The sequence below is a fragment of the Pan troglodytes genome, chromosome 1 (genome assembly GCF_028858775.2).
Source record: "Pan troglodytes isolate AG18354 chromosome 1, NHGRI_mPanTro3-v2.0_pri, whole genome shotgun sequence".
Classification (NCBI taxonomy): Eukaryota; Metazoa; Chordata; class Mammalia; order Primates; family Hominidae; genus Pan; species Pan troglodytes.
The window spans coordinates 230,116,150-230,231,349 of record NC_072398.2 but is presented as its reverse complement, the minus strand read 5'-3'; the positions used below and the strand labels follow the sequence as shown (position 1 = coordinate 230,231,349).

At 47.7% G+C, this 115,200-nt stretch overlaps 1 protein-coding gene and 1 long non-coding RNA gene across 8 annotated transcripts; one reads left to right on the top strand and one right to left on the bottom strand.

Moving 5' to 3' along the window:
• Nucleotides 1–2,171: 2,171 nt before the first annotated feature.
• Nucleotides 2,172–108,723, bottom strand: GNB1 (G protein subunit beta 1). 7 transcript variants are annotated; one of them, XM_063787472.1, is made up of 12 exons: nt 108,484–108,723; nt 55,958–56,006; nt 42,346–42,448; nt 34,774–34,812; nt 32,691–32,797; nt 23,445–23,508; nt 21,385–21,547; nt 10,152–10,218; nt 7,297–7,498; nt 5,954–6,170; nt 4,209–4,320; nt 2,172–3,936 (listed from the first exon to the last, which is right to left on the bottom strand). In XM_063787472.1, the coding sequence occupies exons 3-11, from the start codon at nt 42,400–42,402 to the stop codon at nt 4,214–4,216; spliced, it is 1,023 nt and encodes a 340-aa protein (XP_063643542.1). In that variant the 5' UTR covers nt 42,403–42,448; nt 55,958–56,006; nt 108,484–108,723; the 3' UTR covers nt 2,172–3,936; nt 4,209–4,213. The 7 variants fall into 7 exon arrangements, with proteins under 7 accessions (XP_063643542.1, XP_063643524.1, XP_063643535.1 ...); XM_063787454.1 differs by having other exon boundaries at nt 4,205–4,320; nt 108,484–108,721; XM_063787465.1 differs by lacking the exon at nt 108,484–108,723 and adding an exon at nt 108,026–108,097 and having other exon boundaries at nt 4,205–4,320.
• A 110-nt stretch (nt 108,724–108,833) lies between these two features.
• On the top strand, nt 108,834–114,182 carry LOC129136291 (uncharacterized). The gene is made up of 2 exons (XR_010148554.1): nt 108,834–109,051; nt 109,569–114,182. It is a non-coding gene; the product is annotated as an uncharacterized LOC129136291 (long non-coding RNA).
• Nucleotides 114,183–115,200: the final 1,018 nt, after the last annotated feature.

The window sequence follows — 115,200 nt, the reverse complement described above, 5'->3', positions numbered from 1 at the left end:
TTGTAGTTTTAGTAGAAACGGGGTTTCACCGTGTTAGCCAAGATGGTCTCGATCTCCTGACCTCGTCATCCGCCCGTCTCGGCCTCCCAAAGTGCTAGGATTACAGGCGTGAGCCACCGCGCCCGGCCTGCATTTAATTTTTAATTTTTTTTTTCTTTTGACGCCTCCAAGACAAGTTCAACTCTCTAGTGATTTTAAATGGGGTTTTTGTAAGACAGCTGGCAGGGTTAGGGCTTGTGAAGAACTTGCATGTCTATGAAGAACTGATTTATTTCAGGGAAAAGTGGGGGATGACGAAGCCAGGCGAGCCCACCCCGTTCAGCCTGCCAATCACACCCACTTCAGCAGCCTAAAACAGCACCAGGTCGCCCCACCAGGGAGACAACGCCATATTGTCACTTGCAGTGCTGGCAGATGGGCACCCTTGGTGGCGTCAGAAACACACCCAGCACCTTGCCTGGAGCAGGGCGACTGGGCCCTGCTCCGTGAATCCCAAGTGCCCTATGGGAGCCTCTCCTCCCAGGGACTGCCAGCCTAGAGGAGGGGCTGCTGGGTTCTCTGGTGCCCAGGGGAGGAGGGGGCCTACAGGTACTTTCTGCTGAGAGCCTTCTTCACTTACTAGGAAAAAGTTTGGCTGGGTGCGGTGGCTCGGCCTGTAATCCCAGCACTTTGGGAGGCTGAGGAGGGCGGATGACAAGGTCAGGAGATCGAGACCATCCTGGCTAAGATGGTGAAACCCCGTCTCTACTAAAAATACAAAAATTAGCCGGGTGTGGTGGTGGGCACCTGTAGACCCAGCTACTCAGAAGGCTGAGCCAGGAGAATGGCGTGAACCCAGGAGGCAGAGCTTGCAGTGAGCCGAGATCGCGCCACTGCACTCCAGCCTGGGCAAGAGCGAGACTCCATCTCAAAAAACAACAAGTTAGCCGGGCATCTGGGCCAGGTGCAGTGGCTCACACCTGTAACCCCAGCACTTTGGGAGGCTGATGTGGGTGGATCACAAGGTCAGGAGATCGAGACCATCCTGGCAAACATGGTGAAACCCTGTCTCTACTAAAAATACAAAAAATTAGCTGGGCATGGTAGCAGGCGCCTGTAATCCCAGCTACTTAGGAGGCTGAGGCAGGAGAATCGCTTGAACCTGGGAGGTGGAGGTTGCAGTGAGCTGAGATCGCACCATTGCACTCCAGCCTGGGCAAAAAAGAGCGAAACTCCGTCTCAAAAAAAAAAAAAAAAAAAAAAAAAAAAAATTAGCGGGGCGTCGTGATATGTGCCTGTAATCCCAGCTACTTGGGAGGCTGAGGCAGGAGAATCACTTGAACCCAGAAGGCAGAAGTTGCAGTGAGCTGAGATAGCGCCACTGCACTCCAGCCTGGGCCACAGAGCGAGACTCCACCTCAAGGGAAAAAAAAAAAGTTCCAGCTGCTGGAGCCATGGGAATTAAAAAATTACTTTTTTTTTTGAGAGGCAGTCTTGCTCTCTCACTCAGGCTGAAGTGCAGTGGTGCGATCTTGGCTCACTGCAAACCCCGCCTTCCCGGGTTCATGCCATTCTCCTGCCTCAGCCTCCAGAGTAGCTGTGATTACAGGCGTGTGCCACCATGCCCAGCTAATTTTGTATTGCCTATTTAAGATTTTAAAAAATCACCAGTTTGGAAAGCAGGGAAGCGGATGGTTCTGGAGCCTAGGAGCGGCTATTTGGGACACACACAGCCATGGTTTTCCACACCACCATGGCCAGTGCTCATTTTTTTCTTACTAGATGCAGTTCTTTATATTCAGACCAAGAGGAACACTCAGTTCAGTCCCAAGGAAAGCTAGTCTCTGGAGTAACATCCTCAGACATTCTAAGGGAGGGAAATGGCAGAGGAGAAAGGCAAGGCAGCCGCCTGTGGAGACTCCCACGGTGCTGTGGGCAAGGCCTATGCCTGGGGAGGGGTCTGGGCGATGGCAGGTGGACCTCCCTGCTCTGCTGGCCTGTGAGGTGGAGCTTCCCAGGAACCCCTCCGAGGAGCCAATGCGCCACTCATGGATTCTGTGACGTGGTGGCGGCCGTGGCACCGCCTGGCATGAGCAGACCCGTCAGACCTCACGGCAACAGGGACAGCCTAGGGAAGCGGGCGCGTGGCAAACTGGAAGTGGACCCGTAAATAATCACCACACCAAAGTCCCTCATGTCAAACTGCTTTATTACATCTTAAATAACAGTACAGTTTAATATAGTATCTATCTTGCATCCAGCTTCCTTGCAGTACACTGACTTTAAAATTAAATACAAAAGGTGGAAAGGGGTAAGGGTGCAGAGAGCTCTACAGAGTTGTTGGACGGAAAGAGAAAGAAGGGGTTTCATTTGTATTCTCTTTGCCAGATCCAGGCCTACCGCAAGGTCACAGCACAGTTTTGTATAGAATGTTGCAGAAAACAGGATGGAGAAGCCACTACTGCTGCTATGAAGGAGTGCGGGGGGCGGGGCGGGGGGTCCCACAGAACCTGCTTTCCAAACGCTGCTGCTGAACACTGGCCTTGAAATGAACACCAGGACAATCTGTGTGTGATGGGAATGAGCCACCTCAGATGTGGAGGGCCCTGAAGAATCCATATAGGAGGGCAGGCTCTTCACTCCCTCTCCCTCCCTCTCTCCCTCCCCACCCTCAGAATCCAACAGCAGTCGTTTGCAACAGAACTTTTTTTTTTTTTAAAGAACTAAAGAAAACAGTGACTTATCCCGCTACCCAAGCGTGTAGAGCCGCGCGCTGTACTGCTTCCGATATGTGCCACAGAGCAGCAACGAGAAGTGGACAGAGCCGCAATGGTTACAACTGTAAGAGGTTATTTCTTAAAAGAAAAAGAACACCTAAGGACTGAGTCCCATATGCACTTTTGAGCATTTCTACAGCATGCGATTCTAAGAGTAAACCCACCCAATATGGCAAACAATCAAAATTTTTAAAATTTAACTTAGAAAGTCTGAGATCATTATTTTCAAAACATTGATTTGTACATTGTTTCATACACAAATAATTGACTGACTATCCAAGCACAGGACAGGCATCTCTCTTGAAAACAGAGGTTCCTCCTAGTTGGGGGTTGGGTAGTGTTAGGCTATTATAAACTTCCCTCCAACTTCACAAGGAAACCCAAAGTGAGATTAAAAACTCAACTGAGAAGATAGACAGGATGGGTCAGGAGGAACATGGTGCTGGATCTGAGCTCACTTTTCAGCAAAGGTGAAGGATTCTCTGATCACGCATTTGAGACCGTCCCCGCATGTGCTTGGCCCCATGGCTTCTGAACATGTTCTTTTCTATGCCACGTTTGTGTGCAACAATGATCTGTGACATTAGACAGAAAATTAAAAACCAGGGACTGAATTTACATCATTGACAACGTCAGAGAGGCTGCCCTAGACTCTCTGGTTTTGATTAACTGTTGAACACAAAGGAATACATTTTAAAAAGGAAATATGAATGCTTCCAAAATCTTGCTACAAACATGACTGAAATTTGGACACGATGACCAGATGAACAAAGCCCTCAGCATGTTTTGCGTGAATGCCACAAAACAGGGTCACTGGTCTAAAATTCAAATAAACTAGTGGAAAGGTGTGTCTGTCTGACAATTACACTCAAGTTTACCTTCTGGTTAACATTTTTATTATATATTTCCTTTTAAAATTCATTCAAGACAAAAAAGAAAACAAAGACGATGGCCCCGGAAGGAGTGCACAATTTGTTTTAGTTTTTACAGCACAGAGATCCTTCTCTCAATGGGAATTGTGCTCTTGGTTTCAGCAATAAGTGAAGGAAAAAAGATCTTGCCCTTTTGAAGTTCTGAGGGGAGGTGTAGGGTGTCCACGTTAGTACGGTTGGATAGGATATGCTCTCATGGTAACGCGTCCAAGTTGGAATGGTCTTCCAGTCTCCATGGCATCCACATGCTGTTTTAAACAGAGTTTAAAGAAATGTGAAAAGAGGCAGAGAATCTAAGTGCAGACGCACAGCCAGGTCACTGCTCTTCCCATCACTGCATGAGTGTCTGCAGCTGAGGGCACGTGACTTCAGCTTTCTGTAAACGTTTCCCACAACACAATTCCAAATCAATGCTACATCAACATTTATCTAGAAACCGTTAATGACAACTTCAAACATTCTATGAGAAACACGCACAGTTCTCCTCAGAGAAGGGCATTTGGGCTGCTGCATTACCTACTGGCGTTAGTTCCAGATCTTGAGGAAGCTATCCCAGGACCCTGTCGCCACAGCCATGCCATCGTCAGTCACGCCCAGGCAGCTGACGCGGTTGTCATGCCCAGCCAAGACACCTGGGAGCAAACAACAGCAGAATCACACCAAAGCCCAGAGGCATCGATCTCACCTGTGCCATGTTGTGACGAGGACGGATGGTGCATCTCTCATGGGACAAGACCCAGAGTCTCCCACGGCCAGGAAGGGAGGGAAAGTTGCATCCATGTGGGGAATTAACCTGCAGCATATGGCCAGCCTTGTTAAAATTCAAAGGCACGCACACACACGCAATCAATAAATCCAGAGCCCCTGGCATTGACTTCTCAGCACTCACTTATAAAACTTAAAAAAAGAAGCAAAGGCCACTATCAAAAAAATCAAAACTATCATCAGACGCAGTGGCTTAGGCCTGTAATCCCAGCACGTTGGAAGGCCGAGGCAGGCAGATCATGAGGTCAGGACTTTGAGACCAGCCTGGCCAATATGGTGAAACCCCATTTCTACTAAAAATACAAAAACTAGCAGGGCGTGGTGGTGCGGGCCATAGTCCCAGCTACTCAGGAGGCTAGGGTAGGAGAATCATTGGAACCCAGGAGGTGGAGCTTGCAGTGAGCCAAGATCGTGCCAGTGCTCTCCAGCCTGGGCGACAGAGCGAGACTCCATCTCAAAAAAAAAAAAAAAAAAAAATCAAAACCACCCCAATCTCAAAGCAATCTGTAACACAGGAGCTTAGAGGCATGAGCCGTTTTTCCTTTGTCTGTGATCCCTAGAGCCCAGCACAAGGCACAGAACACAGGAGTAGCGATGGTGGCTGAGACCACTGGCACTGCACTGTCACTGTCATGTGATGAGGGGGCCTTCTGTCAACACTCCCAATAACCTTGGCTTGGATCATCACCAGCCAGAAGCTCCACTTCCTCCCAGGGGGATCTGAAGGCCCATTTCAGCCACCCTCCTCCACCTCCTGCAGCCACCACACAGCTGAGTACAGGGGCCGGCGTGTGCTCTGCCAAGGCCTGGGCTGGCTTCCACCGCCCTTCAACAGCACTGTGACTGTGAGACTTGGCTGGAAATGGCTCCACTCTGGTCCCCCCAGGCTGGGGAGAAAAAGAAATGTGTTTAACCAGGAGGTGGGAGTGGCACCCATCCAGAAGCAGGAAGCCCCGGTAAGGGCCAAGACCTGGAGCCATGCTCCCTTCTGTCCTCCCAGGTACTGAGACAAATGAATCTAAGTCTGTAAGTGTCAACAGTTCTCAAATTCAAATGCCCAAATGACCATTTTTAGTAAGGAAGTCTCATCTTTTGTACATCTAGTGTTTTCATACACCTGGCAATAACACGCTTGCCTTTGATATGTTAACTGTAACGGCACCCAGAGGTGTCCCTGCATGGAACTCCTCCCCCTGAAGCAGAGTTCAGAGGGGAAAGCATGGGGCTGGGCCCTGGAGCCTGCACAGCTGACCCTCTCCTGCCCACTGACCCTCCCCAGAGCCCTCCCCCACGCATGTGGGAAGATCTGCTGGTACTCCTCGGAGTCCACTTGCCTGGAGGGTCAGAGCTGGGCCATCAGTTTGCGACTGTCACTCCTGTTACGCCATGCCACAGTCCCACCGATACTAAAACACTGCAGCTTATGCAACCACTCTGTGTTTGCTCTAAAGATACCACGTAAATGTCCACAAGACACAGAAAGGCCCCATGGCCACGTACCTGCCCGGTCGGCTTTGAGTGCGTCCCAGACGTTGCAGTTGAAGTCGTCGTACCCAGCAAGGAGGAGGCGCCCGCTCTTGGAGAAGGAGACAGAGGTGATCCCGCAGATGATGTTGTCATGGGAGTAAGTCATGAGCTCCTGGTCAGCACGAAGGTCAAACAGCCTGCAGGTGGCGTCGTCTGAGCCAGTGGCAAATGCATTGCCATTTGGAAAGAACTGGAAAGAGAAAGCAAATCAAGACATCGTGTAAACGCTCAGAAAGAAACATTGGGAATATGGATTGCTCAATGGTAGGGCTGCAGAGAACACAGCAGGCAAAGACCAGCAAGACTGTGCTCTGGTAAGAACAGAGGGCTGGGCTGGGTGCGGTGGCTCACGCCTGTAATCCCAGCACTTTGGGAGGCTGACGCGGGTGGATCACCTGAGATGGGGAGTTTGAGACCAGCCTGACCAACATAGAGAAACCCCATCTATACTAAAAATACAAAATTAGCTGGGTGTGGCGGCGTGCGCCTGTAATCCCAGCTACTCAAGAGGCTGAAGCAGAATTGCTTGAAACCGGGAGGCGGCGGAGGCTGCGGTGAGCCAAGATTGCACCATTGCACCCCAGCCTGGGCAACAAGAGCAAAACTCCATCTCAAAAAAAAAAAAAAAAAAAGGCGGGGGGGAGAGGGGGGAGGAACTACAGGGGACTGGGATGGGAGGGATTTGCACTGGGGAGGCACACAAACACTGTGATCTTGGACACTGTGATTACTGTCCCCAAAGAGTAGAATTTATTCCAAAGGATAGTGAGAAAGTAGTCATCACTGACAGGTGTGCACGTTGCTGTAGCTGCCAGCCATCAGGGCTAATCTCATGGAGGAAGGAGGGAAGCGGGCTGACCAAGGCCGTGGTCAGGACTGCAGCAGAGCTCTGTCCAACCAACAGATACGTCCTTCTAAGTCTCCTCACAAGGCCAGGGGCTGGAAACACTGCCTAGCCATCCACGTGCTAAAGAGGAGGGCAGGTTCCCTGGTTAGCTGTGCCCCTGACCAGTAAGGCTCTGTAACCACTGGTGGCCTGAGTTATCTTACTGTCTTTCCCCTCCAGGATCCCAACCACTGCTCAGCTGTAGAGGTGGGAACGGGGACTGGCATACAACACCCTGTGAGTATCTGTGAGACAAGTGGTCAACACAGAGAAGTTTCCCATCGGGAGTTTTCTGTATCCCCATCTGTAGATGAGGTTGTATAAGGATCAGAAAGGAGAACATCTAATCCAGAAGAGTTTAAAATTTAGCAATCTGAACGGCTAGCAGAGACGGCGGAGGCCCCGACCCCACACCTCCACCCAGACTCACGCAAATGGCATTGATGTCAGACTCGTGGCCGGTGAAGGTCTGCCGGCACATGCCTTCTCGCACATCCCAGAGTTTGGCTGAAGCATCACAAGCACCAGAGACGAACAGTCTGGTGTCAGGAGCAAGAGAAAGGCTCATGACATCTCCAGTGTGTCCGGTAAACGTGGTCGTCTGCTGGCCGGTCTCGATGTCCCACAGGGCACTGGAGCAGGAGCGAATGACAAGGGGACATCAGCCTTAACTTCTCGGGTGGCTAGTCATGTGACAGACAATCTGTCCTTCAAACCACCCAGGGCCACGGTGAGCCTCTGCACTGTTACTTTAAAAACGTAAATTGTTTAAAGACAAATTTAAATGTAATACAACTTTGGAAGGGAAACAAAGCAAAGCAAGCAAAATTATACAGAGATGAGCACAGGGCCTGGGCTTCAGAATGACGGGATCGCTACCTCAACTCAAATGCCAGCAAACAGGGAGCCGGGGGCACTTTTCAAGCAGCACCACTGAGGCTGTGCCCCCTCTTTGGTCATGGATGGGCATGGAAGGGGTGGCAGGAAGCTACGTGGAGGCCCTGGATGGCGGAGGGGACGCGACTCTATCTGTGGCTGCTCCCTCTGTGCCCTCCCTTGGCCTCCCCTCCACAGGGTCTCAGAAAAGGCAGGCAGGAGAAGGCCAATGCCAGGTAAACAAATGGCTCGCAGCAATTCTGAGGTCCTCCTGCCCTTTCCTGGAATCACAAACAGGAGAGCAGCTGAGTTCTCAGTGATCACACCTGGTATTTTTTTTTTTGAGATCGAATTTCACTCTTGTTACCCAGGCTGGAGTGCAATGGCACGATCTTGGCTCACCACAACCTCCGCCTCCCGAGTTCAAGCGATTCTCCTGCCTCAGCCTCTCCAGTAGCTGGGATTACAGGCATGCGCCACCATGCCCGGCTAATTTTGTTTGTATTTTTAGTAGAGACGGGGTTTCTCCATGTTGGTCAGACTGGTCTCGAACTCCCGACCTCAGGTGATCCGCCCGCCTCAGCCTCCCAAAGTGCTGGGATTACAGGCATGAGCCACCGCGCCCGGCCATACCTGGTATTCTATCACATTTCTGCTTAACAAGCTGTCAAAAGGTGAGACGCTGACAGAGCCCTGCACAGAGCAGAAGCCTGGCTTAGGTGTAAGGACAGCTGTGAGGGCCACACGCCCACCAACATACTATTCTCCTGTGCCTCGACCCATGGAAGGCAACACCAGAGAGCATTGTCCGTTCATGTCAGCCTCAGAGGAAAGCCTGGCTGGGCCTGGCAATGCAAATCCAATCAGCCAATCTCAACAGACACCGCACAGGGAGCCTCCTCTCTAGGGCCTGAGGGACTGACTGCAGAAGGGAAGCAAGATATGTAAAAGAGTCTGAAAAAAATGATTAATGAACAGAAGCACTTTAAAAATATCTTCTAATAAATAAAGTCTTCTCAAGATTGACAATCTAGGTGACAAATCTTTTGTAAATCTATGAAATTTATACGAGGACACCTTATAATACCACAGATGCTTTGCTGACAAGTTGGTTAAGGGCCCATGTCTCGGTGAACCCCACCAACTGCGTGACTAGGGGTCTGTGCCCTGGGCTGGGCACAGCTCCTGCCATCAAATCATGCCTCAGAAGACCAGAAAAACCCACATGGCCAGCTGAAGTCTAAAATGACTCTCGTAAAATAACTATCTGGACATTTAATTTAGTACTTTGATGCCACAAATGAAAAAATTCTAGCATTTAAGTGGGCTTCCGTTTACCTGTAAGGTGAAAACACTAAAAATGAAGTCTGATGGAATCACTTGAATTGTGACGTCTGTTATTTTTAGTCTGTGCTCACTGTTCACAATGACATGATGCTATCAGAAAGGGACAATCAAAACCCACCCTACTCCCACCTATCGTCACCTAAGGAGGTGCAAATATATAGAGGGGAAAAAAAGAAGAGCAGGTACTTTGAGCCTGATTGTAGTTAAAATATCTATGTTGGCCAGGCATGGGGGCTCACGCCTGTAATCCCAGCACTTTCGGAGGCTGACGCGGGCAGATCACGAGGTCAACAGATAAGAGACCATCCTGGCCAACGTGGTGAAATCCCGTCTCTACTGAAAATACAAAAATTAGCTGGGTGTGGTGGCGCACACCTGTAGTTCCCAGCTACTCGGGAGGCTGAGAGGGGAGAATTGCTTGAATCTGGGAGGCAGAGGTTGCAATGAGCCGAGATCACGCCACTCCACTCTAGCCTGGAGACAGAGAGAGACTCTGTCTCAAAAAAAAAAAAAAAAAGAAAAAGAAAAAAAAGAAAAAAATGTGTATTTTAGTTCTCAGCTGCTGAAAATTAAACTTTGTAAATTTATTAGAAGTATAATGAGGCTAGGCACGGAGGCTCACGCCTGTAATCCCAGCACTTTGGGAGGCCGAGGTGGGCAGGTCACCTGAGGTCAGGAGCTCAGGACCAGCCTGGCCAATGTGGTGAAACCTGGTCTCTAAAATACAAAAATTAGTCAGGCGTGGTGGCGGGCACCTGTAATCCCAGCTATTCAGAAGGATGAGGCAGGAGAATCATTTGAACCCGGCAGGCAGATGTCGCAGAGCCAAGATTGAGCCATTGTACTCCAGCCTGGGTGACAAGAGCAAAACTCCATCTCAAAAAAAAAAAAAAAAGTATAATGAATTCACACATTGCTACTGTGTGTTTTAAATCTTAAGGCCACTTAAATTACAGATGGCCTAATATTATGTCAAGAACCTTATTTCCTCCATGTTCACAGAGGAATGTGCCAGGGGCTGTGGGTTCTCAAGGCACTGCCTGCCCCGGGTCAGGTACTTACCATGTGGTGTCTCCAGAGCTGGTGACGATCTGATTGTCATCCAGGAATCGGCAGCAGGACAGGTAACCTGGCAAAGAACAGGCCTAAGTGATGAGCTGAATCCAGCAGGCCTTGCACCCAGCCTCATACATAGAGAAACACATTGGCCGGGTGGAAGCTCTATGTCTAAGGTAAGACCAGCACCATGCTAGTGACCTTTTGTTCCCATCTGTGCACACAGCAGAAGGTCCACACGCACTGCTGGTGAGGGTGAGAGCCTGGCCAGGCAGGACAGCACGTCCCACAGAGACCCACAGCTCCGTGATGGGGGCAGAAGCAGAAACCACACCCATGAAACACACACATCTTTCATCTGCTTTACTGTTTGACCCATCAAAGGCTGGGGATCCCTCGTCTATTTACTCATTCAGGGGACGCTGACTCCAGTGCCCAGGAAGCAGCCTTAACCAGACAGACACCTCCTGCTCTCCTACAGCCCACGCTCAGCAGGGACAGAGAATGAGAATCACTGAAAGAGGACATCGGAAAGGGAGTGCTAGGGGAAGGAAGAGGACAAAGTAGGGGCCTCACAAGATGGGAGCCAGGAGAGGAGGGAGGACGAGAGTAGACTCAGAGAAGGAGGATCCAAACAGAGGGCCCAGCCAGGGCAGGAGGCGGCGAGGCCACAGGGTCAGGGTGGCAAGGGCCCGCGGGTCATGGAAGGGATAACGAAGGCAACAGGAACGCGACATGGCAGCAACACTGCAGACACGGGGGTGCTCGTGAGTATGTGTGGGTGGGTTTGTTTTCTTGGGGACAGTGGCTGTGACACCCACATCAGCGTGGGCACAATTCTGTGTCTCTGAGTATTCCCACCCACTCCCACTGGGAAGGAAGCATCAGAGGCGAGAGCAGGACACACCAAGATGCCCCGTCCTAAACAACTTCCAAAATGAGGAAAAGCAACAACAAAAAATCAGTCTGCAATATCCACACATGATGACTGGTCTCTACTAAAAATACAAAAATTAAGCGTGGTGGCGGGCACCTGTAATCCCAGCTACTCAGGAGGGTGAGGCAGGAGAATCATTTGAACCCGGCAGTTCAAGTTGTTAATGACTTCTGTTGACCATTATTTCTTTTGTACATTGATCACAGTTCTGGTATTTACTGTGGAACTAAAAGCATAGGGTCAACAAACCAGTTAGTGTGTGCCCAGGGTTGGTGACAGACTGGCCCTAATCTGAAGATTCAGGGGTTCCAGTGGCACTGGTGATTCTTGGGATACCTGTTTAGATTTGAGTGTTTACTGAAATGCCTTCCCCCCAGCTACACCCCAGGGAGTCATGCGACACTGCGTGAATCAGCAAACAACAAAAATAAAATGCACAAAAAGAAGAAACCCACTGAGGGTTTTAATGTAGAAAGCATAAGATTACAGAGAAAACATAGCATTTATTTAACAAACATTATTATCACTATTTTTTGAGACAGAGTCTCGTGCTGTCGCCAGGCTGGAGTGCAGTGATGTGATCTCGGCTCACCGCAACCTCCACCTCCCAGGCCAAGCGATTCTCCTGCCTCAGCCTCCCGAGTAGCTGGGACTACAGGTGCACGCCACCACACACAGCTAATTTTTGTATTTTTAGTAGAGATGGGGTTTCACCATGTTGGTCAGGATGGTCTTGATCTCTTGACCTTGTGATCCACCCACCTCGGCTTCCCAAAGTGCTAGGATTACAGGCGTGAGCCACCATGCCTGGCCAACAAACATTATTAAACTGGCTCTGACAGAAGAAAAATATGCATAGATGACAGAGCTCAAAATATTAACTACGTGCCTACGAAAGTATGCGTGGTCAAATACTTCCTGGAGGCCACACCACAGGGACACTAGGGACCACAAAGGTGAACCCAAGTCCAGCTCAGAGGAGGATAGCTCTGCATACCTGGCGCCCCCTGTAGTGCCCTGCAGCTTGCTGTCATGCCCCGCAGCTCACTGTCGTGCTCCGGGGTCTCCACCCGAGCCCTCCTCCACTGGCTTCCTGGTTCACACTCACCCTTGCTTCAGGGAAGCACCCCCACCCCGTCAGATGCCCATCCAGACCAGGCCACTGAGCCTTGTAGCACTTAGCCTGTTTGAATGTGAGCACAGAAGGGCAGGAAAGAAGAGTCATGGAGACCTCAGCACAGCCTGCATCTCACACAGGGGACCAGGCGGAGGCACTCCCAAGTTTACTGCATGAAAGAATCATGACCTTGGCTGGACGCGGTGGCTCATGACTGTCATCCCAGCACTTGGGGAGGCTGAGGTCAGGAGTTTGAGACCAGCCTGGCCAACATGGTGAAACCCCGTCTCTACTAAAAATATAAAAATTAGCCAGCTGTGGTGGTGGGTGCTGGGTCTGTAATCCCAGCTACTCGAGAGGCTGAGGCAGGAGAATTGCTTGAACCCAGGAGGCAGAGGTTGCAGTGAGCTGAGTTCACACCGGTGCACTCCAGCCTGGGCAACAGAGTGAGACTCTGCCTAAAAAAAACAAAAAACAAAAAACATGACCTCATAGGTCTCAAAGATGACCTCTCTGTCCCACCCTGTGCAGGCTGTAGTGAAGCTACACAGAATCCATCAGCTTCTTACTCCAAGAACCAGAGACTGAACCCTAAAATCACAGCTCTCAAGCGCTGATAAAATGATGTGGACAAGCATCAGCTGACAGGAACTATGAAGGACAAGGGGAATAACCGAATGTATAAGCCACACGTGGCCCCTGACTTACAATTTTGTGACTTTACGATGGTTTGAAAGACACACGCATTTAATAGGAAAACCATGCTCCAAGTACCCATACAACTATTCTATGTTTTCATTTTCAGGAGTGTCCAATAATTTACATGAGATGTTCAACTTTTTCTTATAAGATATGTATTAAGTTAGATGGTTCTGCCCAACCAGAGGCCACTCTAAGTGTCTGTGCATGTTCAGGTTGGGGGGTGAGGTGTGTCCACTGCGGCTGGAGAGCAGGATGGGGTATCTGTGCATGTTCAGGTTGGGGGGTGAGGTGTGTCCAGTGTGGCTGGAGAGCAGGATGGGTGGTGCAATGCCCAGGGTGCAAGCATACTCCATGAGGCCCAGTCTGTGCACAGAGACCAGGCCTAACCCCTTCTTCCAGGAAAGCCTCGTAGGGCCTTCTGGCCAAGAGGCCATGAGTGGTGAAGACTGCAGACTCTGAAATCAGAAATACCTGGGCTCCACTGTCAGCATGGCAGCTGAGGAGCAGTGAAAGTTCCTCTAAGTTCTTTTAGAAGTCCCAGCCTCCCCATGTAACTGGGGAACTGATGGGAGGAGCAGAGCTGTCTGTGCACATAAGAAGTTCTCAGTAAATGGAGACAGTTACTATTTCTGTTATTATTGAATTTGAACAAATTCCCTGGGTATGTGTGGGGGGACACTTCAGGTGAAAACACGCCCCTCCTCCCCTGGTGCGGGGGCCTGTGCTGCCACCCTCTGGAAGCCTGCAGAGGGGCAGGGAAAACAGACCCTGAACAAAAGTGTGCACCCAGTGAGGAGGTGCAAGGGCACAAAGGTGGCACCAAGTGCCTCAAGGAGAGGCTGAAACGCGGCCTGGGGACCTCGCAGTGGTCTGGTCATACAGGCAGTGGGTGTGAAGGGCTGTCCTGTGTCTCATAGGGACCACTGGCTATAGGGACAAGGCTGTTAAAGTCCAGGAGAGAGGGGGTGGCTTGAAGAGAGGCACGGCAGAGAGTGGAAGCGTAGGAGAAAGATGGGCTCCTGGGCATGTGGTGTCAGCAGAGGTGCCTCAAGGATAGAGCGAGTTCAGAGTCTAGAAAGGAGCAGATCACCAGGCTCCGGGAAGAGCACAGCATGGGTGCACACACTGCTCTACCCAGCATGGCTGCCGACCCGAAGACAGCAAAGCCAAGAAGGACACACAAGCGTGGCCAGATGCAGCCCTGTGAGGAGACTTACCCAAGAACGGGACGATGGGCTTGAGAAACCATCCATCTACAAGGATGGCGTTTGCTGCAGCAATGTTTATAATAAATTGTGGGAAACTGTGAACTGCCTAAATGTCTGACAATAGGAACAAATTAGCGCACCACACCATGAAACTCTCTACAGCTCCTGAGTTACAGAACGACAGTATAATACTATAGTTATATAATACTGTATAATACTACTGCATAACTATTGTATAATACTGTAATTCTGGATGGAATTATAGGGTCCCCCAACATAAAAGATGATGATTCAAAGTTCCTTTCCAAAATTCCTTTTTTTTTTTTGAGATGGAGTCTCGCTCTGCCACCCAGGCTGGAGTGCAGTGGTGCGGTCTCTGCTCACTGCAACCTCTGCCACCCTGGTTCAGCACTTCTCCTGCTTCAGCCTCCCATGTAGCTGGGACTACAGGCACCTGCCACCACATCCAGCTAATTTTTGTATTTTTAGTAGAGATGGGGTTTTGCCACGTTGGCAGGCTGGTCTTGCACTCCTAACATCAGGTGATCCACCTGCCTCAGCCTCCCAAAGTGCTGGGATTACAGGCATGAGCCACCGCGCCCAGCCCCCTTTCCAAAATTTCTACAATGAACACACTTTGAAAGGTTTAGTTCTCCTACCTGCACCCTGGAGAACATCCCTGTTGGGAGCAGGGGCAAGGAGACCCCACCCAAGGGAGGCGCACAGGACACACTGAAAGGCAGGCGGGCAAATGCCAAGAAGTCAGCCATGACCACGCCCAGTCCCTCACTAGTCCTCCTCCGACAGGTGGTTTCAGGAGCACCTGTGCCGCCCCAGGATCGGCTCCAAGGAGCAAAAACAAGACCGTGCTGGCGAGGGACAGGCTCAGCCTAGACCTGGAGGGAAGGTGCCCAGCCCTGCACCGAGGCATGCACTTGGAGAGCAGAGGTGTTTTCTTCAAGTTCAGTAAGAAGGAAAATGAAAGAGATGAGGAAGTAACTTGAAGATGTGAAAGTGAGGCTCAGAGGGTTGCACAGAGGAGTGCCCAGGCACCATGAGTGCCTCCATGATGGTGTGAGGCTGTGAGGCCCACCAGTGCAGCCGAGATACTGGGGCTGGTAACAGTGAGCCTCAAGCAGACATCCCAGTCACCAGCTGCCCTGTTGTGGCTCCTGAAGCAGGGTTTAGGGGGAGACAACATATATCCCCTTCTGTGTCCAAGCTTGTGAGGCCTGTCAGAAAAAAATCCGCTATTTTCATGAATATAGAAAATGTTCTGCTTCTCACTATATGAAGACACCGTGCCTAAAAATGCCAAGTTTTGGCCACCACAGTGGGCTCTGTCACTGACAGCTGTGCACGCTGTATCATGAAGGCCTTAGGCTGGACTTCTGATCAATGCTTATGTATCTGTAGCCATCTTGATCAGAATGATCCAGGCAAGGGCCACCGTGTCTCCACTGCCTGAGAGGTATGCAAAGAACAAAGCTCTAAGAGCAAGCGTTGAGTCTCCCTGCATTGGCCCTTAGGGATCTGCTTTGATAAAAATCTGAGACTGGATCAGAGGGCTGGAAATAAGCTTTTTTTGGAGACGGAGTTTCGCTCTTGTTGCCCAGGCTGGAGTGTAGTGGAGCGATCTCAGCTCACTGCAACCTTGCCTGCTGGGTTCAAGTGATTCTCCTGCCTCAGGCTCCCGAGTAGCTGGGACTACAAGTGCATGCCACCACATCCAACTAGTTTTTGTATTTTTTGTAGAGGCGGGTCTCCCTATGTCACCCAGACTCACAAACACTCTTTTTTTTTTTTTTTGAGACGGAGTCTCGCTGTCGCCCAGGTTGGAGTGCGGTGGCGCGATCTCGGCTCACTGCAGGCTCCGCCCCCCGGGGTTCACGCCATTCTCCTGCCTCAGCCTTTTGAGTAGCTGGGACTACAGGTGCCCGCCACCTCGCCCGGCTAATTTTTTGTATTTTTAGTAGAGATGGGGTTTCACCGTGTTAGCCAGGATGGTCTCGATCTCCTGACCTCGTGATCCGCCGGCCTTGGCCTCCCAAAGTGCTGGGATTACAGGCGTGAGCCACCGCGCCCAGCCCACAAACACTCTTAAGAGGCCAAATGTGTGTGTGTGTTTTTTTTAAATAACACAACTCCTTAGAAGTAAAATTTCATGAAATATGAAGGAAATAAAATTTCTAAAATATTCCTACTAATACCAGTTTTTTTATTTTCTTGAGTATTTTTGGCTTTTCTTTCTTTGGTTTCAAAGACAAATACAGTCAGTGTTAAATCCAGCAACCTTTGATTACCAATGGAAACAGATGCACAGACTCTGACGGTTATGGGAAGGGACTGCTGAACATAGAGAACACCTTTCCAAAGAGGGTGCTGCATCAGACAGAGCTGTGTGGTTTACAGGGTCAGTGTGAGCTGCCTGGCTGGACTCCCAGCGATGGCCAGGGGCTCCTATCTGTAGGCATTACCTTCTCACAGAAACAACTATAAGCACTGCACAAACTACAAAACGAAACACCTGAAAGCATGAAAACAAGAGCAGGTAGAAACTGGAGGAGTCTCCCCTGGGAGAAAAGAAAGGCAGGACATGGTTTGTTCTTCAGGAGCTTTCTCTGAGGAGGGGACTGTCTGTGACAACCCCAGGGCTACAGCCTCACACACAAGACCTGTGGCCAAGGTCTTCAAGAGCCAGTAGACAGATTACTGGGCAACCACAGCCAGAAAGCGAAAGGATAACAACTACAAAGAAGAAAGCCACAGAAAGGGAGTCCCAAACTACACACACAGCTGACCAGATATCCGACACCTGAAGTGCACAGGCATGCAGCCCAGCCAGCGCAGAAAAGCTGAACAGAAGTTTCTGCTGCTGCCACACAAGAAAGACAGAGATAGACTGCCTGATACAATGACACTAAACATCAGTTAGTTCTGGAGAATGTAACCGGACACAAAGTCTCTATGACACAACATTTACAATGTCCAGAATACAATTTGAAATTACTACATGTACTAAAAAAATAGCAAAATGTCACTCAGAATCCAGAGGAGAGATCCACAAGGACCAACCTCAGGAAGATGAGATGCTGGGATCAGCAGACAAGAACTCTAAAGGCAGCTATTAAACTCTCCTTGTGGATGCAAAATAAAACATGCTATTATACAAGGACAGGGAATCTCAGCAGGAAAATAAAAAATTTCTAAATAAAAGCAATAGAAACTCTACAACTGCAGAAGGAATATCTGACATAAAGAACCTGCTGGATAGCCTTAGTTTATCAGAGGTAACAAGTACATGAACTTGAATGGAAATAAAAAGGTTAAAAGCAAGTAAGCGGTGCTAACAACAACAAAAAGGAACAAATCTGAAGAAGTGGGAAAGTGATGAACAAACCCCAGCCCCCGGAGCCTCGGGGACAGCACAGATGCGTGTGTATTGCAGCACAGAGGGGCAGGGACTAAGGACAGAAGATGCATTTGAAGACGTGGTCTAAAACTTCCCAAATTTGGTGAAAGACAAATTTATAGATTCAAGATGCCAAAGCGCAATAAATGCAAAGAAAATCACACCGAGGCACCTACGTGCAAACTGCTAAAAACCAAATCTTTAGATTGCTAAAAAAAAAAAAAAAAGAAAAATAAATTAAAAAAAGAGTCAGCCCGTAATTCTAGATATCCAGCAAAAATACCCTTCAAGAATAAAGGCAAAATATAAATCTTAGAGAAATGAACACTAAGTGCTTTGCTAGCAGCAGACCTGAGAACTGCATTAACCATGACTTGTTCCGGGTAGGGCTCCCGGCCGACAGGACGCCCGCAGAAGGCGCCTTTGCAGGAGAGCGGGAAGGGCACTGGACACGGAAGCTCTCTCTGGAGGGCAGAGTAGATTTACTTCATTCTTTTCTCTTTGAGACGGAGTCTCACTCTGTTACCCAGGCTGGAGTGCAGTGGCGTGATCTCAGCTCACTGCAACCTCCGCTTCAGTTCAAGTAATTCTCCTGCTTCAGCCTCCTGAGCAGCTGGGACTACAAGCGCATGCCACCATGCTCGGCTAATTTTTTTATTTTTAGTAGACACGGGGTTTCGTCCTGTTGGCTAGGCTGATCTCAAACTCCTGGCCTCAGGTGATCTGCTTGCCTCGGCCTCCCAAAGTGCTGGGATTACAGGCGTAAGCCAACCATGCCCAACCTATTTCATGCTTTTCATATTTATTCACATTATAAGACCCCTAATTTCTTAAGAATGTTTAAAGTAAAGAATACAACAATGCATCATGGAGCTAATAACACACACAGGTGTGATGCATATGAAAACCACAAGAGTGAGCAAGGGCAGACAGCAGGCCCGTGTGGCTGTGAGTTCCTTATGTTTCCTATCAACTAGGACCATGTTAACTAGAGGACCGCGAGACATTGGGAATGTACACTATAATCCCTAAAGACACCGCTAAGACATCAGGCAAAATGGTTTACCTACAAAGCCCACAGACAAAGTAAAATAGATTTCTTAAAAAATCAAGTAACCCAGGCCAGGTGTGGTGGCTCATGCCTGTAATCAAGTAACTCAAAGGAAGGTAGGAAGGGAACAACCAAAAAACAAAAATGAAGGGACAAAAAGGTGGCAAAGTAGCAGAGTTACAGTAAGAAATATAAATGTGCAAAAGCATATTCCAAAGGCGGGCAGAAAAAACCGAGACCCAACAATGATGCGAGGTCTGTAACAGACTATTTTCAAAGACACAGTTAAGCTGAAAGGACCCCCATGAAGGCAGGACTGACTATATTAGTATCAGAAAAAGCAGCGGTTCCCAACAAAGAGCATTATGAGTGAGAAAGAACAGTTCATCATGAGAGCAGGGTCACAGGGTCAATTAATCACAAAGAGACAACAAACGTAAAGGCATCTACTAAAAGAGCTCAAGATATCTGAAGCACAGATTGACAGAATTAACAGGAAAGTTAGAAAATCCATAATCATTTTAACAGCCCTGCATGAGCATTTCATAGAAAGATACAGAATATTTGAACATGCCAAAAATCTTGCTCTAATTAACATGTATGTAGAAAATCAGGCCGAGATACAACAAAAACACATATCATTCCCATGTGCACACAGCGTGGCCACTATAACAGACCATCAGCTCCATTAAAAACAAGCCTCAAATGTCAAAGGACTGAAATGATACCAAGTGTGTCTTTAAGCACAATGACATCTAATTAGAAATCAACAATAACTAAGAAAACTTCAGATATGTAAAAATTATACATCTAAATAACCTATAAGTCAAATAAGCACTCACAAGGATATTAAAAATTTCACATTGAATGATAATTAAAAGACAATATAGGCTGGGAGTGGTGGCTCAAGCCTGTAATTCCAGCACTTTGGGAGGCCGAGGCAGGCAGATCACTTGCAGTCAGGAGTTCAAGACCAGCCTGACCAACATGGCAAAACCCAGTCTCTACTAAAAATACAAAAATTGGCCAGGCGTGGTGGTGCACGCCTGTAATCTACTCGGGAGGCTGAGGCCCGAGAATCGCTTGAACCCAGGGGGTTGAGGTTTCAGTGAGCTGAGATTGCACCACTGTACTACAGCCTGGGTGACAGAGCGGGACTCCGTCTTAAAAAAAAAAAAAAGACAATATGAAACAAATGTGTGTGATGTGGCTAAAGCCATGCTTAGAGGGAAACTTAAAAATTTAAGTGATTCTATTTGAAAAGGAAGCAAACCAGTGGCCTACAGATCTACTTCAGGTAGCGGGAAAATTAAGAAGAAGGCAACTCCAAAGTAAGCAGAAGGCAGGAAAGAACAGAGAACAGAAATCAACAACAGCAGCAGCATTATCTTTCAAAGGACAAGGTTAAACTTGTAATCTGGCCAAAATTAACTTATTTAACAGACTGCTTAATGGGTGTCAACTGTAGTACTAGTGACTCCATGAATTGATTTCTTTGGCTGCATGTGAAGTGGGCGGAGTGTTATCAGAAAGTACTGGGGCATGAAATGTCTGAGAGCAGATAACACAGCCGGAGAGGTAAAATATTAGAATAGCGATCCTCTTTCAGCAAATGTATGCCTTTCATGATGAATTAGTGTCACAAGTCAATAAAATCTTGGTGAAATAATAGACTACCTAGCACTTACGGCCACAGGGCTCTATTATGCCTCATTTGCAGAGACAGGGTCTCGCTTTCGCCCAGCCTGGAGTGCAGTGGTGCAATCATAGCTCCCTGCAGCCTCAACCACCCAGGCTTGAGCCATCCTCCCGAGGAGCTGGGACCATAGTTGTGCGCCACTGTGCGTGGCTGTTTTTCATTTTTTGTAGAGAAGGGGTCTAGCTTTGTTGCCCCAGCTGGTCTCGAACCCCTGGCTCCAAGCTATCCTCCTACCTTGGCCTCCCAGAGTGTTGCAGTTACAGGCATGAGCCACCATGTCCAGCGCAAATCCACAGGTTTCTTACTGGTAAAGGCATATCAGGCTTGTTTTTAGTTTCATTTTCAGAAAACTTCTGGCCATTACTGTGACTTTTATTTGAACCAGTCTCATTTAATGATTCATAAGGCCGGGCGCAGCGGCTCACGCCTATAATCCCAGCACTTTGGGAGGCTAAGGCAGGCGGATCACAATGTCAGGAGTTCAAGACCAGCCTGGCCAATGCAGCAAAACCCCACCTCTGCTAAAAATACAAAAATTAGCTGGGCGTGGTGGCGGACACCTGTGGTCCCAGCTACTTGGGAGGCTGAGGCAGGAGAATCGCTTGAACCCAGGAGTCAGAGGTTGCAGTGAGCCAAGAATGCGCTGCTGCACTCCAGCCTGGGTGACACAGTGAGACTCTGTCTTAAAAAAAAAAAAAAAAAAAAAAAAAGGCTGGGCGTGGTGGCTCACACCTGTAATCCCAGCACTTTGGGAGGCTGAGGTGGGTGGATCACGAGGTTAGGAGATCGAGACCATCCTGGCTAACATGGTGAAACCCTGTCTCTACTAAAAATACAAAAAAGAAATTAGCTGGGCGTGGTGGTGGGCGCCTGTAGTCCCAGCTACTCAGGAGGCTGAGGCAGGGGAATGGTGTGAACACCCAGGAGGCGGAGCGTGCAGTGAGCCGAGATCACGCCACCGCACTCCAGCCTGGGTGACAGAACGAGACTCCGCCTCAAAAAAAATAATTAATTAATTAAAAAATGATTGATAAAAAGTGAGTATCCAAAGCATATAATGTACCCCAGGTAAACAGCTTGTGTCACTTGAAGCTTATGAACAAGGACAGGTACCTGTGTGTCCTGCCAGCTCACGACTCACGCGCACGTTCCCCTCACGAGTTTTCAGATTGTAAATGGAGCAAATGTTATCCAGGCCACCGCAGGCCACATAGTTCCCAGAAGGGGCATATGCACAGGTCATGACCCAGGAGGAGCGCAGAGGGATGGCGTGGACCTAATGACAGAAAGACAGATGATGCAAACACCTTTATGTTCAAAAACAACACTGACACCAGGATTTTCTCATCTCCAACTTTCACTGCAAAGGAGGTAACAGAACAAAATAAGAGCCAAAATTATCTAGAGAGCGATTCCCATATGTGGCCACTCAGGTGAAGCATACTTAATGAGAAGTCCACTGCTGCACATGGGATTCAAATTCAATCCACACAGTCCAGTTTTACTGAAGTCACAACTTATGATTAGGTGGGGTCTTAACAGTAGTGCTGCCCACTCATCAAAACCACATTAGGCCGGGTGCGGTCACTCACGCCTGTAATCCCAGCACTTTGGGAGGCTAAGTCGGGCAGATCACCTGAGGTCAGGAGTTCAAGACCAGCCTAGCCAACATGGTGAAACCCCATGTCTCTACTAAATATACCAAAATTAGCTGGGCGTGATGGCGCATGCCTGTAGTTTCAGCTACTTGAGTGACTGGGGCAGGAGAATCACTTGAACCCGGGAGGCGGAGGTTGCAGTGAGCTGAGATCACGCCACTGCACTCCAGCCTGGGCAACAGAGCGAGACTCCGTCTCAAAAGAAAACAAACAGGCCGTGTGCAGTGGCTCATGCCTGTAATCCTAGCACTTTGGGAGGCTAAGGCAGGTGGATCACCTGAGGTCAGGAATTCGAGACCAGCCTGGCCTCAAATTGGTGAAACCCTGTCTGTGCTATAATACAAAAATTAGCTGGGTGTGGTGGTGGGCGCCTGTAATCCCAGCTACTCAAGGAGGCTGAAGCAGGAGAGTCGCTTGAACCAGGGGGGTGGAGGCTGCAGTGAGCAGAGATCGCGCCACTGCACTCCAGCCAGGGCGGTAAGAGCAATGCTCCGTCTCAAAAAAACAAAAAAACCCACACGTATTGGAAGGAAAACACTGCATTATCCTGTCAAATGGCTATGAACTCATTTGAAAACAAAAAATTTTTTTTTCGAGATGGAGTTTCGCTCTTGTTGCCCAGGTTTGAGTGCAGTGGCGTGATCTAGGCTCACTGCAACCTCTGCCTCCTGGGCTCAAGCAGTTCTCCTGCTTCAGCCTCCTGAGTAGCTGGGATTACAGGCGCCTGCCACCACTCCTGGCTAATTTTTTGTATTTTTAGTAGAGACGAGGTTTCACCATGTTGGCTAGGCTGGTCTCAAACTCCTGACCTCAGGTGATCCACCTGCTTCAGCCTCCCAAAATGCTGGAATTACAGGTGTGAGCCACGGCGCCCAGCCGAAAACAAAAGATTTTTATGGAATAACCAAAATGGACATTCCTACAATCTACCCTGCCACATCTCTCCCACTGTTTTAGATCTGCTGTAATTAATGCAATCATTTATACACATTTAGTATTCTTTAGTAAAATAAACTGAATTACATCTTTTACATACATGTTTGGACCAATGACAATACTTTTTATTCAAAACAATACACTTTGGATTAAGTCTTGAAAATAACATAAATTACACTTTAAAGTATGATGTCTTTCAGATGATCTCTTCTAAAAACTTGTAACTGAATGAAAAGCGATACTTCTGCACTCTATAAATAAAACATGAAACTTCCCAGACTCTGCTAAAACTGGAATTGAGGTCTCCTAGAAACACAGAAGGTCCTTAGCTCCCACCAGCTTGGTAAGGAGATGACGGACAACAGCACAACTGTGCCTGGTCCAGAGGAAGAGACCGTGACAGGTGCCGGCACGTGACTCAGCTTCTATCTCACCTGCGCAACTTCACTACTAACAAACAGAGCTTGCCGCTGCTGCCTTCCCTATCCTGTATTACGTGATTTAACAAAAATGAATCCAGAGCTTAAAACCCTGTTTCCTGGGTTGGTTTTTCAAGGAAGGGAATCCTCCAGTCCCTACCTTGTTGGTGGTGTAGCTGTCCCAGATGATAAGTTTACCATCCTGCGAGGCACTGACGAGAAGCCTGGAGGGACAGACAAAAGCAAACCTATCAGTACCGCACAACACAGAAAGTGTACAAGGGCAACAGACTAAAACCCAGACTCTGGTGACTTATGTGCTCCCATGTTACATGTGCTTCAGACAAAGCCACTTATTTATAAGAAAAAAAATCTCTGGTCGGGCACAGTTGCTCACGTTTGTAATCCCAGCACTTTGGGAGGCTGAGGTGGGCAGATCACATGAGGTCAGGAGTTCAAGACCAGCCTGGCCAACATGGCGAAACCCTGTCTCTATTAAAAATACAAAAATTAGCCGGGCATGGTAGTGCGTCTCTGTAATCCCAGCTACTCGGGAGGCTGAGGCAGAAGAATCGCTTGAACCTAGGAGGCGGAGGTTACAGTGAGCCAAAATCATGCCACTGGACACCAGCCTGGGCAACAGAGTGAGACTCTGTTTCAAGAAAGAAAGAAAGAAAGAAAGGAAAGGAAGGCTCTAAATGTCAGACCAACTTCAAAGCATGAACAAAAACACTGTCACAGACCACAGTTGAGAGTGGAGATGCCTGGCCCCAACCGAATGCAGGCCACATCACCCCTGGCACCCATTCCCTTTGTCAGCTGAGGCAGGCTGACATCATTTCATAAGTGTTTCTGTTTGGTTTCATTACAAATCAAATTAGAGGCTCATGTCTTTAATCCCAACACTTTGGGAGGCCAAGGTAGGTAGATCACAGGAGTTTCAGACGAGCATGGCCTCATGCTAGCATGGTAAAATCCCGTCTCCACTACAAAAACACAAAAAAATAGCTGGGTATGGTAGTGCATGCCTGTAATCCTAGCTACTCAGGAGGCTGAGGTGGGAGAACTGCTTGAACTCAGGAGGCGGGGGTTGCAGTGAGCCGAGATTGCGCCACTGCACTCTAGCCTGGGCAACAGAGCGAGATCCTGACTGAAAAAAAAAAAAAAAACAAACCGAAAGAACAAACCACTTTTAGACATTCCAAATTCATGAAACATTTCTCACCCAAAATACCCCATGAAATTTCCCAGACTGAGCTAAAATTGGAATCAAGGTCTCCTAGAAACCAAAGGAGGCGTTCCCTCCTCACCTGCTTGGTAAACAACAGCACCACTGCGCATGGTCTGGGAGCAGAGACCAGTAACTATCACGAATTTTTTCTTTTTTTCTTTTTTTTTTTTGAGACGGAGTCTTGCTCCGTGGCCCAGGCTGCAGTGCAGTGGCGCCATCTCGGCTCACTGCAAGCTCCGCCTCCGGCGTTCATGCCATTCTCCTGCCCCAGTCTCCCGAGTAGCTGGGACTACAGGCGCCCACCATCACGCCCAGCTAATTCTTTTTGTATTTTTAGCAGAGACAGGGTCTCACCATGTTAGCCAGGATGGTCTCGATCTCCTGACCTCGTGATCTGCCCACCTCGGCCTCCCAAAGTGCTGGGATTACAGGCGGGAGCCACCACGCCCGGCCTCTTTTTTTTGTTTTTGAGATGGAGTTTTGCTTTTGTTGCCCAGGCTGGAGTGCAATGGTGCGTCGGCTCACTGCAACCTCCACTTCCCAGATTCGAGCAATTTTCCTGCCTCAGCCTCCAAAGTAGCTGGGATTACAGACATGCACCACCACAGCCAGCTAATTTTGTATTTTTAGTAGAGACGGGGTTTCTCCACGTTAATCAGGCTGGTCTCGAACTCCCGACCCTCAGGTGATCCGCCCACCTCGGCCTCCCAAAGTTTTGGTATTACAAGCGTTGAGCCACTGCGCCCGACCATGAATTTTTTCATAACTATTTCCTTGCTCTGGCAACTGTGCTCAGTTCGGAATCCACATGTTGAAAAGGAGCTCCATACTACAAAGGAGAATATGAATAAGGAGCAAAAGAATTTCACCTTAGCAGGCAAGTAAGGTGGGTGAAAGGTAACTCCTGGGAACCACAGTTGCTTATGAGAGGTCCTAAGGAACCCTGTAGCACAGAATGCTGTTTTCAAGGAAGAGCAAGAAGGTTCCACTGTTTGATGCAGGGATATCTGTCAGTACGGTAAATGATAGTATAAGGATTTTTAATTTTAAAGATTCTATCAAACGCAGGGGTTTTGTTTGTTTTTGTTTGTTTGTTTGTTTGTTTGAGACAGAGTCTCGCTCTGTCACCCAGGCTGGAGTGCAGTGGTGTGATCTCGGCTCACTGCAACCTCTATCTCCTGGGTTCAAGTGATTCTCATGCCTCAGCCTCCCAAGTAGCTGGGATTACAGGTACGTGCCACCACACCCGGCTAATTTTTGTATTTTTAGTAGAGATGGGGTTTCCCCATGTTACCCAGGCTGGTCTCCAACTCCTGGCCTCAAGTGATCTGCCCGCCTTGGCCTCCCAAAGTGTTGGGATTACAGACATAAGCCACAGCGCCTCAAAACACAGGTTTTAACTATTTCAGCTGTGAACATATGTGGCTTCTTAAAGCTGACCTAAAGCTGGAGTAATGCTCTCTCAAGTTTTGTTGATAACTCTGACACTTTTAATATCAAACTAGATGTTTTGATACAGGTGTCAATGAGTTTAAGAACAAATACAAACCTTTTCACCTGCACTTTATTACAAAATTTATCACAGAACTAAAAACTAAGTGCAGGCTCCCATCCTATTATTTTTCAGATGCAATTTTTTTTTTTTTGAGAGAGAGTCTCACTCTGTCACCCAGGCTGGAGCTCGCTCCAACCTCTGCCTCCCAGATTCAAGCAATTCTCGTGCGTCAGCCTTCCCATTAGCTGGAATTACGGGTGTGCACCACCATGCCTGGCTACTTTTTTGTATTTTTAGTAGAGACAGGGTTTTGCCATGCTGGTCTCGAACTCCTGAGCTCAATCTGCCTGCCTCGGCTGGGATTACAGGCGTAAGCCACCGCACCCAGCCTTCAGTTGCAATTCTTAAAGCAAACTTCTCAATCCAGGTTGTCATCAACATATTAAACATTTAAAATTATTTCTACGTAATGGTATAATGTTCCCACTCTAGCTTTATTTCTGCCCAGCCCTTCTGAGACTTTCTGTCGAGTATCAGAGCTGATCTAAAGCAGCTCATCCTCCTAGATTAGGAGGATCACCTTTACAGAGGTCTCCCGGTCAGAGAGCTTAATAACTGCTGACTTCCAGAGGGATTAGGGACACGTAAGCTGTCCACTGATCCTCCAGAAGGTGAGAGAAGACATGCCTCCTAGTCCCGGGTCAGGGAGCTGTTGGAAAGCTGGGTTCACGTTGCCTAGTAGTGCCTTTACCTACTCAAAAATCAATTATCTGAGGTGCCACTCACCTAGAACATAGAGGCAAGGGCCAGGAAGCAAGCTAACAGGCTCCAGGACCCTGAAAGTAGCTGTCAAAAATCAAAACACCTAATGCCCTTCATTTTACTCAAAGGAGGGAGGGTGGTGGCTCATGCCTGTAACCCCAGCACTTTGGGAGGCTGAGATAAGAGGATTGGTTAAGTCCAGGAGTTTGAAACCAACATGGGCAACAAAGGGAGACCCTGTCTCCACAAAAAAAAAATATATATATTTTTTGAGATGGAGCCTCGCTCTGTCACCCAGGCTGGAGGATCTCGGCTAACTGCAAGCTCTGCCTCCTGGGTTCATGCCATTCTCCTGCCTCAGCCTCCCAAATAGCTGGGACTACAGGCACCTGCCACCGCACCTGGCTTATTTTTTGTATTTTTAGTTGAGACAGGGTTTCATTGAGTTAGCCAGGATGGTCTCGATCTCCTGACCTCGTGATCCGCCCACCTCAGCCTCCCAAAGTGCTGGGATTACAGGCCTGAGCCACCGCGCCCGGCCCACAAAAAATATTTTTTAAAAATTAGCTGGGCACAGTGATGTGCACCCGTGGTACCAGCTACTCAGGAGGCTGAGGCAGGAGGATTGCTTGAGCACAGCAGTTCAACGCTTCAGTAAGCTAGGATCGCACCACTGCATTCTAGCCTGGACGACAGAGTGAGACCCAGTCTCAAAAAAAAAAAAAAAAGTTGCCTTTTAGTACAAATATATTGATAAACATATTACAAATGTACATCTGATACATTAATACATACATACATAACAAGTAATCATTGTGGGCCTTGCATGTAGTTTTCTTTTTTGTTTGTTTTTTTGAGACAGAGTCTCACTCTGTCACCCAGGTTGGAGTGCAGTGGTGCAATCTTGGCTCACTGCAACCTCTGCCTCCTGGGTTCAAGCGATTATCCTGCCTCAGCCTCCTGAGTAGCTGGGATTACAGGCACCCACCACGAAGCCTAGTTAACTTTTGTATTTTTGGCAGAGACAGGGTTTCACCATATTGGGCAGGCTGGTCTCAAACTCCTGACCTCAGGTGATCCACCCGCCTTAGCCTCCCAAAGTGCTGGGATTATAGGCGTGAACCACGGTGCCTGGCCTCTCATGTAGCTTTATTTGTGTTTTGTTTTGTTTTTTGAGGCAGAGTCTCCATCCGTCACCCAGGCGGGAGTGCAATGTGCGTGTGTGTGTGTATATATACATATATATATATATATTTTTCTTTTTTTGAGATGGAGTCTCACTCTGTTGCCCAGGCTGGAGTGCAGTGGTGTGATCTTGGCTCACTTCAACCTCCAGCTCCTGGGTTCAAGCGATTCTCCCACCTCAGCCTCTTGAGTGCAGCTGAAACTACAGGCACTCGCCACCACACCTGGCTAATTTTTGTATTTTTAGTAGAGATGGGGTTTCACCATGTCAGCCAGGCTGCTCTCGAACTCCTGAAGTCAAGCGATCCACCTGACTTGGCCTCCCAAAGTGCTGGGGTTACAGGTGTGAGCCACCGCGTCTAGCCTCATGTAGTTTTGAAAGACAAACTAGGCCGGGCACAGTGGCTCACGCCTGTAATCACAGCACTTTGGGAGGCCGAGGCGGGCAGATCACGAGGTCATGAGATCGAGACCACCCTGGCTAACACGGTGAAATCCCGTCTCTACTAAAAAGACAACAAAAAAAATTAGCCAGGCGTGGTGGCGGGTGCCTGTAGTCCCAGCTACTCGGGAGGCTGAGGCAGGAGAATGGTGTTAACGTGGGAGGCAGAGCTTGCAGTGAGCTAAGACAGCACCATTGCACTCTAGCCTGGGTGACAGCGAGACTCCGTCTCAAAAAAAAAGAAAGACAAATTAGTAGTCATTTCTACTGTTTCCGAGTGTCCATAAATCAAACAAACACAGTTAAAGGAATGTTATTCATAGGCCAGACGCAGTGGCTCACGCCTGTAATCCCTGCACTTTGGGAGGCCGAGGTGGGCAGATCATGAGGTCAGGAGATCGAGACCATCCTGGCTAACATGGTGAAACCCAGTCTCTACTAAAAATACAAAAAAATTAGCCGAGCGTGGTGGCAGGTGCCTATAGTCCCAGCTACTCGGGAGGCTGAGGCAGGAGAATGGCGTGAACCTGGGAGGCAGAGCTTGCAGTGAGCCGAGATCGCACCACTGCAGTCCAGCCTGGGTGACAGAGCGAGACTCCGTCTCAAAAAAAAAAAAACAACAAAAAAACAAAAAAACTGGTATTCATAAATTATAGCTTTAAAAACATCTTAAGCAATAACATTTGTTTATGAAGGCAGGAAATATGAAGATTAAAGAAAATATATACCCTCCCCACTCTGTCATGTGGTGGGGGGCAGGAGAAGGGACAGCATTAGGAGAAATACCCATGTAAATGACAAGTTAACAGGTGCAGCAAACCAACATGGCACATGTATTCCTATGTAACAAATCTGCACATTGTGCACATGTACCCTAGAACTTAAAGAAAAAAAAAAGCTTGTGGAACAAGGAGATATAGATATACATGTATATATATACACACACATACATACACACACACACACACACACACACACCCTCCCCCCAAAAAACCTCTTTTGGACCTTAAAGAGGCAAACACTGGCCTATCCAGAAAAAAACGGCTATTTAGAACAAGCAATCTGTAGAAGGCTCTGAAAAGCAGAGGTTCTCCATAATATCATTTTGGTTTTCTCATGACTGTGCAATTATACAACAAATGCCATGCACCTAGCACCCTGTCCAAGAACATGGACCAATGTGGCACCCCAGCCTCCCACAGGCCTCACTGAAGACCGCCTTGCTCACAGGGTGGCCATGACTCTGAACTTGGTCTTGTTTTGTCAGCCCTTGCTTTTCTTCCTTCTAATCCTGGGGCTTTCAAGGCACAAAGTGTGTTTGAGACAGACGGAACATAAAGCCTCCCATGCGAGGATCTGGCGCCCACCCCACCCACCCTGAGCCCCCAGCCCCACCTCCACTGCTCAGTTCACACACCCATCTCTTTGGTCCCTGAACACACCTGTCTGCAGGTCACTCTCATCCCTTCCAGACTACCCAGCCCAGAGCCCAGCTGGTGAAGGAGACATATTACTTGGCAGTGCAGTGCTCTGAGTACCTGAACACTGCCCAGCAACAGCACTGTCTACTCCACTAACCTGCCTAATCTGCACATCAGTGTTCCCACACATGGAGGAAAGGCCCCAGAGGTAACATACTGTTTTGTTTTCCATCTACTTTTGACAATAAATTCTAACACAGATAGACTAGTAACAACATTTTTTCTTTTTTTTTTTTTTGAGTCAGTGTCACTCTGTCACCCAGTGGTGCAATTTCGGCTCACTGTAACCTCCACGTGCCTCAGCCTTCCAAGTAGCTGGGACTACAGCTACCATGCCCAGCTAATTTTTAAATTTTTAGCAGAGATGGTGTTTCGCCATGTTGGCCAGGAGGCTGGTTTCGAACTCCTGACCTCAAGTGATCCGCCCACCTCAGCCTCCCAAAGTGCTGGGATTACAGGTGTGCGCCACTGCATCCAGCCAGAACATTTTTTAAAAAATTCTTTTTAATTTTTTAAAGGAATAACTTTGAATTCACAAAGTATATTCTTATTTACTTATTTATTTAGAGACAGGGTCTCACTCTGTCGTGCAGGCTGAAACGCAGTGGGGTGATCTCGAATCACTGCAAGCTCTGCTTCCCTGACTCCTGGGTTCAAGTGATCCTCCCACCTCGGCCTCCTAAGTAGCTGGGACTCCAGGTGCGCACCACAACAACCAACTTATTTTTGTACTTTTTGTAGAGAAGGGGTCTCGCCATGTGACCTAGGCTGATCTTGAACTCCTGGGCTCAAGCCATTCGCCTGCCTTGGCCTCCCAAAGTGCTGGGATGAGAGGCATGAGCCAATGTGCCTGGTTACTTATTTATTTTGAATATTTAAACGAATTTTTGACAAGTAATTATATGTATATTTATGGAGTACAATGTGATATTCTGATATATATCCACATTGTGAAATAAATCAATCAAGCTAATCAACATACCCATCACTTCCCATTTGCTCTGTGGTGGGAACACTTAGTCTACTTTACTAACAATTTTGAAACACACGTTATTATGAACTAGTCTCCGTGCTGTGTGGCACATTTCTAAAATTTATTCCTAACTAAAACTCTGTACCCTCAGAATATCATCTCCCCACTTCCCCACCCTCCCCCTTCCCACTTTTATTCTTTCTGACTCCTGCTGTCATTGGAACCATCATGCGAGCTCTCATTTGCATGGGGAATTGTATGGGATACTATATAGAACAAACTAAAGATAGAATCTTTTGTTCTCTAGCTGTTTGTGCTCTAAAGCGGACAATTTCACGAACAAAGAAAAAGCCTAGCAGAAAATTCCACGCTAACAACGGAATACAAAGAAATACTACTCAAAGAAGGGCATGTTAAAAATTGTTATGTCAGGTGCTTCAACGAGCATGTCACAGTTACACAAATCAAACAGTACTTTATTAAATTATTTAGATAGAACAGGCACCAAATAAGACTTTGTAATAGCCTCTAAATCAGAGTGTGGGGTCACGGAAGGGAGATGCCTGGTGGAGAAGAAAGGGGTATAATTTAAAGTACAAGAAATAGGCTAGAAGTGGTGGTGGCTCACACCTATAATCTCAGCACTTTGGGAGGCTGAGGTGGAAGGATCACTTAGGGGCCAGGAGTTTGAGACCAGTGTCAGCAACAAAGGGAGACCCTGTCTCTGTAAAAAACCAAAAAATATTAGCCAGGCATGGTGGCACATGCCTGTGGCCTATGCCACTTGGGAGGCTGAGTAGGAAGGCTTGCTGGAGCCTAGGAGGTCGAGGCTGCAGTGAGATATGATCACACCACTGCACTCCAGCATGACTGACAGAGTGAGACCCTGCCTCAAAAAAAAAAAAAAGAGGCCGGGCGTAGTGGCTCACGCCTGTAACCCCATCACTTTGGGAGGCCGAGGCGGGTGGATCATGAAGTCAGGAGATCCAGACCATCCTGGCTAACATGGTGAAACCCCATCTCTACTAAAAATACAAAAAAAATTAGCCGGCGTGGTGGCAGGCGCCTGTAGTCCCAGCTACTCGGGAGGGTGAGGCAGGAGAATGGCGTGAACCCGGGAGGCGGAGCTTGCAGTGAGCCGAGATTGCGCCACTGCACTCCAGCCTGGGTGACAGAGTGAGACTCCGTCTTTAAAAAAAAAAAAAAAAAAAGAGAAAAGAAAAGAAAAAATAGGAGCCCATGAAGGGAATTATCTCTTGGGATGGTAAACCAAAGGAAGGCAGGGCAGACAGGCCAGATGAGAGAATGGTGAGAGCAGCTCACAGCGCATTCCCGTGTGTCTGCCGCAGCAAAGCACACACAGCACAATGCTGTTCTAAGGCTCAATACACTTAAGCCCTCAGGATCCTCGGGGCAGGTTCTGTGATTTCCTGAGCCAGGGCACTGAAATCACAAGAGGGTGAGGGCCAACCAGCCCTGAGAAACAGGCACAGAGAGGTAACTTCCCCAAGTTCACATAAGTAGGATGCAGTAGAACTGGGAAGACAGAGGCCTAGAAACTGAAAGAGACAGGAGAAGGGAGAAAGAAAAACCAGAACTTGTATTAATGTGATTCAGACAGTGAAGAAATGGCAGTGTTCTTTCAGCCCAGGTAAGTGGAAAACTGGACAGGGAATATGCACCTGTGAACGCTGCACCTTGCGTGCCCAGAGTTCTGATTCAACTTCCTAATGTCTTCACTGCACAGCACAGCAAATGGGTTCAGGTACTTTTCCCCTAGGACAACAGAGCAGCCCCTGAATGTATCAAGCAGCATCCTGCTCATGCCCACGCCTACCTGGAGTCTGTGCCCCAGTGCATGGCGTAGATCTTGGCCAGGTGCCCCCGCAGTGTCCTCCTCGTGCGCATTTGGATTCTTCCCACTGGGTCGATGTTGTTTGTGATCTTGAAAATAAAAACATTTCTGTAAATCAACATCTGTGATTAAACGATTCTCCTCATCTCCCATCCTTGTCAAGGCTGTTGGCTCGCCCACTGTGCCTACCTCTTCCCAGCCCTTCCCACAGTTCTCCAGTGGCTTCCACTGTGGCATTCTGCACTGAACCCCTTCCGTACCTCTTACCAAGTCTCAGTCTGGCTGGTCATCAGGAACCTGTGTGCCCTGCCCTCCAATGCACGCACACGAACATGGCCAGCCTTGAAGCACTTGCTGTTCCCTTCCTGCCTCCTTCCTCCTCTCCCTGTCCATCCAGGACCATCTCCTCCTAGGTCTCTGAGTTCTTTGAGATCTCGCAACTCTTCTTATGACACCACACAGATGTCCCACACCACAATTTAATAGCTGGTTCCTATGTCAGGCTATGTGTGGGCCTGCATGACACCTGCTTCTGCACGACCATCACTTGGAGCACCAGCTGTACACACACCTGCTGAGCCCATCCTACATATAGACACTGATGTTAATGAGTTTAGGTTGGCAAACGGAGTAAGTGGATTACAATAGTGGGTTTTAAAAACGGACAGTCCAAAGTGCTTCTCAGAATTGAAATTCAGGTAATTCTGTGTAGCCTAATTTTTTTTTCTTTAACTTACAATTTAACCTCAATTAAAGTGCATCCCCTAAAGCATTTAGACAATGTAAAAAACTTAATCATCTTCAGTAGAAGTAGGAATATAGTTTTTCTTTCACATTTCTGTCCAATTATTTGGACTTTATTTTTATTATCTTTTTTTTTTTTTTTTTTTTTGAGATGGAGTCTCGCTCTGTCTCCCAGGCTGGAGTGCGGTGGTGCGATCTCTGCTCACTGCAACCTCTGCCTCCCGGGTCCAAGCAATTCTCCTGCCTCAGCCCCGAGTAGCTGGGATTACAGGTGTGTGCCACCATGCCTGGCTAATTTTTGTATTTTAGTAGAGACAGGGTTTCACCATGTTGGTTAGGCTGGTCTCGAACTCCTGACCTCAAGTGATCCACCTGCCTCGGCCTCCCAAAGTGCTGGGATGCACTTCATTTTTTCAATAAGGTGAAGTTCACGTAACATCCAATTAATCACTTTGAAGTCTACAGTTCAGTGGCATTTAGTACACTCATTGTTGTAAAACCACTGCCACCATCTAGTTCCAAACCATCTTCCAAAAGGAGACCAGACATTGATTCAGCAGTCACTCCCTGTTCACTTCCTCTCCCTCTCTCCCCTAACACCCCTGCTGGCCACTAGTCCACTCTGTCTCAGTGAATGTTACTATTCTAGATATTTCATATAAATAGAACTAAACAATACATAGCCATTTGTTTGGCTTCTCTCACTATCGTAATATTTATGGGGCTTATCCACGTTGCAGCCTCTGACTGTACTGAGGTCCATTTAATGGCTGATAATACTCCAGGGCACAGAGACACCACAATTTGTTTCTCCACTCATTCATTTATGCACATTTTGGTTGTTTCTACATTTTGGCTATTGTGAATGGTGCTGCTATGTACATGTGTGTGTTTGAAAAGCAGTGTTCAATCCTGTTGGGCATATATTTAATGGCAGAACTGCTGAGTCATACAATAATTCTATGTTTAACTTTTTGAGGTATTATCAAATTGGATATTAGAAATAGAAGTTCTGAGGCAGATTCTGTTGAGGAGAGGAGCTTCAAAATATCTTATTTTAAGACAATAACAATATTTTACAACTATTACCCTCTGTAACAGGTAGATGATTATTCAAGGCTTGAGATATCTCATTTTTATCTCAATAAGCCCCTCTATTTCCTATGCCTACCATCAGAATGACTTCTTAATCAAAGCAGTGGCTTGGCATCCTCACTGCGCAACAGAGAATGCAAGCAGAGCCCTCCCGAGGCTCCAGGTGTGGGTGCCGTGCTAGCCTCCTCACAGGCAGATGGCTCTGCGTGACTCAGTGGGCTCTTACCTGAGAGAGAGTTGCATCTGCACATGCTTTCCTGGCGTCCTGGGAAGCAAGGACAGTGAGAAATTAGCAACCTTTCAGATACATTCAATCTTAGGTCCACACATACCAAAGTTTCAAAGAGAGCTTTCCTAAGCTGTCAGGAGCGAAAGCAGAATGTGAAAGAACGGCAGCGTCTCCTTGCATCTCAACACCCCATGGTCTACTGCCATCTGTGGACTGTCCAGGCCACGCTGAACAGAGAACCAGTAGTACCCAAATCTGTCTAAGACCTGCAGCACAATACTCCTGGGGACCCACAGCTGTGGCCAGCACCGAGGAGACCACACTGCAAGCTGGGGCAGCACCCACACACCCGGGACCCTGGTGCTGCCTGTGCCCTCACTGCTGCCCTCACTGCTGCACAGGCTGGCACACACGCCTCTTGCTCTTTTTACAAAGCCCGTCTAGGGTCAGGAAGGCTGTGGCCCAAAGAAAAGGTCTATTTAAAAAAAAAAAAAAAAAGTCTAAAAAGGACCAGATACCCAGCCCAAAAAAACTTTTCTTCAGATTGCATTAACTAAGTACTTTGTTTTCAAGAGAAACAATCATTAATTCTAAATTCTATGGAGGGCGCGGTCTCACGTCTGTAATCCTAGCACTTTGGGAAGCTGAGGCAGGAGGATCTCTTGAGCCCATGAGTTCAAGACCAGCCTGGGCAACAAAGTGAGACCTTGTCTCTACTAAAAATAAAAATTAAAAATTTAAGGAAAATAGGCTGGGTGCGGTGGCTCACACCTATAATCCCAGCACTTTGGGAGGCCGAGGTGGGTGGATCACCTGAGGTCAGGAGTTCGAGACCAGCCTGGCCAACGTGGTGAAACCCCATCTCTACTAAAAATACAAAAAATAGCTGGGTGTGGTGGCACACGCCTGTAATCCCAGCTACTCAGGAGGCTGAGGCAGGAGAATCACTTGAACCCGGGAGGCGGAGGTTGCAGGGAGCTGAGACCGCGCCACTGCACTCCAGTCTGGGAAACAGAGCAAGACTCCATCTCAAAAAAAAAACAAAAATAATAATAAAATAAAATAAAGGAAAACAAAGAAAAATAAATAAATTCTATGGAAAACGAGCAAGGGACCTGGAGCCGGACAATCAGATGTACATGAGCCTCTTGGCTGTTCTCGTTGCTCATCTACAAATGACCTGCGGCTGCAGGTAGGCACTGTGAGGGGATCCACCAATGCTAACTCAAGTGTCTTCATTACTAAGGGATCAAAGTTACTAGAAAATAGACCTGGAAATCTCAAAAGAGAACGTGCGTTTAGAAATAGAAAGGTGCGTAACATGAAGGAAACTAAGACAATGGCTAACAGGTTTAAAATTTGAGTGTTGGTATAATTTTTTTTTAAATCACATTTTTTTTTTTTTTTTTTGGAGACAGAGTCTCGCTCTGTCTTGCCCAGGCGGGAGTGCTGTGTCGCGATCTCAGCTCACCGCAGCCTCCGCCTCCCAGGTTCAAGTGATTCTTCCCGTCTCAGCCTCTTGAGTAGCTGGGACCACAGGCGTGTGCCACCACACCGGCTAATTTAGTATTTTTAGTAGAGATGAGGTTTCACCATATTGGCCAGGCTGGTCTAGAACTCCTGACCTCAGGTGATCCGCTCATCTCAGCCTCCCAAAGTGCTGGGATTACAGGCGTGAGCCACCCCGCCCGGCCTCTTTTTTTTTTAAACTATGTATTTATTTATTTTTATGACAGGATCTGGCTCTGTTGCCCAGCCTGGAGTGCAGTGATGTCATCACAGCTCACTGCAGCCTCGACCTCCTGGGCTCAGGTGACCCTCCCACGTCAGCCTCCTGAATAGCTGGGACTACAAGCATGCATTACTATGCCCGGCTAATTTTTTTTTTTTTTTTTGTAGAGATGGGGATCTCGTCATGTTGCCTGTGGCTGGTCTTGAACTCCTGGGCTCAAATGATCCTTCCCCCTTGGCCTCCCAAAGTGTTGGGATTATAGGGGAGAGCTACCACGCCCAGCTGACACTTTCTAGTAAGAAAAATGTGTTTATATGCTGTCATCTGACCATCTACTTTCAAAATGGCAAATGGCATGTGCAGCCCTTACAGGCGTGTGTCCAAGTGCCCCACATGGGGGAGGTGGAGGACGAGTTCCCAGCGGTTCAGGCTTTTGGGGCAAACTGCTCACTGCAAATGATTTCTACTTTAGGAAGCTTGTGGGAATATTATAAACTGATAATACGGAAATATATTGGTCAGGCGCAGTGGCTCATGCCTGTAATCCCAACACCTTAGGCGGCTGAGGTGGGTGGATCACCTGAGGTCAGGAGTTCAAGACAAGCCTGGCCAACATGGTGAAACCCCATCCCTACTAAAAACACAAAAATTAACCAGGCATGGTGGCTGGCACCTGTAATCGTAACTATTCCGGGAGGCTGAGGCAGGAGAATCGCTTGAACCCGGGAGGCAGAGGTTGCAGTGAGCTGAGATCACACCACTGTACTCCAGCCCGGGCGACAGAGCGAGACTCTGTTTTAAAAAAAAAAAAAAAAAAAAAAGGAAATATACTGAGATTATTATAAATATACCAAATTTATACATTCCAAATTCATCTTTAGTTAAGCTCTTTATTGGTCATTCTGCTTATAATTAAGACACACACAAAAAAATCGAGTATTTCTATGCAAGCAGTAACATTTGGAGTAAGGGGGATGAAGAACACTTAGAGCAGCAGAAGTCTTTTTGTCAAAGAATTTTACTGGCAAGTACTGAGTTTAATATTTGTTTTTGAAATACTATTCTTGTTGATGTTACAGCCTTTGATTTTAAAACATCATAAGAAAATTTAAAATGGAGAAAATAAAACATGAGATTTAAGCAACTTCCCCCGGTTAGTGTCCAATGACTAAAATGAGTTTCTTAAGGTACAGTGTAACAGACTGTGGTGATACTACTGTTAAACCGAAGGAAAAACTACTGTAAAAACAACACACAGATAACTTCAATTCAATCTTTATTTTAGCCAATAACCAGCTTATTTAACTGAGTGCAGCACTTTGCAGAACAGACACCTTCAACTTTTAAAACTGTAGGAAGAAGTCTTTTAATGGAAACAAGCTCTATAACTGCTTAACAAAGAAGAAAAAGTCTTCAAGTTCTTTCAGATTAATTTCCAGTTTAATGGACTCCTGTAGATACATATTATGATGTCCACTTAAACCAGAGATGAACATATCCAAGCCACTCATCAGTTGATTTCTCATTCTTTTTGGATTTGTCAAATGACACAGTAACACACTTACTTTGGGGTTTCATCCTAAATTAAAGCCTGGGCCCTGCTCAGCATGGAGTCGCTGAACGTTTTGGACCGGGCATCCACTGCAGCTGCCTCTTGCACGAATGGACCCTGCTCCCTTGCACTGGCTGGCATGCCGCTCCAGAACACATCTGCGCCTGTGCATCCTGTGGAGCTTTCCTTACTCCATCAGCTACTCTGTGTATTTTAAGGCACACCATGTTTTAATCAGAATCCCTTTGAGAGCCTGTGTTTCCTCAATAATAATCAAAAGGAGCATGCAAGATCCTTTAAGGGTCTTTTGGCTGAAAAACAAATCTAAGAAAGAAAACAGCCCCTTTTAGAATCATCTACAATTTCTTGTTTGATTCACTATGCTCTGCATTCTTTAACAAGCATGTATTCCTTGGGCAATCAGGAAAAAATGTTCTACATTTTAAAAATAAGTCTTCCTTTCCCATTTGGGGTAAAAGAACTTCAACAGCTTTTGCTGTCCCTGTCTCGTGCAAAGGAACTAACACAGCGTGGTTCCTGGTACTTCGGAGACAAAGCAGCTAGGCGCCTCTCCTAGTGAACGACCCACTGCGGGGGCCATGACCTGCCTGTGGCTGCTGCGCACAGCAAACGGAACCAGGAGACTTGGGACAAAAACGGTGTCAAATATCTCAATTAAAATATATTAATTACACATTGCATAATAAATAATATTTTAGATATACTGCCTTAGATAAAATTTGTTGGGCCAGGCATGGTGGTTCACACCTGCCAGCACTTTGGGAGGCTGAGGCTGGAAGATCCCTTGAGCCCCAGGAGTTCAAGACCAGCTGGGGCAACATGGTGGACTCTGTCTCTACAAAAATGAAAAAAACCAGCCAGGTGTGGCAGCATGCTCCTGTAGTTCCAGCTACTCGGGAGGCTGCAGTGAGCTGTGATCGCACCACTGCTCTCCAGCTTGGATGACTGACAGAGACCCTGTCTCAAAACACACAAACAAAAAAATGAAAAAAACCTTGTTAGGGTTAATTCCACCCGTTTCTTTTCATTCTTTTTCAAGAGACAGGGCCTTCCTACCTTACAAAGGCTGGTCTCAAGCTTTTGGGCTCATGCAATCCTCCTGCCTTGGTGTCCCAAAGTACTGGGATTAACGGCATGAGCCACGGTGCCTGGCCGTCTCTCTTTTTACTTTTTTTTTTTTTTTTTTTTTTGAGACGGAGTCTCGCTCTGTCTCCCAGGCTGGAGTGTGCAGTGGCGCGCTCTCGCCTCACTGCAAGCTCCACCTCCCAGGTTCACGCCATTCCCTGCCTCAGCCTCCCAAGTAGTTGGGACTACAGGCGCCCACCACCACGACACCTGGCTAATTTTTTTTGTATTTTTTTTTCTTTTAGTAGAGACGGGGTTTCACCGTGTTAGCCAGGATGGTATCGATCTCCTGACCTTGTGATCCACATGCCTCAGCCTCCCAAAGTGCTGGGATTACAGGCGTCAGCCACCACGCTCGACCTCTTTTTACATTTTTTTATGTGGCAACAAGAGCATGTGGGGAATGTCACGTGACATTTGTGCCAGCCCAAGAGGGAGCCCCCTGTGCAAGAAGGCCCTGGGGAATTCACAACGTGACAGGGTCCAAACCTCGGGAGGAGGTGCAACAGTTCCTTTTGGCCTTAATTTTTTAAATTTGGGTGTCTTTCACCTGTGCCATACAAGCTCTTTCCATCTGCTATGAATAGATCCAAGTCCACTATTTGTGAACAACTTATAGCTGTCAGAAAAACAAAATTTCTTCAAATATGCCAAATCACACTACTATTTAAGACATTTTCAGGGTAAACTTTAAAATTCTGATTTCTAGGCCGGGCGTGGTGGCTCATGCCTGTAATCCCCGCACTTTGGGAGGCCGAGGTGGGCGGATCACGAGGTCAGGAGATCGAGACCATCCTGGCTAACACGGTGAAACCCCATCTCTACTAAAAGTACAAAAAATTAGCCGGGTGTGGTGGCGGGCGCCTATAGTCCCAGCTCCTCAGGAGGCCGAGGCAGGAGAATGGTGTGAACCCAGGAGGAGGAGCTTGCAGTGAGCTGAGATCGCGCCACTGCACTCCAGCCTGGGGAACAGGGCGAGACTGTCTCCAAAAAAAAAAAAAAAAAAAAAAAAAATCTGATTTCTATAAGAAGAAATATAGTCTCAAAAGCAGGTGGTAAAGAGCTGAGAGTGTTCTGAACCCCCCCAAAAACCCAATTAGATTATTATTAAATAACAACAGTTTGCTTTTCTTTTTTACTTGCCAAAAACCATGCTGACTTAAAATGAACAGCAGAAGCTTAAGTATTAAGTCAGGCAAAATTTGAATACCTTTTGGTTTTATTTAAATAGATATTTCAGAGAATAATTTTATATCAAACTAAATATTTCAGAACACATTTGATTAATTTTGGTGGAGGGGACATGTTAAACAAGTCTGATCAGAGCAAACTATTAAAAAAATCTAAGTCTTCCCTATTCACCTATGTAAGATCTTTTAAATGTTGAGATTTAAAATTCTTACAGTAGAGGATGCGTTGCTTTCTCTGTGGCTGTAAATCTCAGAGAATTCCATTATTTCTTCTCAAGTTCAGGAACAAGTTGCCTAAAATTATGTTGGTGTTTCTCTCTCCAAATCCTGGTGGGCTTTCTAAACATGTAATTGGCCGTTTAAAAGGAAATACTAGGCTTCATCCTTGCACTGGAGTCAGAAAAATAAACTGTTGTTTATTTTATTTTACTGTATTTTGAGAAGGTGTCACTTTGTCACCTAGGCTGCAGTGCAGTGGTGCAATCACAGCTCACTATACAGCCTCAACCTCCTGGGCTCAAGTGATCCTCCTGGGTAGCTCGGACTACAGGTGCGCACCACCATACCCAGCTTATAAACTGTTATTTAGGTATGTACTGAATGTCATCAGCTTCCTGTACAGCAACACTCTGAAGAACAGCTAAAGCTTGACAGAGCAAACAAGAGTAAGCGAAAGCTCTTACATCAAATGGACAAAACCTAAAAACATACTGAAGATGTGGTTTTTCCTGAGAAGTCTGCCTCTTTTTCTCTTACTCTTCACATCAGCAGTTTCAGAAAGGAAACACATACTTGCATTAAATGTTTCTCTATAAAATATTTACTAGAAGTACTGCTTCACAAAAGTAGGAGCAGCAGAATGAATTCCATTTAGACCTACTGCTCCTCCCTTTTCAGAAAGTTATGAGGCAAGAGAATTGCATGAAAGAGGCTGCAGTGAGACGAGATCGCGCCACTGCACTCCAGCCTGGGCACAACAGAGTGAAACTCTCTCTCAAATAAAAGTTTATGAACTCTGCAATTTAACATCCTACATCAGTCACAGACTGGAATTTAATGTTTTAGAATTCTGTGAAAGGTATTCTTTTTACAGTGCAGTTTATTTACACATGGTAAATAAATTTATCTTCAATTTTTTTTTTATTTTTCAGGGTCTCACTCTGACGCCCATGTTGGAGTGCAGTGGCACAATCTTGGCTCACTGGATCCTCTGCCTCCCGGGTTCAAGGGATTCTCTGACCTTAGCCTCCTGAGTAGCTGGGAATACAGGCACACACCACCACACCCAGCTAATTTTTATATTTTTTGTAGAGATGGGGTTTCACTATGTTGCCCTGGCTGGTCTCGAACTCCTGACCTCAGGTGATCCACCCGCCTCGGCCACCCAAACTGCTGGGATTCCAGGCATGAGCCCCCCACACCCGGCCTCTATCTTGGATTTAGATATATCTGCTCCATCTAGCAGTCTATCAGAAGCTGTAGATTCCAATCATCACCGCTAGGGAAGATCTTTCAAAATTAGGAAAAAATACATCAGATATACCTGAAATACTTTTTTAATTGTTGTTAATACTCTTACTTTTAAGCAAGTTTTCTGCTGTCAATAGTCCCAATATTCAGGGGAGGGAGGTAGATATCACAGTCTGATCAGTGGCCCAGGGTATCACAAATTTTCAAGGTTATGATAAAGAATGCAAAAGACACTTATAAATTCTACAGAGACATCTGGTGTATATTTAAATAACAAATTGTATACAGAAAGCAAAATCCCGAAAACAATGTACTAGGCTAAGTATCTAGATCTATAATTAGTACATCCTGGGCCAACTAAGATTCAATTTCATATAAAACATAGAACAAGTCATCCTGTAAACCATTTTTCCTAAAACAAGTAACATCTAACTTGAAACTCAAATGATTAATAAAACCAAGCACACACAACTACATACTCGAATCTGGTTCTTAAGTTGCTCGGCCTCCTGCCGTAACTGGTCAAGCTCACTCATCTTCCGATCTTAGTGCTCTTCAATGCCACCTTCAAGAATGTGAGATCTGAAACAGAAAGACAAGCACAATCAATAAACAACTGTTGGATAATTTAATGAAGCAGGTGAGAAAAGTAAATTGAAAGTTTAAGGCAGGCGTGGTGGCTCAAGCCTGTAATCCCAGCACTTTGGGAGGCCGAGGCGGGCAGATCACGAGGTCAGGAGATCGAGACCATCCTGGCTAACACGGTCAAACCCCTTCTCTACTAAAAATACAAAAAAATTAGCCAGGCATGGTGGCAGGCGCCTGTAGTCCCAGCTACTTGGGAGGCTGAGGCAGGAGAATGGCGTGAACCTGGGAGGCAGAGCTTGCAGTGAGCCGAGATGGCGCCAGTGCACTCCAGCCCGGGCTTCACAGCAATACTCCGTCTCAAAAAAAAAAAGGAAAGTCTGAGAACTATGTTCTCATTACAAACCAGAGAACTTTTCTTCAGCATTCATCAGAACTTATACAATGGCTAGGTAGGGCCAGGTAAATAAAATATAATTATGATTATTTATTGGCTTTGCATAATATTACAATGTCTAAAATACTACTCAACATATGCTGGTGGGTTATAAAAAGAAAAATCTGTTAAGCATTTTTCATAAAAAAAATCTAGGTCTCCCTATAAATCCAAGAACATAAGACTGACATTTAGGCCAGGTGTGGTGGCTCATGCCTGTAATCCCAACAATTTGGGAGGCCAAGGCAGGTGGATCACTTCAGGTCAGGAGTTCAAGACCAGCCTGGCTAACATGGTGAAACCCGATCTCTACTAAAAATACAAAAATTAGCTGGGCATGGTGGCACACGCCTGTAATCCCAACTACTTGGGAGGCTGAGGTAGAAGAATCATTTGAACCTGGGAGGCAGAGGTTGCACTGAGCCAAAATCACACCACTGCATTCCGGCCTGGGTGACAGAGCGAGACTCCATCTCAAAATAAAAAAAATAAAACCTGACACTTAGGATAGCTATCGCATGAAGACCTAGGGGAAGTTACTTCAGGGAACGGGGGTGAGTGGCAACCTGGCAACCAAGAATCTCAAAGCCACCTCATCTCAGTAACCATGAACCGCTACCGGTCAAAAGCTGTCAGGATGCTCGCACGGCAATCCTGAGCACACAGGGTGTGTCCAGCAGTTTTTTGGCTCAGGGACAACCCACTCTCCCACCCAAGTGAGCCCTGGGATCCCAGCAGGCTCAGAAACAACACCTTGATCCTTATAGGTGCAGGCTAAATTAGGCTCAGTAGAAGCCGCCCTGCCTTCTCGCCCTACTCACGTTAGACAATATTCCTGAAATCAAAGTAAAAACTAAATCACCTTGTTAAACAAGAGACTTACTTTCCCAAGACAATGTCATAAATGGAGGCTGCATTTCTGACCAAGATCTTGGCTGTTAATGTATGACTGAAGATCTTGGCTGTTAAGTATGACTCAAGTATAACAAAGCTGAGGACACAGTTGCTCATGTCTTTAATCCCTTACAATTAGCTCTCACATGCAAGTACGGCTTATGCAAGCACTTCAATTTCCTACATAAATTACACAGAGGATCAATTTTACCATTTTAACTTTTGTGTAAAAGTCAAAAGGCTAATACAATATACATCAAAATCTAACTGATAGCAGTTATTTTCTTGAGATTAAAACCCATCTGTGGGAAACTATCCGATGACCTAAGAAGCTCAGCCGTCATAGTTTCCAGTCTGAACTTTCCTAATGTGCCTAAAGGAATTCAAATGACCTACAGTATAGATACTTTATGTCTACGGTCCACAGAACCAGAAAGGCCTGCAAGGCATGCCCCGTAACACGAGCACGCAGACCAGGCATCCTGCTGCCGCTGCTCTCTGGGGAGGCAGGGTGCACAGCAACACGGTGTCAGAAAGATTTCTGACCAAATAGTTGTTTCTAAAGGCATTATTTGAAACGGATGTTTTAATCATGAGGAAAGCTTCACTAAGGAAAAATACCTCAGGCCTCCCTGCACACATGGAGCATCACTGGAATTAGGTATGGACAAGGTCACACCTCAAGGGCAGTTTATTCTTAAGGGATAAGGCTGGTTAATTCTTTCCCTGGTTTTCACATATAAATCCTAGCGACTGCGATTTGTGGACGTTAATGTGTTAAGCAGTAAGAGTGCCAGGACAAGATGAGCAGTGTCTCAGATGGAAGCTGTCTGGATGCCTTGTGCTTTGCATTCTTTCTGCATGCCCTGACACTACTCACTTGTATTTCACACATGATCAAATTATATTATGCACACAATTTTACAGAGTTGGGGGTAGTTTTATTTCACCAGCACCCCGCACGCATAATAGAGAATTGTTCTTAGTCTGTACAGCTACTTTAATCCTTCCAAAATCAACATGAAGAAAACAAGTTAATGTTATGAAGTACCCCGAATTAAACTGTTTTAGTTAACACACACAGTTTCTGATCATTTCAACACTAAAAAGTAAAGCTAATTTTTATAGTACGGGACTAAAAACAACAAACTCCTGGGATCTCGGGAAAGAGAAACGCATGTTCTGAGATGCTTCAAAAATGATGTTCCGGCTGGGGGCGGTGGCTGACGCCTGTAATCCCAGCACTTTGGGAGGTTGCGGACAACGGATCACCTGAGGTCAGGAGTTTGAGACCAGCGTGGTTAACATGGAGAAACCCCATCTCTACTAAAAATACAAAAATTAGCCAGGCGTGGTGGTGTGTGCCTGTAACCCCAGCTACTCGGGAGGCTGAGGCAGGAGAATCGCTTGAACCTGGGAGGTGGAGGTTGCAGTGAGCCGAGATCTTGCCATTGCACTCCAGCCTGAGCAACAACAGCGAAACTCTGTCTCGAAAAAAAAAGAGATGTTTCTTGTGGCTGGAGGGTGGTGGGTGGGTGTGTAAAGGCCCAAATTCCATCATTAGGTGGGATAACTCCTGAAATCTTACATACTGCTTTTAATTAGATGTTCTTTTCACATATTATACAAGAACATGTACACAACAATCACCCAGCTGTATTGCTTGAGACTAGAGAAACAAATTTACCAAAAATCTAAGTATCTTTAAAATGAGCTCAATATAACTTAGTGACCTCACAAAATTTCAGAAGTAGTAATGCCAAAACTTGCTAACTTTCATCTTTAGTCACATGCAAAGAGAAAAAAACCAGACGGACTTCTTTTTCACAGTTAATAGCAGAAATTATTATAGCACTCTCCTGTGCCAACATTTGAGTTTCAATTCAGAGACTCAAAACCTACGTTTGTCAATTTTTTTTAAAAAGGCGTATTCCTGGCTGGGCATGGTGGGCTATAATCCCAACACTTTAGGAGGTCAAGTCGGGAGGACTGCTTGAATCCAGCAGTTTGCGACCAGCCTGGGCAATATGGCAACACGCTGTGTACACACACACACACACACACAATTTTTGTTAGCAATAAAAATAAATTTCCTGGTCAGACCCTCTTCAGTCCACACATAGAAGTGATAAGAAAAATCTATTGTCAGGCATTTCAATTTTTTTAAAAAAATTACATTCTCTAGTCTCCAGGATAAAGATATATTTTCTTTTCTTTTCTTTTTTGAGATGGAGTTTCACTCTTATCGCCCAGGCTGCAGTGCAATGATGCAATCTCTGCTCACTGCAACCTCTGCCTCCCAGGTTCAAGTGATTCTTTTGCCTCAGCCTCCCGAGTAGCTGGAATTACAGGCGTATGCTACCACGCTTGGCTAGTTTTTGTATTTTTAGTAGAGACGGGGTTTCACCACGTTGGCCAGGCTGTAAGGAACTCCTGACCTCAGGTGATCCGCCCGCCTCGGCCTCCCAAATGCTGGGATTACAGGTATGAGCCATCATGCCCGGCCTAAAAATGTATTTTCTACAATCAAATTGAAAAAAATTTTTGGAGATAAACTCAATGATCAGTACCATCTTTTTGTTATGTGGACACGCACCAGACACCCTGTGCAGGAGTTCAGGCACAGCAGTGAACTGGCTGATGGGATGAGGCAGGAGAGACGAGAAAACGTGACCATCACATTCCCCATGGGCTGCAAGGGCACCAGGTGCCAGGAAGAGTGAACTTAAGGGAAGCAAACAACCTTCTGGTTCCCATAAACAGCCTTCTCAGTGGCTCTTAGTTCACTTTACCGTGAAGACAGTGAACGAAACAAAAACGAACAGTGTACAAAGCATGATGCTTTTGTGTGTACAAAAAGGACAAACGCCAATGCCAGGGCAAGCCATCTTTTTTCTTTTTTTTTTGAGATGGAGTTTTGCTCTTGTTGCTGAGACTAGAGTGCAGTGGCACAGTGCTGGCTCACGGCAACCTCCGCCTCCCGATTTCAAGCGATTCTTTTGCCTCAGCCTCCTGAGTAGCTGGGATTACAGGCACATGCCACCACACCCGGCTAATTTTTTGTATTTTTAGTAGAGACAGGGTTTCATCATGTTGGCCAGGCTGGTCTTGAACTCCTGACCTCAGGTGATCCGCCCACCTCGGCCTCCCAAAGTGCTGGGATTACAGGTGTGAGCCACTGCGCCCGGCCCGCCATCTTTTTTCTAGACATATCAGATGTTATGGCGTTGTTTTTGGAGAAAGAGAAACAGGTTAGCAGCTTTTATTCTTCTCATTATTCTTCAAATATAGTTTGCTTACTAACCCCCCTACACACCAACACACGCATACAAAGTTAACAGAGGCTAATCTGGGGTCCTAGAACAAAGAAAAATTTTTTTCTTTATACTTTTCAGTTTCAATAAAATAAGTTAATATTACATTTTTTTTTTTTTTGAGATGGAGTCTCGCTCTGTCGCCCAGGCTGGAGTGCAGTGGCGCGATCTCAGCTCACTGCAAGCTCCACCTCCCAGGTTCACGCCACTCTCCTGCCTCAGCCTCTCCGAGTAGCTGGGACTACAGGCGCCCGCCACCACGCCCAGCTAATTTTTTATATTTTTAGTAGGGACGGGGTTTCACCGTGGTCTCCATCTCCTGACCTCGTGATCCGCCCGCCTCGGCCTCCCAAAGTGCTGGGATTACAAGAGTGAGCCACCGCGCCCAGCCTTAATGTTACATTTTTTTAAAAAAATCTCTGTGAGGGTCTCACACTGTTGCCCAGGGTGGAGTGAGTGGCATGATCATAGCTCACTGCAGTTCAAGCCATCCTTCTACCTTAGCCTCCAGAGTAGCCAGGACTACAAGCAGACTCCACCCATCACACCCAGCTATTTTTGAAATTTTTGGTAGAGACGAGGCCTTGCTATGTTGCCCGGGCTGGTCTCAAACTCTTGGCTTCAAGTGATCCTCCTGCCAAGGCCTCCCAAAGCGCTAGACTCTAATCTATTGCATGAGCCACCACACCCAGCCTAAAGTTAACTTTTTAAAGTTACCTGATGCAGCCAGGTGCAATGGCTCAAGCCTATAATCCCAGCACTTTGAGAGGCTGAGGCAGGTGGATCACCTGAGGTTAGGAGTTCGAGACCAGCCTGGCCAACGTGGTGAAACTCCGTTTCTACTAAAAAATACAAAAATTAGCCAGGTGTGTTGATGCGTGCCTGTAATCCCACATACTCGGGAGGCTTAGGTGGGAGAACGGCTTGAACCTGGGAGGCGGAGGCTGCAGTGAGCAGAGATCGTGCCACTGCACTCCAGCCTGGGTGACAGAATGAGGCTCCATCTCAAAAAAAAAGTTACTTGATGCAATTCGCTGGGTATGGTGGAACGTGCCTGTAGTCCTACCTACTTGGGAGGCTGAGGTGGGAGGATCGCTTGAGCCCAGGAGTTCAAGGCTGCAGTGAGCTATGATAGCACCACTGCACTCCAATCTGGGCAACAGAGCAAGATCCTGTCTCTAAATAGTTACTGGAATAACTGTAACATATCGCTAAGAACAATAAGGAAGACAGTAATAATTTGGGAAAACGCTTACTATATACTAAGTCAAAAATAATATAAATTTGCATATAGTTATTTTATTTGAGACTGAGTCTAGCTCTGAGGCCCAGGCTGGATGGAGTGCAATGGCGCGATCTCGGCTCACTGCAACCTCCACCTCCTAAGTTCAAGCGATTCTCCTTCCTCAGCTTCCCAAGTAGCTGGGATTACAGGCATGCACCACCACACCTGGCTAATTTTTGTATTTTTAGTAGAGACAGGGTTTCGCCATGTTGGCCAGGCTGGTCTTGAACTCCTGACCTCAAGTCATCTGTCTGCCTCAGCCTCCCAAAGTACTGGGATTACACGCACCCAGTCACATGTAGTAATTGTAGCTGCTTTATTATAATTAAAATAGGTCTGGGCGCGGTGGCTCATGCCTGTAGTCCCAGCACTTTGGGAGGCTGAGGCTGGCAGATGGCTTAAGCCCAGGAGTTCAAGACCAGGCTGGGCAACAACATGGCAAAAACCTGGTCTCTACTAAAAATGCAAAAATTAGCTGGCGCAGTGGCACACGCCTGTAGTCCCAGCTACTTGGGAGGCTGAAGTGGGAGAATCCACCTGAGCCCGGGAAATTGAGGCTACAGTGAGCCATGACTGTTCCACTACACTCTAGCCTGAGCACATGGAGTGAGACCTTGTCTCAAAAAAAAAAAAAAAAAAAAAGAAAAGAAAAAAGAAAAATATACTCACTTTAAAGAAAGATAGAATAGCATTTTTATTATAACTATTAGTCACGTTTTTCTACTAAATGTAATATTGATGCAGCTTCCTTTGAAAATTAAAGAATAAATGTAAATTTTAAAAGTCTTACTCACATTTAATTGCTTTTGCTTTTCTCTTCGCTTCCCTCAGTCCCCCAGACCTTCCAGAACACCCACCACCAGGTTTCCCTGGCCTGGGCTCCTCTCCTCCGGTGCCGACGTCACGGCTAAGCTCTGGCTGTGCTGACTCCAAGAGCCCGCCCGTCTAATCCACTAAGACAGGCTCTGCTGAGGCCTCATGTCTAGTCTTCCTGATGACCCATATCTGCCATTGGCTTTTATTCAGAATCTGAGTTTTGGAAATCCTTTTCAGAGAGATTTGAATAACTTAAAAGCAAGCAGGTGAAGGGATCTGCCCCTACTTTAGAACAACATCTTTGTGAGTCAAGTGTTAGCAAGATTTTTAAAGTCAGAATATTTCATATTTGCAATGCAATGTGCTCCGTGTAGTGCCTCTACCCTTCATGGCAAGGCAGCAGCCCAGGCCTCTCATCCAGACCCCTGAGAGTCTAGGAGGGGCACCTCAGCGGTGCCCTCAGGACCCCATATTACACAGTCACCAATAACAACATTCAGGCTGCAAGTTTGCCAATGACAAAATAGGGTACAGATATTGAAAAATAATTTCAAGTTCTGGTTCTGCAACATACAAAGAATAATGCTTTCACTAAATTGTTTTTTACTCTGATCTGCTTAATTCAAAATGGGAATGGTGTTATCTATATCACAGAGCTAAAATGAAAATTAAATCAGACAACCAATCTGAAAGTGCTCTGTCAGTCTCACAGTGATTAAACTATGACGTGTACCTTTGACTAACAATCTCAAGGACAACAGGCACCATGCTCACCAAAGTGCACACATGCGGTCCCACCACCAAGCAGCAACAGGGCAGTCCTGAGTCACCTGGTCACCAGCTAGCCGCACACCCCTGAGCCTCCTGTGCAGCACTGGATGGCTGCATCTCTGGATGGTTTGGACAACTTCCGAAGTCCAAACCGGCCCCAGTGTCTTACACAGGGGCAGGAAATTTGCTAACTTGACCAAACACACAAGGATCATAGCTCACCTCCAAGACGAAGCAGCATTTTGAAAGAGAGGAGTTTGCATGAGGAATTTAAACCAATTTCACTCACTTTTCCATTTTTCTTTCATTCCCAAGTCCAGGTCAATCTCCAAAACTAAGACTGTGGGAATTCAAAGGGCAACGGAAAAAGTCCTCAGGCCCTGCTTCCCTTACGCACCGCTCCTAACAATACTGTGAGGAATAAGGGGAGCAGGGGACCACCGCAACTGATAAAGGACACGGCCACTAACGCAGCTGCAGAGCAACGCATGCGCAGACCCTCCCTCCAACACAACAGGCACTGTAGAGCCTCAGCATGGTGCTGAGCAGCATGAACCAGGCTGGATTCTAGTTTGAGGGAGATAGAAGACTAACAGGTAAACCACGTGGAGTTACAGAGGCTGGGAGCGTACACAGTCACTGCGAACGGGTGAAGTGTGCCAGCGAGGGCAGGGAGGATGCTGCTTTGCATGGCTGTTAGACATGACCTTGCTAATGGGCCAACATTTGAGCAGCAGGCAGATGGGCAAAAATAACACAACTGTTCTTGTTTGAGGTGCTATTTTTTGCAATGGTAACAATTTTTAAAATCTTACCTTAGAATTTTGCCTGTGCCTATAAAGCAATCTTAACAAAAAAGTGAATGTGACCAAAGCTCTAGAACTAGAAGACAGGGAAACATGTTCAATGACCCCACAGAGGCAACGGTATTACACAATGGCCTGGGAAACACTCCAGGACAGACGACCAGGCAGGTCGGTTAGTCTGTCTTTAACAAATAAACTTCAAGGGAAAAAGGAGAGAAAGCAAACAATGGAGGGAGGATTTCTGGACTAAGTGAAGAGACTCCCCAGAATCATCTCCTTCATGTCCCAGTCACAAGTGAGCTCACTCAGCCACCAGACGCTGGCAACTGGGGGAAGGGCAGGAACTATGGTGTGCGGTCACAAAGCCCTCAGAAGGCGATTCTCCAGGGAGGGGTCTAACAGCCAGGGGTGAGCCAGTGAGGCACAGCTGCTAAGAGCTTACCTCTGACCCTTGGAACTCTGAAATCCCAGAAGTGGCTACTGACTCTACCGAAGCCTTACTATTTCTCATGCATCACAAAAAACATCTGATCTCCCGTTCTGCTCTCCCTTTTCTAACCCTGTTAGCCTATGGCCTCTTTTTGCTTTTAGGGCGGAGCACAAAATCTAGCACATACTAGGACAATTGGAAATCATTCAATAGATACACATCTTCAAACATGTTGAGGCCAAATAGGAAGTCCCACTTTGATCATTTCAAAGCCAAACTTTATATGTAACTGATGGAGTCTCATGAAATGAATGGCATCCATCCAGAAGACGGGTCTAACAGGGAAAGGTGGTGAGAAACTAACAATCATGCAGCACACACAACAGAGGAGGCTAAACTCCAAGCACGTTTTTTTTTTTTTGAGATGGAGTCTCACTCTGTCGCCCAGGCTGGAGTGCAGTGGTGCGATCTCGGCTCACTGCAACCTCCGCCTCCCGGGTTCACGCCATTCTCCTGCCTCAGCCTCCCAAGTAGCCAGGACTACAGGTGCCTGCCACTATGCCCTGCTAATTTTTTAAATTTTTATTAGAGACGGGGTTTCACCGTGTTAGCCAGGATGGTCTTGATCTCCTGACTTCATGATCCGCCCGCCTCGGCCTCCCAAAGTGCTGGGATTACAGGCATGAGCCACTGCACCCAGCCTCCAAGCACCTTTTATAAGGGGCCTGGAAATCCTCAGGTTTGGGGAAAGACTGCTGTGTGCCATGCCATCTGCACTCCAGTATATAAAAATAATCTTTGTTTTTACATTTACTACTGCAAACTACAATGAATACTATGTGCTTTCCCAACAGCAAATGGGCGGTGGGGGTTAGAATTCTGTTCCTAGAAAAACTTCCATGTTTTTATTGGCATTTGCAGGTCCAGCCCACTTAAGCAGGACCAATGATGTCTGACAGCCCTGGCTGGAAGCAGAGTGACACTTCATGGCAGGAAAGGTGGAAGCCCCAGGTTCTAACCCAGACTCTATCTCTTCTCAACAGGTGGCCTCCAGTAGGTTTCCTAACTTCTCTCTGCCTACATTTTTTTGTCTGAAAGTGGGGACAGTAATAGTCCCCACAGCTCATGCTATGACAATTCCATTAGAATCCATGCAAGCCTCTTAGAACCATGACTGACACAGTAAATGCTTACTAAATATGACTTGCTATGAAAGCAGGTATAAAACTGTTGCCCTGAAAAAGTTTTAAGTAATGTCCAGAAAACTACCTCCTGCCTCACCTGCCACACTTTCCATCCAGTCAGTGAAGTAGGCCCTTTTGCAGAAATCAAAAATATATGTAGCAGTGGCAACCAGTGTAACAGTGGAGTTAATCAGATAGATGTGATACTTTGAAATCTGTGCATGTTGTTACATGTACAAGTCTTTATGAGAACATCTGCTTTCACTTCTCTTGGGCAGATTCCTAGCGGTGGAATGGCTGGATCATACTACAGGTGTGTGTTGAACATTCCAAGAAAATGCCAGGCCAGGTGCAGTGACTCATGACTATAATCTGAGCACTTTCCGAGGCAAGGCAGGAGGATTACTTGAGCCCAGGAGGTCATGGATGCAGTCAGCTATGATCACACCATTGTACTCCAGCCTAAGAGACAGAGTGAGACCCTATTTCAAAAAAACAAAAAACAAACTCAAAAACCAAAAAAAACCAACTCTTTTCAAAATGGTTATGCTGGGTCACATTCCCAACATCCTATAAGCAATGTGGAGAGTCCCGGCTCCTCACGCCCAACAATGCTGGGTGTCACGGCCATTCTAATGGGGGCGTGGGCTGTGGTCTCCATCTGCATCTCGCTGACGGCTGAGCTTCTGAGGCACTCAATTGCTGTCTATACAGTTTCTGGTAAAGTGTCTGTTCAAGTCACTTGCCTCTTTTTTATTGGGTTACCTGTTTTCTTAATATTGTTTTTTTTTTTTTTTTTGACACAGGGTCTCGCTCTGTTGTCCAGGCTGGAGTACAGTGGTGTGATCGTGACTCACTGCAGCCTCAACATCCCGGGCTCAAGTGATTCTCCCACCTCAGCCTCCCAAGTAGCTGGTACTACAGACACACAACACGATGCCTGGCTAAATTTTTTTTTTGGAGACAGAGTCTCGCTTTATCACCCAGGCTGGAGTGTAGTTGCACAACTTGGACTCACTGCAACCTCCACCTCCCAGGTTCAAGTGATTCTTGTGTCTCAGTCTCCCAAATGGCCGGGATTATAGGCATAAGCCACTACACCTAGCTAATTTTTGTATTTTTAGTAGAGATGGGGTTTCCCCATGTTGGCCAGGTTGTTCTCGAACTCCCAACCTCAGGTGATCCGCCTGCCTGGGCCTCCCAAAGTGCTGGGATTACAGGTGTGAGCCACCGTGCCCGACTGCTAACTTTTTTTTTTTTTTGAAGAGACAGGGGTCTCACTTTATTGCCCAGGATGGTATCGAACAACTGGCTTCAAGCAATCCTCCCAAAGTGCTGGGATTACAGGTGTTAGCCATAGTACCTAGCCAAAATTGAGTTTTGAGAGTTCTTACCTATTCTGGATACAAGTCATCTAAAAGACATTTGCTAATATTTTCTGCCAGACTATGGTTTGTCTTTCGTTCTCTGTGTTTTCTAAGGAGGAGAAGTTTTAAATTTTGAACAAATTCAATTTATACATATTTTCTTTTACGCATTGTATCTTTGATCTCACATCTAAAAACTGTTTGCTTAATTCAAAATCTCATTTTTTCTAATTTTAGGTTTTATATTTAGGTATATGATCCATTAATTTTTTTTTTTTTTTTTTTTGAGACGGAGTCTCACTCTGTCACCCAGGCTGGAGTGCAGTAGCGTGATCTTGGCTCACTGCAAGCTCCGCCTCCTGGGTTCATGCCATTCTCCTGCCTCGGCCTCCTGAGTAGCTGGGACTTCAGGTGCCCATCACCACGCCTGGCTAATTTTTTGTATTTTCAGTAGAGACGGGGTTTCACCGTGTTAGCCAGGATGGTCTCGATCTCTTGACCTCGTGATCCACCCTCCTTGGCCTCCCAAAGTGCTGGGATTACAGGCGTGAGCCACCATGCCTGGCCTTTTTTTTTTTTTTTTTTTTTTTTTTTGACACGGAGTCTCACTCTGTCACCAGGCTGGAGCACAACGGTGCAATCTCAGCTCACTGCAACCTCTGCCTCCTGGGTTCAAGCGATTCCCCTGCCTCAACCTCCTGAGTAGCTGGACTACAGGGGCGTGCCACCATACGTGGCTAAATCTTTTTCTTTGTATTTTCGTAGAGACGGGGTTTCACCATGTTGGCCAGGATGGTCTCGATCTCCAGACCTGATGATCTGCCCACCTTGGCCTCCCAAAATGCTGGGATTACAGGTGAGCCACCTTGCCTGGTCTGAGTTAATTTCTGTACATGATGTCAAGTTCTCCTTTTGTGTAAGAATATCCAATTGACTAACCAGGTGTGGTGGCTCACACCTGTAATCCCACAGCTTTGGGAGGCCAAGGCGGGTGGATCACCTGAGGTCAGGAGTTCGAGACCAGCCTGACCAACATGGTGAAACCCCGTCTCCACTAAAAATACAAAAATTAGCTGGGTGTGGTGGTGAGCGCCTGTAATCCCAGCTAATTGGGAGGCTGAGACAGGAGAATGGCTTGAACCTGGGAGGGGGAGGTTGCAGAGAGCTGAGACTGCACCACTGCACTTCGGCCTGGGCAACAGAGCAAGACTCTGTCTCAAAAGAAAAAAAAGAATATCCAATTGTTCCAGCCCCTAATTGCTATTCAATTTAATTTTGCTTTTTAATTTAAAATTATTTCAAACTTCAAAGAGTTGCAAGAATAATACAAAGAAACCATGTACCCTCACCCAGACTCACTCACTACGAACATGGCTTCATTATTCCCACTTTATTCAAACAAAAAGGTTTTTGTTTTGTTTTGTTTTCCTGAATCATGTTCACCTTACTTTTTTTTCTTTTCTTTTTTTTTTTTTTGAGACGGAGTCTCGCTCTGTCCCACAGGCTGGAGTGCAGTGGCATGATCTTGGCTCACTGCAAGCTCCGCCTCCTGGGTTCACGTCATTCTCCTGACTCAGCCTCCAGAGTAGCTGGGACTACAGGCGCCCACCACCGCACCCGGCTAATTTTTTGCATTTTTAGTAGAGACAGGGTTTCACCGTGTTAGCCAGGATGGTCTCGATCTCCTGACCTCGTGATCCACCCAACCTGACCTCCCAAAGTGCTGGGATTACAGGCATCAGCCACCGCACCCGGCCATATATTGGTATTTCAACTAAGATCTGATTTGAAAAAAGGGCTCTCCTGCTTTCTAACGAAAAAAGCTAGCGATGTACAACTCTGATTCGGAAGGTAAATCCTCATCACTGGGACCCTAAACCTTCTTGCTCAACACTAAATGGAAGCTTTTTTTGAGGATCAAATTGTTTTGAAAACCAACCTTGGCTTAAAAGAGATAGAAAAAAACTGTAACAAAAACCAGGGTATTGACCAGGCATGCTGGCATATGTCTATAGCCTCAGCTACTCAGGATGCTGAGGTGAGAGAACCCCTTGACCCCAGGAGTTAGAATCCAGTCTGAGCAACATGGCAAAACACTGTCTCTTTAAAAAACCAACCCACCGGCTATTTATAAAAACAAACTCTGTAGAAATTTATATATTGTCTTTCTAAAACTGATGAGGATCAAATATATCAAAATTACCTTAATTCAGAAGGGCTTCTGGTCTGGTCTCCAATACATGTAAACTTGTCTGAAACAAACAGAAAAGGCTGTATTTGTATTGCACTCAGGTTGTGAATAAAATATTCTATTTTGCTAGTAGCTATATTTTATGCAACGACACATAAATTTGACCCTTTCCTATTACTATTTCTCCCCCAAAATTGCTTTATTTAGCAGTACTGTCATATTTTGTTTTTCAGCATGGGAACAAAATAAGAAATCAGATCTCAACTTCTTTAGGAATCCTTAGAAATGCCCCAGGGAAAATACCTTGAATTAAACTGAAAAGTATGGGCATAGAGGTTAGAATCCCATCACTAGAAAAATTACAGTAACAATTTAAAAACTAATGCAGGCCGGGCCCAGTGGCTAACCCCTGCAATCCCAGCACTTTGGGAAGCTGAGGCAGGCAAATCACCAGAGGTCAGGAATTGGAGACCAGCATGGTCAACATGGTGAAACCCCATCTCCACTAAAAAATAAAAAATAAAAAAAAAATTAGCCAGGCATGGTGTCACAAGCCTGTAATCCCGGTTACTCAGGAGGCTTAGACAGGAGAATCGCTTAAACCCGGGAGGTGGAGGTTGCAGTGAACCGACATCATTCCACTGCATTCCAGCCTAGGTGACAGAGCAAGATTCTGTCTCAAAACAAAAACACAAAACAGTCTGGGCACGGTGGCTCACATCTGTAATCCCGACACTTTGGGAGGCTGAGGTGGGCGCATCACCTGAGGTCAAGAGTTCGAGACCAGTCTGGCCAACGTGGCGAACTAAAAATTAAACGTTTTTAATTTTAATGTGTTTTAAGAACACATTATGTTCTTGGCAGCGAACTAAAAAAAAAAGTTTCTACTAAAAATTAAAAAAATTAGCCAGGCGTGATGGCAGGCACCTGTAACCCCAGCTACCTGGGAGGCAGAGGCAGGAGAATCACTTGAACCCAGAAGGTGGAGGTCGTAGTGAGTGGAGATCACGCCACTACACTTCAGCCTGGGTGATAGAGCAAGACACCGTCTCGAAAAGAAAAAAAAAAAAAAAAGCTAGGTACCGTGGCTCCTGCCTGTAATCCCAGCACTTTGGGAGGCCAAGGTGGGCGGATCACAAGGTAAAGAGTTCGAGACCAGCCTGGCCAATATGGTGAAACCTCATCTCTACTAAAAATACAAAAAATTCGCCGAGCGTAGTGGCAGGCACCTGTAGTCCCAGCTACTCAGGAGGCTGAGGCAGGAGAATTGCTTGAACATGGGAGGGGGAGATTGCAGTGAGCCGAGATCGTGCCGCTGCACTCCAGCCTGGGTGACAGTGCGAGACTCTGTCTCAAAACACACACACACACACGCACACACACACACAGACACAACACTAATACAATTCAACAAATTCTGAAGATTAATTTAATCCAGACTTTGCCTGTTTGGCATGACAGTGGAGAGCATTTCATCTGAATCTCAAGGAAGCCACTAAATAACTACTTTGTGAGTCCTGGCAAGTCTATGTTGGGACACTTCCAATCCCTCCCTCTGTCCCTCTCCTGCTGACACGGTCCCATCCAGTGCCTGGCCCTGGTGCCCAGGAAGGTGGCTTGAATGGTGACAGAGATCACAAGAGAGGTTTCTGACTCCTCTTGACATACTTCTGGTGGAATGAAAATATGTCCAATTCTAGATTTCTTCTGATTTCAGAACATTTATTTTATATTTTTTATTTTTGAGACAGCAGTCTCGCTCTGTCACCAGGCTGGAGTGCAGTGGCATCATCTCAGTTCACTGGAACCTCCGACTCACTGGTTCTAGTGATTCTCCTGCCTCAGCCTCTTGAGTAGCTGCGATTATAGGCACATGCCACCACGCCCAGCCAATTTTTATATTTTTAGTAGAGACGGGTTTTCACCATATTGGTCAGTATGGTCTCGATCTCCTGACCTCGTGATCTGCCCACCTCGGCCTCCCAAAGTGCTGGGATTACAGGCGTGAGCCACTGCGCATGGCCACATTTATTAGTTTTTTGAGACAGATTCTCACTCTGTCACCCTGGCTGGAGTGCAGTGGCATGATCTTGGCTCACTGCAACCTCTGCATCCCAGGTTCCAGCGATTCTCCTGCCTCAGCCTCCTGAGTAGCTGGGATTACAGGCACGCGCCATGCCTTTTATTATTTATTAGTAGAGATGGGGTTTCACTATGTTGGCCAGGCTGGTCTCAAACTCCTGACCTCAGGTAATCCGCCTGTTTCAGCCTCCGAAAGTGTTGGGATTACAGGCCTGAGCCACTGAGCCTGGCCTGATTTCAGAACATTTAAAGATGCTTCTGTAATCGCTCCCTCAAATTAAACTATGTGAAAAGACCACTTGTGGAGGCTTCACAGGTCACCACCTGCCTATTAATTCAGTGTCTTGTGAGTCTGCAAACTCACATGCACACATCTAGTCTGGAGTCAGTAGATGAATCAACAAACTGAAATATCTCCCAGTTGAACTGTGAATTCTAATTCATTTACTTAAAGTAGTTTCGTTTTGCAATTATGCTGCTTATGTACAAGCAAGCACGTACTTTTCCGGCAGTAAAAATGAGTGTGGAAGGAAAACAGTTTGGCAGTTCCTCAAAAAATTAAACACAGAATTACCCCATAACCCAGCAATTCTACTCCTAGGTATATTCCCAAAAGAACTGAAAGCAGGGACTCAATGCATGTATACATTATGTTCTTAGCAGCAGTACTCAGCAGCCAGAAGGTGGAGACAGCCCAAATACCCACTGAGCATGAATGGATGAATAAAATGTGGTCTATCCAAACAATGGAATATTATTCAGCTATAAAGATAAAGGAGGCCGAGCGTGGTGGCTCACGCCTGTAATCCCAGCACTTTGGGAAGGTGAGGCGGGTGGATCACCTGGGGTCAGGAGTTTCAAGACCAACCTGGCCACCTTGTCTCTATTAAAAATACAAAAATTGCCGGGCGCGGTGGCTCACGCCTGTAATACCAGCACTTTGGGAGGCCAAGGCGGGCAGATCACAAGGTCAGCAGATTGAGACCATACTGGCTAACACGGTGAAACCCCATCTCTACTAAAAATACAAAAAATTAGCCGGGCATGGTGGCGGGCGTCTGTAGTCCCAGCTACTCTGGAGGCTGAGGCAGGAGAATGCCATGAACCCAGGAGGTGGGGCTTGCAGTGAGCCAAGGTTGCACCCCTGCACTCCAGCCTGGGCGGGGTGACAGAGTGAGACTCCATCTCAAAAAAAAAAAAAAAAGAAGTCCTGGTCCTGTCTCTGCTAGAACACAGACAAACCTCACAAATATGCTAAGTGACAGATGCCATACACAAAAAGCCACATATATACAACCCCATTTACGTGAAATATCCGGAACACACAAATCCAAAGAGACAGAATGCAGTGGTTGCCAGGGGCTACATGTGTCTGCGTGTGCATGCACATGTGTGTGCAGTGGACAATTATTTAATGGGTACAGGGTTTCCTTTTGAGGTGATGAAAATGTCATGGAATTAGCTAGAGACAGTGGTTGCAACACATTGTAAATGTACTAAACGGCACCGAATCATTCACTTTAAAATGGTTTATGTTATGTGAATTTCACCTCAGAAAAAAAGCTGGGTGTGAAAAGGCACACAGGAGTAAACAGTGAATGATGCAAACTACCCCAGACTTCAGGAAGCGAAGCCTCGCTCCGGGGCAGGGTCCTATGAGCATACCCGAAAGGTGCCACCAAATCAAGTTTCAAAGCATGGGTCTCAACCTCAGCACAATGAACATTTTAGGCAGGGGTGTGTGTGTGTCCCCAGGAGGATATCTGGCAGCATGCCAGTAGTGCTCCTTTCCCCAGCTGTAACAGCCACCTGGCATCCCGAGAGGCAATACTGGCCCCAGTTGAGAACTCTTCAACTATCACAATTATCTCAACCACTAAATATAAATCTTTTCAAGTACTTTCCAGATCAAGGGACAGGTAGGAAGAGAAATACTACTAAAAAAAATTATACATAATCTGCTCTATTTTATCATTATTAATTATTTTTTTGAGACAGGGTCACCCTCTGTCAGCCAGTCTGGACTACAGTGGCACAATCATGGCTCACTGCAGCTTCGACTTCCTGGGCTAAGGTGATCCTCCTGCCTCAGCCTCCTGAGTAGCTGGGACCACAGGTGTGTGCCACCATGCCCAGCTAATTAAAAAATATATATATATTTGTAGACATGGGGTCTTGCCATACTGCGCAGGCTGGTCTTTAACTCCTGGGCTCAAACGATCCTTGCAGGTCGGCCTTCCACGGTGCTGGGATTGCAGGCATAAGGCACCGCACCCAGCTGCTCTATTTTAATGCCTAGATTGCCCTGTGGCTCAAATCATGACTCAAGATTGGAGTAAGGATGCTAAAAGTGCTATCAAATCACCTTAGCCTGGACTCACATGGAGAGTTGTCTGGATCCATTTCTGGCTAAAAACAAGATGACCCAAATGTATGCTCTTTTTCTGACTATCCAGCTCATAGAACCCCACACTAAGGACAGGACTACCGGTCCCACAATAATGTAACCCTAAACCAGTAGCACTACCCTTAAAGAACATCAGGAGCTGGGCTCCCACCTCCCAGTGCTTTGGGAGGCCGAGGCGGGTGGATCACCTGAGGTCATGAGTTCGAGACCAGCCTGGCCAACATGGTGAAACCCTCTCCACCAAAAATACAAAAATTACTGGCCGGGTGTGGTGGCTCATTCCTGTAATCCGAGCACTTTGGGAGGCCGAGGCGGGCGGATCACGAGGTCAGGAGATCGAGACCATCCTGGCTAACTCGATGAAACCCCGTCTCTACTAAAAATACAAAAAATTAGCTGGGCGTGGTGGCGGGTGCCTGTAGTCCCAGCTACTCGGGAGGGTGAGGCAGGAGAATGGCGTGACCTCGGGAGGCAGAGCTTGCAGTGAGCTGAGATTGCGTCACTGCACTCCAGCCTGGGCGACAGAGCAAGACTCCATCTCAAAAAAAAAATTAAAATAAAATAAAAATAAATTTAAAAAATGAAAAAATTAGCTGGGCACGGTGGCATGCACCTGTAGTCCCAGCTACTCGAGAGGCTGAGGCAGGACAATCAATTGATCCTGAGAGGGGGAGGTTGCAGTGAGCCAAGATTGCATCACTGCACTCCAGCCTCGATGGCAGAGTGAGACTCCGTCTCCAAAAAAAAAAAAAAAAAGAAAAAGATGGGCACTTTTTCAAGGCTCTTGATAAAATCAACTGACTCTATACAGCTAATTTAGCAATATTAAATATTAATATGACTTCTTTGCACATATATCCTAGTACTTATACTTTTATTTCAGCATTTTTCAAAATCTAGAAACTGAATCCTTGAGACACACCTAGAGAATTTCTCTACAAGCTGCATTAATATTTCTAATCAAGTACAGGTATACTTGTGGGGGATGATTTCTTCTCTATCAACATAATCCTAAGATGGGAAACACATAAGTGCACCACTGGTTATCTACAATTCTGAGATACCCAAACCAGAATAGGACACACGGCATTAGGCAGACTTTCTCACATTCAGGGTGAGCAGTCTTATGTTTACTACAAACTTTGGGGTATCTGATTAAAGCCTTGCCGTAAGTGTGGTGCACATGTAACATACTCACTGCATCTTTCTCAACCCTGAAAAAGTCTGAATTCCGGAACACATCCAGCCCCAAGAGTTTTGCCTAAAGGCCTGGGGGCTTGTAAGAAACAAAGTAAACTCCCTTCCGAATAATTCTTTAATTCAAAAACACACTGAACAACTAGAATGTGAAATAATACTGAACTTAATGACAACTCTGTATCATAATCTTCAACTATATATGATCATACTAATAAACAGGATAAAAACAAACTAGAAATGCCTTCTTTCAAACAAAAATTAGAGTTCAGTATCAATAAAAAGATAACAATACCTGTAAAACACAACCAACCAACCAAAAAAAGGTCTAAAGACATCACGTTAATTTAGAGTACTCTAACTGTACAAACATGGGGGTACATTCTAAGGGCAAATAGAGTTCTGAAATTCAAGCGCCATATTGGTGGCATAATAATGCTTAAAGTAGGCCGGGTGCGGTGGCTCACGCCTGTAATCCCAGCACTTTGGGAGGCTGAGGCGGGCGGATCACGAGGTCAGGAGATTGAGACCATCCTAGCTAACTCGGTGAAACCCCGTCTCTACTAAAAATACAAAAAATTAGCCGGGTGGGGTGGCGGGCGCCTGTAGTCCCAGCTACTCAGGAGGCTGAGGCAGGAGAATGGCGTGAACCCAGGAGGCGGAGCTTGCAGTGAGCCAAGATCGTGCCACTGCACTCCAGCCTGGGTGACAGTGCGAGACTCCGTCTCAAAAAAATAATAATAAAATAAAATAAAAATAATAATAATGCTTAAAATATTAATATGGATATGTATGCCAGAGCGAAATAAGCGAAGATATGGTTGTTATTTGGGGAGCAAGGCTCACACTGGAGGAGGGAGGCACAACACAGACTATCTGAAAGCAAGGAATGGCCCCCCTGGGGTTCAATCTGAATTTGGAGACAATGGAAATTCTCTATACATTTATTCCGCTGTAGAATCATTTGTGTGTAAGTCCACACACACACACACACACGTATATCTCCTATCTCTTGTCAACTGAAAGGTCTGGAAGCAACGACCTCTCCACACACAAAGCCCAAATCTTGGTTTTATAAAAACGATTCCCTTTAAAAGGAGCTTCAGGGTTCCTCTGAGAAATCACTCCCTCAAGGTCTGGCACAGGAACCCTCTTGCTATGGCAGAAAGGAAGGGCTCCAAAACTAAAAAGAACATGTCAAAAACACACCAGCTTGAAGGAAGTCTGCTGGCCAAATTTAGGACAATCTGAGGGTCAACATGACGAACAATGGTAATGGAATATACCTTACTGGATCTAAAAAAAGAACACACAAGCACATGGTAACATATAAATTAAAAAAAAAAAAAAAAAAAGAGGAAAAGCGAAGCTCTTCTTTACAGAGGAATGCCAATACACATAGAAGGAGTAAGATTTAGCCGGGCGCAGTGGCTCATGTCTGTAATCTCAGCAGTTTGGGAGGCCAAGGCAGGCGGATCACCTAAGCTCAGGAGTTCGAAACCAGCCAGGCCAACGTGGTGAAACTCCATCTCTGCTAAAAACGAAAAAATTAGCCAGGCGTGGTGGCTGGCACCTGTAATCCCAGCTACTCAGGAGGCTGAGGCAGGAGGATCGCTTGAACCCAGGAGACGGAGGTTGCAGTGAGCAGAGATCATGCCACTGCACTCCAGACTGTGAGACAAAGTGAGACTCCCATCTCAAAATCAATCAATCAATCAGAGTCTCACTGTCACCCAAGTGGGTGACAGCCTTGAACAGCTCACTGAAACCTTGAACTCCTGGGCACAGCCATCCTCTTGCCTCAGCCCCCTAAGTAGCAAGGATTCAGGCATGTGCCACACTGCACGTGACTAAATTTTTTGTTTCTTTATGGAGAGAGGGTCTCACTATGTGGCCCAGGCTGGTCTTCAACTCCTGGTCTCAAGCAATCCTCCTCCCTTGGCCTCCCAAAGTGCTATTATAGCAATGAGCCACTGGTTCTAGCTGAAAGTGAAGGACTTAAAGCTAGAGAATTTAATGCCAGCAAAGGGTGGCTTGATCAGTTTAGAAAGAGGGTTGGCTTAAAAAATGTTAAGATAACAGGAGAAGCAGTTTCTGCCAACCAAGAGGCACCAGGGTTCCCAGATGCCATGAAGAAAATCATTGAGAAAAAGAAAATCTTCCTGAATAGGTTTTTAATGCAGACAAAAGTGCCCTATTCTGGAAAAAACTGCCACAAAGGACACTTATTAGTAAGGAAGAAAAGTGAGCCCCAGCACTGAAGGCAGGCAGGGAGAGGCCAACTCTACTGCTTTGTGCAAATGCAGCCGGGTTTATGATCAGGACTGCTCTTATCTACAAAGCTGCTAACCCCTGAGCCTTGAAGGGGAAGAGATAAACACCAGTTGCCAGTCTCTTGGTTGTGGAACAAGACTGGGACAACAAAATCCCTTTTTCTGGACTGGTTCCATCGATGTTCTTTGTCTGCAGTCAGGAAGTACACTTTGCCAGTAAGGGATTGCCTTTTAAAGTTCTTTAGATATTGGACAATGCCCCTGGCCACTCAGAACCCCATGAGTTCAATACTGACGGCAATGAAGTGGTCTACTTACCCCCAAACACAGCACCTCTCCTTCAGCCTCTAGATTAGGGGGTCATAAGGACCTTTAAGGCTCATAACACACAGTACTCTATGGAAAGAATTGTCAATGCTATGGAAGAGAATCCCAATAGACAGAACATCGTTTAAGTCTGGAAGGATTATCCTGCTGAAGATGCCAAGGTTGTTACAGAAAAAGCTGTGAAGGCCATGAGCCTGAAACAATCAATTCCTGCTGGAGAGGACCATGTCCAGATGCTGCGCCTGACCTCACAGGATTTACGAGAGCCAGACGAGGAAATCATGAAAAGACTGTGCATATGCTTTTAAAAGGGTAGGGGGGTGGGTAAGGACTTCAACATGTGGATCTTAGAGAAATTCAAGAGCTATTAGACACCACACCAGAGGAATTAACAGAACACACCTTGACAGATGTCAGTACTTCCAACGTGGTGCCAAACGATGAGGAAGAAGCAGTGCCAAAAACACGTGGACACTGGGCAATCTGGCAGAAGGTCCCCATTCCCCAAGACTGCACTTGACTTCTTTAGGACACAGAGCTTTTATGGCACAGGAACTAAAACTAAAGCATACAACAGAAGGTTGCTATCATACAGAAACTTTTTTAGAGAAATGAAAAAGCAGGCCGGGTGCGGTGGCTCAGGCCTGTACTCCCAGCACTTTGGGAGGCCAAAGCGGGCAGACCACAAGATCAGGTGTTCCAGACCACCCTGGCCAACACAGTGAAACTCTGTCTCTACTAAAAATAAAAAAAATTAGCCGGGCATGGTGGCGGGCGCCTGTAATCCCAGCTACTTGGGAGGCGGAAGCAGGAAAAACGCTTAAACCCAGGAGGCGGAGGCTGCAGTGAGCCAAGACTGAGCCATTGCACTCCAGCCCAGGCAAAAAAAAAAGAAAAAGAAAAAGAAAAAAACAACGAAAAAGAAAAAAGTCAGAAATTATGTATTTCAGTAAAGTTCCACCAAGTATGCCTGTCTCTCCTACCTCCCCTTCCACCACCTCCATCCAAGACAGGAAGACCAATCCCATCTCTTCCTCCTCCTCAGCCTCAACCTGAAAATGAGAAGGAAGACCTTTATGAGGGATCCACTTCCACTCATTAAATAGTAAATACATTTTTCTCTCCCTTATGATTTTCTTAATATTTTCTCTAGCTTGATCACAAAAATATATAATATATAAAACATAAAAACTGTCTTTTGACTGCTATCGGTAAGGCTTCCAGTCAATAGCAGGCTATTAGTAGTTCATGTTTTGGGAGTCAAGTGATAGAAGAATTTTGACTGCACAGTAGGTTAGCACTCCTAATCCCTGTGTTAAGGGTCACGATATTTCTTCCCTTTCACTCTTTGTAACACAATTGTCTAGCATTTTACTTCTACATGTTTTTTGAAGACTCCTTCTGGGTCTTTGTTCCCAGTTCCTCAGAAGGAGCTTCAAAAACTATTGGATGTTCCGGAGTGATAGGCATGTCTTTGTTACTCATGAGCCTCCATGTTTTTGCTGAGATGAGCTGACTCAACATAGAGGCTGGTCACCAGAAAGACAAACCATGAGATTAGACGGTTGGGGTTTGAAACCATTCTGACTGGGGTGGGAGAGGGGCTAGAGATTGTGCTCTATCAATTGTGCCCAAGTAACAAAGCCCCAATAAAAACTCTCAACACCAAGGCTCAGGGGAGCTTCCTGGTTAGAAGCTCATTGACCCCGATTTGTCAGGAGAGACTCCATGGGGAGAGGGCTTGGAGGATGTGTGCTTGAGACTCTGCTAGGCCTTGCTGTATATGTCTCTTCATTTGCGTGGTCTGATTTATATTAAACTAGATATAGCACCAGAAGATAACTGCAGTGTGATGGGATACACTTCTGCCTGAAGAACTTCCTCCATCTCACAGGGCAGATCTACTGGCAACAAACCCCACAACTTTTGTCTGAGGAAGTCTTTTGTGGGACTAGGTCTCACTCTATCACCCAGGCTACAGTGCAGTGGCACAATCTTGGCTCACTGCAGCCTCAACCTCCCAGGCTCAAGCGATCCTCCCACTTCAGTCTCCTGAGTAGCTGAGACCACAGGCACCGCCAGAGCACCTGGATAATTTTTTTTTTGTAGAGATGAAGTCTCGCTATGTTGCCCAGGCTGCTCTCAAACTCCTGGGCTCAAGTGAGTCTGCCACTCAGTCTCCCAAAGTGCTGGGATTACAGGTATGACCCACCATGCCTGGCCTGTATGAAATACTTTTTTTCTGGCTACATTCAAAACTTTCTCTTTGACTTTCAGCAGTTTGACTATAATGTGCCTAGGTGTTGAGGGTTTTTTGTTTATATTTATGGTGCTTGGAGTCCTCTGAACTTCACAGACCTCTGGTTTGTTGTCTTTTACTAATGAAAAAATTCTCAACCATTAGCTCTTTGAATATTTCTTCTGCCCCATTTTCTTCCTAGGGCTCCAATTATCTGTATATTTGACAGTTTGCTGTAGTCTCACAACTACTCAATACTTTTTTTTTGTTTGAGATGGAGTCTCGCTCTGTACATAGGCTGAAGTACAACGGCACAATCTCAGCTCACTGCAATCTCCGCCTCCCAGGTTCAAGCGATTGTCCTGCCTCAGCCTGAGTAGCTGGGATTACAGGTGCCCGCCACCACACCCAGCTAATTTTTTTTTTTTTTCCCAGATGGAGTTTCTCTCTTGTTGCCCAGGCTGGAGTGCAATGGCGGGATCTTGGCTCACCACAACCTCCGCCTCCCAGGTTCAAGCGATTCTCCTGCCTCAACCTCTCGAGTAGCTGGGATTCCAGGCATGTGCCATCACACCCTGCTTTTTTATTTTTAGTAGAGACGGGGTTTCTCCATGTTGGTCAGGCTGGTCTCGAACTCCCGACCTCAGGTGATCTGCCCACCTCGGCCTCCCCAAAGTGCTGGGATTACAAGGGTGAGCCACCACGCCCAGCCTAAATGCTATTTTTGTTCTGGTTTATTTTCTTCTGCTTGTTTCATTTTGGATTTCTATTGACCTATCTTCAGTTTCACTGATTCTTTCCTATCTGCTGACAAACTCACTGAGAAAATTATTCATCTATGATGTTTTTAAAGAATCTCTAACATTTCAATTTAACTTTTTCTAGAGTTTCTGCCTCCTGAAATTCTCGATCTTTTCACATATAATGCATGCTGTATACCTTTCTCACTCAATCTTTTACCACATCCATCACAGTCATTTAAAGTCTCTGGCAGTTCCAATATCTGGGTCATCTCTAAGTTGGCTTCCATTTATTTCTCTCTTAACAAGAAATCGCTTTTTTGTGTATCTCATAATTTTTTATTGAATTATCAGATGATATTCAATAAAACCAGAATTGGGTACACCTCTTTGTCTGAGCCACTAGTGTGTGGGGATGAGGGGTTAATTCAATCTAGTCTTCAGTTGGGTTTGGATTTTATAATCCTCAGGGGAAGGCTGCCTTAAACTTCGTGGCACCATGTATTTTTCTCAAAAAAATACTGGCCGGCCAGGCGCGGTGGCTTACGCCTGTAATCCCAGCACTTTGGGAGGCCAAGGTGGGCGGATCACAAGGTCAGGAGTTTGAGACCAGCCTGACCAAGATGGTGAAACCCCGTCTCTACTAAAAATACAAAAATTAGCAAGGCGCCAGGCGCGGAGGCTCATGCCTGCAATTCCCAGCACTTTGGGAGGCCGAGACATGTGGATCACCTGAGGTCGGGAGTTTGAGACCAGCCTGACCAACATGGAGAAACCATATCTCTACTAAAAATACAAAATTAGCCAGGCGTGGTGGTGCATGCCTGTAATTCCAGCTACTCGGGAGGCTGAGGCAGGAGAATCGCTTGAACCCGGGAGGCGGAGGTTGCAGTGAGCCGAGATTGCACCATTGCACTCCAGCCTGGGCAACAAGAGTAAAACTCCATCTCAAAGAAAAAAAAAAAAAAAAATTAGCAGGGCATGGTGGCACACACCTGTGATCCCAGCTACTCAGGAGGCTGAGGCAGGAGAATCGCTTGAACCTGGGATGCCACTGCACTCCAGCCTGGGCGACACAGCAAGACTGTGTCTCAAAAATTAACTAATTAATTAATTAAATTTAATTTAAAAAAATATTGGCCAAAGAGGAAACCTCACTACTCACACCTAGAGGAGGACAGAACAAATGCAGAAAAGCAAGCCATACAACTTCACATGAAGATGCAAACAGTCTTGCAGGCTGCCATGAGGACAAGCCTTTACTTTATTTTGGCAGTAGACTGAATGTCTGTTAAACAGGCATTCGGCCGGGCACAGTGGCTCACGCCTATAATCCCAGCACTTTGGGAGGCTGAGGTGGGTGGATCACTTGAGGTCAGGAGTTTGAGACCAGCCTGACCAACACGGAGAAACCCCATGTCTACTAAAAATATGAAATCAGCCGGGCATGATAGCGCATGCTTGTAATCCCAGCTACTCGGGAGGCTGAGGCAGGAGAAATGCTTGAACCCAGGAGGCAGAGATTGCGGTGAGCCGAGATAGCGCCATTGCACTCCAGCCTGGGCAACAAGAGCGTAACTCCGTCTCAAAAAAAAATAAATAAAGAGACATTCACTTTACTGGAAAAAAAAAATCAACATATTGTGGTTGAATATACAAAAAGAGATGCCAAACGTTAGGAGCCAGGCGTGGTGGCTCGTGCCTGTAATACCAGGGGGGGATCACTTGAGGCCAGGAGTTTCAGACCAGCCTAGGCAACATAGCAAGATCCTGCCTCTCAAATTTTTTTTGAGACAGCGTCTTGCTCTGTCGCCCAGGCTGGAGTGCAGTGGCGCCATCTCGGCTCACTGCAAGCTCCGCCTCCCGGGTTCACACCATTCTCCTGCCTCAGCCTCCCAAGTAGCTGGGACTATAGGCGCCCGCCACCACGCCTGGCTAATTTTTTTTGTATTTTTAGTAGAGACAGTGTTTCGCGATGTTAGCCAGGATGGTCTCAATCTCCTGACCTCATGACCCGCCCGCCTCAGTCTCCCAAACTGCTAGGATTACAGGCTCGAGCCACGGCGCCCAGCCTCAAAATATTTTTTAAAAAAACTGGCATGGTGGTGCATACCTGTAGTCCTAGCTACTCCAGAGGCTAAGACAGGAGGACTGGTTGAGCCCAGGAGTTCAAGGCAGCAGCGAGCCACTGCATGTCAGCCTGGGCAACAGAGTGAGACTCTGTCTCTTAAGAAAAAAAAAAAAAAAAAGTGAATGTCTTGTGTGCCTTGCTATGCACACAGGTTCTCAGCCCCTGAGTGGAGTGCAACTAACGGGCCTACCCTACACTCAGGAGCCAGCAACAGCCCCTCATCCTGCTCTCACCAACCCAGCTCCACATCTGCCACACCCGGTCACGCCCCCTTCTGAACCCTCAACTGGTTCTTTTGTGGTTCTTCTCCCAAGTTGAGGATCCACTCCTTATTCCCTTTCCCTGAATGTACCCCAGTTCCTAGAAAGCTCTATGCACTGCAGCGCTCTGAGGGTTCAATCCTTTCAGATTCCACCAGTGTAAAGCAAGCCTCAGCACCCCTTTCCTTTCCAAACCTGCTGGCGGTCCCTCCCAGCTCTCCTGCAGCACAGACTCAAGCCTCCCTTCCATCCCTTTCCCCTCCTGCCCCTGTGCTCCACTCCCACTGCTTCAGCCTCTTGATGGCTTACCATCTTTGCCTGGCCCGTTACTAATCTGTGTCTCTATCCCACCTCTTTTCCACTTCAATCCATCTTAACAGCACTGCCTGATTTATCTTTCTGAAGGACAGCTCTGACATGCGACTCCTCCGCTCAGAAGTCTTCAAATACTCCTCCTACGGAAAAAATCAAACTTTTTAGCCTGGCCTAATTTAAAGCTCTTACTGACTGTATTCCCAGGTACTCCTCCCCAGGGAGTCAAGTAAGCCTAGAAAGGGCCAAACACATGGGCACGAACACCCCAGACAACTTTGGTGGTCTCTGCCGAACTCTGACCACTAGTCTCTTAAAGAGAAATCCTAGAAACATGAACATATTTTTGCCTCAAAGAATGAGAGCCAATTTTTAAGGGTAAAATATCTCCCCACCAAGCAAGAAAAAAGACATGCTTCCAAAACTTAGCTTATTTCCTGCAAAAACCACAAAATATAGAAAGTACCCTGAGTTGGAAATGTTTTTATAACCCATATTCTAAATCATCTGTGATTTAGAAAGAGAACTGGAAACAGGAATAATAGAAACTATGTCTTCAGGCTATTTAGAATGACACAGTGCTCTATAAACCTCAGCTAATGTCTAGGTTTGTTAGGCGGTCACTGTGAGAAAAGCATTTTGTGAGCCTACTCTGGTGCCAGGCACCAGTTTAGGTCAGAGTAAAGTAAGCACAAATATTTACTTGGGAGTCTGAGTACATATATAGTCATATTATATAACAACATGAAAATAGGATAGAAGTGTCAATTGTTGATAAAACATTTAACAATAAAGTGGCCTCAATATCTGGGTTCGTATTTGTATGGCTTCATTCACTCACTCAACAACGACCTGCCCATCTCCAATCATGTGCCAGGCACCACAGCTCAGGGGAGTCCGTAGGAAACAAGACACAGCACTTGCTGTTCCAGAACTTGCTTGTTGGTCGAGGAAGGCATTAAGCGAACAGTTTAAGTCTTTATTTTGATACATCAGCTGCTATCCATTGCTAAGGAAACATAAAACTACGTAAGAAGGGGAAACAGGTGAGATGGGGAGGTCTCTCTTAGAAGGTGGCCAGAGAAGGCCACTCTGGTGTAGAGAAATCTGAGCGGGGTCCCAAGGAGAGGGTGAACAGGTATAAACAGTCCCTGAGATTCTGACTTATTCCTACTAGTCAAGATTTCTTACCTGCTGAAACACTGACAAAGCCTGCCACTTCTACCTCTGAATGTGAGAGACAAATTAACTTTATTGTCTCCATCCTGGAATGTTCAGTCCAACTGCTATCCTTCTCTTCAATTAAACTCTGACAGTACAAAAAAGCTCAGTCATAAAAAAAAGGTAGAGGAAGGGGACCACAATGAAGCAGCAGAAACACAGCAAGAGGGACTCACTACAAAACCTGTTTTAAGGAAGACAGATACATCTCCTGTTAGTCCCAGACATTCCTTCCTAAGTAAGTCTTTAAGCTGGGCACATTGGCTCATGCCTGTAATCCCACCTACTAGCGAGGCTGAGGAAGGAGGATTGCTTAAGCCTAGGAGTTGGAGGCCAGACTGGATAATATAGTAAGATGTCATGTCTTTAAAAAATTAAAAAGTGCAGTGGCTCACACCCGTAATCCCCGCACTTTGGGAAGCCGAGGTGGATGGATCACCTGAAGCCAGGAGTTCAAGATCAGCCGGGCCAACACGGTGAAACCCCATCTCTACTAAAAATACATCCGGGCGTGGTGGCTCACGCCTGTAATCCCAGCACTTTGGGAGTCCAAGGCAGGTGGATCACGAGGTCAGGAGTTCAAGACCAGCCTGGCCAAGATGGTGAAACCCCGTCTCTACTAAAAATATAAAAATTAGCCAGGCGCAGTGGCAGTCACCTGTAATCCCAGCTACTTGGGAGGCTGAGGCAGGAGAATCGCTTGAACCCTGGAGGCAAAGATTACAGTGGGCCGAGATAGCTCCACTGCACTCCAGCCTGGGCAACAGAGCAAGACCCTATCTCAAAAAAAAAAAAAAAAAAAAAGCTGAGTGTGGTGGTGGACACCTGTAATCCCAGTTACTTGGGAGGCTGAGGCAAGAGAATCACTTGAACTGGGGAGGTGGAGGCTGCAGTGAGCTGAGATCGCCCCCACTGCACTCCAGCCTGGGCGACACAGCAAGACACTGTGTCAAAAAAAAAAGAAAAGAAAAGAAAAGAAGAAAAAAGAACCCAAATTCCATCCAAGTTAACCAGCAATGACTTAAAAAGCAAGCAAAACAATAACTCCCGGCCGGGCGCGGTGGCTCACGCCTGTAATCCCAGCACTTCGGGAGGCCGAGGCGGGCGGATCACAAGGTCAGGAGATCAAGACCATCCTGGCTAACACAGTGAAACCCCATCTCTACTAAAAATACAAAAAATTAGCAGGGCGAGGTGGCAGGCGCCTGTAGTCCCAGCTACTCGGGAGGCTGAGGCGGGAGAATGGCTGGCATGAACCCCGGGGGGCGGAGCCTGCAGTGAGCCGAGATCGCGCCACTGCACTCCAGCCTGGGTGACAGCGAGACTCCGTCTCAAAAAAAACACAAACAAACAAACAAAAAAAAACTCCCATAAAAGGAAAAAACACTAAGTCACTGTTTTCCAGTGAGGAAAGTACATCAGAGTAACCTGGGGAAAGAGAGACACCTGGTGTTTGCTTCTTTGGCTATTTCAAAGAGGAGGAGGCAATAGTGTCTACAGAACTAGATGCTATGACCTTCTTAACCTAAGAGTGAAGTTGACAGCACTGATCTGGGGAAGGTGATAAGCAGGGAGCTCAGGGCAGGGCCCTCTACCTTTTCACCACTGTGTTCTCAGGACTCATGGCGTAAAGCAGCCTCCCAAATTTTTTTAATCAATGGACTTTCTTCTTCTTCTCCTTTAAGAGATGGCGATCTTGCTCTGTGACCCAGGCTAGAGTGCAGTGGCACCATCATAGCTCACTGCAGCCTCAAATTCCTGGGCTCAAGTATCCTCCCATCTCAGTCTCCTGAGCAGCCAGGACTAAAGGCATGTGCCATCACACCTGGCTAACTTTTATATTTTCAGAGATGGGTCTGGTCTCACTACATTGCCCAGGCTGTTTTCAAACTCTCAGCCTCAAGTGATCCTCCTGCCACAACCTCCTGAATAGGGCTTTCTTTTTTTAAATTAGAGATGGGGTCTCGCTGTTGCCCAGGCAGATCTCCAACTCCTGGGCTCAAGTGATGCTCCCACCTTGATCTCCCGAAGTGCTGGGATTACAGGCATAAGCCACTGCACTGGCCCAGAATTTCTTTCTTTCTTTTTTTGAGACAGAGTCTCGCTCTGTCGCCAGGCTGGAGTGCAGTGGCCTGATCTCAGCTCACTGCAACCTCCACCTCCTGGGTTCTGGTGATTCTCCTGCCTCAGCCTCCCGAGTAGCTGGGACTACAGGCACGCGCTACGACGCCCAGCTAACTTTTGTATTTTCAGAAGAGACGGGGTTTCACCATGTTGGCCAGGATAGTCTCCATCTCTTCACCTTGTGATCCGCCCGCCTTGGCCTCCCAAAGTGCTGGGATTACAGGCATGAGCCACTGCTCCTGGCCTAGAATTTCTTAATGTTCCTCTCTCCCCCTCCACAATCCCACCTAATGTAGCAATTAACAGTTTGGTGATATGTTGGGACAACCAAGAATGGAATTTCTGACAACAGTTGATATTTCATTTAAAACCAAAATTATTATTAATTCAGAAGGCCCAAGAAAAAGGCTCTTGTACTGTTCACTCTTCTGAGGGAAGTATCCTACAAAACAGTAATACCGTAAAGACATTCAGGAGAGCCCAGGTACATGGAGAGCATACTCTGATTTTAATCACTTCAGGTATTTTCACCAGGTAATTAAATTCACTGTCCAATCACCTATCTCAAAATCCTGCTGATTAATGAGAACCCTTAATGGGAAATTTGGTATTAACCACATCTTTTAGGAAATCATTAATTCTAGAAATGGAAAATTAAAACTACTCCTGACTTCACTTTACCCCCACTTCAAAAGTCTACCCAGTCTAGCCAAGGTTCTCACTGGGAAGTGGGGAGAGGAGGAATATGAGAGGTCCCAGGGAAACTAAACTGGAAACGAGAAAGTGGAAAGAGGAACCAAGAACCCAGTCTCGGATGGCTCTTGGGGCTGGCTGGCTCCTCTCTCTCTCCTTCCAGTGTGCTTTCTCTGCTCCTCTGTGAATCTCTCTCTTAACCAATCACTGTCATCTTGTACAGGGTTCAACGCAGCCTAGGATTCTACATCATAGCAATCATCAAATGTCAGCCATGTCTCTGTCTCCAGAGTCTCCTCTGCACCAACTCACTCCCTCACTGTCTGCAGGCCAGGTGGCTGGTACACTGTGGAACTGGGGAGGATACAGCAAGTCCTGTGGGCAGCTGCCCTTGCCAAAGGGACAATGGGTGGAGTACCTGAGAAGGGAACATGGGTAGGCCAAGCAATGACGATATCTTTAACATGGGAACAAACTTCTCTACGTGTGCACTTATAGCAGTACCCCCATATCTGAGAAGGACATGCTCCAAGACCCCCAGGGGATGCCAGAAACTGTGGATAGTACCACACTTTATATAGACTACATTTTTTCCTTTATGCTGTATTTTTTCCTATACAAATGATAGGAACTTAATCCTGTAACAAAGTTTTATTTATAAATTAGGCACAGTAAGAAATTAACAATAATAACTAATAATCAAGCAGAACCACCATAACAACATACCGTAATAAAAGTTATGGGAATGTGGTCTCTCTCGTACTGTACCGTGATATTTTATGGTGCCATACCTCAAAAGACAAGGCCACGGGTACAGGGGCTACTGCAATTCTTCCCTCTGGCACTGCACTAGCTGAGGACATGCCACAAAGCAGCACACATGGATCCATAATGGAGAATCCAGAACAATTACAGTCCCCAAAACACACAAAATAAAAACACAACTGCACAGTCACTGGTGTTTTTTCTTTTCTTTAAAAGCATTCATGAATATCCCCACTGCCTTATCTGCCTACTATGTCAAAAACAGGAGAGAAGGCCATGGCCAGAATCATGGAACATCCAATAAAGGCAGTCACTTGTTATTCTGACAAGTCATTTGTTTTCAGTTCATCTGTCGCATCTGTCAAGAAAAACACAGACTGTCTTCTAAAAGTCTGTTTTTAACTATTTTATTTTTTTTCAATGACAAATTCCACTTGTACCATAGAAGCCATATTCTGCATGTTGGAGAGGCCCCTTTGTGGTCCCCCATCCCTGGGTTCTTCCTAGGCATCCTATGGCCTCCCCTCTGGTGACAGGCAGCACCCCGAAGACTTAATTTTGATTCTTAAAAAGGGACAGATCCCTCCTTCCACCCTTGTCCAGGTACTTCCAGAGGGTGGGTCCCCTTCTCATGGGAACATACTACCCTCACTCACCAGACCACAGTGATGAGTCCAGCCCAGACTGTGGGCCATGAAAGCCTAAGCTCCCAAAACAAACAAGATGCCAGGGACACTGCAGCCATCTCAGAGGACACCGAAAGACATTTTAAAGCCAAGGGAAGCACAGCAGAACAGCAGCTGCTGGACACCAAGGGAGCCACAGCTCGAGGGGGTTCGTGCTCCAACAGCAGATGGAGCTACACCCTTCCCGATGACGTCACATCCTAATAAAGCCCTGTTTGCAGTGGCTGCTGTGATAAAAAAGCAAGCTCTGCATGAAATCAACATGGAACAGGAAACAAGGGGTGGGGTGGGGCGGAGTCCAATCTGATTCTGAAGTTTGAGAAGCTGTACAACCCATTAGTAATTGTGGCTATTTAAAAATAAAATACAGTTTCCTTCAATTTATGGGTATTCATTTTCTTTTTTTTTTTTTTTTGGAGGCAGAGTTTCACTTGTTGCCCAGGCTGGAATGCAATAGCGCGATCTCAGCTCACCGCAACCTCCACCTCTCAGGTTCAATCAATTCTCCTGTCTCAGCCTCCCAAGTAGCCAGGATTAGAGGCATGCACCACAAAGCCCGGCTAATTTTTATATTATTAGTAGAGACAGGGTTTCACAATGTTGGCCAGGCTGGTCTCGAACTCCTGACCTCAAGTGATCCACCCGCCTGAGCCTCCCAAAGTGCTGGGCTTACAGGCGTGAGCCACCACGCCCCGACGGGGATTAGTTTTCAAATGGCTACCCTAACTTCCTAGGACATAAATAGTTAAACTGTTTAGATGGAAAGATTCAACAAAGGGCTGGGTGTGGTGGCTCATGTGAGCCTGTAATCCCAGCACTTTGAGAGCAGCCTGGGCAACATAGGGAGATCCTGTCTCTTCAAACAAACAAAAAAATTCCATAAAGGGAATGTGAACTATGTATCGTGGCCTAAAGGCATTTGGAGACATAAAGGTGCCATGAATCTGCCCTCAGGGATGAGACGCCAACGGAGACTGATTGGCAGAAGTGGGGGAGGAAAGAAAATGTAAAGAAAGGGGGAGCAGGGTAAACTAAAGGAGAGAAAAGGGGAGAGGAAGGAGAAGTGGGGTGGGGGAGAGGGGTGGGAAAGAAGAGGGAGGCGGGCCGGGCGAGGTGGCTCAGGCCTGTAATCCCAGCACTTTGGGAGGTCGAGAGGCGGGCGGATCAGGAGGTCAGGAGATCGAGACCGACCATCCTTGCCAACACGGTAAACCCCTGTCTCTACTAAAAATACAAAAAAGGTGTAAGGAAGGGATCCATTTTCAGTTTTTGTTGTGGGGTGGGGGGAGAGGGGACGGAAAGCATTAGGAGATATACTTAATGTAAATGTAAATGACCAGTTAATAGGTACAGCACACCAACACGGCACATGTATACATATGTAACAAACCTGCACGTTGTGCACATGTACCCTAGAACTTAAAGTATAATAAAAAAAAAGTAAACAAAGAAGTAGTAAAAAATAGCAACCATAAAAAGGAATGAAAGCATGTCCTTTGCAGCAACATGGATGCAGCTGGAAGCCATTATCCTAAGTGAATTAACACAGCAACAGAAAACTGAATACCACATGTTCTCATTTATAAGTGGGAGCTAAACATCAGGGACTTGTGGACATAAAGATGGCAAAATAGACAATGGGGACTATTAGACAGGGGCATGATAGAGGGTGGCAAGAGTTGGAAAACTGACTGTTGGGTACTATGCTTAGTACCTGGGTGATGGGATTACTCATACCCAAACCTGAGCATCATGCAATATAACCAGGAAATAAACCTGCACATGCAACCCTGAATCTAAAATAAAAGTTGAAAAAATTAGTCAAAAAATAAATAAATAAAAATTAAAAAAAACAAAAAAAAAATTAGCCAGTCGTGGTGGTGGGCACCTGTAGTCCCAGCTACCTGGAGGCTGAGGCAGGAGAATGGCGTGAACCTTGGAGGCGGAGCTTGCAGCGAGCCGAGATCACGCCACTGCACTCCAGCCTGGGCAACAGAGCAAGACTCCATCTCCAACAAAAAAAAAAAAAAGAGGGAGGAAGAGTCCCCACAAACCAGCCTGTGGGCAACAGAGCAAGACTCTGTCTCACAAAAAAAAAAAAAAAAAAAAAAAGGGAACTGACTTCCCAATCTTTGTGTCTCAGAACAAAACCCAGCACAGCTGCGCACAGTGGCTCATGCCTATAATCCCAATATTGTGGGAGGCTAAGGCAGGGAGACTGTTGGAAGCCAGGACTTGGAGCCCAGTCTGGGCAACATAAAGAGTCCTCATCTCCACACACACACAAAAATTTTTTAAAAATTAACTGGACATGGTGGTGCACATCTGTAGCTGAGGCAGGAGGATCACTGAGCCTCAGAGGTCAAGGCTACAGCAAGTTATGATCCCACCGCTGCACTCCAGCCTGAGTGACAGAGCAAGACCCTGTGTACTGTCTCAAAAAAAAAAATAATAATAATAATAAAAAACCCAGCAGGAACTCAGTAACTGCTTACTGAAAGGCATCCCTCAAGGGAAGCAGGATTGGCAAGCAGCCTTGAGGACAGACGCATCTCAGAGATTTTATATCCTCAGGGGGTTGGGGGTTGGGGGTGGGGGAGAAGTGATGGAGGGGCAGGAGAGGATGTAAGGAAGACACAGGTCAGAGCTGGAAGCAGCCCTGAAGGAGGCTTCAATCTGTGGCTAAAACAGAGCTGGTGCTGAGGCTCCAGTTAGAGCTCAAACTGGACCCTCCAAGCAACACAGACAGCACTGGAAACATTCACCAGAGAAGCCCCAGGACACATCTCTGGGGTATTCAGCTCAAAATGCAAAACCTGAATCCCCCCATGAGGCAGCCACCAGACCCAAAGTCAGGGATGTCCTACAGGATAACTGGCCTGTACTCTTTAAAACCTCAAGGGAGGCCGGGCGCAGTGGCTCACGCCTGTAATCCCAGCTACTCGGGAGGCTGAGGCAAGAGAATCACTGGAGCCCCGGGGGTCGGAGGTTGCAGTGAGCTGAGATCGCACCACTGCACGCCAGCCTGGGCGACAGAGTGAGACTCCATCTCAAAAAAAAAAAGCCTGGCGTGGTGGTGCACACCTGTAATCCCAGCTACTTGGGAGGCTAAGGCAGGACAATCACTTGAACCAAGGAGATGAAAGTTGCAGTGAGCCAAGATTGCGCCACTGCACTCCGCCTGGGTAACAGAGTAAAACCTTGTCAAATAAATAAATAACTAAGTAAAGTGTATATGTTAGCAGAGCAACGTGGCAGTCCCATGTACCATGAATTGGAGGATGAAGAGCCACTAAGTAACTCCTGGGACCTCCTCTTCGGAGGCTTGTCAGGTCAATTAGGAGATGATTACAACAGTCTGAGTAAGAAGTCCACCCATTAACTTCTCCCCACACTGAGTGAGACAATCAGTTTCCTAAGTCTATTACCCGGTAGTGTAAAGTACTTCATTTTTATTAATTTTTTTTTTTTTTTTTTTTTTTTTTTTTGAGACAGGGTCTCGTTCAGTTGCCCAGGCTGGAGCGGCACAATTACGGCTCACTGCACACTTGACCTCCTGGGCTCAAGCAATCCTCCCACCTCAGCATCCAGAGTAGCTGGGACTACAAGCCGTGCTCTGATGCCCCCCTGATTTTTGTAATTTTTGTAGAGACAGGGTTTCCCCCCATGTTGCCTAGGCTGGTCTCCAGCTCCTGGGCTCAAGCAATCGGCTGCCTTGACCTCCCGAAGTGTTGGGACTACAGGCACAATCCACTACACCTGGCCAGTACTTTATTTGTACAGAAGCAGAACAAATACACCCAGCAGAAAGGTAAGGAAGCTGAGGAGGGCTCCTCGGTAAGATATTACACGTAGGCATCACACCTTGAAGCCTCTTAGAAAACACCACGGAGGAGGCAAGGTGGCTGAATTTGAACTGCAGTGGTGCTGAAGTCCACACAAATAACTGCCATACACACACAAGAGGGAAAACCAAACCTCATTCAGCCCCACGCCAGGCCACATCCCTCTACCTAAGAGCACAGTGCTAGACCCAGGCTGAATGTGTCTGACCCTCAGCACTGTGGACACTGGGGTCATCCCGGGTGGTGCAGGGTGCTGAACAGCATCACTGGCGTCTGTTCATCAGATGAACACAATCCTTGGTCACTGCCCCTCTTCAGCCATCAGTCTACAAATGGGCTGTAGAGGTTTTCCAACCAAACAAATGAGTAACAGAGGCTCAGATGGGCAAGTTGTGAGGTGGTGCTGGCTAGAAATGGAAGCAGTGAGGGCCACAGAGAAACAAAGAAAAGAAAGTAAGTGACAACACCCAATCATGTAAGTTATGCAATTTATAGCCAACCTGAGTAATATGTGAGATAATTTGACTGATTTTAGAGCCTCATCTCCCACAGAAACCTGACCAATTCAGAAAAGCACTGCCGTCCCTTGCCCACTGTGGCTGCTGCCACTGGAGGGGTTTGGGAGTGGGGCAAACACACCCCAGACATTGCAAAGCGTCAACAAAGCCCTTTACTGAAACGTCTACTTAGGAGACCTAACTGCCTTTCTATGGCTAAACCTAGTGTTCAGGCTCCACCACCTTCTACATGCTGCTACTCTGTTAACTATAAAAGAACACAAAAAACAAAAACCCACAGGACTCACTCTTCATCCACAAATAGCTCATTTTGAGATCTTCTCCTTCCAAGGTTCTTTTAGTGAGCAAACACCCAAATTTCAGATATCACACACAGTAAGATTTCAAAGGAGATTTAAGTTGGAAAAATTCAGAAAACCTACCTATGCTTAAGCACTGAATCCCCACTCTCAGTGTAGTATATGGTAGCACATAACTGGTAACATTTTTTTAAAGAATAGGACAGAACAATGTTTCTGTGGGAGGTGGTGTTGCACAGTGACTGAAAACAAGAGGGTCTGGGCCAGGCACACTGGCTCACGCCTGTAATCCTAAAATTCTGGAAGGCCAAGGCGGGTGGATCCAGTTTGGGCAACATAGTTGGACCCTGTCTCTACAAAACAAAAAAACAAAATTTAAAAAATTTGCCAGGCATGGTGGCTCACACCTGTAATCCCAGCACTTTGGGAGGCTGAGGCAGGTGGATCACGAGGTCAGGAGTTCAAGATCAGCCTGGCCAAGATGGTGAAACCCTGTCTCTACTAAATATACAAAAAAATTAGCCAGGCGTGGTGGCAGACACCTGTAATCCCAGCTATTCAGGAGGCTGAGGCAGAGAGTTGCTTGGGAGGCGGAGGTGGCAGTGTGCCAAGATCGTGCCACTGCACTCCAGCCTGGGTGACAAGAGCAAGACTCTCTCAAAAAAAAAAAAAAAAAAAAAGAAGAAAACCCCACGAAAAAACTATTCTTAGCTTCTGGGCCACAGAAAGAGATGGCTGTAGCGTGGCAACTTCTGGCTCATAGCATAGGGCCTAGTACACAGTAGGTAGTTAAAACGGCCGCAATGATACTGGCTTCTCCCACTATCATCACAAGTTATTCCCTCCGGCCGACCCATCCTGTCGATTACCACCTGGCCTGTAGGTTAACTTCATGTAGCCAATTCTGTGCCATGAGGAGCATGTTCCACCTAACAGAAACCTGACATTCCTGCACCCCAGGAAGTACATTTTTGGGTCTTTAAATCAAACTATATAATCTTGCCAAAGAACTCTGAAAAACCCAGTATACGAAGACTTTTTCCACTAGTTGGTACTCTGAGTAAAATTCTTCATTCTGCAATTTATAACTAAGAGGTTATATTTTAGTTGCTCATCTCCCAACACCTTTTACTCACTGCATCTTAGAGTGCTCACTTACAGCTGCTGATGCACGTCTCCTCTTTCACAAAACGTAAAGGTTTCATCAGCTACAATTAGCTTAACCAATTACATTTTACTTGGCCTTCGGTTTTGCCTGATTGCCTTGTACAGAGTTATGAAGAGTATTGCTATCTAACATCTGTTATAAAAACTACCAGGCCAGGCCGGGCGTGGTGGCTCACGCCTGTAATCCCAGCACTTTGGGAGGCTGAGGTGGGCAGATCACAAGGTCAGGAGATCGAGACCATCCTGGCTAACATGGTGAAACCTCATCTCTACTAAAAATACAAAAAATTAGCCGGGCGTGGTGGCGGGCACCTGTAGTCCCAGCAACTCGGGAGGCTGAGGCAGGAGAATGGCGTGAACCCGGGAGGCAGAGGTGGCAGTGAGCAGAGATCACGCCACAGAACTCCAGCCTGTGTGACAGAGTGAGACTCCATCTCAAAAAAAAAAAAAAACAGGCAACACATTGTGGCTTATGCCTGTAATCCCAGCACTTTGAGAGGCCGAGGAGGGCGGATCACAAGGTCAGGAGATCGAGACCATCCTGGCTAACACGGTGAAACCCCATCTCTACTAAAAATACAAAACATTGGCCGGGCATGGTGGCGGGCACCTGTAGTCCCAGCTACTCAGGAGGCTGAGGCAGGAGAATCGCTTGAACCCGGGAAGCAGAGGTCGCAGTGAGCCAAGATTGTGCCACCGCACTCCAACCTGGGCAACAGAGTGAGACTCCATCTCAAAAAGAACTACCGGATTACAGTTATGTTATGTTCACAATACCAGCATCCAAAAATATCCAATGACAGGATACAGCAAGAAACATGACTACAAGGTCTATGAAACAGCAGACTACAGTACCTAAAAAGGCAGATTTAAACAAATTCCTGTAATGTGCTCATTTCAGTCATGCTAACTTGAGAAAGCTTTTAAAACTTTTAAATGTAAATAATCCACTTTCATATTTCTTCCAAAATGAAAAATAACTCCTTTTTTCTGTCACTGACTTTGGCGAATTTTCCAAAAAATAAAGAGAAAACAGTTTTGTTTGTTTTTTTTGGTTGTTGTTTTTTGAGACCACGCCTGGCCTTGAAAACAGTATTTTTTTTTTTTTTTTTTTGAGTTTCACTCTTGTTGCCCAGGCTGGAGTACAATGGCGCAACGTTGGCTCACTGCAACTTCCGCCTCCGAGGTTCAACTGATTCTCCTGCCTCAGCCTCCCAAGTAGCTGGGATTACAGGCATGCACCACCACGGCCAGCTAATTTTTTCTATTTAGTAGACAGACAGGGTTTCACCATCTTGGTCAGGCTAGTCTCAAACTCCTGAGCTCAGGTGATCCACCCGCCTTGGTCTCTCAAAGTGCTGAGATTACAGGCGTGCGCCACTGCGCCCAGCCAGAAAACAGTATCTTAAAACAGTATGTTCCTTTCCTCCATTCACCCCATGAGATACCACGTTTCACAGGGATGTCTTCCAGACTTTGATACATATGTGCATAATTCTTCACAAGTCAATCAAATGATACCATATTCCCCAAACTACACATATTCAAAATGCCCAACCATTTACTGTATTGTGGTCATCTCTTCATGCCAATAAAGGAAGGCCACCTTAAATCTTTTTAACAACTGCACAGTATGCCATTCCAAGTCTGCCTTAATTTAATCAATCTATTGATGGACATTTAGATTCATCCAGGGGTGTCCAATCTTTTGGCTTCCCTGGGCCACATTGGAGAATTCTGTCTTGGGCCACACATAAAATACACTAACACTAACTAGTAATAGCTGATGAGCTTTAAAAAAAAAAAAAAAAATCGCTAAAAAAAAATCTCAATGTGGCCGGGCGCGGCGGCTCACGCCTGTAATCCCAGCACTTTGGGAGGCCGAGATGGGCAGATCACGAGGTCAGGAGATCGAGACCATCTTGGCTAACACGGTGAAACCCCGTTTCTACTAAAAATACAAAAAATTAGCTGGGTGTGTTGGCAGGCGCCTGTAGTCCCAGCTACTCAGGAGGCTGAGGCAGGAGAATGGCATCAACCCGGGAGGCGGAGCTTGCAGTGAGCTGAGATCGCGCCACTGCACTCCAACCTGGGGCACACAGGGAGAATCCATCTCAAAACAAACAAACAAAAAATCTCAATTCTAGGCTGGGTGCAGTGGCTCACGCCTATAATCCCAGCACTTTGGGAGGCTGAGGTGGGCAGGTCGCCTGAGGTCAGGAGTTCGAGACCAGCCTGGCCAACATGGCGAAACCCCATCTCTATTAAAAATATAAAAATTAGCCAAGCGTGGTGGTAGGCGCCTATAATCCCAGCTACTCGGGAGGCTGAGGCAGGAGAATTGCTTGAACCTGGGAGGCGGAGGTTGCAGTGAGCCAAGATCAGGCCACTTCACCCCAGCCTGGCAAGAGCGAAACTCCACCAAAAAACAACATTTTAAGAAAGTTTACAAATTTGTGTTGGGCTGCAATGCGGCCCACAGGCCTCAGGTTGGACAAGCATGACTAGGCATTCATACAGCAAATATTTATTGAGACCTACTATGTACCAGGCACTGTCAGAGGATATACCAGGAAATAAAACATGAAGTTCTCTACCCTCATGGAGCTTATATTTTAGTGGCTACTGACAATTTTTTGCTTTTATACCAAAAATTCTAGCTAGGAGTTTTTGAGCATTGTCTGTCTTAAATATTTTGCTTTTATAACTAATTTTATAATAAGCATTCTCTTATTTCTTCCTTTGGATAAATTTCTAAAAATAGACTTGCTGGAACAATTATTTTAGAAATGCTTTTATACTAAAAATAATAACTCTTTATCATATATATTCCTAACATTTTTCTAATTTTCCTGCCTTTGAACTATAGTTCAGAGGCCCCCAAACAGGCATCTTTTGCTGTAGATATGTTCCGAATGCTTAAGTAGATATCTTTTCATAGCTTATAGCCTTATTGTCAAACTAAGAAACTCTTTACCTACAGCTGGATTGCCAGTTGATCCAATACCTTTTACATGACAAACCATCCATTCCCCACTGATTGTAAATGCTACATTAATCATAAATTCCCATTAATTTATAGATCAGTATCTAGACTGCTTTGTTCCACTTACCTATAATACTTATAAAAAAATCTACTAGGAAACGTTCCCCCTTTTCTTTCTTTAGAACTCCCCTCAAATATTTACTTCTCGAAATCAAGTGACATCTTGAAAATATTCAAGCACATGCATATAGGAATACTGCATTCAAGTTCTGTATTTATGTCTATCTATTCAAGTTCTCTTTCACCTCTTCAATAATGCATCTAAAGGTTCCTTCATATAGTGTGTGTTTTGTTTTTTTGTTTTTTTTTTGAGACGGAGTTTCGCTCTTTCTGCCCAGGCTGGAGTGCAATGGTGCGATCTCAGCTCGCTGCAACCTCCGCCTCCCGGGTTCGAGCAATTCTCCTGCCTCAGCCTCCTGCGTAGCTGGGATTATAGGCATGAGCCACCACATCCAACTAATTTTTGTATTTTTTAGTAGAGATGGGGTTTTACCATGTTGGCCAGGCTGGTCTCAAACTCCTGGCAATTGACCTGCCTCAGCCTCCCAAAGTGCTGGGATTACAAGCATGAGACACCGTGCCTGGCCATGTTTTCCCATTTTTAAAAGTGAAAAAGTTAGCCGGGCACAGTCGCTCATGCCTGTAATTCCAGCACTTTGGGAGGCCGAGGCGGGTGAATCACGAGGTCAGGAGTTCAAGACCAGCCTAGCCAAGATGGTGAAACCCCGTCTCTACTAAAAATACAAAAAAATTAGCCAGGCATGGTGGCGGGCACCTGTAATCCCAGTTACTCAGGAGGCTGAGGCAGAATTGCTTGAACCCAGGAGGCGGAGGTTGCAGTGAGCCGAGATTGTGCAACTGCACTCCAGCCTGGGTGACAGAGTGAGACTCCATCTCAAAAAAGAAAAAAAGTGAAAAAGTTTTAGGCCTAACAATCATGAAACAAATGCCATTAGTGTATTTGCCTAAGAACTCAAAAAATCTTCTGAAGTTAATTTCTATAAAGAATAAGTTATTTACAGCCAGGCGTGGTGACTCATGCCTGTAATCCCAACACTTTGGGAGGCTGAGGTGGGCGGACCACGAGGTCAGGAGATCAAGACCATCTTGGCTAACAAGGTGAAACCCCGTCTCTACTAAAAAAATACAAAAAAATTAGCCGGTGTGGTGGCGGGCACCTGTAGTCCCAGCTACCTGGGAGGCTGAGGCAGGAGAATGGCATGAACCCAGGAGGCAGAGCTTGCAGTGAGCTGAGATCACACCACCGCACTCCAGCCTGGGCAACAGAGCAAGACACCTTCTCAAAAAAAAAAAAAAAAAAAAAAGAATAAGTTACTTACAAAAAAGAAAAGCAAACTTACAAAGACCAGAGGCTCTAGTCAGTCCACTGCTCCTTTATGTTATCTGACCATTCATTATCTCAGACACTTACTACTGACTTCTGTAAGAATCCAAAAAACAGAATTTCACTAGAAGATGACAGTCTTGTTTCAGCTAACCATTCATGCCCAAGAGCTTAATTACAGGGTGGACCTCAGCCCCCACCTTAGTGTCTCTCAGGTGGGTGGGATGAAGTCAGAGAAAAGGCGGTGCAGCACCAGCAACACAGGTCCATCAGGAACTGGAGCTTTTCCTACTGTCCCTGCTTCCTCCTCCCGTGAATCCCAACAATCACAGCCACAGAAATAGTAAGCAAGAAAAAACAAGGAGGTGGCAGTAGAGGAGCCTATTTGTCTTATCACAGTTATTCATCACGTAGCTGGTTCCTCTTTTCTGCCTCTTCTTCCAGATGACCCAACTACCCTCAAACTGCCCTCCCAACCCCAAAAGAAAGTCTCTGATTTTGTAATAGGTCAATATATACAAAAACTTCAGAGCTATTTATATTCCATTTATCAAGGACTACCTACGCTAACACACTTGTACAACACAACTTGTAATGCTGCTTTGTTATGTCTTCAGATTCAAAAACAATCTTTTCTTTTTTTTTCTTGAGACAACATCTCACTCCATCACCCAGGCTGGAGTGTAGTGGTACAATCTAGGCTCACTGCAACCTCCACCTCCTGGGTTCAAGAGATTCTCCTGCCTTAGCCTCCTGAGTAGCTGGGATTACAGGCACCCGCCACCATGCTCAGCTAATTTTTGTTTTTAGTAGAGACAGGGTTTCACCATATTGGCCAGGCTGGTCTCGATCTCTTGACCTCAAGTGATCTGCCCGCCATGGCCTCCCAAAGTGCTAGGATTACAGGCGTGAGCCACCGCACCAGGCCCAAAGACAATCTTATGTTTTTGTTTGTGGGGTTTTGTTTTTGCTTTTTTGAGACAAGGTCTCACTCTGGCACCCAGACTGGAGTACAGTGGCATATCATAGCTCAGTGTAACCTCAAACTCCTTCTGCCTCAGCCATCCCAGTAGCTAGGACTACAGGCACCATGCCCAGCTAATTTTGTTTTTTAAACTTTTTGTAGAGACAGGGTCTCACTACATTGTGCCCAGGCTGGTCTAAAATTCCTGGCCTCAAGGGATCCTCGTAACTCAGCCTCCCCAAATCCAGAGATTACAGGGATTATAGTTATAAGCCCCTATAATCAGCCCGTCTTGTTTAAAAATCAAATCCCTCCCTATCAAACTCAGCTTTCTGAATCGCACTTTGTCTTTTCCAAAACATAATATTCTGAGCTCAGCAGACACTTCCTTATGCGCTGTTACACATGTTCGCGTTGCTGGAATTACAGTAAGAATAATCATCTGCCAAGAGCCAGTTCAACCCATTTCTGATATAAAAAGCCATTTTAGCACTTTGGGAGGCAGAGGTGAGTGGATTACCTGAGGTCAGGAGTTCGAGACCAGCCTGGCCAACACGGTGAAACCCCGTCTCTACTAAAAATACAAAAATTAGCCGGGCATGGTGGCACACGCCTGTAGTCCCAGCTACTTGGGAGGCTGAGGCAGGAGAATCACTTGAACCCGGGAGGCAGAGGTTGCAGTGAGCCAAGATTGCACCACTGCACTCCAGCCTGGGTGACAGAGCGAGACTCCGTCTCGCAAAAAAAAAAAAAAAAAAGGCAATTTCATACTAATTCAAACTGCAGTCTACCCTCGTAAGAGTTAATAAAGACAGGTCTATCATGTGTTTCATGTCACAGCCAAATTGCTAACTAGACTCTAGAGCTGCATACTGAGCAGAACAAATTTTTAAGCCACAAAAATCGGCTGACAGAAAAGGTCACGTGACCATTTTAATTTAATCCTAATAGCTGGCAGCAATGATGAGCCAGGCCCGTTAATAGAAAGATAGATCAGAGAGAAGCCCCAAGCCATCCACTTCCTCTGCCAGCTGATTCCCACCTACATCAAGCTAGCTTGGTCTTACCCTGCGGTCATGGAACAGCAACAGCAGCGGCACCTGCAAACTCCTTAGAGCTGCTTTTTTGAGACAGAGTCTTGCTCTATTGCCCAGGCTGGAATGCAGTGGCACAATCTTGGCTCACTGCAACCTCCCCCTCCCGAGTTTAAGTGATTCTACTGCCTCAGCCTCCCGAGTAGCTGGGATTACAGGCGCCCGCCATCACACCTGGCTACTTTTTGTACTTTTAGTAGAGATGGAATTTCACCATGTTGGCCAGGCTGGTCTCAAACTCCTCGCCTCAAGCGATCCACCCGCCTCGGCCTCCCAAAGTGCTGGGATTACAAGCATGAGACACCGCACCCAGTCATGTTTTCTCATTTTAGAAAGTGAAAAAGTTGGCCGGGCACGGTGGCTCACGTCTGTAAGCCCAGCACTTTGGAAGGCCAAGGCAGGTGGATCACGAGGTCAGGAGTTCAAGACCAGCCTGACCAACAGGGTGAAACCCCATCTCTACTAAAAATGCAAAATAAATTAGCTGGGCGTGGTGGCACACACCTGTCATCCCAGCTACTCGGGAGGCTGAGGCAGGAGAATCGCTTGAACCTGGGAGGTGGAGTGAGCCAAGATTTCACCACTGCACTCCAGCCTGGGCGACAGAGACTCCATCTCAAAAAAATAAACAATAAAATAAAATAAAAACAGAACCCTCCACTGTTGCCCACATCACCCTCCAACTACTGAGCTCCTTCTCTGAGCCCTCTAGAGCAACCTTCTTTAAGTCGTATCTACACAGGTGGTCTCCTCTTCCATCTCCTATGTTTCAATTGACTCCAATCTGGCTTTCACTCCCTACTGTGAAACCAAAAGGGCTGACCACCTAGTACCTGCAGTCCTTAAATTTAAGGAACCTTTGGCCAGGTATAGTGGCTCACACCTGGAACCCCAGCATTTTGGATAACATTAAGGCCGAGGCAGGTGGATCACTTAAGGCCAGGAGTTAGAGACCAGCCTGACCAACATGGTGAAACCCCGTCTCTATTAAAAATACAAAAATTAGCCAGGCGTGGTGGCACACATCTATAATCTCAGCTACTCAAGAGGCTGAGGCAGGAGTATTGCTTGAACCTAGGAGGCGGAGGTTGCAGTGAGCCCAGATCGCGCTACTGCACTCCAGCCACGGCAACAGAGTGAGACTTAAGGGAACCCTTTCCCCACCCCCATTCACCTGACTCCTCAACTGCACCCTACACTGTCACATCCCACCTCTCCGTGTCTCCTCGATCTAACCTCTAATAGCTGGGCACCCCACCTCTCCTTTTAATAACCCCTCCACCGACCATCACAAAAACAGAAAGACCAAGACTTCCAGACTGGACTCCAGGCCAACAGGCTGTTAGCCAGCGGTTGGCACTTAGTTGCCCTATACCCATTTTGAGCTTCAGATGTTCAAGGCATGGCTCTGCACAGCCAACAGATTTGCCTCCCCTCAGTGCTCAACATCACCACCCTCTACATGTGCAAAGCACACACAGAAATCATCCTGGCCTCCTTCCTTTCCCTACTCCCCTACACCCGGTCCATCAGCAACCTGGCTGACTCTACCACCCATTTCTTCCCATTTCCTTAGTCTCCATCCTCAGCCAAACCACGCCATTTCTCATCAACAGTCTCCTTAAAATGACCTCTGTCTCAATCTGTGCCCCCGACAATCCATTTTTCATTCAGCAATCTGAACAATCTTTTTTCTTTTTTCTTAAGACAGGGTCTCGCTCTGTTGCCCAGACTCGAGTACAGTTGTGTGATCACAGCTCACTGCAAACTCCAACTCCTGGGCTGAAGCAATGCTCCCTCCTCAGCCTCCCCAGTAGCTGGAACTACAAGTGTATGCTACGATGCCCAGCTAATTTTTTCTTTTAAGTAGAGACAGAGTCTTGAACTCCTGGGCTCAAGCAATCTTCCTGTCTCAACCTCCCAAACTGTTAGGACTATAAGCATGAACCACTGCACCCAGCCTCAACAATCTTTTAAAATTCACCTTTTGTCACTTGAGGCTTAAAATTTGTCAACGGCTTCCCATTGCATCAAGGAAAACATCCAAGCTCTCTGCCAGTTGGGAACTGTAGAGAATGCACCATCTGCACGAGGACCCTCACCTGGTATAAATCAAGACTGTCCTGGGCAAACTGGGCCTCTGGCACCTGCCTGAGGCCGTGTGGCCAAGGCCTGGCTTCCACCCCTACCTCTGCCCTACAGCTTTGCTCCTGTGTGCTGAGCTTCACCTGCTGTCCCTTCCGCAGGACCTCTGCTGAGCTTCGCCTGCTGTCCCTTCCGCAGGGCCTCTGCAATCACTGCCCTCTCCACCTGAAGCATGGGGGCTCCTTGCCTACCTGGTTCCCTCTCATCCTTCAGGCCTTCTCTAAATACCCTAAACCAAGTGCCCTCTCCACCCAACAGCTCACAGCACCTACCACAGGCCCAAACTTCGCTTCTTCCAGTTCGCCATCTCCCCACACAGAATGAACCACCAATTGCAACTTCTCGGTACTCAACCATCACCAAGCACAGTGTCTTGCTCAAAGTAAGTATTTGGTAAATATTTGTTAAAGAGTTCACTCCATCCCACAGATACCATATTATTAACTGGGCATCCTAAAGCAGGAAGTTCTTGAGGTCACACAGTATAGGAAAGGCTGTGATGAAAAATGGCCACGGTTTCTGCAAGTCCCACCATTAAGGACCAGAGTCTATCTCCTACTCTCCAAGCCTGTGCTAAGCCTTGCTTTTTTTTTTTTTCTTCATTTTCGGTAGAGATGCGGTCTCACTATGTTGTCCAGGCTGGTTTCAAACTCCTGGCCTCAAGCCATCCTCCCACCTTCGCCTCCCAAAGGGCTGGGATTACAGGCATGAGGCAGCACTCCTGGCCTATGCTAGGCCTCATAACTTGCATTAAGCAAGGGAATGCAACAGAGATGACACTGTGACTTCTAAACATGTCCTCAAGTAGCCTGTCAAACTGTGCTCCTGCCCTTATGGAATTCAGCCACTATGGGAGGAAGCCTGAGCTAGACTGTTGGAGAGGCAGGCTGAGGAGATCAGAGGCACCCTGGCTGAAAACCCATGTGGGTGAGGGCAATGGGAAGCACAAGCCAGCCTACCTGCCAACTGTTAATTGCCCTTGCTAGCGTGGCCAGCACAGTGAACAGAGATGAGCCCTGCCCACATCCATACCCCCACATGATGATGAACAAGGACTTACTGTTTAAAGTCGCTTCATTTTGGGGTAGTTTGTTACCCAGGAGCATATAACTGATGTAACGCCATGACAATATGCTCTTTTTAAACTTGGCACTGAGACCGGACGCAGTGGCTCACACCTGCAATCCCAGCACTTCGGGAGGCCGAGGTGGGCGGGTCACCTGTAATCCCAGCTACTCAGGAGGCTGAGGCAGAAGAATTGCTTGAACCCCAGAGGCAGAGGTTACAGTGAGCCAAGATGGTGCCACTGCACTCCAGCCTGGGCGACAGAGCAAGACTCCATCTTAAATAAACTTGGCACCGAGAGTGCTGGACTGGACAATCCTCCATGGTGGAGCAGGATGCCTGTGGCACACCCCAGCTGTCACAACCAGCAATGTATCCAGGCAGGCAGCGTGGGGACTAAATACAAGAGGGAACACATACCTGCCTCTAGGGGACTCAGCGCTTTCACAGGGGAAGGAAAGATTCCCTGCTTTGGAGGCATTCTTTATGTCTTCTCATTGACTTCTGATCTAGGTTACTGGTCCCCAAGGACAGTCAGTAGAACAAATGCTGGCAGCAGCCTCGATCCATCCCTGTGGAAGCTACCGAGGACAACACTCTTCAGTTCCCACAAAAGAAAGACTAGCAAAGCATAAACACAACGTGCCTCCTGGCCAGGTGCGGTGGCTCACGCCTGTAATCCCAGCACTCTGGGAGGCCGAGACAGGCAGATCACGAGGTCAGGAATTCAAGAGCAGCCTGGTCAACACGGCAAAACCCTGTCTCTACTAAAAATACAAAAATTAGGCCGGGCGTGGTGGCTCACGCGTGTCTGTAATCCTAGCACTTTGGGAGGCTGAGGCGGGCGGACTGCCTAAGCTCAGGAGTTGGAGACCAGCCTGGGCAACACGGTGAAACCCCGTCTTGGCCGGGCGCGGTGGCTCACGCCTGTAATCCCAGCACTTTGGGAGGCCGAGGCGGGTGGATCACGAGGTCAGGAGATCGAGACCATCCTGGCTAACACGGTGAAACCCCGTCTCTACTAAAAATACAAAAAATTAGCCGGGCGTGGTAGTGGGCGCCTGTAGTCCCAGCTACTCGGGAGGCTGAGGCAGGAGAATGGCGTGAACCCGGGAGGCGGAGCTTGCAGTGAGCCGAGATCGCGCCACTGCACTCCAGCCTGGGCGACAGAGCGAGACTCCGTCTCAAAAAAAAAAAAAAAAGAAACCCCGTCTCTACCAAAGTACAGAGAAAGCCGGGCGTGGCAGTGTGCACCTGTAGTCCCAGCTACTCGGGAGGCTGAGGCAGGAGAACTGCTTGAACCTTGGAGGCAGAGGTTGCAGTGAGACGAGACTGCACCACTGCACTCCAGCCTGGGAAGCAGAGCAAGACTCCATCTAAAAAAAAAAAAAAAGTACAAAAATTAGCTGGGCATGCTGGCACACGCCTGTAGTCCCAGCTACTTGGGAGACTGAGACAGGAGAATTGCTTGAGCCTGTGAGGCGGAGTTGCAGTGAGCTGAGATGGTGCCACTGCAGTCCAGCCTGGGTGACAAAGAGTGACACTCTGTCTCAAAAAAAAAAAGACACAAAAAAAGTGCCTCCTGAGCTTCGTTCTGTGAAGCATCCAGAATCCTTATAGCAGCGGTCGCCAACCTTTTTGATGCCAGGGACCGGTTATGTGAAGGACAATTTTTCCACAGACAGAGGGGATGGTTTCGGGATGAAACTGTTCCACCTCAGATCATCAGGCATTAGATTCTCATAAGGAGTGCACAGCCTACATCCCTCGCGTGTGCAGTTCATGACGGGGTTCACGCTCCTATGACAGGAGATGGAGCTCAGGCGGGAATGCTCGCTTGCCCACCTCTCACCTGCTGTGCAGCCCGGCTCCTAAGAGACCACAGCCCAGGAGTTGGGGGCCCATGCTTATAAGACATTTTATTTTTTTCTGGTTTTTTTTTTTTTTTTTTGGAGACAAAGTCTTGCTCTGCCTACCAGTCTGGAGTGTAGTGGTGTGATCTCAGCTCACTGCAACCTCAACCTCTCCAGTTCAAGTGATTCTCATGCCTCAGTCTCCCAAGTAGCTGGGTCTACAGGTGCACGCCACCACACCCCACTAAACTTTTGTATTTTTAGCAGAGACGGAGTTTTTACATGTTGGTCAGGCTGGTCTCAAACGCCTGGCCTCAAGTGATCCACCCGCTGTGGCCTCCCAAAGTGCTGGGATTACAGGTGTGAGCCATCACACCTGGCCAAGGACACTTTACCTTTTCTATTTTGTTTTGTTTTAGAGGCGGGGTCTTGCTCTGTCACAGGTTGGAGTGCAGTGGCACAATCATAGCTCATTGCAGCCTCAAACTCCTGGGCTCAAGTGATCCTCTCATCTTGGCCTCCCAAAGTGCTGAGCTTACAGGAGTGAGCCACTGCATCCGGCCCCTTTTTCTATGTAAATTATCTTACAAGTTTCTTCAACCTCCAACAGAGACTTCATTTCACAAGGCTGGCCACAAGGGGAATGGGAAGACATGGAAGGCAAGAGAGCTAGAAACACAAGGGGTGAAGGATGAAGCTCTAGGAACTTTAGCAGGTTCAACAGTGTCCCCCCTCCAAAATTCATGTCTACCTGGAACCTGGGAATGTGACCTTATTTGGAGCGTCTTTCCAGGTATGATTAGTTAAGTTAAAACCAGGTCATACTGAATTAGGGTGGCCCTAATCTAATAACTATGTCCTTATAAGGTGAGTAGAGACACTGAGAAAAGCCCACGTAAAACAGAGGTAGAGAGTGACTCCTCTACAAGCCACACTGCTGGCACCCACCAGAAGCCAGAAAGAGGAAAGGAAGGGTCCTCCCTTGGAGCCTTCAGAAGCACTGGGGCCCTGCCAACACCTTGATTTCCGACTTCTGTCCTCCAGAACTGAGGGAATCAATTCATTCTGAGCCATCCAACTTGTGATGATTTGCTACAGCAGCCACAGGAAACTAACATTGTATCATTTCTGAGGACCTTTACTAAGCCAGAACCACAAGGGTAGAAATCAAGTGCCCAGATCAGCTTGGAGAAGGACTTGTTTTTTTTTAATAGAGACAGGGCTGGAGTGCAGTCGTACAATCAGGTCACTGCAGCCTCGAACTCCTGGGTTCAAGCAATCCTCCCACCTTAGCCTCCTGGATAGCTGGGACTACAGGTGTACACCATCAGGCCCAGCTAAGAAAAAGAGAGAGCAAGAGAGAGGACATGCATGTGCACACGAGAGAGAGAGAGAGAGCGTGAGCGTGCGTGGCCACGTGCACGAGCCAGTGAGCAAGCACGCACATATGCAAAAATGGGGTCTCACTATGTTGACTAGGCTGGTCTCAATCTTCCCACCTCCGCCTCCCAAAGTGATAAGTGTCATAGGCATAAGCCACCACACCCAGTCAATGGAGAAGCATTTCAGGAATGAAGGCAGAGTCAAACACCATCAGTAGTAGCGGTACTGGAAGCTAACACTTTGAGGTCTTGCTTGGCTTGAAGCTAAGAATTTTATTTGTAGCATGTCATTCAGTCCTCACAACAATCCTGGAAGACAAGAAAACTAAGGTAGAGACGTTCAGTAACTTGCTCCAGACCTCAAATCTGAGTTGGCAGAACCAGGATGTCCAGCACGTGGATTCAGGTACAAGAAATACCACTGATATCTACATAATTACTAATCATGTTTTCCAAGATGAATGACATTTGGAAACAATTACAAAGTAGAAAAATCACAATTTTAAAAATCTATATATACAGGCCAGGCGTGGTGGCTCATGCCTGTAATCTCAGCACTTTGGGAGGCCAACGTGGGCGGATCACTTGAGGTCAGGAGTTCGAGACCAGCCTGACCAACATGGTGAAACCCCGTCTCTACTAAAAATACAAAATTAGCCAGGCATGGTGGTGTATGCCTGTAATCCCAGCTACTCAGGAGGCTGAGGCAGGAGAATCGCCTGAGCTGGGGAGGTGGAGGTTTCAATGAGCCGAGATCGCGCCTCTGCACTCCAGCCTGGGCAATAAGTGAGACTCTGCCTCAAAAAAAAAAAAAAAAAAAAAAAAAGACACACACACACACAGAGTGGGACCCCCAATCCGAGGAAAAACATCTCTATACACACGTGCATGAGAGATACAAAACACTAGAAGAAATATAATAATCTTACATGGTTATTTCCTGATTGAGAGATTATAGATTTTTGCTGTATGTTCCTAATTTCCCTTTTTTATAAAATTTTATTTATTTTTTTAAAAATAGAGACAGGGTCTAGCTGTGTTGCCCAGGCTGGTCTCAAACTCCTGGCCTCAAGTGATTCTCCTGCCTCAGCCTCCCAAAGTGCTAAGATTACAGGCATGAGCCACCATGCCCAGCCCCTAATTTACTACAATGAACATTTTAGATATTTTTATTAGCAAAATGAAGAAGCTGAAAATAAAACTGAGACAACAGGAACAAGATCTCCAGAGAAAGGATAGGATAGATGGTGGAGGCAATGGAAACAGACTGCCTGTTGGGGAGTTTAAAGAGAGAAAAACAAGAAGAGTGGCTAGAACAGATAGCAAGATTAACTGGGTGTTGAGTTATATAAGATTTAGGCATGTTTGAAGGTATAATAGAGTAGCCACTGACAAAACTGTTGGTAACTGTTTTCCAGTGGAAAAATGTTCCTTTTACTAACATAGGAAGAGGCAAATGCAGACACAGAAGTCTTCTCAGATGAATGAGGAGAAAGAGCTCACACCAGCAGGTCTATAATGCATAGGCTCCAGGAGCAATGACCCAAGAACCAAGTTCACTGTCACCACGGCCAACTGCCTAATCTCCCTGTAGATCCAGTCATCTGTAAGATGCAGCTATTAACAGCACCTATCAGAGCTGATGTGAGGACCACGCAGTAATAGCATAGTTCCCAGCATGGTGCCTGGTGCAAGAAAGATACCCAACAAATGCGAGCTAATGGCACAGGCATCTTCAACAGGGCAAAACGCAAGTACACCAACTGCCATGGGAGTGTCAGGCAGAGGGACTGGAAGGCTAAGGTTGTAGGGAATTTATTTCAACAGGAAAACCTTCAAGTACCTCTCCCAACACACTTTACATAATATGTATGCCAAGCGGGGATTAACCAATTTTCCAGGACTTATTTCAATTCCAAGTCCAAGCACAGCCCTGACTTGGGGCTTCTCCTGCCTGGAACCCTCTTTTCCCAGATGTCTGTCTGGTTTGTCTTCTCACCTCCTCCTACTCTCTCCTCAAATGTTCTGACCACCCTTTTCAACATGGAAGCACCAGCAATGCCTAGAGCCCTACAGCAGACTTGTCCGCCATCTTTTTCGGCACACAGCCTTTTCCACTGTCGCATAGGTAACGTTCCTCTCACCAAGGCAAGTTGGCATCTCTTATTCACTGCCCATCACCTGCCTCTCCTTGGCACATCTTTGGCCCTGAATACGCATTTTACGAAAGATCTCTCCCCTCTTCCCCTTTATGGGCGCTGCCCTCTCAGTATTCCCATCTAAAATCCATGCAGACAGAGCCTCCCCTAGCCCCACACTTCTCTCTCCGACTACTTTCCTACAAGACTCTCCTCACCCCACTGGAACTCACTGGCCCTCAGCAATCTCTACCACTGACGAATCCATCTCCAACTTCGGACCATTCCCTTTGCTCTCAGAATACCTTCTGTGGGCTCCGCGACACTAGTGCTGAGAGTCTCCCAAAATCTGGTCACTCCTTTAAGTGTTTCTCTTCCTCTGCACATCCCTAACACAAGGGCCTCTTCTCAAGCTACACCAACGGGTCTTCACCTCTGACAAATCTCTGAGTTCTCCTCCCCAGGAAAAGGCACAATCCTACAGTACTGCACATGGGGGCAGGGACAGGGTGCCTGTCTCCAGCTGAGAACTTCTCTGGTCCCCACAGGTGCCCTGGGCCTGGCCCATTCTCTAAACCAGCGCTGCTCAGATATTTCGGCTCAGGCCCCCTCTACATCCTCAACTATTAAGGACCCCAGGGGCTTTTGTTTATGAGGGTTTGATCTATCAATATTTACTGTGCTATAAATTAAAACTGAAATGTCCTAAAAATGTTTATCATTTGAAAATAAGCCCACTGCATGTTACCATACATAACATTTTTATAAAGAACAACTACTTTCTAGGCCGGGCGCAGTGGCTCATGCCTGTAATCCCAGCACTTTGGGAGGCCGAGGCGGGCAGATCACGAGGTCAGGCGATCGAGAGCATCCTGCCTAACACGGTGAAAACCTGTCTCTACTAAAAATACAAAAAATTAGCCAGGCGTGGTGGCAGGCACCTGTAGTCCCAGCTATTCGGGAGGCTGAGGCAGGAGAATGGCGTGAACCCAGGAGGCGGAGCTTGCAGTGAGCCAAGATCACACCACTGCACTCCAGCCTGGGTGACAGAGTGAGACTCCGTCTCAGGAAAAAAAAAAGAATAACTATTTTCTAAGAAAAATAATCTGGTGATAAGCCATATTTTACATTTTACATTTATCTTGTCTGCCTCAATGGGAGCAATGGATCTTCACATCGTGTCTGCTCTCAGCCTGATGCAATACACAGTTTTAGCTGAAGTCTAAGAGGAAAATTCAGTCTCACATAGATATGCAGTTGGAAAAAGAAAAGAGCTGTTTTGTTGTTGTTGTTGTTGTTGTTTTTTAAGACATAGGGCCTCACTCTGTCACCCAGGCTGGAGTGCCATGGTGCAACCATAGCTCACTGCAATCTCAACCTGCCAGGCTCCATCAATCCTCCTGCCTCAGCCTCCCCAGTAGATGGGACCACAGGCACGCACCACCATGCCTGGCTAATTTTCAAATTTTTTGTAGAGATGGGGTCTCACTATGTTGCCCAGGCTGGTCTTAAAATCTCAGCCTCAAGTGATCCTCCTGCCTCGCCCTCCCAAAGCACTGGGATTACAGGTGTGAGCTACCACGCCCAGCCAAGAACATTATTTCTATAGAATTTTTATTTTATTTTTATATGTCAACACAATGAAAAGTCAAATAACATCTTAATATGATTATGAAGGCCGGACACGGCGGCTCACGCTTGCAATCCCAGCGCTTTGGGAGGCCGAGGCAGGCGGATCACGAGGTCAGGAGATCGAGACCACGGTGAAACCCCACCTCTACTAAAAATACAAAAAATTAGCCGGGCGTGGTGGGGGGTGCCTGTAGTCCCAGCTACTCGGAGAGGCCGAGGCAGAATTGCGTGAACCCGGGAGGCGGAGCTGGCAGTGAGCCTAGATCGCGCCACTGCACTCCAGCCTGGGCGACAGAGAGAGACTCCATCTAAAAAAAAAATATATATATATATATATCTATATATATGATGATGAAAATAGTTCTGACTAAGTGAATTCCTGAAACTGTCTCAGGAGCCCCCAGGGGTCCACGATCACACTTTGAGAACCACTGCTCTAAGTGACCACTGCTCCCCAAGACTTCAATCATCACCCAAATGTTGCTAACTCCCGAAGGCCTGCCTCCATCCAGACCTATCTTCCAGAGCTCCCCACTCACAGGCACAGGAGTCACTACGTCAGCATTTACCGTGTACCGTTTTAGGGGGTGGTCTGCAGTGAACCAGACTGCCTGTGTCCATGGAGCTTAGAAGAAGTGGGAAGAGCATTATCAGGCTACGAAGACAGAGTGGGGTAAAACAGCAGAGATCAATGAGATCAGCGCACACCCTCGGAGGAAGGGATACATGACAAATGCCTGAATGGAGAGAGGGAGTGAACTGTGCAAACACACAGCCAGGAGTTTTCCAAGGACAGGGAGGAGAAAGTATAAGGCCTGCTGTACCCTCGATGCAAAACATGAGAAAGCCTCAGAGACTCCTCAAACCCAACACGCACAAACTAAACTCATCATGACCCACAGCCACCCAGAGGGCAGACGGAAACCTGTGGTCATTTACATCTTTCTCGCCACTCTCGCCTTCCCTTCGGTCACCAGGTCTTATCAATCGTCAACCTGGTCCAGACCCCTTTCCTCATCTACAGCAGCTTTGCCAACTGACTAGAGTCCCCTCCCTCCCCTGAGCACTCTACGCTCAACTACCAAGTAATGATCCCCATCAGATCAATCTCCTTAAAACTCTTTCAAGGCTTCCTGGAGCTCTCGAGGTAAAAGTTCATTTTTTTCTTTTTTTTTTTGAGTCTCACACTGTCACCCAGGCTAGGGTGATCTTGGGTCACTGCAACCTCTGCCTCCCAGATTCAAGTGATCCTTGTGCCTCAGCCTAATGAGTAGCTGAGAATACAAGCGTGCGCCACCAAGCCTAATTTTTATATGTTTAGTAGAGACAAGGTTTCACCATGTTGGCCAGGCTGGTCTCAAACTCCTGACCTCAAGTGATCCGCCCGCCCTGGCCTCCCAAAGTGGTGGGATTACAGACATAAGCCACTGTGCCCGGCCTCAAGGTAAAAGCTCTTTATCCAGGCTGTAAACCTTTTGGCTTCCAGTTCTAACCACTCTCCTAGCCCTTTGGAACTTCCGTCCCTGGATGTGCTGTGCTCTTATGCGCTTGATAAATAATTACTGAGCACCTGGCACACAGCATTGTGCGGGGTGCTGGAGACAGTGAAGGAGACCAGTTGGTTGCCGGATGAAAAACACACCATCTCATCAGCCTAGGATACACTCCTCCCCTCCATCCCCACCTGCCTGCCAGACAGACTCCAATTCAGGTCTCAAAGCTTTTTTTTATGAGAAGCTGCCACTAAACTCTGGACAGGGTGGTGTCCCTGGGAGCCACAGCCACTGCCCTCCGCTCTGTGCCTGCGTGTCAGGCTCCCTATTAGACCATGAATTCAGCAAGGCCCTGGATCACATGCATTCTACTATGGCTCACAGCCTCAGCACCCAGTAAGGTGCTAAGTTGGGGCCAGGCACAGTGGCTCACGCCTGTAATCCTAACACTTTGGGAGGCCAAGGAGTTCAAGAGCGGCATGGGCAACAAGGTGAAACACCATCTCTACTAAGATACAAAAAAAATTAGCTAGGCGTGGCGGCATGCACCTGTAATCCCAACTATTTGGGAGGCTGAGGCAGGAGAAGCGCCTGAACCTGGGAGGCGGAGGTTGCAGTGAGCCGAAATCGTGCCACCACTCCAGCTGGGTGACAGAGCAAGACTCCAACTCAAAAAAAAAAAAAAAAAAAAAAAAGAGAGAAGGTGCTAAGTCAACATCTGTTAAACAAATCACCATTACAGTTTTTATAAAAATAAGTGGAAAATATTTAATTATTGTCCCTAGTCAGCAAATCAAGGGACGTCAACAAATTTTGGTGAAATTAAAAAAAAAATCTAGCTTCATAAATGGGAGGAGGAGAATTCTCTTAAAAAATGAACATAAATGGGCAGGGCGTGGTGGCTCACGCCTGTAATCCCAGCACTTTGGGAGGCCGAGGCAGGCAGATCACGAGGTCAGGAGTTTGAGACCAGACTGGCCAATATGGTGAAACCCTGTCTCTACTAAAAATACAAAAATCAGCTGGGCATGGTGGCAGGTGCCTGTAACCCCAGCTACTCTGGAGGCTGAGGCAGGAGAATTGTTTGAACCCAGGAGGTGGAGGTTGCAGTGAGCCGAGATCATGTCACTGTACTCCAGCCTGGGTGACAGGGCAAGACTCCGTCTCAAAAAAAAAAAGGACATAAACTTACCAGTTTTCAAAATGAGGCATAGTTCAAGATTATTCTATAAAGGTAAAGGAAAGCCTTTAAGAGCAGGTTACTGTGGCTCACATCTATAATCCCAACATTTTGGGAGGCTAAGGCAGGAGGATCACTTGAACCCAGGAGTTGGAGACCAGCCTGTCTCTACAAACAATAAAAAAAATTAGCTGGGCACGGTGGCATGTGCCCGTGGTCCTAGCTACTTGTGAGACTGAGAGAAGAAGATCGTATGAGCCCAGGAGGTCCAGGCTGCAGTGAACCATGAGCATACCATCACATTCCACACTCCAGCCTGGGTGACACAGCAAAACCCTGTCTCAAAAAAAAAAAAAAAAAAAAAGAAAAAGAAAAAAAAACCTTTCAAGAAAAGATAAGGATGTGAGAGATTTAGTAGAAAGTAAGGCAGTAAATAAGTGATAGGGATTTGCAAAGATAGCTAATATGCATGTTCCACACCCTGAATTAATATGCTTCTGGAACCATGGAGAAAAAAAGAAAAGTCTCAGTAAACTGTCATCTTATAACATTTTTTAACCTTGCCATAAAAGAAATTTTTACAAAGCAAGGCCATCAGCAACAGAAATGGCTAATCCTTGCACTGAGCTCTGTTATCAGTGCCCGCATCAGGACTCATTTAATCCTCACAATGACCCCATGAAGGAGGCTCTAGGAGCCTGTTTCACAGATAAGGACAGACACAGAAGTCCTAACACTGCAGGTGGCCTAAATTAAGGCAGGCTCAGGGAGGACAGAAAGCTCCTGTGGAGTGGAAGGGTAGAAGTTGAACTGATCTTGATTTTCAGTGCGAATAAAAGTCCTAACACTGCAAATCAGCCAGTGAGGCGACAGAGCTGAGCTGGGCTCTAACTCAGACAGTGCCAATCCTTTTGAAAACTACTGAATCTCTCTCACTCCCTAGATTTTAGGAATTATTTTAAAATTCCTATGAGAAATTTTCTGAAACCTATTGTAGACTCTTTTGACATGCTCATCTAATTATAAAGTATCCGGACTTTTTTTTTTTTTTGACCGAGTTTCACTCTTGTTGCCCAGGCTGGAGTACAATGGCACAATCTCGGCTCACCGCAACCTCCGCCTCCCAGGTTCAAGCGATTCTCTTGCCTCTGCCTCCCGAGTAGCTGACATTACAGGCATGTGCTACCATGCCCGACTAATTTTTTTTTTTTTTTTTTTGAGATGGAGTTTCCTTCTTGTTGCCCAGGCTGGAGTGCAATGGCACGATCTCGGCTCACTGCAACCTCAGCCTCCCGAGTAGCTGGAATTATAGGCATGCATCACCATGCCTGGCTAATTTTTTGTATTTTTAGTAGAGATGGGGTTTCTCCATGTTGGCCAGGCTGATCCGCCCGCCTCGGCCTCCCAAAGTGCTGGAATTACAGGCGTGAGCCATTGCGTCTGGGCTAATTTTGTATTTTCAGTAGAGACAGGGTTTCTCCATGTTGGTCAGGCTGGTCTTGAACTCCCGACCTCAGGTGATCCGCTCACCTTGGCCTCCCAAAGTGTTGGGTTTACAGGCATGAGCCACCACACCCAGCCCAGAATTTTTTAAGCTTTATTAACTACAACACTCGGCAGAAGTTGAGTGTCTGTAATCAACATAGGGAATATATTTTCTAAGTGCTACAGGACTGCACACAGACATGCATGGAGACATGATTACCCATCAGTAAACAAGAATACATTCCACTGATGCCCTTAGTATTCCCATTCTTTTTTTTTTTTTTTTTTTTTGAGAGATGGAGTCTTGCTCTGTCACCCAGGCTGGAGTGCAGTGGCGCGATCTCCACTCACTGCGAGGTCTGCCTCCCGGGTTCACACCGTTCTCCTGCCTCAGCCTCCCAAGTAGCCGGGACTACAGGTGCCTGCCACCACGCCCGGCTAATTTTTTTGTATTTTTAGCAGAGACAGGGTTTCACTGTGTTAGCCAGGTTGGTCTCGATCTCCTGACATCGTGATCTGCCCGCCTGGGCCTCCCAAAGTGCTGGGATTACAGGCGTGAGCCACCATGCCTGGCCAGTATTCCAATTCTAACAGGTGAATGAATTAATACATAAAGTCCTCTCTTGATATAATGCATTAGTAAGTTTGGAGCAATTAATTATTAAATCATAAAAATATTTTATCTATGGCAAAATAGGTTCAACAGAATAAACTTAAAAATTAAGCTGGGCACAGTGGCTCACACTTGTAATCCCAGCACTTTGGGAGGCGGAGGCGGGCGGATCACTTGAGGTCAGCAGTTTGAGACCAGCCTGGCCAACATGGTGAAACCCCATCTCTACTAAAACTACAAAAATTAGCCAGGCATGGTGGCGGGCGCCTGTAATCCCAGCTACTTGGGAGGCTGAGGCAGGAGAATCACTTGAACCCGGGAGGCAGAAGTTGCAGTGAGCCGGGACAGCACCATTGCACTCCAGCCTGGGCAACAAGAAGGAAACTCCATCTCAAAAAAAAAAGAAAGAAAAAAGGAATTACCTTAGATAATCTTAATCTGGTCTTTTAAATCAGTAAGCTTTTAAAAAATGGGTCTTTCTCAGAATTCTAATTTAAGAAGACATAAATAAGGAAATACTTCCACTTAACCTTTTTTTTTTTTGTGAAACGGAGTCTCGCTCAGTCACCCAGGCTGGAGTGCAGTAGCACGATCTCGGCTCACTGCAAGCTCCGCCTCCCGGGTTCACGCCATTCTCCTGCCTCAGCCTCCCAAGTAGCTGGGACTACAGGCGCCCGCCACCACACCCAGCTAATTTTTTTAGTATTTTTAGTAGCAATGGGGTTTCACCGTGTTAGCCAGGATGGTCTCAATCTCCTGACCTCGTGATCCGCCCACGTCGGCCTCCCAAAGTGCTGGGATTACAGGCGTGAGCCACCGTGCCTGGCCCACTTAATCTTAAAAAAAAAAAAAAAAAAGAAAGAAAGCAACATTGCTCTATAAAACAGAAAGCTTTTCTACCACTGAAAGCCAGGAGTAATTTCCACTGATTACCATGGCACCCAATGGTAGGCACTGACACAAGAACAAGAGGCTAAAAGGTTTAAAAAAGCTTTCAGCATTCCGGCAGGGCACGGTGGCTCACGCCTGTAATCCCAGAACTTTGGGAGGCTCAGACAGGCAGATCACCGGAGGTCAGGAGTTCAAGACCAGCCTGGCCAACATGGTGAAACCCCATCTCTACTAAAATAAAATTTTAAAAAATTATCCGGGCATGACAGCGGGTGCCTATAATCCCAGCTACTCGGGAGGCTGAGACTGGAGAATCACTTGAACCCGTGAGATGGTGGTTGCAGTGAGCCGAGATTGCGCCACTGCACTCCAGACTGGGTGGCTGAGTGGGACTCTGTCTCAAAAAAAAAGCTTTCAGCATTCCACTAATCCACTAGCAAACTCAAATGTCTATAGATTGTCTCTATTTCTTCAATCAAAGTTCTAGAACAAAATACATAGCTTTGAAAGAGGTGGTGCTCTGTCCCTCTCCCAGAGCAGCTGATGTGATGTTGCATTTCTCTCTCTTCATACACACTCACTCCCATATACGTTTGCCCTGCTTTTTCTTTCAGTAATGTTGAACACTGCAGTTTCATAAATTTCTGATAGTTTCCATTTTAAATTTATTTTATCTCCTCATTCTGTGTTCCTAAACCAAACACTTAACTGAATTGCCTACTTCATAATCTCTCCAACCACTCTTAACAAATGCAAACCTGAAATCAGAATGTAAACCAGTTTAAAATTTTTTTTATTTTTATTTTTTGAGACGGAGTCTCGCTGTGTCGCCCAGGCTGGAGTGCAGTGGCCGATCTTGGCTCACTGCAAGCTCCCCCTCCCGGGTTCCTGCCATTCTCCTGCCTCAGCCTCCTGAGTAGCTGGGATTACAGGCGCCCAGCACCACGCCCAGCTAATTTTTTGTAGAGAAGTAATTTTAGTAGAGAAGGGGTTTCACCGTGTTAGCCAGGGTGGTCTCGATCTCCTGACCTCATGATCCGCCTGACTCGGCCTCCCAAAGTGCTGGGATTACAGGTGTGAGCCACCACGCCCGGTCAAACCAGTTTAAAATTTTATAAAAATTTTTGTTCCATGTCTTGTGAGACTTACACTAAATAGGGGTTTCAAAATAACATGGCCTGCCATATGGTCAAGCCAGATTTAAAAATTGAGAATATCTATTACCAATCCACTAATGCTAAAGCCAAAGTCACAGACAGTAAGAATGTAATCCAATTTAGAGACCAACATGAGCCAAATCTTTCGGGCAGAGAAAAACAATCCAACGACAAAACTATAATAAATGCCAACACTGCACTTCTAAAATAATACCAATGTTATTCATTAAAGTATTAGCTACAAAAAGTCAACTGATGGTAGATGAAGTCTAGAGATGCCCTGAAGACCTTTTTCATCCTTTTATCAAAGCTGTTTTTAGCTACAAAGCTACAACTTTTCCAGTGGACCAACACACACATAAAATAAACCAAAAGACCCAGAAATTTTTAGCAAAGCAAAGGGAAGAGAACAAAGTTCCGGTACTTTTGCAGGATAGTACAACATCTCCTTTGAGAAATAAATTAACTTTTCAAATTCTGTTTCTCAAGTGATCAACATAAATCTACCTAGATGATACAAGCCTTGAAATCAAAGTCATTGGGCATCAAAAGGATTTACAGAGGTTTTTACTCTTTTGAGACACAGTCTCACTCTGTCGCCCAGTGGCACAATCTCGGCTCACCGCAACCCCTGCCTCCCGGGTTCAAGCGATTCCCGTGCCTAAGCCTCCCGAGTAGCTGGGATTACAGGCGCCCACCACCACGCCGGCTAATTTTAATATTTTTAGTAGATACGAGGTTTCGCTATGTTGGCCAGACTGGTCTCAAACTCCCAGCCTCATGTGATCCGCCCGCCTCCACCTCCCAAAGTGCTGGGATTACAGGCGTGAGCCACCACACCCAGTGGGTTTCACTCTTAAAAACAAACAACAAAAAAACCACACACTATTCTGCAGCCTCTTGAATCTTCTAAGATTAAAATTAAATCTGAGAAAATTTACTTCAACTTTCCCACCCACCAAAAAAACAGAATTAACTGAAGATATCAAAGAAAAAAAAATATTTTAAAGGTATCACTGAAGAGCACTGTCAGTACTTGTCTGATGAGATAACTATGGCTCTGTCATAAATTCAGAATACGCGAGAGAAATAGCTTTTGGCCAGTGGATGTGCTCTTTTGAGAAAGTCAATTCTGAGCTGAAATTTCATGTTGGAACAGTTTCCTCTATAAGACTCATCTTGAAAGGTTCCCGCAGAAGATAAAATGTCATCCTCACACTGGGCCTGGGCAGTGCGCACTTAACTGGGAGGGGGCACAGGCACCTCAGAACTTAACTGGTTTTCCAAACTCTCAATCTCAAAAAAAAAAAAAAAAAAAAAAAAGGGCGGGGGGAGCACTTTCAGTGTTGATGAAACCAAATGCTCGTAACCTGGGACCACCGCTCAACACCTGCAGTCCAGCCTTCCCCCAGGGTTGACAGCATCAGCCTCTGGACCCTGCAGTTGCAGTTCATTTCTGCGCAGCTCTAATCGTTAGAAAGTTCTGCCTTACCGGCTGGGCGCGGTGGCTCACGCTCGTAATCCCAGCACTTTGGGAGATCAAGGCGGGTGAATCACCTGAGGTCTGGAGTTGGAGACCAGCTTGGCCAACATGGTGAAACCCTATCTCTACTAAAAATACAAAAAATTAGCCGGGTGTGGTGGTGGTAGCTGTAATCCCAGCTACTCTGGAGGCTGAGGCAAGAGAATCACTTGAACCCGGGGGGGCGGAGGTTGCAATGAGCCGAGATCGCGCCACTGCACTCCAGCCTGGGCAACGAGAGCGAAACTCCATCTCAAAAAATAAAGAAAGTTCTGCCTTACCATAAACCAAGACAAAACCCACCACTCAGTCCTACCCTGGGGAGGCTCTCAGACCTGTCTCCATATCAGTGGCACCACCTCCATCCCCAGCCTCGAACCCAGCGTTAGCAAAGAAGGAACCGCCTATCCACTTTCTTGATATACATACCTTCCCAAAGAATCCAGAATAGACTATGCATGTCAATAGCATGAAAATTAAAACCTTACTTTCAATAAAGAGCTCCTCCCTCTCCCAAAAGACTATCACTTCAGATTAGAAAATAACTTATGCAAAAACCTTATCAATAACAATGCTTGCTCCAAAGACCTTATTCAGTATGCATAGTTCACTGGAACTTTCCACAAAACTCATTCGTCCATTTGCTAATCATGAAAAATAATCTTCATATTTTCTTAATTAATAATCTCACCAGCAACTGCTTAATCACCTAATACTATTTGAGACTGTTATCAGATAGATAGCAACATGAAAATACAATGAACCAATGCTCCCCAAAAGAAAACCATAGGTTACCATTTCTACACTATTTACCCGTAAGTCCAGTACTGTACACCCTAACTGTAAATGTACACCAACTCCCTTTTCAAAACACAAATTTTAACATCGGCGTTTTCCTTCAGGAGCCCATTTCACAATCCTAAGAAAAAGCTTCCATGAAGACAGGCTGGGCACGGTGGCTAAGGCCGCTAATCCCAGCACTTTGGGAGGCTGAGGCGGCAGGATCGCTTGAGCCCCAGAGTTCGAGACCAGCCTGGTTAACAAGATCTCTTTTACAAAGAGATCCCATCTCTTTTAAAAAAAAAAAAAAAAAAAAAAAAAAAGGCTTCCATGAAGATGAATTAAGCAAACAAAAGCTGATACTGCTTCTGCATGCTAACCATGTAATTTAACGGACACAAGAAATGTTAAAATATCATTTGAATCAACTATCGATTCACAAGAAAAAATATAGGAGGTTCTTAAAAGTCAAAAGCCTCAGCCGACAGCCCTGTGGAATTTTCAACAGATCTCCCCACTCCCCACCCCCACCCCGCTTCCAGCCGAAAAGCCGATCCAGGCAAGAGGAAGACACCCAGCCTTTGTGCTATTTCCTGTCCTCTCCCCCACCTTCGGGCCTTCGGAATATCGCAAACCGGGCCCCGAAACTCGGCGCGGCGGCGGCCGCCCCACAAAGGCAGCGGTGGGAGCGCCATCTTGGCGCGGCCACCGGGCCCATTCATTCGCGGGGCCGGGCCGGGGTCCGCGCAACCCCCGAGTCGACACGCGCGGGGCGCCGGCGCCGGACAGACCCGGGCCTCGGCAGGAGAAGGGCGAGGCCACAGCGCGACTGCCTCAGCGGCTCGACACAGCGAAAAGGGCCGAAACCGTTATTTTCCCATTTCCCGACGCCGCGCCCGGCTTCCGCTTTAAATCCCTACTCCGCCCGCGGCGCGCGGCCCGGCTTCCCCATTTCATTGTTCCCCTTCCCCACGCTCGCGCCCCGCGGCCGCCCGGCCCTCAAAGTCACCCCGATAGGCGGCCCGCGCGGGGGCTCCGGCCGCCGACACCGCCCCGCCTGCAGGCCCGCCCGGCCTTTGTTCTCGCGCCGCGGGCCCGAGCGCCACGTCCGGCTCCCCACGCAGGACCCGGCCCCGCCCGACCCGCGCCCCCGGGGCCCCGGCCGCCGCCACGGGAAGCGCCCGCGGCGCACACAACCCCGCACCCCGGTGCCGAAACTCGGCCCCCAGCCTTGGGCCTGGGACCCCGGCTCCTCTCCCTAGACCCCGCCCTCGACCCCGACCCTGCACCCCGAACCTCGGACCCCAGCCCCCGGCCCCCCCCCTTCGGACGCCGCCCGCCGCACCCGGGCGGGGCAGGAAGACGCGGCCCCGGCCGGCGGGTGGGGTGGGGGCGGGGCGGGCGCCCCCAGGGCGGGCGGGTGGACGAACAGGACCCGGGTCCGGGGCTGGGGGCTGCCGCGCTCACCTCAGCGCCCTCGTCGCGGCCTGACGCGCCCACACCGCCGCCTCGGCCGCCGCTCGGCAGGTCGTCGCGCTCGGGCCGCGCTGCGCGCTCCGCGGGCGCTGCGGGCAGGTGCGCGCCGGCGAGGCTCGGTCCAGTCCCGCCGCGGCGGCTGCTCCACTCCCGGCCCCGCTCCCCACTCGCCGCCCGCGCCCGCTCCCGCTCCCGCCGCCGCCGCCGCCTCCGTCCGCCCCTCAGACGCCTCCAGCCATCGGGATGGGCGCGGCGGGCCCCTGCCCGCAGCCTCGGGAAACCCCACGCGCTCGCGTCACCACGCACGCCGCGCGTCGCGCGCGCTCGCCAGGCCCGACGGGCACGCGCACGCCTGTGCGCGTCCAAACCGCATCGGGCCCCGAGCGCGTGTCCGAGCGGCTTAAAGGGGCCGTGCTGCTGCCTTCGGGTACCGCTGCCCCGGGAGACCCCCCGGAGGCCCGGCCCTGCGGGGACCGGGCGGGATGGGGACCGGGGCAGTGGACCCTCGGAGTTGGGATGGGGCGGGGGGAACGCGGGCGTGGAGCCCTCCGGGGACAGGGTAAGGTTGGGTAACCGTGGGCGGGGGCTCCTCCAGGGGCGGGGGTGGGGTAACGGCGGGCGGGGGGCACTCAAGCGACAGGGCAGGGGCGGGAAGGCCGCGGGCGGGGGCGGTCCCTCCGGGGACGGGGCGGGTGGGGGCACCGCGGGCGAGATCGCTTCCTGCAGAGGAGGCAACAGGCCCCGCTAGCAGGTCAGGGTCCCGGGCAGGCGCAGGTGCCCCCCGGCCTCTCCAGCAGGGACTGCGGCGAGCTCAGACGCGGCTGACGGGCAGAGACTCGCGCTTGGGCTCAGTGCGTGTGAAGTGGGCCTCGGGTTGCGGAGGAGGGCAGCACCCCGTGGCTCCTCGCGCTGCTGCGAGCAGGGCCGCCTGGCAGGGGCGGGGGCCGGTGGGCGGGAGTGTCGGGGTAAGGCCGCGGACCCCTCCCATGCCGCTGAGCAGTGGACAGCGGGGACTGGAGACCTCCAGGTGGAGGAAGGGGAACGAAGTCAAGAAGGCCACATGTCCTGGCTTCCAGGCTTGGTGTCCTCAGAAGCCTCCAGAACGTCCATGGAACCCGCCCCTGCGCCCACCGCCTCCTGCTGTCTTTCCAGCTGAGTTCCGGCTGCCCCTCACCCTCGGCTTCTTCACTCTGCCCCTCCCCAGCCAGCGCCCTGCTCCCCGGTCCTCAACCACCACCTTCCACCTGCCTGGGCCTTCATCCCCTCCGACCTCCCCTTCCACACCAAACCGGCGTCCGTTTTCCTCCAGGCCTGCACCAGCACAGCTGAAGGGGAGAGAGACCCAACCTCATCCACTGGGCCTCCCCTCAACCAGGGCCACAACCTCAAGGGGCCATGCCACCTCCAACACCTATTTCCCACCTTCTACTCTCTCCACACCCTGGGACACCACCCGCCTCTCTCAGCTGACGTTTTCCTTCTCGTTTTGTGTGCATGGTGCTTGTGTGAGAAAGTGGACACACAGTAAGTGCGGCTTCCAGATGCGTCCGCCACCTGCCCTCCGTGCCACGCGCTTCCCCCTACCTAGGGGAGCCTCCACCAGACAGGGAACCCACGCCTTGCCACCCTTCTCTCTCCCTCCCACTTCACCTGTCCGCGTCATTCCTGGAGCCCTTTCTTTCTGGCACGAGATGCTCCAGGGCCCTGTTGTATTCTCCCTGCCCCAGCCTGAAACCAGCTATTTCTGCTGCAGCCTGGTTCATTGTGGGAGAATGTCATGCAGAGCCCGGGATCTGGCTCTGGATGTGCTCATTGCTACTGGGGTGTCATTGCAGCTGGCGGAGCAAGGGAACACATCTATGTACATGCCCACACGCATATGTATACACACAGTTTCATGGGCGTGTTTGTCTGTTTTTCTTGGGCACCACGTGTTTACTCTGATGCCAGGCCAACACTACAGGGCTCAACCTGTTCGGAATGAGGGGCCTCCTGCTTTGGGAGTGAGGAACCTGGCTCTGATTATCTCCTGTGTAACCAGTCTCTCATCCTTGCTTCCACCCCACCATATGCTACCCCCTCCTCACCCTGCGTGGCCTCTGACCTCCGCTGGACCACCGAGGCCCCACCCCAACAGGGGCGCCTGCCTGCCTAGCACAGTTGAGCAAGGAGTGAATTCCCAGTGAAATTTTTTAAATTTTTATTTTATTTATTTATTTTGGGTTTTTTTTTTTCTTTCTTTCTTTTTGAGATGGGGGTCTCCCTGTGTTGCCCAGGCTGGTCTCAAACTCCTGGGCTCCAGCGATCCTCCCACCTCAGCCTCCCAAAGTGCTGAGATCACAGGCAGGAGCCACTGCGGACACAGCCTGAATTGTCAATCATATCACTCCTGTGCCTGAAACCATTGACAGTTCCCATCACCCGCCCTCTCCCCAGTGTCCAGGCCCCTCCTCCCCTCCCCATATCAAGACACTGGCTCCTGATGCTCCCCGACACCACCGAATTCCATCCTCCAGGCTTTGGCCCAGTGGCTCCATCTGCCTGGGACGGTCTCCCCATAACCTCGTGTAGTTCAGGCCTTTGCGGGTGTCACGTCCGTGGAGATGTCTCCCCAGCCCTGACCATCCCTCCCAGGTGCCTCTCTGCCTGCTCCGGGCCCTCCCCCTGTTGCAGTGTGAGCACTGTGAAGCCCACTCTTACCCGCTGCTCCACCAGCCCAGCGTGGCACCAGGCACACGGGGTCATCAGAGAACAGCTGGTGTGGCTGATGCTCTGAGTTCTGAGTGAGGAAGATGCAACCCAGCACAGGGACCAGTGCCCAGAGCAAGGGATCAGGAGGGACAGAACCATCACCTGGGCCAGAACAAGGGCAGGGCGCGAGGAACCTGAGTGGTTGGACTTCAGGAGAGCCGGGTTTCCGCAGGAAGGCTTCTCTGCTCGGACACTCGAGGGGCAGGGTGGAGCATGGGGCACATCCAGGGCTGAGGGACGATGCAGAGTCGGGGGACAGTGTTCTGCACGTTGGCAGGTGAGGGGTCAGAGGTGGCCCTCAGAATCTGGCAGGCCTAATGCCAGCCTTCAATGACCACCTGAATTAAAAGTGGAAATGAGTAGCAGGGAGAGGAGGCTGAGGCAGCAGCAGGGAAGCCCAAAGTGGGCAGCGGCCGTTTGTCACCAGAGACCTTCCAGCAGCTGTGGGATGGGAGAAGCCCCGGAAGGTCCCTGCAAGCCTGGCCCAGGGCCATGGAGGAGCCTCAAGAGGAGTGGGCACCACACTGCGGGCCAGACTGGGCAGTGGCAGGGCTGTACCCCAGGGCTCTCTTGTCCCACAGGCCACCATCAGCCTGGTCAGCCCATCTCAGTACAGCCAGGGCCATGGAGGAAGGCCACACAGGAGGACCCCAGGCCAGTGCCCGCCCTGGCCATATCCAAGGGGCAGGGTGCAGCCCCAGCACCTCCAGCTTATCTGTAGGACCTACAGATAAGGCAGGGCTGTCCCTGGAACTTGCCCCATGGCCCAGGCAGAAATCCTATTTGATGGTTTATGGAGGGCAAAGTTGAGAGGAAGGAGGGAGGGAAGGAGCAGGGGCCCCGGGTGCTTACTCCCAGGTCCTCACTGCAGCCTGGGGCTGCCCTGTGAAGTACACAGTCCCTGGGAGGCAGAGACCTCTGCCCTGAGGACGATGTGAATCCAAAGGTGCTTCTCACCTCCAGCCAGGGCCCATCCCTGGAGATAAGAGACACTCGAGCCCTTGGTGGCCCAGGGGGGTCTAGAGCCGGCCTCAGACCTGCCCTCCCTGCCCCGCCTCCATTCCCTTCAGCCCAGGCCTCTTGTATCTTTTGGCCCTCACCTACCACCCCGCCCTCTCCCTGGCAGAGCAAACGCTTCCCAGTAACACTCCCTTCTCTGCAAGGATCTCAGAGATCAGCCTGTGTCCCTGAGTCCAGAGCCACACCCGGTCAGCTCTGGGTCCCTGAGTCCAGAACCACACCCGGTCAGCTCTGGGTCCCTGAGTCCAGAGCCATACCTGGTCAGCTGTGCCCAACCCCGGGCAAGACTGAGCTGGGCCCCGGGGTGGAGGCGGCTGCCCCGATACTGGCTCCACACCAGGCCTTCTCTAAAACCCCACGGGAGCGGGAGATACAATTCAGATGCCCCACCCCCACCTGCTTCTCAGCAGGAAATGGTCTAATGTGAAAGTAGGTCTTTTAAATCCGAATTATTCAATCTGTGCACGTGACAGGACCCACAGCTCCATCTCTGTGCGCGCCCTGGGCGCCGCGCTCCAGCCAGGCTTTGAAGGGTCTCAGAGCTGCAGGGGACGTTTCTAGATTTCCAGCTCTGGCAGGAGAGGTCCCTTTGTCTTTCCCTGGGCTCTGGGCTCCTGCAGGGCGCCTGTCCTCCTCCTACCAGCACTGTGAGGTTCTCCACCACACGGCCCTCTGCTGTCGTCTTCACTTGCAGTGAGATCCAGGCCCCAAAGGACAGAGAATAAGGAGGGAGGGAGAGAGGAGAGCATCGTGATGGTGCCCAGGGGGTGCAGAATGTAGGTGATCAAGAAGAAAGCCCTAATTAGCTCCTGCAGCTTTCAAAGGAAGGGGCTGGTGGAGGAATGGGACCACGGCACCTCTCCAACCCTCAGCACACACCTGCTGAGGCCCACTGGGTGCCAGGGTGGGTTTAGCACCAGGCCCCGGCCCTGAGGCCAAAGCAGGGCAGCTCCGTTTGGGGGGTTGAGTAGGGGCCTGGTTCCCAGCTTCATGGGGAGCGGCCAGTGAGGAGGTGTCACCGCAGCAGAGCCAGGCACAAAGTGAGGGCAGGCTGCTGTGGCTGGTGAATGAGTGGCTGGCAGAGTCGGGAGGGTCACTGCCTGCAAGGTCACAGACATCATGGCCCAGGAGGCTAGTGTGGCAGGCAGAGCGAATGCCGGGCCGGGGGGGCCTCTGAGAGGAGGCTGACTGTGGCCCCCTGGACCCCGTCTTGCAGGTGCGGGGAGTTGGCCTCTGTCCCCCACCAGGACCCATCCCTTGTTCCGAAGCTCCCCACCATGCTTCTCACCCCCGACCCTCCTGGCCACCAACCCGTGGTCATGAATCATGAATTGCACATCCTTCTTGGGCACACATGTGCTTGCACACCCAAGCTGGGTACACACATGCATGTGCACAAACACACATGAGCTGGGTATGTACACATGTGCACACACAGTGGGGAATCGGTGTCTGCTGGGGGGTGGAGGAGGTGATGGTGTAAGTGAGCAGATGCATTGTGGGGGCATGTTTCCCCTCCCTGCTAGAGTTGGACCAGAATCCCCAGAGAAAACTCACGTGGCCTCTTGTCACTCTGGTGAGCAGACCCAGGTGGGCTGACACTCACAGAGGGAGGTGCGTAGCTTAGACCACCAGCTCCAGTAAAGACCTGGCAACACCCAGCCCCTGCCTCCCTTGCAGGCAATGGAAGAATCCACCTTCTTCCTTAGAGTCCTTTATCACGGGCTCATCTGGCCTCACTGTAGAATCCCAAAACTGCATGCACAGAGATAGAAATCCTGACTATGTCCAGTGGCCCTAAGTACCACAGATGAACCTAAAGGAGGGGCTTTTTTTTTTTCTTTGAGACAGAGTCTCACTCTGTTGCCCAGGCTGGAGTGCAGTGGCACGATCTCGGCTCACTGCAACCTCTGCCTCCCGAGTTCAAGCAATTCTCCTGCCTCAGCCTCCTGAGGAGCTGGGACTACAGGGGCGCACCACCATGCCTGGCTAATTTTTGTATTTTTAGTAGAGACGGGGTTTCACTGTGTTGGCCAGGCTGGTCTCAAACTCCTGACCTCAGGATCTGCACACCTCGGCCTCCCAGAGTGCTAGGATTACAGGTGTTAGCCACAGCACCCAGCCAACGCGGGGCTTTTCTTTCTTTCTTTTTTTTTTGAGATGGAGTCTCGCTGTGTTGCCCAGGCTGGAATGCAGTGGCGTAATCTCAGCTCACTGCAACCTCTGCCTCCTGGTTCAACCGATTCTCCTGCCTCAGCCTCCTGAGTAGCTGGAATTACAGGCACCTGCCACCACACTCAGCTAATTTTCGCTTTTTGTTTTTTGTTTTTTTGAGACGGAGTGTTGCTGTGTCACCCAGACTGGAGTGCAGTGGCGCGATCTCAGCTCACTGCAAGCCCCGCCTCCCGGGTTCACGCTATTCTCCTGCCTCAGCCTCCCGAGTAGCTGGGACTACAGTCGCCCGCCACCACGCCCGGCTAATTTTTTTTGTTTTTAGTAGAGACAGGGTTTCACCATGTTAGCCAGGATGGTCTCGATCTCCTGACCTCATGATCTGCCCACCTCAGCCTCCCAAAGTGCTGGGATTACAGGCGTGAGCCACCGCGCCCGGCCTTTTTTTTTTTTTTTTAGTAGAGACGGAGTTTCACCTGTTGGTCAGACTATTGTCGAACTCCTGACCTTGTGATCCAACCCCCCTGCCGCCACCAGCCTCCCAAAGTGCCGAGATTGCAGGCATGACCCACCGTGCCTGGCCAAGGAGCATTTCAATGTCATCCCCCATTCAAGGAGTGACAGACCTTTGGTTTAAAATACAAACCTTGGCCGGGCACGGTGGTTCACAGCTGCAATCTCAGCACTTTGGGAGGCCAAGGTGGGCGGATCATCTGAGGTGGAGAGTTTGAGACCAGCCTGATTAACATGGAGAAACCCCGTCTC

Bases quoted from the DNA above. Each gene is read 5' to 3' on its own strand.
- GNB1 (XM_063787472.1), bottom strand. From the start codon at position 42,402: ATGAGTGAGCTTGACCAGTTACGGCAGGAGGCCGAGCAACTTAAGAAC. The intron at 7,499-10,151 runs GTAAGTACCTGA...CTCCTGCTCCAG, and splicing joins AGCTCTGGAGACACCACATG to TGCCCTGTGGGACATCGAGA. The intron at 4,321-5,953 runs GTACGTGGCCAT...GTTTGCTCCCAG, and splicing joins ACTCAAAGCCGACCGGGCAG to GTGTCTTGGCTGGGCATGAC.